This window comes from Lemur catta, chromosome 1 (genome assembly GCF_020740605.2).
Source record: "Lemur catta isolate mLemCat1 chromosome 1, mLemCat1.pri, whole genome shotgun sequence".
Classification (NCBI taxonomy): domain Eukaryota; kingdom Metazoa; phylum Chordata; class Mammalia; order Primates; family Lemuridae; genus Lemur; species Lemur catta.
In genome coordinates this window covers 128,017,258-128,150,834 of record NC_059128.1, presented here as the reverse complement: position 1 = coordinate 128,150,834, position 133,577 = coordinate 128,017,258, and the positions used below count along the sequence as shown (strand labels likewise).

At 41.8% G+C, this 133,577-nt stretch overlaps 5 protein-coding genes, 1 non-coding gene and 1 pseudogene across 12 annotated transcripts; 3 read left to right on the top strand and 4 right to left on the bottom strand.

The window, feature by feature from the left end:
- The first annotated feature begins 25,287 nt into the window (after positions 1 to 25,287).
- NMT2 (N-myristoyltransferase 2) lies at positions 25,288 to 63,819 on the top strand. The gene is made up of 12 exons (XM_045533987.1): positions 25,288 to 25,486; positions 40,183 to 40,318; positions 43,364 to 43,508; positions 46,203 to 46,321; positions 46,421 to 46,512; positions 46,633 to 46,749; positions 47,836 to 48,006; positions 49,207 to 49,315; positions 55,501 to 55,671; positions 60,205 to 60,372; positions 62,081 to 62,218; positions 62,391 to 63,819. The coding sequence occupies exons 1-12, from the start codon at positions 25,377 to 25,379 to the stop codon at positions 62,409 to 62,411; spliced, it is 1,497 nt and encodes a 498-aa protein (XP_045389943.1). The 5' UTR covers positions 25,288 to 25,376; the 3' UTR covers positions 62,412 to 63,819.
- A 1,738-nt stretch (positions 63,820 to 65,557) lies between these two features.
- Positions 65,558 to 69,885, bottom strand: RPP38 (ribonuclease P/MRP subunit p38). 4 transcript variants are annotated; one of them, XM_045534005.1, is made up of 3 exons: positions 69,053 to 69,221; positions 68,076 to 68,343; positions 65,558 to 66,506 (listed from the first exon to the last, which is right to left on the bottom strand). In XM_045534005.1, the coding sequence occupies exon 3, from the start codon at positions 66,494 to 66,496 to the stop codon at positions 65,648 to 65,650; it is 849 nt and encodes a 282-aa protein (XP_045389961.1). In that variant the 5' UTR covers positions 66,497 to 66,506; positions 68,076 to 68,343; positions 69,053 to 69,221; the 3' UTR covers positions 65,558 to 65,647. The 4 variants fall into 4 exon arrangements, with proteins under 4 accessions (XP_045389961.1, XP_045389977.1, XP_045389968.1 ...); XM_045534021.1 differs by lacking the exons at positions 68,076 to 68,343; positions 69,053 to 69,221 and adding an exon at positions 69,800 to 69,885; XM_045534012.1 differs by having other exon boundaries at positions 65,558 to 68,229.
- ACBD7 (acyl-CoA binding domain containing 7) lies at positions 69,290 to 80,793 on the top strand. Its single transcript, XM_045534035.1, has 5 exons — positions 69,290 to 69,495; positions 73,895 to 74,290; positions 79,922 to 80,039; positions 80,148 to 80,210; positions 80,298 to 80,793. The coding sequence occupies exons 2-5, from the start codon at positions 74,183 to 74,185 to the stop codon at positions 80,369 to 80,371; spliced, it is 363 nt and encodes a 120-aa protein (XP_045389991.1). The 5' UTR covers positions 69,290 to 69,495; positions 73,895 to 74,182; the 3' UTR covers positions 80,372 to 80,793.
- A 1,912-nt stretch (positions 80,794 to 82,705) lies between these two features.
- On the bottom strand, positions 82,706 to 103,673 carry OLAH (oleoyl-ACP hydrolase). 3 transcript variants are annotated; one of them, XM_045533945.1, is made up of 8 exons: positions 103,380 to 103,673; positions 102,890 to 103,083; positions 99,897 to 100,027; positions 92,357 to 92,495; positions 90,408 to 90,507; positions 89,536 to 89,705; positions 83,448 to 83,530; positions 82,706 to 83,104 (listed from the first exon to the last, which is right to left on the bottom strand). In XM_045533945.1, exons 2-8 carry the CDS (start codon positions 102,919 to 102,921, stop codon positions 82,962 to 82,964), a joined length of 798 nt encoding a protein of 265 aa, XP_045389901.1. In that variant the 5' UTR covers positions 102,922 to 103,083; positions 103,380 to 103,673; the 3' UTR covers positions 82,706 to 82,961. The 3 variants fall into 3 exon arrangements, with proteins under 3 accessions (XP_045389901.1, XP_045389909.1, XP_045389918.1); XM_045533953.1 differs by having other exon boundaries at positions 103,553 to 103,673; XM_045533962.1 differs by lacking the exon at positions 83,448 to 83,530 and having other exon boundaries at positions 82,950 to 83,104.
- LOC123625445 lies at positions 97,368 to 97,745 on the top strand (annotated as a pseudogene).
- A 14,956-nt stretch (positions 103,674 to 118,629) lies between the features above and the next one.
- MEIG1 (meiosis/spermiogenesis associated 1) lies at positions 118,630 to 127,375 on the bottom strand. 2 transcript variants are annotated; one of them, XM_045533923.1, is made up of 4 exons: positions 127,204 to 127,375; positions 126,977 to 127,123; positions 123,207 to 123,373; positions 118,630 to 120,350 (listed from the first exon to the last, which is right to left on the bottom strand). In XM_045533923.1, the coding sequence occupies exons 2-4, from the start codon at positions 127,008 to 127,010 to the stop codon at positions 120,222 to 120,224; spliced, it is 330 nt and encodes a 109-aa protein (XP_045389879.1). In that variant the 5' UTR covers positions 127,011 to 127,123; positions 127,204 to 127,375; the 3' UTR covers positions 118,630 to 120,221. The 2 variants fall into 2 exon arrangements, with proteins under 2 accessions (XP_045389879.1, XP_045389889.1); XM_045533933.1 differs by having other exon boundaries at positions 126,982 to 127,375.
- Positions 127,376 to 129,347: 1,972 nt separating this feature from the next.
- Positions 129,348 to 129,454, bottom strand: LOC123631083. Its single transcript, XR_006732960.1, has one exon. It is a non-coding gene; the product is annotated as a U6 spliceosomal RNA (small nuclear RNA).
- Positions 129,455 to 133,577: the final 4,123 nt, after the last annotated feature.

The window sequence follows — 133,577 nt, the reverse complement described above, 5'->3', positions numbered from 1 at the left end:
AAACTATTCATCAGAATCATTAATGGGGGTGTCGGAACATAGGACAGAGTGGCAGAAATGAATTAAGCCGGCTATGTTTACAGTCAATGGCTTCCCTACAGAATCTTTATTTGTGAATCTCGTGCAGGCAGAAAACTAATCAAGGTGGTTTTTATTATTTTCATTCTCAAATGGTGATTTTTAGTATTTGGCTTTTTAAGGGGGAAAATGGTTGACAGAGTCCCCACCAGTGGGACAGCTAGACAGATGGGAGCCTGGGAGTTTAACAAGTGAGGTCCCCTTTGCTCAGGAGTGAGCATTCGCACCACCAGACGGCAGGTGCACCCTTGCAGACTTCGCTGAGACCCTCGGAGGAGTCACTGGTCAACCCCCCTCAAAAGAAAAAGTAAGTTGTCCCTCCAGGAATACCCAGGGCCCCAGACCTAGGTGACAGGGTGTTGGGGGCAGACACTGGAAGACCTCTCTGCTGTCATTGATCTAGCTCTTTGCAGCCCTGCCCAAGGTTGCCACCAATGGAATCACCTCCCTCAAGCATCCGTTTCCAGAAGAGCCTTGCTTAATGCATATTCCCTGTGCAAAGCAGGTGACATATAAACTGTGAATGCTGGCCTTGAGAGATCTGGCTGGAAGATGGGGTGGGGTGCGGGAGGTGGGGTGCTTTCCTGACTGCTCCCCATTAGGTGGGACCTACCTTTGCAGATCACGATGATGGACAGTATTGAGCAGCCAGCAGCGATCACAGCACACCATGTGCCTAACAAGATAAGGCAGGTGGGTTTGCCAAAGGGGAAGAGGGTCTACCAAAGATGAAGTTTAACTCGTTTTATAGTTATCCAAAATGGGGCTCAGAGGTTAACATTTTTTCTTCAGGGTGCTAGCACTGATCACCAGGCTAGAATTCTCTGGACACAGCACCATGACTGCAGACTTCAAACATTTATCTTCTCTCTAGCCTGGGAAGGGTTGGGAGGGTAATATGTCAGCAGTATTCCAAATCAGTGGTACTGTCTGAAGGACCAGAGCCATCAAAGGCATCTTGCTCACGCCCCCTAGTGGTGAGTTTTCGCCTGCCTGTAAAGGACCGTGTTTGGTACAGGCAGTTCCCCCGGGTTACACCGGGAAGGCTGGGTGAGTGTGCGCTGGGATGAGTCAACCACTGGTTCTGTCCTCCAAGTGAGGTGGCCGAGGAGATGGGGACTGAAATTTATAGAGTCCCTACCTGGAAACAATGTATTGGGAAAATTATGCATTCAATTCTCACTATCATGCAAGGAAGGAATGTTTATTCTTCTTTGTTTTACACCTAGCTAAATTGAGGTTTGGTGGTTAAGTAATTGAGGTCACTCAGCTACAAGGAGTGGTGTGCTGCTTAACCAACCAGCTACCTGGAAATGAATGCATTTAAATTTTAAGTGTTCCCAGTAAAGGATGCATGGGACACAGCTTAGTAATACTACCTAATTCGGTGCTGTAAATTCCCTTTGACAATTGATTCTCAAAGAATGCTTGCTTTGATTTTCATTACAGCCAACCTGTTGTTGCAATTGACAAAAGAGTGCATTTCTCAGGTTTGGTGCAGTCATGTATGCCTGTAATCATAGCACTTTGGGAGTCCGAGGTGGGAAGATCACTTGAAGCTGGGAGTTCAAGACCAGTCTGGGCAATAGCAAGACCCCATCTCTACAAAAAATACAAAAATTAGCCAGCCATGGTGGCCGGGCCTATGGCGGTAAGATGACTCACACGTCAGGGCTGGTCCACCAGATGCTCACCGGGCACCATTCTGTGAACAGGAGGGAATGTTGGGGGGCGCTGGCGCTCATTCCCGCTTAGCCTCTGGCTTGCGCCATGCCATTGCAGTAAGTGATAAAGACCTGAGCATCACCTTCAGTGGGCTTGCTGTCCTCACTGTCCCCCTCAACCCCTGCCAGTGAGCCGCCTCCAGCTCAGCTCTAGAAACCAGTAAAAACGGGGTATCTGTTCACATTAAACTATGCAAGACACGTTACATCTCAGACATCTGGGGACATGCTTGTGCTTGCAAAGGTAAATAAACTGCAATATGTACTTCTAGAAGTGTTTAACCTGACTGCTATGGAAGTAGATGAATATTTTCATCATAAAGTCCTACAAAATTCATACTATGCAACTATTACACTCATAAATCATCATGACAAAACAACAAATTCTCATGTTGCTGCAGTTTAGATGTTCTCTGCTCTATAAATGAGAACTAAGGAGCACTCTTGACTTCCCTGGCTTTGAATGAATAGCGTTTTCCCATGACAGATGCAGAGAGGTACATAAGCATCCTGAATTCGGTGAACAGGCATCGAAATCATTCTCTCAGTTCACAGGAGACAGTCTCTGCCCTTGACATTAAGGACGGAGTGAAAACAAAGGTTTTCATCAGAGCTGAGATGCAGAAACTGATTAGCAGAAAGTGAGTTTTTTAATTAATTTATTTGTCCTTTAAATCCCGTGTTTGTGTTCCATTTAATTGCTTTTAATAAGCCTTCTCTTCCTCCTCTTTTTCTTAACGAAATCAGCTTCTTTATATCTTCTGAGCCCTTAATCTACACACTTTGGCAAGTATATCTATAAACTTGCATAAGGACAAATTCGTTTGTGACTGACGCTATGACTGCCGGTTCCCTTGTCATATACCAGTAACATACGCCCCAAACCGGAAAATAAACATACAGCCAACTCCCCTCAGCCAGGCATCTTGAGGCGTCAATCACAGCTCTCATTTTAGAATAGGTGCCTTCTCTGCTGAGACCAAGCCCAGGGCAACTTAACCATAAGCCAGAGGTAAATAGATAAGGCTAAAAGGGTCTGCAGCGACTGGAGGGCGAGGCTAGGAACGTCCAAAGAGGCTTGGATTCAGCTTAGAAAGTTGAGTCAGATTGTTTTCAGAGAAAAAGGAGGAGAGGAGAGAACAGAAATCCAGGGTAGAATGAAGTCATCTTCCAATCTTTTTTTTTTTAATTTCAGAATATTACGGGTGTACAAATGCTTTGGTTACATATATTGCCTTTGCACCATGCAAGCCAGAGCTACAAGCATGCCCAACCCCCAGTGCACTGTACCCATTAGGAGTGAATTTACCCATCCCCTCCTCCCCACTCCCACCTGCCTGATGCCATATGAATGTTACTTCCATATGTGCACGTAAGTGTTGGTCAATTAGTACCAATTTGATGGTGAGTACATGTGGTGCTTGTTTTTCCATTCTTGTGATACTTCACTTAGTAGAATGGGCTCCAGCTCCATCCAGGATAATACAAGAGGTATTAGTTCATTATTTTTTATGCCTGAGTAGTACTCCATGGTATACATACACCACGTTTTATTAATCCACTCATGTATTGATGGGCACTTGGGTGGTTTCCACATCTTTGCAATTGTGAATTGTGCTGCTTAAACCTAAGGCATGCAACCATGAGAATTCTAGAAGAAAATGTTGGAAAAACTCTTATAGACATCTTCTAGTTTTATCTGCCAGCATTCCACTGTCCGATTCCCAATTTGGATTTCCTCGAATGTCTGTTTTCTGTGCCTACAACTCTAGATAGATGGACCTACAAGACGCAGAGCTGAGCTGTCCCCAATGTAACATCTTCATTGTTTCAGCCCAACTTTATTCCAACTGAGTAATTTTGTAAAAAAATTTTATCTTTGGGAACATTAGCTGTCAGATGACGGCATCACTTGCATAAATCAGCATCTCTTGATTTGCGGGAATACTATAGTAACAATAGTGGTTCTTTTTTTTTTTTTTTTTCACTTGAGAATAACCTTTAGAATAATTTAAAAAATGCCTTGCTGTGAGTCAACGCTTTTCCTCCCTCTGTCCTCTGAGGCCTGTGACATTGACCTGCTGAAGGAAATCAGGATGCCAGAAATCCCTGGGGGATTGAGTCACACCTTGCTCAGGGACGTTATTCACAAGGAGGATTATCCGTTATCTGTTTCCTTTGATAAAGTCACTCCCATTGTTTCAATATGTGGGTCCATAGATAAAATCATACCGTTACACTTCCGTTAGGATTCATACCACTGCTATGCTGACAGTCGAGATGATGACACAGTGGTGACTCTATTGCGATGCCTTCATTCCAAATACTACCGAGCCCCAGTAGAAAGATGCGAAGTTGTTTATAGGGAACTCTTGGGAACAGGGATCAGGGGTCCCCAACCTAGGATGAGTTGTATAATTATTTTATTATATATTACAATGCAATAATAGAAATAAACAGCACAATAAATGCAGTGCACTTGAATCATCCCGAAACCATCCCCCCTCGCCCCCAGTCCATGCAAAAATTGTCTTCCATGAAAACAATCCCTGGTGCCAAAAATGTTGGGGACCGCTGCTGTAGGTTATGGGAGTCCTGTAACCAACAAGTCCTGCGGCTGCGGCATTTGCTTGTGCGGAAGGTTTTCTGACCACTGCACCAGGGGGGCTGCCGAGATGCAAGAGGAGTGGGCTCCTTGCCGTGGAGAGACAGGCTATCGTCGTTGGTTCTAATAAAATTTTGCCAAGGAGGCCGGGTGCGATGGCTCACACCTGTAATCCTAGCACTCTGGGAGGCCGAGGTGGGCAGATTGTTTGAGCTAAGGAGTTCGAGACCAGCCTGAGCAAGAGCGAGACCCCATCTCTGCTAAAAAAAACAGAAAGAAATTAGCTGGACAACTAAAAATATATATAGAAAAAATTAGCCGGGCATGGTGGCGCCAGCTACTCAGGAGGCTGAGGCAGGAGGATCATTTGAGCCCAAGAATTTGAGGTTGCTGTGAGCTAGGCTGACGCCACGGCACTCACTCTAGCCCGGGCAACAGAGTGAGACTCTGTCTCAAAAAAAAAAAAAAAAGATCTGATGGGCAATCAAAGGATTGATCATCAGGCAGGCGACAGACTGAGATTTTCACCAATTTACGCTTTTCGAATTTCAAGATTTAGTTTGTTTCTGCTATTTAAATTTTTTTTGTCTTCACTGGAAAGTTTGTGTCCACAGAAATAATAAAGACCTGTGTGGGTGGGCAGACAGGATGTTGTAAGGTGTCCCTTAGGAGAAGTGGGGATGTGCTTGTTTCCACATAGGGAACCCCCCTCAGGTTGCCTGCACAGGACCCTCTTGCTGGAACCTGCTCTCCTACCCCATCCCATCCAGGACCACAAGACCGGGCTACTGGCAACCACATTTATAGAGGATCAGTCCCCAGGTTTCCGCAAGGGTATAGTAGATGTGGCCTGTGGCCTTCCAGCTTCTCTGCCTCCCTCCTCTCTAGCACAGCAGCTGTGCTGGGGAGGAGTGACTGCAGAAGTGGGCCCTGATTTGGCCAAAAATAATTAACATAAACACATCCTCCTCGCCCAGTGATTAGCACGTGAATTAAGTTGGTCTAACTAGAATAAAATTAAAGACTCTTTTGTTAAACCACTGGAGGGAAAAAGAGACTCTCTCTGTACCATGTGGGTGAAAGTTGAAACTGCTAGAATCATTTTGCTACCCAGAAGGAAGTCAGAGGATGTCACTGACAAAGGACAAAAGGCCAGGCCAAAAACTCACAGAGAAACTAAACTGGAGTCCTGATCAAACCATACCTGAGGCCTCACAAAGCCAAGTGGGATCTAATAAATTCCTTTTGTTGTTTAAGTCTGTTGGAATTGTGCTCTCTGCTACATTCCTGACATGGAAAAGTTGGTTCCATGAAGAAGGGAATTACAAGTAACAGACCCTAAAATGTAAAATTGGTTAAGCAGAGTAAGTAGAGTGGAAAACAGTGAGAGCAACTTTCTACTGGACTGGGAAGTTGGCAGTTTTTTAATGTAGTGGCAATGTAATTGGGACTCGGAAGATGCACCCACCAAGGTCTAACACAAGAATTAGTAGGAAAAACTTGAGATGTTGAAGTGTATTGATTGCTTATTGCAGCTTTCATGAGATCCTGCTAGAAAGAGGCATGCTTAGGCTTTCAGAGAAAGGAAGTATTATTTTACTAAAATACAATTTTAGCAAATGTCTAATAGAGCCTGCAATTCAAGGTCTCTGAGGATATACAACTCTGGAGTCTGATGTAGTTGGAAAAGCCAAACTCTCCTTCAAATCTGCAGAGGGGAAAAGGGTTCAAGTGAGGTGTGATCCTTGTGCTAAATGTAGGGACAACGGCTCCAGCTGTAGAGATGGTGGGTCACAGTCCACAGGAGCAGGGACAAGCATACCTGTGTCTCCCCATCCTAAGTCATCATTCAATGAAGGGCTGGGAGTGGCTAAAGCACAACTAGCAGAAAGACAGTTCCAGATTAAAGGACTGTGCTAGACATGCTCTCTGGCTTTGGTTACCAGCCAGATGAAGATGATTCTATTCTTGGTATAATTAAGTAGAGTTTGTTTCTTTCACTTCAACCTCATACTGTGACGTTGGTCATTTTCTGGTCATCATTCTTGTCATGATCTGGTCCTGGTGAAGACATAATTCTGGATGACTCACGGGCTTTGGCTTCCTGTTCCAATTTTTTTTTTTTTTTTCATTTTTGACTGACCCAGGTCAAATGCTGCCTCCATAAATATGAATGGGGAAGGAAAGGCCCCAAAGAGAGCTCAGCAGGCAAGTGGTTTTTACAGATGCTTATTTCCCCCCATACTTTCTGTTTCTTCAGTACCCAGAACAATTGATTTTAAAATCATTCCGAAGTGCATCAGGGTTCTGGGCGGTGGGAAGCAGAGCAGGCCAGACAGCATCTTCTGATCTTATATTGATTTGTATACGTGGGATCTTGTACAATTACTACTCAAAAATTATTCCATCTATTTTTTTAAAAAAATAACATTTGAAAACCATTTTCCTAGGCAGTGGCAATAGGGATTTGCTCTTAGCAAGCTGTGTGATTATGCTTAAAAAAAAAAAAAAGCATGTTAACAGAGAGCACTGGGCAGGAGGGAGTGGAGGATGGGGGTGGCAGCCACACTCCCAGAGCAGAGTCACTTCCCAGCATGGGGAGGGAGGGCTCACATCCAGAAGGAGAAAGCGGGGGAGAGCCTGGGTCCACTAAGCATCTGCTGGGGTGCCAGCAAGATCCTACATTGGCTCTCAAGGTAAGGACGAGGGAGAGCAGGTGTTCCTAAAATCGAACCATTTAAGGGATTTTAAAAAATCCTCTGCAGCTGCCCTTAAAGCAGTAACCCAGGAATAAGAGAAAAAAGCACGCAGAAGAAGGGGCTCTTGGCTTCCAGATCTAGGTCTGGCCATTTGATGTCGTCACAGAGGTCACCAGAGGGCCCTCAGAGGTCACCTGGCCCAATCTCTTCATTTGCAGATTTAATGCAAGGTTGGACTGAGGCCGGTTTCACTACATCGGTGAAATGCAACCGAGTCCAGCCGAGCCCAAGTGGAGCCCTTTCAAAAATAGATATTCTACTCCAAAGAGAGAATTATTTTGAGACCTTCCATCAGGAACATGATCTAACTGGTGAGTTTTTCCCCGTGCTGTTTGCCCTACATATGGATTCCCTGGCACCATCCATCCAAAGCATTCAACACTGAAGCTATCTGAGGGGCGTGATGGCTGGAATATATCTAGGCATAAATTACACGTTGCTATTTTTAATTTGAATTCACATTAACTATTCCCTGTTTCCTTCTTGATGGGAGAATGTGGGTGAATTCGGTTAAGCAATAATTTCCTGTTGAGTAAGAGCGAGGTTAAGTGCATCTTTATCTTTTCAGTGTTTCTATCGACTTCTCTTGCTCATACCCAGATCCAAAGGCTGAAGTCAGAGAGAGTAAAGTTTCTAATGATAGTGCGTGTTGCTTTAGTTCACTCAATACCATGCACTCTTTAGCAGTTATTTCTCTTGAGCAGTTATTTTATGCAATAAGCACTAAACGAAGTCCTGGAGACTCAGAGATAAATACAAGAGGTTCTGACCTCTCAGCTCACTCAATCCAAGCGGTCATAGAAAAAGTGTGGTGGATAATTTCCAAGCTCTGTGGGTGATGACCTCACCTTGTTCGAATCAAGAAAGGTGAAACAATTGCAGGTTGTAAGTTGTTATGGTCATGCTGGTGTTCGGATTTCAAATAGGCAAGTTCTCAGACATTCCCTGGGCTTTACTGGTCAGTACAAGGTGCACAGAGAAATGTATGGAGATCTAGTGTGGGTAAGTATTAAACACTCCTATAAAAATTAATACGAACTTACAACACAAGCCATTCCTTACCCCTCTGCTGGAACTGCCTCAGGGAGGAAGGGGCAGTAGAATTCCCTGAAGGACCTGGGCTGGGAGTTGAGTTCTGTGAGAGAGTAGAGCCTCTAATCGGGGCTGCCACAGCCAACATCTTATTATTCAGATATCTTGTGGTCCACCTTGACCCTCCGGATCTCCCATAAGCACAAAAGAGCAACTGAGAGTGGAGACACAAGGCCAGCCAAGTCATTGGCGTTACTGCACCCTATTCCCTCCAAATCTTTCCCAAGCAGAAACTTCCAGCCTTTGAGAACCTTCTACTGAGGCACCAGGGTTATGAACTTAGAGTTGGCCAATGTTCTCATTTACAATTTTTATCTTTTCTTTTTGTTCACATACTCAATAGATAGGCCTTTTATTTTCTTTGTTTTTTTTTAATTTCAGAATATTTGGGGGGTACAAACATTTTGGTTCTGTGAATTGTTTTTGTACAGTTTGAGCCAAAGTTATAAGTGTGTCCAACACCCAGATAGTGTGTGTTGCACCCGTTAGGTGTGAATTTAGCCATCCCCTTCTCCCCATCCCACCTGCTTGATTTCCGTTGAATTTTACTACCATATGTGTGCATGAGTGTTGATCTATTAGTTCCAATTAGTAGTGAGTACATGTAGTGTTTGTTTTTCCATTCTTGTGATACTTCACTTAAAAGGATGGTCTCCAGTTCCATCTAGGTTGTTACAAAAGGTATTATTAGCTCACCATGGTTTTATGGCTGAGTAGAACTCCATGGCATACATATACCACAGTTTATTAATCCACTCATGTATTGATGGGCATTTGGGTTGTTTCCACTTCTTTGCAACTGTGAATTGTGCTGCTATAAACATTCGAGTGTGAGTGTCTTTTTAATAAAATGTCTTTTTTTCCTTTGGGTAAATGCCCTGTAGTGGGATTGCTGGATCAAATGGCAGGTCTACTTTTAGTTCTTTGAAGTATCTCCATACTACTTTCCATAGAGGTTGTACTAGTTTGTAGTCCCACCAGCAGTGTGTAAGTGTTCCTTTCTCTCTGCAACCATGCCAGCATCTGTTGTTTTGGGACTTTTTGATAAAGGCCATTCTCACTGGAGTTAGATCACATCTCATTGTGGTTTTGATTTGCATTTCCCTGATGATTAGAGATGTTGAGCATTTTTGCATATGTTTATTGGCCATTAGTCTGTCTTCTTTTGAAAAGCTTCTGTTCATATCTTTTGTCCACTTTTTAATGGGGTTGTTTGATGTTTCACTGCTGATTCACTCGAGTTCTTTGTAGATTCTTGTTATTAGCCCTATATCAGATGTGAAGCATGAAAGTATTTTCTCCCATTCTGTAGGTTGTCTATTTGCTCTGTTGTTTGTTTCCTTGGCTGTGCAGAAGCTTTATAATTTAATCAGGTCCCATTTATTTATTTGTGTTGTTGCTGTGATTGCTTTTGGGGTCTTCTTCATAAATTCTTTACCTATAGGCCTTGTATTTTCTTCAGCCGCTTGAGTGTATGAGGGAGAACTGAAACTGAATGTCTGGAAATTAATCACATGAGCCCCCAGAAGTCACCCTTAACACATGGCGACACTGAGGAACGCTGTAACAGAGGGGTGCAGAATGTGCTAGATGATAGCTCACACTGCCACGGCTATTTAGAAAGAAAGTGAGGTGAGATTTGAGCCCTCGGGTCATTTAGAACAGGTAATTTAGAAAATTCTGATGAAAATAAACTTTCTCTCCTGGTCTCTAATTACCCACAGCACAGAGGATTTATTCTACTCACAGCCAGACACAAAGAACACTCTCTTCCTTGTAAAAGAGAAAGGGTTTTAAAATAAGACTTAGGACTATAAAGCTCACGTACGCTGGGGATGGGACACAGGTCTCCCTTCTCCGATCATCAGCAGAGGGAAGGGCATTCTGCAGACGGATGGTGGTGCTGATGGCCCAGGACCCAAACTTTTATAAAGGCAGAAGCTGCCATTTAAATGTCCTGCTTGCTTGTACGGACTAGAGGTAGAGACCTGGCTAGACCTTTTGAACTCTTGGAAGAATCGTTTAAGTTGCATAAAGGTAAGGCAAGTAGCATTTATTGTCCTCAGAGAAAGGTCTAGCAGGACCTTTGGCATCACAAAATTCTCTTCCCAGGGAGTGGTCTAATCCCATTGAGAGAATGGAGACCTACTCCCCAAGTCCTTCTCTGCAGCGTTTAAAGTTAGGGAAACCTATGGAGGAAAAAAACAAAACAAAACAAAGTAACCACAGCAATAAGAAGCTGTAAGAGCCCTGAAATCAAATGACCACAAGCGGGGAAAGAAGTGATGCTGGTGAGTAAGCCACTGCCCTGAGTCAGAAGGGGACAGCCGGGCAAGAGTGTTCTGTCCACAAAGTTCCCATGGCAGGTGTGACCCCCCCAGGTCCCTGCCCTGGGAGCAGGAAGGCCTGTTCTGTAGGAAGCAACGTCCAGGAGATGTTGAAACATTCTCCAGCTTCCGTGTCCAAACTGTCACTTCAGCACGACGGGCTGAAAGTACCAAAGTGTGGGCCCGAGGTTCCTGGCTGAGCAGGGCACAAAGGGTATGGAGAGATGGCAGGTTAGACTTGCTCCTGCTTCTCATGTCACAGGGAGGCGGGCACTGAGCATGGGGACCCTATGGGGGTAGAGGGCATTATTCTGCAAAGCAGAGCTAAAATAAAAATCTGGGACTCAAGAGACTTGGGGAGTGGGGGGGGTGCTAGGCTGTCTCTAATGGAATCCACAGCTGGAAATCCAGGCTGCCAGAAGTTGAGGGGGGAAGATGCCAGTTTGAGGTCACCCTCTCTTTGTATAACATAAGGCCTGGGGTGCCACAAGCAAGGAGAGCCATCATTCACAACTCTTGACTCCAATCTGGAGACAGAAAGATGGCCCTCATAGGCTGATGCCACCGGGCAAGTGGTAGGTATTCTAGTACCTTCTAGACACTTTCTTGCTGTCCAGGTTTCTGCCGATAATGCTAGATCTTCACGTGCCCATCCATGGGCTCTCTGGTGACCTGGTATATAGCCCGTGACCAAGGATAGACATATACAGGGCCACCTGCCTGGAGGGACTAAGGAGCCCAGGAGACCAAGAGCATCTGCCGGCAACGTCCAGTAGCCAATGGCACAGAGAACTGTGGACCCCCATACTCACTACGGATCCAGTGATGCTTCTCAGCCCGGGCCCATCCAAATCCAGAGCAGCAAGGGAATACATTCTAGGCTACAAGATCAGAAGAGAGAAACCAGGATTAGGTTCTGAAATCCAGGGTCAATGCCAGACGCAAGATGCCAGCTGACAGTACACTAAGGAGCAAGCATCTCAGAGCCAGGAACGAAGTGACCCTGACTTAATAGTCAAGGTTCAAGTGTCCAGCCAAAGCCAAGGCCCGGTTAGGAAATGCGAATGCCCAGCTAGGAGGCAAGACAGCATCCAGGCTGCCCTGCAGGTGGTAAATCTTTGTCCACCCTCATCAGCTCTGTGTCCTCCACCTTACCCCTCACTCATCCAAGAACTGAGGATGGTTCAACCAGAAGTTGGAAAAGGAACTGGAAATTCAGCTTCCCAGAAACCCAAATGTGCCTGTTCTCAGTCCCTTCCACCAGGCAGGACTTGTAAGCACCAAGCTGTTCTTTTTCTCTGCAAAGCTAGAAAAATTCAAAGCCCTGAACCACACGGAAGAGCCCACAGGCCAAGCAAGCAAGAGCCCGAGCTGCACAGAGGTCCACCTGGCCTTTTTATCTCACACGGCCTTTGCTCTCCAGGGAGATTTGGCTCCATAAAGACATCCAAAAAGTCACATCACACCTGTCACCATTTCTTTTCATGTTAGCCAAAAAAAGAGACAGAAAGAGGGAGGTGGCTCAGTACAGAAGACTGGCCGTCAACTGTGTGCTGGCAGGAATGCGAAAGAAGGATGACAGCAAGAAGGGACTTGACCTGAGATAACAGGGCTGTGGAATGTTCCATCCACAAGTGGCTGCTCCACTGAAATCCAAGGGGGGATCTTAGCTAGACTGTTTCAGTCCCAGTAGCTATTGCCCTGTTGCCCCAGATATGCCCAAAGCCGGGGTGACAGCATGCACTCGAATGTTGAAAGAATTAAGAAAAGAATGGAGGCCAACCAATCAACTAAATTTGGAAAGTTGTGTGACATCCTCAAAATGGATCATCTTAAAGTAAGGTAAAAATAAAAAAGCTGCCTGCCCTGTCGAGTCATTAAGGGAGTCGCAGGCTACACGTGCACACACAGGGAAGGAGCCTCTGGGAGAATGGTTTTCTCGAATGCCCACGCTCCCCAAGCATCTGGCTTGGTGAAATTTCTATTAAAAACTCCAAACGTCTCAGCAGTAATTTTCCAGCATCACCATGTCTACAAGGCAGACCCGTGCGGGAATGCTGGGGCAGTGGCTTTGGTGGCACATTGTAGACAGTGGGAGAGGGGACTGTAGTGGCCTTTAAGCTTTGACTTTGTTAACATTTAGAGAGCAGTTCATTTCTTTAGACGATATGAATGTTTCCTCAAAAGTAGGTGTGGTTTTCAATAGTTTTGCTAAGGAACTGCATGTAATCGAACATGCAGACTTTTGTGTTATTCATTTTAGAAAAATGCAGTATTCTTGGAGTTTTCCCCTGAAATATATATATGACCCGGTCTCTAGAAAAAATAGAAAAATTAGCTGGGTGTGGTGGTGCGCACCTGTAGCTACTCGGGAGGATTGCTCAAGGCCAGGAGTTTGAGGTTGCGGTGAGCTATGATCACATCACTGCACTCCAGCCTGGGTGACAGAGCGAGACCCTGTCTCAAAAAAAAAAAAAAAAGAAAGAAAAAGAAAAAGAAATTAACTTAAAATTTCACCATGAATATTGGATGTGATTCTAACTTTAAAATGACAATATCTTCTGCACAACCGCATCCATAATCCATATGGTTAAAAAAAAAAAAAAGAAAACTTTCCTAAGCTATTAATTATCATAGCTGTGAAATAATTCCCTTTACTGAGGAAAGGATTACATTTTCTATTAATCTTTAAATGGCTGGTTAGAAGGTCAGAAGTATTGTTCTGATTGGAAGGATCACTTTCTATCCTCTGTTTCAGACCTTCCGAAGCTCTGCAGGTTCTCATCCTGCTATCTACCTCCTCCACCCAGTTTTTCTCAAACTCCCACCCCATCCTGACCCACCATCCCCAATCTCAGACCTCAGCTCCCGGGCTTTCTGGCTGGAATGTGCTCCCTCCTTCTCCTCTTGACTCCTGAAGTCCTAAAGCAAACCAGCCACTTGGGGTCAGTTCATGTCCCATTTCCCAGGACACGGTGCTTCATGATGGAATTTATTTCAATTCTATATCCCACCACCAGAACAAGATTATACTCCTAGAGTGCAAACCACATCTTATTCTTCCTTTAATTCCCTGTGGGTGTCCAGCTACGACGTCCAGAACTGGATTTGGTGATTAGAAGACCTGGGTAAAAATCTCGGTTCTGCCATTTTATTCAAGATTTCCCTGAATTAACATGTATTGGACACTATGGTATGTCCGGACCGTGCTCTGCTGGGGGAATTAAAAGCTGAATCAGGCATAGCTCTTGCTTCAGGGTGCTATGGCCTTAACTGTATCCTTCCCCCCCAAATTCATATGTTGAAGCCGTAACCCCCAAGGTGGCTGTATTTGGAGATGGGACCTCATAAGGGTGGGGCCCTGATCCAATAGGATTAGTGTCCTTATAAGAAGATAATTTTTGTCACATAGCAAGAATCCTGCAGGTGGGTGGCCCTAGGGCTCCGTGGCTCTGTGGCTTCATTGAGGATGTCTTTCCCTCTGCCATGTGGTCTCTGACAGCAGTCTCAGCAGTTTATTGAAAGCATCACATCTTAATTTCCCCGATTCCCCCCATGGAGGTGTATTTATGTCTCATTGGCAAATGAGACTGCGGGAGCTGAAGTCCCACCTCTGTCTGCAAGAGAAGCTGGGAGAGTGAGTAGCTGGTGTTTGCAATGCCAACGGGAACGCGGATTCTAATGACAAGGTAGAGAGTGAAACACTGTGTAAGCAAGTGCCTACCCTAAGAAGTAAACAGTTAACCGCAGCACGGCACTGCAAGTGCTATAATAATTTGCTAAGATGCCATTTGGAATAAGTCACATTACTTCTTTGAGGCTCAGAATCCTAAGGTGGAAAATGAGCCTGATAAAACCTACATCACAGGGCTGATGTGCAGATTCATACGAAATAATATATAAGGAAGTCTCGGTTTCAGTAATTGATGGTGAACACACATTTGTTCCTTCCTCCCCGTCACCTACAGAGTAAATACACAATAAATACTTGTTAACCAAGTAAACATAGCTTATCTGGAACATTATCCTCTTGGATTTTGTTGGCTATTTGTAAAAAGAAAAAAAAGGTCAATTCGACATGCAAAGTAAAAGTAAACATGAAAATTTCAAAGGCTGGCATGCTAGGAATTAATTTAGAATGCAATCATGCTTCATTGTATTTAAAAGAAAGCCCAGTAACTACATTTAAGCATCTAACACATTTTCCCTAGATCATCTGATTACTTATTGTTACTCTTCCTCACGAATGAACCCCTACATAATCTTCCATTCCTTCCTGCTACTGGCTCGACTAAACTCTCGGTTTTTGGTTTGGTTTGGTTTTGGTTTTTTCCTCCCCCATAGAGTCCCTGAGATGGTTTAGGGTCATTTCTTATCTGCAATAAATCACACTCACTGGCAGTCCTGCCTACATACTCCCTTCCTTACCGATGGTTCAAAAAACTGCAGTTAAAATCCATTTCTCTCACCTGCATCTTCGACAACATAATCAGAAGATGCATCTGCAGTAGTTTCAACTTCCATGTGATTTCGAGACTCTTTATCAAATTATCCCTGATTTTATCACCTCCCGGTTCCATTTATGGATGCTGTCCCTGCCAATTATGCAAAAAGACATTTGGTTTCCTTCTTTCTCCTACAACTTGTCATCAGAGGCGCCTGTTCTCTACCCAGGATCCAAGAATTCTTCCTTTAATTCAAAAATCATCTCAGAGCCCACCTCCTCCAGGAAAATCGCACCAGAAAGGGCGTGAAGTCATATATCTGTCCCACAAAACAAGGTCATGTGAATGTTGGTTCTTTGATAGGATGAAAAGCCAACAGAGAGTGATAAACCTTTTTTTTTTGCTAGAATGTGAGCTCTTCTGTTCTTGGCACGATGCCTAGACTGTAGTAATTCCACACGTCTCCCATAGCAGGTACTGAAATGTTCACTCCAGCCATATCATGTTTAAAACTTCAATCTCCTACCCAATGCCAAGTCCATGCCCTTGGTTCTGGCGTCTCCTGAGGCTCATGAGACCTCCCCACACTCTGAGCCTTCTGGCTCTTCCACAGTTGAGATGGTTAAGGAGGAGGGATTAGAGGAAAGTGGTATAACTTTTTTTACTTAGTCGGTGCAAATATAATCTTCTCTTGGTTATTGATGCTCACTGTGTGGCAGGTGTCCAATATTGGTTCTTTCATGGTGCTTTTGCACAAGTCCTTTGGAGGGCCCAAAAGTTCCCTGGCTGGGTGATGTGCTGTAGCTGACTTCTAATCTTTTTTATAAGCCCCTGCACCTGTTAATACAATCCATACTTCTTCTGGACAGCTGCCTTTTGGGACAGGACACCAGAATAACAACTCAAGTCCAGCCACCTTTCCTGGTCTCTGCTCACTCCCTGGGACACGCACACAACCCTGATGGCTCCAGCAAGCCTCTCATTTCAAAATTATCCGAGCAAGAAGCAAGGACCAGTCTATCTGCTTGTCTGTTCCCAACTTCTGAAGAAATATGTCTGGCTTTCTCGAGAACTCTCTCACCGAGTTCTGCACCAACACGAGAACCGAGGTGGGACTGTGATTTTCTGCATCTTGGCCAATGTCTAGCTCAGGAGTGGGACTGCAGTCTTCCCTTCTTGCAGGCACACTCAGTCTATGAGCTTCTCCTGAAGCCCCACTTGTGTAGCTTCTGGGGAAGGAAGGGAGTAGCTCTTACCTTGAACTCTAGTGGTCTTCTAACACCTGACTTCTGTTACTATAACATGGAGGGAGTGAAGGACTATTGGTCACTGGAATGGTCCTGCCACCTCTTAGCTGGTCCTTCAGGTATGGGGGGTTAGTACCACTTATTCTCAGCTTTGGGGCTGTAGCCTCATGTTCCATTAACTTCCTGTTGCCCAAACAGCGTTGCAGTGCATGTCTTTGCACATACACGTCCTTGTGAGCCTTTGATAGTATGTCCAAAGGGTAAATTCCTCATAAATGTTGCCAAAGTATTCTCCAGAAGGTTGCACCAATTTGTCCTTCCCCCAGCAGTGCAGGGACATACCCATTTCCCTATGTCCTCACCAGCCCCAGACACTCCTCACCCTTGAACACGTACCAGAGCTCTGACCAGAAAGACCCGCTCACTTGCTCAAAATGCTAGATGAATGCTCTATTGCAGACATTGCAAAGCAGCAAGTATGAAGCTTTTCTGGAGATGGGTTGAAGGAAAAGGAAGACAAGAAAGGAAGGGAGGGGAAAGGCAGGGAAGAATTCGTTTCAGTATCTATTTGTGGGCTGATGTGCTTTACTTCGGAGTGCCTGGTGGCCAAGAGGAGGCGGGAGCAGAGGGTGAGGGGTTGTGCATTGCGCATGGGAGCGACCTCGTCCCACGCTGCTGGCTGTGCTGAGACTGAGCCTCCTAATCTCATCTGCAGTGACGCACTCAGCAGCAGAGGTGGTGTTGACACACGAGCAGAATAATGTGATCTCCACACAATGTTCTCATCCACCCAGAGAACCTCTTGAACGGAATGTGTCCAGAATTAGGAGACACCCGCCAACCACATGGGGCGCCACCCTCTCTAACTGCTCATTCACAGAATCCTGTTCGTGTGTCTCTATCAACTGACAATGTTCCAGTTCCCAGGGGTCCCCTCCCCTCCAAACCAACATCAGCAGAATGTCGCCAAGGTGAGTTTGTGTCTCTCGATTCTAAGTGCCTTTACTTTTTTCCCTCCTTTTTTTATTCCTCTTTCCACTCAAGTGCCTCGAAGGGACTGTTAGAATAAACTTGAACTTCGCTGGTCAGATGAAGCACTGGGAAATTGACCGTGTTCAGCCATTGAACTTGGGGGACACTATCTCTGTCACTGCCTTTGTTAGCAAATGCTGGAACGATAGTTGACAAGGTCAGAGAACACCATTCACAGAGATCAGCAAACCCCAGATAAAAAGTGTGAGAGGTCCAAATAGTATGTCAGGCTGGTGGGGAGAGGGCAGTGCTGGGGTTGTGATACCAGGGCTTGGATTTTGTCTACCAATGATATGCCTGCTTTTATCTTAGGCAAGTAGTGTAACTTCCCCCAAGCTTGATGTTGTCACCTCATAGAGGAAATGTTAATAACTACATGAGCCACCTAACAGAGGAGCTGTCAGAACAAAACAAAAAGAGAGACAGTGCTTCAGGGGAAAAAAGCACAATAATAATCATTATGTATTATTAAAATTATATACCATTTAATTTTTAAAGAATTATATATATAATCATTACTATTAATTATATTATTATGCAATAATATATACAATTATAATACAATAATCATATACATAACACAATCTAATATTGGCAAAGAGTTCTGCATAATAACATTGAAAGGAACATTTTCTTAGAACTCTTTGCAAAGTACAGAGCAAAACAGGAGATGCCTATAGGCTTTATGAATACCCAGACTTGTGTTTGAATCCTGTTTCAGGCATTTGCTCAGTGAGTTTGGGTCAACTATTTAATCTCTCTTGCTCTCTAATTTGTCACTGAAAAATGGGGAGAGTAAAATACACTTTTCTGGCTGCTGTGGAGATTAAAAGTCAACAGATTTAAAGTTTCAGTTATACAAGATGAGTAAGTTGTAAAGATCTGCTACACAAGATTGTGCCTATAGTTAGCAATACTGTATTGTACACTTTAAAATCTATTAAGACAGTAAATCTCATGGCAAGTGTTCTTACAACAATAATATTTTAAATAATAATATGTAGAAAACAGGTGTCTGATATACCAGGGGACTTTAATAAATAGTTATTGATAAAATTGGAAAAACTACATATAAAAACTGCCTTTTTTTTCGTCTTTCTTATCTTTCTATTAGAGCAATGCCAAGTTTAGCAAATAACTCTGGTTTTGCAAGGATTCTTGGTTGTGAATTGAGAAACCAGGGGACTGTTGCTTTTTCCAGATTTTGCAAGTGGCTGCTCTGGCCGCAGATCAGATGGAACTGCACTTCCTGAGCCACAGTTTACCTTCTCCCAGCAGTCTGTATCTGAAGCTCAGCCTCTGGGGACAGCTTCTTCCTGGGGCTGTCCCCTTCAAGGAGCTGGATCCCACGGAGTCTGGATTTGGGCCCCAGCAGCCCTGAGCATTTGTTAACTTTAACTGTTTAAGTTCAGACAAAGGGGGTTATTTACTCCTTCCTGAGTTTAGTGGTAAGGGTTTCATGAGTTGATTTTTACATTTTTAGGATTTTTACCTCTTAATATTTTGTTAGGAAAATTTTCAAACAGAGACAAATTAATTACACAGCAAACATCCCTATATCCACCCATTAGATTCTACAAGTAACATTTTTGCTGTCTTTGCTTTATCACATATCTATCCTTCCCTTTATTTATCAATGATCAATTGATTTTTATTATTGAAACGCACAGCAGCAGTGGTGTGCTGTTAAATGCTTAGCAACCGGCTCTCCTGGGGGCAAAAGTCCTGGTTTGCAGCCTCTGTCGGTTCTGGACTGTAAATGTGCCCACCATAGCCAATATCAACCCACGAAGATGGTATCATTGAACTCACAGTTGGGAAGAGGTGGACACCGTCAGCTCTCCCGAGCTTGTGGGAGCCGGCTCCAGCACACCAGTGTAAGGTGTTTTATCTCTTTTTATTCCTTTCTTACTTTTACTGAAGCTAATGGCTGAAATGAAGACAGCTGAATGTCTTTTCAGTTCTCCTCCCCTTCCTGATATCCTTCACTTTAAGACAATCATCTGGGGAACAGCTGAAAGTTGTATTCTTAGCAACTCAGATGGAAGCGGCTAGACTTCTCCCCAAAGGAACCATAAACTCAACCCTGAAGATTGCTTAGGAGATCTACCAAGATGGCATTTCCTTTTCTTTCTTTTTTTTTTTTTTTTGAGACAGTCTCATTCTGTTGCCCAGGCTAGAGTGCCATGGTGTCAGCCTAGCTCACAGCAACCTCAAACTCCTGGGCTCAAGTGATCCTCCTGCCTCAGCCTCCCGAGTAGCTGGGACTACAGGTACATGCCACCACACCTGGCTAATTTTTCTATTTTTAGTAGAGACGGCGGGGGTGGGGGGGGTTGGGGGGGGTCTCACTCTTGCTCAGGCTGGTCTCGAACTCCTGACCTCAAGCAATCCTCCCACCTCGGCCTCCCAGAGTGCTAGGATTACAGGCATGAGCCACTGCACCCAGTCAAGATGGCATTATCTTATATAAAGATTAAAGGTCTAGCAGTGAGAAAGCATTCTTTCCTCTTTTGCTTTTTAGGTAGCTTTCCCCCTCTGTTCCCCTCTCACCTATTTTGCTTTTGAAGGAGTGGAAAGAACCATGCACTCACTGTAACTCCTGGAAGAAATCTCTGTTCACAGAAGAAACAAGTTACATTGTCTCTCTCCTTCCTACCACTGTACCCTGAGTTTTTATGAAAGTGCATGGTAAGGGGAAATTTTGCTTGAATACCTCTGTAGCTAGATTATTACAAGGTCCTGGGGGATATTATGTTAAGTGAAATAAGCCAGGCACAAAAAGATAAATACCTCATGTTCTCACTCATATGTGGAAGCCAAAAACATTGATGTTGTGAAGGTAGAGAGAAGGATAGTGGTTACTAGGTGGGAGGGCAGACAGGGAGAGGTTGGTTAACAGATACAAAATCACAGCTAGTTAGGAGTCAATGCTAGTGTTCTACAGCACTATAGGGTGGTGATTGTTAACAATTTATCATGTATTTTCAAATAGCTGGAAGAGGGAATTTTGAATGCTTCTAACACAAAGAAATAATAAACATTTGAGATGATAGATTTGCCAATATACTCTGATTTGATCATTACACATTGTACACATGTACCAAAATATCACACCATACCCCATAACTATGTAAAATGATTATATGTCGATTAAAAATTAAAAAAAAAACAGCTGAAAAAAAAAAGTTCTCCCTGTTGAGCTTGCCAATAGGGAGAAATGAAGGGTAAGATAGATTCATTCATTCTGGAGCTTTTTCCTAAGGGTCCCCTGAGTTCCGTGCACGGTTAGGGTGCTGGGGATACAGGGAGGAGGAGTAAATGAGTGTGATTCTTCTGGAGCTGACGGTCTAGTTCCAGGATGATGACAAGCACAGAAACCCTCTGCAGAGGAGGCAATGTGTAGGCTGTGTCCTTAACAGTGGAGGAGGCAGAGAGGAGATGGCATTCCAGGCTGAGGACCTGGAAAAGTCCTGAAGCTGAGGAAGGGGCTGGTGCCACCAGAGACTGGGGAGGGAGCTCAGTGGGTGGCTGGAGGGGGAGTCCTTACATACTCCCCTCACTTCCTTTACTGTTTCCTTCCTCCCCCATCCCTTCTTCCCAAGAGAGCCAGAAGCACTCATCTTGGACAGGCTAGAATAGATCCTTTTGCCTCCTCTAGTGCTCCTTCTTGTAATCAGAATTGCTGATGAGACAGTGCACTTCTGGAATATACTGTTTTTATTAATAAAAGAACTAATGAATTTTGGCCATAAACTATCCAGGGATGCACTCGTGGGCAAAGCCTGTACACATTTGAGGAGTTTGGACAGCAGTGTGGTTTCAAGGTGACCCTATTTATAGAATTAAGGCACCTTCAGCTCCTAAATGTACGCATCCTTCCATCTGCTGTGGCACCATCTCTGGGTCCTCTAGAATTTCCACTGGCATCCCTCTCAAGCCCCAGTTTGTCCTACAGGGGCGAGACAGAATTGCCAACAGTGAAGTTCTATAATGCAGCTAATCTGCAATACTCACCGTAGCACCACTGTGCTGGTCTGAACACGTGTGAAAACCTTTGAGCAGGATAATCAGTGGGAGTTGAAAGTGACACCCAGAGTGACCACAAGAATTGCTTCTCAAATGCACAATTGCAAAAGGCTAAGTGTGGGGTACAGAGTTCCTTGACAATTAGAAATGGAGTCACTTTGTTTTGTTTTGTTTTTTTTAAGATCAAGCCAAATCTGAGTCTGAAGCAAACTATCAGGAAGAGTCAGTACAACACAAAAGTAATGGGCTTTGCTTTTGTGTGCACAGAGTGGAAAGTGCAAACCGTTGGTTGGGCATGAGTCTTTTTGTAGACACACTCAGGTATACAGACACTAATCATGATAGTAAGAAAAGAGTCCATCTTTAAGATTTTCTTTTGGTCTTTGCTTTTCTGCAGTATGTTGGTTAGTTATTGCCGCGTAATAAAACACTCCAAAATTTAAAAGCTGAAGACAACAATCACTTACTATTTCTCACAAGTCTGTGGATCAACTGGGAAGTTCTGATTTCAGCTGGGTGCCCTCATGTGTCTGCGCTGGGGGAGTCCAGGAGCCCTGGGCTGGCTCGGCTCAGCTGCACTTCCAGCCGGCCAGCAGGCTGACCTGAGCCCGTGCTCATGACAGGCTGTGGCTCCCAGGGGCAGAACAGAAGCACGCAAGGCCTCGCGTCCTGTCACCTGTATCTCTTTTAACTTCCTTAAATTGTTCATCTTTGCATTTCTCTGAATTGCATTCTGGGTCATTGCCTCAGATTCCATCTTCTGGTTCATTAAATGTCTTTGAACTTTATCTAAAGTCTACAGTCCTCTGGGGAAATAGAGAAGAGTAGGTTGGGTCCTCTACGTACAGGTTCAAAATGAACCTTTATATTCTAGTATCAATAATATGAACCTCTCTGGGCTTTCCTTTGGCGTCCTATTGTCAAACTCCTTTAATTTCTTCTCTCTGTAATCCTATTCTATTCACCCCCCCTTCCTATTCACATCATAGTATTCAAAAATGAAAATAAGAAAGAATATTCAAATATGTCTTCAGGTCAATACTACACAATACTGTGTAGTGTTACTTTACAGCTAAGGCATAAAACTCTTTCAGTGATATGTTGACTTGTGTAAATTTTTCATTGTCATTAATACATCTCTAAATTTGTCACTGTACATTCTCTTGTGGACAACAGTAACTATCCTTAGGCAATCCCTCTATTATATGCAGTTTAAAAAGTTTATTATTGTTTTGGCTTAAAAATGTACTTTATAAGCAGAAACATGGGTTATATATAAGTCCCTGGTTATAGAAAGAATTTGTATCACCTGATATCCGTTAGTATTGCTACTATCAAAAAAAAAAAACAGAAAATAAGTGTGGGAGGGGATATGGAGAGATTGGAACTCTTGTGCACTGTTGGTGGGAATGTAATATGGTGTAGCTACTACAGAAAACAGCATGGCAGTTCCTCAAAAAAAAAGTTAAAGAGAATTACCATATGATTTAGCAATTCTACTTCTGGAATATATATTCAAAAGAAGTGAAGGCAGGGTTTCAAAAAATTGAAAGCAGGGTGTATTTGTACGCCCACGTTCATTGTTCTAAATAACCAATGTGCATCAATGGAAGGACAGATAGACAAAATGTGGTCCAGACATACAATGGGACATTATTTAGCCTTAAAAAGGAGGGAAATTCTGATACGTGCTACAACATGGATGAACCTTGAAGACATTGTACTAAGTGAAATAAACCAGCCACAAAAAGACAAACGCTTTATATGAGGTATCTAGGGTAGTCAAACTCACAGAAATAGAAAGTAGAACGGTAGATGCCAGGCTCTGAGGAGAGGAGGAAACGAGGAGTATTTGTTTAATGGGCATAGAGTTTCAGTTTTGCAAAGTTCTAGAGATTGGTTGCACCCACAGTGTGAGTACATGTAACCCTACTGAACTGTACACTTAAAAATAGTTAGGATAGTAAATTTTATGTTGCATGTATTTTACCACAATTAAAAAAAAGTTTATAATAGTTTAAATAAAACAAGACCCATTATGCAACAACTATTGTCTTATATCTGTAGCAGGAGATGAGCCAGGCAGAATAGGAAATTCCCAAAGGCCTCTTTCAACACACTAGCCACCACTCCACAGTACTCTCCTCCCCCCTTTGGATCTGAAATTCCAGAAGATGCCACTTGGTTGCAATACTCCAAACTCTGGGATTAAGCCAGGGAAAGAAGCAAACATTTTTAGAAACACAGTGTTTTTATACAGGACAATGGGATTTAGGATTTATACGAATCCCCATTGCAAAGATGAGTGCTGAGACACATTTGTATTCTATAATACCTCCAGCCAGTATTGTAAAGACGTCTGGATCAACTTCTTTCCATGCTGGAGAACAGATGTTCCCTGTTTTGTCATTGTTTTCTAATATGTATAATATATAACTGGTGTTTTTCAAATTTTTTCAGGATTATTTGTTTTCCTTTTCTTTTTGGAGAGGTTCTTAGCCCAAGCTTCTTGAAAATTCAAATAAATATATGTCTGCTGAGTTTCCTCTGCCTTGTTTTTAAAAATCTTTTAGAGAACCCTCTAACAGGTTACAGTGGCTGATCTGACAGGCTTGCCCCTGGTCGGGTTCCTACCGGTTATCCAAGCAGGTTACAGTCATCCCATAGTCCATTTTGACAACGGTGAGATGCAGGAACCTCACTGATCTGCACTTGACTTTATCTTCAAGTTTGAAGCCAGGAGCCAACCTTTCTGCTTCAGCAATAGTTGCAATTGCTGAAGATAATATCATATTTCCTTCGTGTTTTAGCCCCAGTTGCATTTCTTACAGAAACTTGGCTGGCTCAAGTCGGTCAGTCAAAAAGCTGATGATGGCCTTTGAAACCACTCTGCAGTCCTCATCTTTAGATACTTCTAGCTCACTGCCTTTTAAGGGCATAGTCTCCCTTGTGGGAAAAACAAAACCACATAATGCTCCCAAGACCTTCTGCAAGTAAAGGACCCACAGGGAAAAGTTCAGGTGGCTTTTTAAGGTCTCAGTGTGTTCATTGAGCAGTTTTCTGATGACCATCTTTGTAAAACCACCGCAGAGATTTCCGATGGCCTGGTAGGACCTTAGGACACCGCCGGTCTCAGAGAAGCAAAGCAAAGGGCCTGCTGTTCGGCAATCCTGCAGAGTGCCTCCCTTCCCTCTCCTGCTCAGCGGGACAGAGTGATGGGTGATTTCAGCCCAGAAGGCCTTTCATGTTAGTTTGGAAATCTAGGTCACGACCTTCATTTTGGGGAAGCCAGATTGGTACCTGAAATTGTCCAATCCCCCGGCACCGTGGACAACGTCCCCATTTCCCTCGAGATAGCTGTTATGGTGTGAGCTGACCCTGTCTGTGTGGAGTCCAGCGAAAACGGGCAGCTCAAGAATTTTTCTGTCCAGAGTTTTAGGTCTACGAGCCTGGTTGGAACAGGGCAGGTTGGAAGCACTCTCTTGACTTTGACTTTGATTTTATAACTTACTAGATCGATATGACATGCAATTTTTTAAAGTGCATGCGTGTGAGGAGGCGGGGAGAGCTTCTGGAAACCCCAGGCCTCGGCACGCCCACTCCTGAGTGGAAGCTCGCCCAGGTGGAGGGCGCTCCGGAACTCGCCCGGAGCTACAGTCGCGAGGCCTGTGTTCCAAAATTGCCGGCGCTCAGGACTGCGAGTCTCCACTTGCGGCCTTCAGAGCCGGGATGAGGCGCGGCGAGAGCTTCAGGGTCCCACCTGGCCGCGGGATCTGCAACCCACCAGCCTCTGCCTCAGACTTCGGGAGTCGGGAAGCGCCGACCACCCCCTAGCAAGCAGGCCGACCGGTGTGGGCGGGGCCGGGGCCGGGGCCGGGGCCGAGCCTGCCGTGTGGGCGGGGCCTTCCGGCGTGTGGGCGGGGCCGGACAGGGGGCGGGGCCGGCGTGGCGCCTGGACTGGAGCGGGACGGCAGGCGGCACTGTGAGGAGCTGCGGCCCCGCCCCCCGCGCGCCGCCTCCCCAGCCCGCGCCGCCGCGATGGCGGAGGACAGCGAGTCTGCGGCCAGCCAGCAGAGCCTGGAGCTGGACGACCAGGACACGTGCGGGATAGACGGGGACAATGAGGAGGAGACGGAGCATGCCAAAGGGTAGGGGCGGCGCGCGGGCGCCTCAGGGCGCGACAAGGCGGGAACCGCGCCCCGCCTCGCGGCTCCCGCTCGGGCGCCGACTCCCGGGGCTCGGGGCCCCTCGGCCGCTCCGCCTGGCGATGGCTTCGCTGCGCCGCGGAGCCCCCCGGCGAGGTCCGGGTGGCGCGGCTCGTGAGAGAAGAGGGGACGCGGGAGGCGGGGGCCCCAGGCTGTCACCGGCGGCGCGCCCCCGCCGGCCGGCCTCGCCCACCCGCGCGGCGTCCGGGCCCGTGAGGCGGCGCGCTGCCCTGACCGGCGAGCGGCTCTCGGTGGGAGCGAGGACAGGCGCGACGCCCTTCCTTTGTGGCGGCGGCGGCGGCGTCCCTGGCCGCTGCAGCCCGGGGGTGGGAAGTCGCCCTCCTCTGCGCCTTGCAGTCCTCCTCAAGTCCGGCAGACCCTTCCGTCACCCGCGCTGCCGGCGCCGGCAAAGAAACGCGCGAAGCCGCTGGTGGGGGGTGGCGTGGAGAGGTGGCCGGTGGGCTCGGGGCTGCCTGCTGGCGGCCAGGTGCGCAAAGTTCTGCCGCCCCAGCGCGGGCGCGGGGCGCCGAGGGGGTCCCGGCCCGGGCCGCTCGTGGGGACGCTCAGCTTTGCCCCCCGCCAGGGCCGACCCCCTGAGCAGAGCGCCCGCCGACGCGACCGCAGCCCGCTTGCAAACCTGGCGTTTGGGCTCCAAAGCCAAACTCGCCGAGTGTTTCAACACTCGATCGGGTTTCTTAATCCTTCTGCCCTTGGCCCCCCTTCCTCCCCTGCAGACTCGATTTGCTCTTCTGTTGGAGAAGAGATTGCTTCAGGTTAAAGCTGGTATTGACGTCCTCCGTTTAGAGGCAGGGGGTCATTTTAAAGTGGTGTTTGCATTATCCTTTTACCCCGTAGGATTCAAACTATGCGCTGGTTGCAGAGCAGTTCTTGCTGCCCCCTTAGAAGTGAGGTTTTGCTATGTGGGGTACCCCGGTGACTGACGGAGAGGGTTGTGGGTCATCTTGAAAACAGGATAGGCCTGAGTCACAGATGGTTCATTCAGTTCATGAGGAGATTCTTCAAAGGGTTGATGATTGAAACGTGTAAACCATTTGCATTCTATTTAACGTCTACTGAAGATTTGAAAAAGGAACTTTTACTGACCTTTAATGCGTTATAAAATATTAAATGGGAGATCAAGAAAAAGAAAAGCTGATTGCATGTATCTCCCCTTTGCAAGTTGCTTTTTTTTATTATTATTTTTGTAGCGAATACTTCAGTGGCAGCTGCAAGTACCGAATGTTCGAGTCTAGAATTTTTTTTTTCAAAGAGAGGAAAGGAAGTTGTACAGAAATCTGAGCCTGAGTTCTGTTGATGCAGCGATAGAAATTTGCCTTTGATAGATAAATGTAAATATGTTTTTGAAACAATGGTTCTGTTGCTAGAAATGGGCCCAGATGCCAGCGTGATTGGTGGACCACCCAAATAACTTCAGTACCTGCCAGTTATCTTTCTAGAGAGACCCTGGATTTCTGTCTTCTCTGCTGTAATTTCTGCTTGTTGTTGGTTTGATTGATATTCTAGGTTGAGGGTTTGATTAGGACTTCCACAGTTGACAATGTCCATGGTAGAAAGAATTACTGACCTGTGTGCTAGTTGATCTGGGCCTGTCTCCTGACACCTTTCAAGAGTCTGGGTGAAGTTCTTGGAGTAGCACCCAAAGAATCTCTGTGTCTTCTGAGTTTTCAGTTTGGTGCGTCAGCCCCTGCATTATATATTCACAAGGTTAATAAAAATTTAGAAATGCCCCGTGGACTGAAATGTTTTAACCAAGAGCAGATAACATGATTACAGCTTCTACTGAGAAGAAATTAATATAATGGGTTTATTGTACTCTATTAAAATGTAAGGAGATTAGTAAAACTCCAAATGGCTGCTCATGTTAGACTGCTTTTTTGGTTTTGAGTTTCGACAGTGTGTGCCAAATTTGGGGGAGTAATTGTGTTTTATTTGGCTCTTGTTCTGATGATATGGCTCAGTAGAAACCTAGATTTTCTTGAAGGAGCTCAAGTTAGTAAATGTTAACGTTGGAAAGACTCCTTTTCTGCACTTGGCCTCTTCATTCTCTACCAGTTTGAACAAGTAACAAATAATAAGCCTTTAAATGAATGAGTAGGTCCACGCTTCACCTTTTAAAGGCAGATGATCAATTTGAAGCCACAACGCAGCTGTCGGTGCACAGAGTGGTAGTTTACCCAATAGTACCCTTGTGGCCTAAAAATTTGCCCCCACCATTGAACATCCAGGATAATGTATTTACTACTTGTTTTAGACACATTAAGCTGAAACTAGAACCTCAAATAAAAGGAAAATATCCAATTAGATTCTTATTTTGCACCAACATGTAAATATTACTGCATATACTTTTATTTTCATAGAATTTTCTTTATGGACTAAGAAGGGCATTTCATTTTTATGAATAATGCTGAGGGTCAGTGAATGAAATATAAGATGTTTTATGTTTAATTCAAAGCAGTGGTGTAAGTATTATAAAATACTTGAATCTCACTATCTTTGTATTTTATTTTTCATGGAAAATGAGCTCTTTGTTTATCCTTTTGGTCCACCCAAGTATGGAAGTGATATACCACTATAAAAATCTTATGAATTGCAAAAAAAACATAGGGGAGGAGAGGGGAGGGATTTTTAGTTTTAATGAATGAGACCGTATTCAAAGAAGTGTAGTTTTATTATTTTCAAACAATATGTGGCAATTAGAACCAGGCTAATAGAGGATTGTCTAGAAAGTTCTTTTGGATAACTTGCTTTAACACATGATTTGCAATTAGAGTAAGTAAGTAAGTCTTTGTAAAGAGTTTGAGGGAGCATGAAAAGATTTTCTGTTAACTTCAGTGCAGCTTCCTGTAGGAATTATTACAAATAGTTCAAATGACTGAAGATTTCTGTTCTGCTGTGGGTGGCTGTGGCATGAAAGAGGTTACCTGTAGGACAAATTTCATAGGAGCTTTCATGGCTGGATTTGAAGTTAGGTAGATACTGAAGGATCTTTAATACTCTGATCATCTTTGCTGTGTTCGTGTCTTCTGTTTCTTATAAAGGGATTTGGGGAAACCAGTGAGGACAGGCAAATTGTTGAAGGATCAGCTGAAACTCACCATCTTCTTGTCCATGCCATGTCAATGGGCGACTTCTCCTTTTGTGAAGTACATTTGGTAGTAGTCATTATCTCTTACCACATTCAGGATATTGTCCAGTGTTGGAAACAAAAATCACACAGTTAGCCTCAAATAAAATTGGTGCTTAAGTTGGTAACAAAACCAAACCTCCCTCCTTGGTTTACCAATGCTGACTTTCAGAATGCCTATTTCCTAGACAGATTGATGTTTCTCATCCTTTTCCCACTAGGAGAGCTTTTCCCTGAATATTCACTATGATGAAATAGGAAGCAGCTACCTAGAATATTTATGTAGGGAATCAAAATAAACATATATGAATATGTCTTTGTTGGCCGATAAATGACTAAATTAATCCCTGAGGTATATATGAAATGGTTTTAGCATTTAAGGGTGAAGACATTTTTAAGAAATTTTTTTCTTAGAAAAATTAAAGATCTGGTATTAGGCAAAGATGAAAACGTCGGAATTCTTTTAACAAAGAACACAACCTCTCTTCTACCACCCCCCATTTAGGGGGAAAAAAAAAGCGAGGTTATTCTCTGCAGTATGTTGTTATATCTGACTTTATCTGTCTATGGTTAAGATTGAGTGCAGGAACTTTCCCTTAGTCAACTGTATGGTACCAGTAGGAAAATACAGAAACTTACTATAACTCTCAGTAGGTTTTTCTTGTCATCAAAAATTTAAGGGATAACTCAAAGCTACCTTTTCTGAAATTTGATCTATTATCAACTATATAAATCTAAATGAGATCCTTGCCCAAGGGACCTCTGCAATTCAAGAAATACAGTTTGAAATGATCAAATATCTGCTAAGACTTGCATCTGAATCACACTTTGGCCCAGAACAAACTTCTCCCAGAGATTGGCTAAAATACAGAAAATTTCTAAATATAGGACACATACTTTGCCATCTCTGTTTAATAGCACAAATATATGCTATAAATCTGTTATAGTTATAATCACTTTAACAGAACCAAGTTCTACTTCAGGTTCAAGAAAGAAATCAACTGGTTTGTTGTTGTTGTTCCATTTGAGGACCGTTAACTCTTGTTAAGAGTAAAATGTGCTTTTTAAAAATTCAAACAATAAAGTGTATAGAGTGAAAGCTGTTCATCATCTTATATCCTAGAGATGCCACCATTGGCAGTTTAATTAACTCAATATTTTAACATGTGTCTGTGTGTTTAAAATAAACAGGATCATAATTACCTTATATTTTTCACCATTAATGTTGTCTGCTGGAACTTTCTGGGGTGGTAGAAATCCAGTTTGGTAGTCATTAGTACATGGGACTCTCGAGCACTTGAGCAATCTTTTATTTTAATTAACTTAAATTTAAATTGCCCTCTGTGGCTAGTGGCTCTGGTATGGGGCAGCTCAGATCATCTTCTGCCTTTGAATTCTGTTTATAAGCTTTCGTGGTACTCAAAATATTTTTTTATTTTCCTGCCTTTTGCCGAATGTGTCTAGTTTTCATTCTTCCTTTTTCTTTTCTTCTGGGGATTATCTTTAAATCTTGAGCAAGCATGTTTTATCTATATTTCCCTATCAGTGTCAAAAATTAACCATTATCCAAAATATTCTACTACCTCACAAAAGTAGGATATTTTGATATCTTCTCCTTTTCATTTCCTAGGTTTTGTTGAAATAACCTAGAGTTTTTATTCCATGTGGCTTCTTTTATTTTTACCCTTGCATCCCTAAAGACTTTTTTTCTTAATTATTACTGTTTTTATCAGTTACCATTCTTTGCAGAACATACACTCTCCTTTTCTTCTTTAAGTACCTTTTCATTTAATTTTTTTTTAAAGTGTATGGATGATGTATTTCCTGAGTTCTTGCATATCTGAAGATGCCATTCTTTTAGATGGAAGTTCTCTTCCTACCCCAGGCAGATCATGCCCCTTACTTTACAAGATTTTTCTGGGGGGAGGTGGGGAAGCATAGTATTTTGCCACACCCTGTAACCACGAGGATTTCATCCCAATATGGGACATTCCTTTAATGAAAGAATTGAGTAGCTCTCTTATCAGCACTGCGATATATGAAAAAGGAAGTTAAAAAATGAAAATTTGATATGCAAGGGAATTTAGAAATAGGAATATAATTTTAAAAGTACATCAAATTATTAACTTTGCTGGTACACATTAATATTTTTAAATATAACGATGGTAATATAGAGATTCAGGGGGGAAAAAAGCATTTTTTTATTTATTTTTTTTTTTTTACTTAACTATCTTCCTTTAAAACTCAGACAGGCCCAGAAAAGAGAAAAGTTATACAGGAACTAGTGTATATCAGCTATTCTATCAGGAAAACATTTTTGAGTATGGGTGAGAAAAGCTATAAAAAAATAGGACAGGCCAGGCGCCGGTGGCTCACGCCTGTAATCTTAGCACTCTGGGAGGCCAAGGCGGGCAGATTGTTTGAGCTCAGGAGTTCAAGACCAGCCTGAGCAAGAGTGAGACCCCCGTCTCTACTAAAAATAGAAAGAAATTATATGGACAGCTAAAAATATATATAAAAAAAATTAGTCGGGCATGGTGGCACATGCCTGTAGTCCCAGCTACTCGGGAGGCTGAGGCAGAAGGATCGCTTGAGCTCAGGAGTTTGAGGTTGCAGTGAGCTATGATACCACCACTGCACTCTACCCAGGGTGACAGAGTGAGACTCTGTCTCAAAAAAAAAAGCTTGCCAAATCAGTGGATAAAATTGAGCATCTTTTTTTTCATAAGTGTATTGTCCATTAGGGATTCCTCTTTTGTGAAGCGCTTATTCATATCCTCAGCCCATTCTTCTTTCAGTCTTTTGTCTTTTTCTTACTGACTTTTTTGTTGATTTCTCATTCATCCAGCAAATGTTTATTGAGAACTTTTTATATGTCAGATAATGTTTTGGGTGCTAGGAACACAGTTCCTAGTCCTGTTTTACGGATCTCATGTTCCACTTAGAGGAAATCAAAGAATATAATTTTAGCCAGCAATAAGTTATATGAAGAAAATTAAAGCAGGGCATTGTAATAGCTAACGTTCACTGAATGATTTCTATGTGTCAGCTACCGTGCTAAGTTCTTGTGTGAATAACTTATTTTATCCTCACAATTTTTCTATGACTGTTTATTGAAAACATCATCCTTTTACAGCTGTGGAAACCAAAGCACAGAGAGGTTAAGTAGTAAACTCAAAGTCACACAGCTGGGAAGTGGTGGAGCCAGGATTCAAACTCAGGTGGTCAAACTCTAGCTAAATGCCTGCAGTCGTGGCCAGGATGTTATGTTGCCTCTACACACTATACTGGTTATAAACTGTGACGGGGGGAAAAGAGCTTTTTATATATCTTGGCTATTAAAACTTTCTCATGTGTGTTATAAATATCTTGCCTCATTTTATAGTTTTAAAATTTTGTTTATAATCAATTGCTGTAAAATGCTTAATTTTCATGTAGTCAAAGTTACTACCTTTTATCGAACGGTTTGTACTTTCGGGCCCTTGTTTAAGAAATTCTTCACTGACATTACAAAGTTATCATTTAATTCTTTCAGTTATTCATTCAATAGATATATACTTGAGCATCCAATGTATGCCGGACACTGTAGGCATTGAACAGATGTGAACTAAATGGACAGACATCACTGCCTTCAGTTTTAAGGTTTTGTTTTCCAAGTTTGGATCTTTCCCTCATTTGGAATTTGTTTTTGTATATTGTGGGACATAGCAAACTAATTTTATTTTTCTGCATATAGAAAGCCAGTTTTTCTGTTGCTATTTATTAAAAAGTTTATTTTTTCACCACTGATTTATGATGTAATCTTTATCATGTATCAAGTTCGTATATATCATAGGTCGCTATGGATATGTCTGTTGTATTTCATTGATCTGTTTGTCCTTGAGCGCTGTTGTATTTCAGTGTTTTAGTTACAAAGGTATTGTGATCACAGACAATTTAGAAAATGCATGAAAATACAAAGAAGATTATAATCACCTATATTTCCACCATTTTCTATGCAAGAACTTGGGAATCAAGGGGGAAAGTATTTGTAAAATAATTGCTATATCAAACTACTAATTTTTTTTCTATTTCACCATGGGATGGAGCTAAATGATCCCTCTGGTGGTATCCTGTAAAGTCTAAAATTGTTTCTCATCTTTGGAATTCACATACAAAAAATTGAGCTCTTTTGATGTCACTGTTAGGATTGACGTATTAGTTATGTTGGGCTGAGCTGCTGTAATACACAGACCCTAACACTGACTGCCCAACACAATGGAATTTTCTTTCTTATTCACGTGCCAGTCCTGGGCAGGTGCTCCCTGAGTAGCGGGGGAGCTGTGTGGTCTAGCTGTGCATCTAGGGAGAGAGGAAGGATGGGTTTTCATAGATGTTCTCCTGGACCACCTGTAAAATGTTTATGTGGCTCTGGTACATTGGTATTCCATCAAGTCCTGTCTATAGATTCCATGAATGCTTCTTTGAAGAGATTTTCTGATGTGCTTATTAAATATTTGACATTTCCACAGCTGAGGAGTTTATCGATTTTCACTTGAAGTTTGAATGGGCCACAGGTTCTCACTAGACACAGACTGAAGTATCTCCTTTCCGAGGTAGCAAAACTGAGAGCCTTTTCTTTGTGGGTCTTTGATATGAAATCTTGGGGAAGAGGGAAATGGAACTTCTGTTCTGAAAGATCAAAGGGTCTTTATAAAAAAGCAGTGTAATTTCCATGGCTAAATTTCTGTGACTCAGTACTCAACCTCAAACACTGCAGTCTGAATCAGTTTTCTCCATTGGAGTTCCAGGTAGAGACTTCTCTTGAGCACTGATTTTCCCTTATTATCCCAAAGCCTGCTCTGTGTCCCTCCTGCCTGGCTACTGTGGCATCTCTTTCTGTCACATGTCTCTTTTCAGAAGCAGAACCCAGCTACGCAGCCATAGCTGACTCTTGACTGTGCAGGTCTTAACATGCTACCACCCCCGGGGACAGGAGTTGCACCTGTCAACTTTTTAAACAGTTTTATTGAGATACAATCCACACACCATACAATTCACCCATGTAAGGTATACAGTTCAGTGGGTTTTAGTATATTCACAGAGTTGTCCATCCATCACTGCAATCAATTTTAGACCATTTTTATCACTCCAGAAAGAAGCCTGCATCCCTTAGCCATAACCACCCAAACCCTCCGTCTTCTCAGCCACTGACAGCCACTAATCTACCTTCTGCTTCCATGGATTTGCCTGTTGGGACATTTAGTACGAATGAGAGCATACAATAGGGGGTCCTTTGTGACTGGTTTCTTTCACTCAGCGTACTATGTTTAAGGTTCATCCATGTTTTATCATCAGCACTTCATTTTTTATTGCTGAATAATATTCCACGGCACATTTCCTTTATCCCTTCATCAGTCGATGGACATTTAGGTTGTTTCCATTTAACTGGCTATGATGAATAATGCTGATATCAATATTTGTGAACAGGTTTCTGTGTGGACGTAAGTTTTCATTTCTCTTGGTTATATACCCAGGAGTGTGATTGCTGAGTTATATGGTAAATGTGTGGTTAGAGTTTTGAGGAACTGCCAGACTGGGTTCCAAAGGGGCTGCGCCATTTTCCATTCCCACCAGCAGTATATGAGGGTTCCAGTTTCTCTACATCCTCGCCAGCACTGGTTACGATCGTTTTGGTTATGATTGCCCTAGTGGGTGTGAAGTGGCATACCTGTCAGCGATAATTCCCAAGTTTCCTTACAGCCTGTGGAAATGGGTCAGTAGCTCCTCCTCATTCCAGGAAGCTCGGCTTCTCCCCACTGCATACATGCTCTCAGATGTGTCTGGGAGTTTGGGGGAGGAGATGACCAATTTAGTGCCCGATTTCTGTGGCTCTCTGTCAATTTATTTTTAAAGCTCAGATAGAGAGAAAAAGAAAAACTCTTGATGAACTACAGTTAACAAAAATGATTACAATTTCTTCATCATACCACAGTAAGAAAGTATGATTTTTAGCAATACTGTTGGGGTAGGGGGATAGTTTTGGTGTGTAACATCAGTTAACACCCAAATTGTAATTAGCAGAAAACGTCACTGCCCTAGTGTCCTGTAAGTTACAGAATGGGTGATATAAACTTATTTAAGGAATTTTTCAGTGAAACAGTGTGGTGATTTTTAATGTCTTGAGATCCACTCCAGTTTCTGTGAGTTTATCTGTTTTAGAGAAAATTAATCCACACTCAGGACAGATATTTCTGGAATCTTCATTGATGGAGATATTTTTATCCAGTTTGATAGGCATCTGCTTCAAAGCATCCAAGCTTCTTGGAAATCTGGAGATATTTTAAACTGGGTGTATTGTACAGACAAGCTGTGAGGTCCTGGGCTCCTAGTGGTTTCTAGAAAAGCCATAACCAGCAGTAGGTAAAACAAAGGATAGAGGCAGAAAAGAGATAATTCCCTGGGTTGTGAAGCCAAGGGCATGTCCTTAAGATTTTGGTTACTACACCTTCCCTCTGCCCCCCGCCCCCGTACAGTGCAGCCCGCATAGTACATGTATGATAAGTGCTCGACAATAAATTGCAATAGGCTTTACCATCAAGGTTGGGAGTATTGTAGCTTTCAGAGTTATTAATATTTTACCTAATTAATTATTAATTAATGATATTAATAATATGTGATTGGAACCACCTCAAGAGCCAGAATTATTCATTCATTCAAGAGTCATTTGTTATTAATATCTTCTAGTGTGAGGTAGTATAGACCTTAGGGATGCAGTTATGAATAGATTTCTTCTGTAACACACATACACACAAACACAAAACAGTAACAGTCCAGCAGGCTCACCCCTTTACAAGGTGCCAGCCCTAGGAAAATTGAGGGAGGACGGCCTAAACTATTCCTACTCCCAAATCAGAATATATATAAAGCCATACATATCCACAGCATATATGTATGGTACCTGGCTGTGATATGTTTAAGCCCAACTGCTAGTCAGATATTTATGGGTGTCCTTAGCCACCAGATGATTTTAAATATAAACATCATGATGGTACAAGTTTGATTACACTGATAAAAACAAACTGCTCGTTTTGGGGTGGGAATGCCTTACTATTTTTAGACCACTTGGGTACCACTTGACAAGATCTTAATATATCTCCAAAAAGGAGCACTGTTTTCTTTTTAAGAATTAGAATGGAAATATGAATCTATAGCTCAAGTGCTTAGTTCTTAAACATTTTCTCTCACTGTTGAACATATCTTTCATATTTTGACTTTACAGAGGAATAATTCATCCATTTTAAATTTAAAAGTTTATACTTATTAAGTATGAAATGTCTGATTTCCTTAAGTACTAAGTACTAGGTTGATATCTCTGACATTTCACTGTGACACTTCTTGTTTATCTGTTCTGCTCTGCCACTCTCAAGCTGATACAGTTCCTTTGAAAATGTCATGGGCTTCCTGTGTGCTGGTTTATAGTCCACACCATTAGACAAAAGCCACATCTACAAATCTTGGAGATAAGTTTTACTTAACCTTGGGTTCCCTGTGGGGTAGTGATGGAACAATGCCCTTAAGATTCTTAGAAGGCGGGTCACGGTGGCTCACACCTGTAATCACAGCACTTTGGGAGTCTGACGTGAGAGGATTGCTTGAGGCCAGAAGTTCCAGATCAGCCTGGGCAACATAGTGAGACCCTGTCTCTACCAAAAAAAAAAAAAAATTAGCTGAGCATGGTCATGCACGACTGTAGTTCTAGCCACTTGGGAGACTAAGGCAAGAGGATCGCTTGAGCCCAGGAATTCGAGGCTGCAGTGAGCTGTGATTGCACCACTCACTCCACCTTGGGTAACAGAGTGAGATGCTATGTCTAACAAAAAAAAAAAAATTTTAAATTCTTAGGAGCCATATTGTTTAAAGGGAGGATATACGAGGTGCATCCTTCAGAAACTCAGAAGGCCTTTTGATTAGATCTTTCTGAGGTCTTAACAAGAGGTCTGACAGCTCCACCCTGGATTTTTTATTTTTTTTGTCCTGAGACATTACTTAATATGTGAATCCTTTGCCCTCTGGAGATGCTGGGGATGAGGAACAGCTTTATTTTTGAATCTAGCAAGTGAGGGCTGGGTTTATATTTTCTCTAAATTCTACTTATGACCTAAATAGTCCTCCTTTAGTTAATCTTTCCTTTCTCGTTTTGTTATAGGCAGCTAGAAGCAGCCAGCACTTTCAACTCTTTGCCCACTTCTTAGTTAGATCATCAAGTTCATTAGGTTCATTTTCTATTTTCCACATTATTGCTGGCTACAGTTTTATAAATATTCCTCTGCTCCGTGACAGAGGTGTCCGTTCCTCAGTCTTCCGATGACTTTCACATTATTTTACTTTGCACCCTCACTGACGGCTTCCTCACGTCATGCACCTTCCCCGGCAGGTTTCTCCGTGTATCTCCAGCTCTGTCTGCCACCTGGTCGTAAAGCCAGTGCCACCCGTTCTAGCTTTTTGTTAATCACAACAGCCATCCCTTTTCATATACCAAATTTCTGTCCCATTGTTTATTGCTGCATAGCAAATCATCACAAACTGGGTGACATAAAACAACAGCCACTTGCTGATTTTGTGGTCAGGAAGTCAGCACAAGCAGCTTCTCACTTGGGGCCTCTCATGCCTGTGCAGTCAGGTGTTGCCTGGGTGCAGTCACCTGCAGACTAGGCTGAGCCGATCATCTGAGACCACTCACCCCTATGGGCCACCGGTGGTGGCCAGTGGCTGCTGCCTGGAAGTTCAGCTGCTTTGTCTACGGAACTGTCCCCCAGCCTGGTGGTCTCAGGGCAGCCAGACTACTTCTACAGCTCCTGGCTTCTTCGAGAGTGAGCATCCTAAGGGAACCAGGGGGAAACTGAACAGCCTCAGAACTTACGTAGTGTCACTTCCTCTGTGCCTTATCAGCGAATCACAGGCAAGCTGACCCAGTCCAATGGGAGAGGAGGAGACCCAACTTCTCTATGATGGAAGCATCACAGAATTTCCTATATCTCAAAATTCCTTACGCCTGGAGCAGTGTCTGGCACAAGATGGACCTCATTATGTAATTGTCAAGTGAATGAATGAGTATCCAATGAGTGGCCTGCCAGCCTCTCTGTTCTGTTAGTCTCTGCGGTAGCAATGGTGTTAGTACAGTTTGACCCTGTATTAACAAGTTGTGTTCTAATAGGGCTTTCTTGTATGTATAATTATTTGGCAAGTAAAGGCACAATACATCACATTGTACACGTTATTCCAAAGGGGTTAGGATGCTACTTTTCTTAAAAGCCATTAAAATGATAGAAAAGTATAAAAGGTTATTTATGTAATTTTGGAATAGGCAGGGTGTTTGTAAGAGCTAAAAAAATAAACTGGGTAACATATTTGCAATCTAAATAACAGACAACAAACTTGGCAGTGTAATACAAACATAAAGTAGGATCTCTCTCCTAGGGCTGTTGTAAATGGAATTAAGCACCCAAAGTAAATACTTAATAAACGATAGATGCCATCCATGGTATTATAAAGAACACCTACAAGTCATTTTTTAAAGAAGGCTAATAGGAAAGGGATATACATGATCAATTCATGAAGAAATATAAATGGTCAATAAACATATGAAAGGATGTGTAGCCTCACTCCTAATTAAATAATTGAAACTTAAGTCTACAGTGAGATGTTTCCACCTGTTGATGATGAAAAAGGATGATACTATTTCAGTGCTGGCAAAGATGTAGGGAAGCCGATGCTCTGATTCACTGCTGGTGGAGTGGACATTGGTGCAGAATTTAGGAAAGCAGTCTTAAGTATTTAGTAAAACCAAAAATGTGCATGCCCTTTGACCTAGCATTTCCACCTTTAGATACACTGGCTTGAATGCACAAAGAAGTAAGTACCAGAATATTTTTTTCATAGCAGGGTTTTTTACTATAGAATTATAGTTCAATAAAATGTGATCTGTCTGCACAGTGGAATGCTGTCTAGTTGCTAAAAAGAAAGGAGGTAGCTCAGTACAGTCGACTCTTTAACAACGTGGGAGTACCAGTGCAGACCCCTGTGCAGCCAAAAGTCCAGGTGTCATTTTGACTCCGCCAAAACTTAACTGTTAATACTAATAGCCTACTATTGACTGGAAGCTTTACCAGTAATGTAAACAGTCAATTAACATATATTGTTTGCATTATGTGTATCATATACTGTATTCTTCCAGTGAAGTAAGCTAGAGAAAAGAAAATGTTAAGAAAATCATAAGGAAGAGAAAATCTAGTTACTATTCAGTAAGTGGAAGTGGATCATCATAAAGGTCTTCATCATCATCATTGTCACATATTGAAGAGGCTGAGGAGGAGGAGGAAGAGGAAGGGTTGGTCTTGCTGTCTCTGGAGTAGCAGAGGTGGAAGAAAATCCTCATATACTGAACTCACTTCAAACCAGTTGTTCAACGGCTGTACATCCTGACATGAAAATAATTCTCAGATACTTTGTTAAGTGGAAGGGGGTGGGGAAAGCAAGTGGCATGCTTAAGATTCAATTTTTGTTTAAAAATCACTCATTGTGAAAATGAGGACATATGTAGAAAAGAAAATTTCAGAAGCATGTATAGGAGGAAAACAATTGGTTGCCTGTAAGGGCCAGTATTATAAGGCTGTTGATATGTATTGATGACATTTGAGTCTCATGTAATGAATATCCATGTGATAATTAGATACAAACCCAAGGAAAAAAGGTAGCAGCAGATAGAGCTGATTGATTTAGAGCAATAGAAACTAATTGTATCACTTTTCTCTGTATCAGGCAATAATGCACTAATAATCTCTGACTTTAAATTTTAATTTACCTTCTGGGAATTTTGTGCTAGAATAGGCCCAAATAAATGGAGAATTTAAATCTCCTTGTGTCCTTTTTTTTTTTCCCCATTTGCTCTTTCAGAAGATGAAAGCTGTAAAATGACAAGGGTTCCAAACAGAAATGTTTTACCAGTTAATGTTTTTTTTTGCTTAGAGTGTTTTTTATTGTTAGCTCTCCTAGTAAAAATCTTTATTGGGAAAAATTTCCTCCTCTGTGGAAAAGAAGTTTCTTTAGTGCTGTTGCTTAGGAAATTAGTGGTTTGTTGTACACAAGAGATGTTTGTATAGAATGTTTTGCATTATTGTATCTCTCCCTCAAAAGGCTGACAAAAAAGTAGATTAGTAGAGCAGTGATATCTGTGACTACTATTTGACTTCAGTTATAAAATGTGGTTTATTTCTATAATTTTCCTGCTTAAATGACATCTCATCACCTGCAGGAGCGTGTGGAGTAATTTCTCCTTTATTACTTTTTAACGTCATAACCTAACTACCTTTCATTTTCCATTTACATCCTAACTTAGTTATTTTCTACCGTGTATAACATTTGCATTTTTCCAGGTGATTAATTTTATGCAATTCACTTTTATATAATGACCTTTTTTTTTTTTTTTGTCTTACCCTCTTTGCATTTCCTACAGAAGTCCCGGAGGGGTTTTGGGAGCCAAAAAGAAAAAGAAAAAACAGAAGAGAAAAAAGGAGAAACCGTATTCTGGGGGCACCAAGTCAGATTCCGCATCTGATTCCCAGGAGATTAAAATTCAGCAGCCTTCAAAGGTGAGAGATGGGTTTTATTTCCACCTCTGCGGTGTCTCCCGCACGAGTGGGTTTACGCAGCTTAGCGCCCTGGTGCATCAGATGTGTGAGGGTTCTGTCGTGACCGTGTGTTGAAAGGCACCAGGAACTGGTGGGAATTTACAGCCTCCTTAAAACTGGCTTTGGCACCCAAGTCACTGAGAGGTACACTGTGCTTTTGTGTGTATGTGCGTAGCTCCTGTATTTCCCCCCCTTTCTAAGTGAGTGAGCATTTAGATTATAGTTGTAGAAGAAAGTGTCAGCGTGAGCTTGTTAGGTTTTTTTGAAGTTACACTTGATAATCTGATGACTCTTCGTTCAGAAGATATTCACATTTTAATTTTTCTGGGTGTCTGTCCAATTACCTGAATAGCACAACACCATCTGGCAGCAGAGTTCAGCGAGAGAAGCCATGGGTAAGTCCGATGCTGACTTTGAATCAGAGCTGTCTTTGGTGGCCATCCTTCCTTCTACGGCCAAGGGTGGGAAATACTTCCTAACATTCTCCCTAAGAAACACCCGTTTTAGACCAACCCAGAAATGGTCCAGCTGGGCCCCGTGTTGGCACACGGCCGGCCGAGCAGAGGGTTGGTTGTGCCACATGGTCGTCTGGTGGCAACAGATGGCAGCCACCCCCGTTGTGGAGCCAAGCCCCAGGTGTCCTGTGTGCAGGGCCTCCAGGAAGCACAAAGCCCTCCTGATGCACAAAACTCATGGTGAACGGGTAAAATTGGAAGGATAATGGAGTGGAGATGATTTTGATGACTGTAGCTCCACGTCAGTTATCATGGGCAGCGTGTGGTGTCACGGACATGGCTCAGGGTGGCGGCATCAGAGACCTTCTTGCTCCCTTGCTCATGAGCTGTGTGCCTTTGACCCAGGTGCTGTCCCTCCTTCACCCTGTTCCCTTACCTGTGAAATGGGGATGGTGCCTTCTCCCCAATTCACAGGGCTGTCACAAGGTTAAAATCCGATCATTTTTTTTAATTAGAGAGTTTTTACGTTATAAAACACTGTATGTGGCAGTTACTACCATGATGCAAGTTTTGTGGGTTTACATATTTTTTTCCTTATGCAAAGTTTATCTTCCATGGCATGGAGTGAGCCTGGCAGGTAGTTTTGTTGTTGTCGTCGTCACCTGTTTCACACAAAAGGACCAGGAATCACTGAGAAGGAAAATTACTTACCCCAACTTTATCCTGACTGATGGTGGGGTGAGAAGAAAGTGGAGTCTTCTTCCTCCCTAGCTTTTCAACTTGATTTTCAGGTAATAAATATTCTATCCACTAGACACAATTTTCCAAGGTAACTCATAGGAGGATACCACCAGCTTGCAAAGTACTCTTCTCAGTGTTGCTTCATCAGATAAACGCAGCATCCTTTGTCTGCAGTGTGGACATCTTCTGTTGCTTCTACCATCAGCTTCTGCCCTTTCCTTCTACCCCTGCTCATTTTAAGCCTTTCTTCTACGTCTGGTCATTTACAAGAAACTAGAGCAAATAATCCAATAATATAATGAATTGGAAGAAAAGTACTATGTTAAATTTGTATGTCATTAAGATATGAGCCTTATGATTTTGATCCAAATCAAAATGTAAGATAAACAGCTTACCATCTAACAGAGGAAAACTATCTAACAGGAAAAAAAAAATCAAAAAACAGCTTACAAACACTGTGGCAATCCTGGGTTATGCCGTTAGACTTCTAAGCAGAGACATTAAGACTTCATCCTGCCTCCAGTTAGACTTCAGGACTTTGTTTTTTTGCATCATTTTAGTGTCAAGAACAGTAAGAAAACCCAGCAAAAAATGCAACCACAGGGCAGTCTGCATTAAATAAACCCTGTTCTGTTCTGTGTCAGCAAGTAAGCTTCCCAGGTTAAACCTATTTGCTCCAGACCACAGATTTCAGGTTCCAAGTTGAACATAAGTCCAAAGTCACTGTTTACAAACCACTGAGCGTCGATTGTACCTTTCGTTGGTGTCCATGGTGTGTTGACATACGACAAAACCGAAGGGCTCTGATGTTTCTTATAACTGCTTCTGAATTGCAGCAAAGAATATTCTTTGTATGGTATCAAAATTCTGCAACTTCTCAGTCATTTTGCATATTGAAAAAAGTCACTGATATCCACATTCAGTCCCCTGCACTGCTCTCTCATGTCAAGTACAGTCTCATGTTCTGTGGATTATCACATTATTTGAGGAATTCAAAGAAAAAGAGCCAGGGAATCTTCAAGTGAGGATGGGAATCTTGGCTTTGAGAAAGGAACTTTAGAGTTTAAAGATATTTTTCGATTTATAGACTGAGAATGTGGTTTCCCTAAAAAGGAGACTTAGTTTCCAACACTTGAGTTGGGGACAACAGGTATGGTTGTCAAGGATCTGAATTTCCAGAGGAAACTGCTCTTGCTTCTGGCTGGAGGGTTTGTCTCAAGAGGATCATGAGTGTCTAGAGAAGGACATGAGGTATCCAGGAGGAAGGGGCTTAGGTAGAGGTTTCTCTTCTTGATCATTTCCTTTCCAGCTAAGATACTTTTCTTTTTTTTTTTTCTTTTAAATGGACTACAGTTTCCCCCATACGCCTAGTTTCCGTTCCAGAAGTTATTTCCCTTGTCCTCGCATTGCTTCTGCAGAGCGTTTTCCCTGACAGTGCACCCGAGGCTGGCGGCTGCCTGGCTGCTTTGTGACAGTAATGCATGCGTCGCACGTCACTCCTTTGGCCTCTCCCCCTAGAGGGGCAATGCCGGGGACCACTTGCAGGTGGATGGGAAACGGAAGCCAAGAGCACTTCGCTTCGATTTCCTTCCATTCCCCAAACAAACTTATAGAACTGTCGTTGTCTTCAACAGAAAATGAGTGCTTATGTTTTTGTACATAACACACTTGAGCCCATGGCTTTGACCGGCCTTGGAGGAGGATTGGTAGTTTTTAGGTATTGTAGTCTCCCAGGCAGATACATGGGCGTCTGCTCCAAGTGTAAGAGCATGGCAGCTTTCTCACAGTTTGTCTCTCTTTGCTCTTGTAGAATCCGAGCATTCCCATGCAGAAACTGCAGCACATCCAGAGAGCAATGGAGCTGTTATACGCATGCCACGGCCCCGCCAGGAGCATTGACGAGGCTGCGAAACACAGATACCAGTTTTGGGACACGCAGCCGGTACCCAAACTAAGTAAGCTTCCTGCCTTTTTTTTTTTTTCTTTTCCCTAGAAACAAGACTGGATGAACAAATAAAAATCACAAAAGAGACTTTACTTCATGTATATCGTTTGTTTCATACCACAGATTTGAAATTTACACAAAAGTACTATTTTTCTTTTTAAAATATAACTGTTAGGTAGTGACATTGGCTTTTGATAACAGTGATTTTAGTCCAATTCCTATCCCTATAATAACACCCAATTTCCTCATACTTATGAAACATTAGAGTCTTAAAAATGTATATAAAAGAGGGATTCCCCCACCCTCATTTTTTCTTTCTGGGCTACATGGAGTTGTTTTTCCTGTGTATATCATAAATAAATTTTTAGCAGTTTCACTCCTCAGTTATTCCAAAAGACTCAAAAAATGTGCTCGATTCTATCTTACTGAAATGGCAAGTTTTGAACTATTTATCAACAGGATTCTGAACGCTCACCAATGGTGTTAATTAGTATCTGTTAAATATTGCCAGTGTTGTTCGTGAGTATGAACTGTATAATGTTCTGGTATTGTAAGGGAATTAGGACGCCTTGTGAAGGCCATTGAAGGGCTCTGGTTCCTCTAGGAAATGACCACAGGGCCCTTTCTCCTGGGCTATGCCTGCTTCCTGATGTTTCACTTGGACTCTTACCAGTGAAGTTGCCATAATCGTACTTTCCTTGTTCCTCTTTCATGTTGGACAAAAAAAGATGATGTTACAAATGCCATAAAAATGTTCAGAAATGTACAACCTACACCCGCTGCTTTGTCTTATGTGCATATGAAGATAGAGTATCATATAATTATTTTTTTCTTTCTTGATTGTTCAGGTTCCAGAATCTATATCATATAAAGGGTTAATTGCCATCCACAACCCTTAATTACTCAGCTATATATAAATAATCTGTTTTGTCAAATATAAATCAGGGAGCAACCCTTCTCTGTGCCCTTGAATATTGGTTCTTGAACTTTTGTAAAGGTACCGCTCCTCTGCCACCCTTCCACACCCCAAACAACTTAAAAAGAACGTACTTCTGAATGTGGGAGAAAAGAGAGAGAAATGATCTTAGCTGCCCTTTTTCTTCTTCAGGCTCTAGAAATGTCTTTAGGAGTAGAGGAAGACTCTCTAGTATGAACTGACAGGATATTTAGTGACACTGAATTGAGTGACCATTATTAGCTAAAGGGCTCTCGATACATCGATCTAAATGTATCAGGCTTAGCCCAGCACCGCTCGGAGACCTGCAGGTCTGCTCTGTGGAGAAGAAAGCCACTTTCAGCCGGCATGAAACCCCAGGACACCTCTTTGGGAAGATGGCCCAGGAGCTCCTGAGCTGTGGCCATTCCCTACCTTGCATGGTTCTCCAGTCCTTGTGTTCTTGGTAGGCAGCTCAATATAGTCGAAGCCAGAATAGGTCAGGGAGGCCAGGTTGGTGGAGGGACAGTGGGCCTGGGGTCAGGGAAAACATCGGGAAGTCGGGGACTCTGTCTCTCCATGCCTGCCCATCCCAAGGGGTGTCCCAGCTCAGGCCAAACACGCCCATCTGTTCAGAGCCACTTGCAGGGCATGGTCCCAGGAATGCTCTGTGAGAGCCACACCCTAGGCAGTGGTCACAGGAACTCTGTATGGGAGTGACTGGGAATTTGTCCACTTGGGCCAACTTGAGGAAGCCCAGGGTATCCGGTGGAGATTAACTGGGAAATTTGGGACAAGAGTAACCAAGTTAGGAGTTAGAAGGAAGAGAAAAAGAAACCCACTGGAGCTGGTGCAAACCCTGTGACTTCTACCTGCAGGAGGGTTCTGTGATGGAAGAACCAACCCTGAGGGTCCTTCCTACAGCAGGTGTTTGTTGAGTGTCTGCTATTGAGTGCCAGGCACAGTGCGAGGTCCATCCCATACCCGGGCAACAGCAGTGGAAAAGTAGGACAGAAGGTGGCCAGGCAGAGGGTGGAGGGAGGACATACTTGAGGTAGCACAAAGCTTTAGTCATGGAAAGATGCTGTGAGAAAGTGATGTGTAAGCTTCCGTCTGAGAATGTCAGGGGGCCTTCAGTAGAGGGAAGATGCCAGTAAGGCCCCAGGTCTTGCACAGAGCCCAGGTTCTATTCCCACTGCTTTGGGAAGCTCTGCAGAGAGTGAACTGGAAAAAGGCATCTTGGTAGAAATTGCAAGAGACCCTGGTGGCCTGGACTGTGCTGCTAGCAGTATAGACAGGGAGAAGTAACCAGTCTTGAAATTGATTTTAGGTTTTGCCAGGAGGGGGCAGAGGTCAATGCAGTCCTCCCCCACCCCCGAGTTTGCAGAAATGCAGAGTAAGAAGAAAATGTCCTCAGGCTGTCATATCAAACCCACGCTTGCTTACGATGGGGTGTGTGATAAATCTGCCTTGTAAAGGTTGAGACTCAGAACTCACCACCATTTCGTAATGTCATGTCTGTCACTGGAGGACAAAAGATTTCCCCTTTAATTGGTGGAATAGCAGTGATTTGACACCACTGCCTAGCTTCCCTGTCTCAGTCCAGAAGTAGCTGAAGTTATAGCATCTTTTTAAAGAGTATATTTAGCCCAGGGGCCCAAAGTCTGATTTTGTTTATATCACGGACCATTTTGGATCATCAGGATACTTTGCAATTTAATGTATTTTTTTTTTTTTTGTCTTTCTTTTTCTCTTTCTCTCTCTGTCCAGATGAAGTTGTAACATCTCATGGTGCAATTGAACCAGATAAGGACAATATACGCCAAGAACCATATTCTCTGCCACAGGGTTTTATGTGGGACACTTTAGACTTGAGTAATGCCGAAGTGGTGAGTAAAACTCTTGAATTCAACACCTGCATTCACACGTAGTGCTTGTTGTATGTTGGTTCTGAGCACCATAGATAGGACACTGGTTTTATCTCGTAGCTCAAGGAGTTATACACATTGTTGAATGAGAATTACGTGGAAGATGATGACAATATGTTCCGCTTTGACTACTCGCCCGAGTTCCTGTTGTGGTAAGTCTCTCTGGCCACGAACGCCGTGCACAGCGGGTGTTGGGCTGGGAGCTCCTGTGTCTGTTCCCACGTTCTAGGATGCTAACCGGTGCCTGTTTCTCTTGTCCACCCTGACTTCAGGGCTCTGCGTCCTCCAGGCTGGCTCCTCCAGTGGCACTGTGGGGTCAGAGTGTCTTCCAATAAAAAACTGGTGGGATTCATAAGTGCCATCCCAGCAAAGATTCGGATTTATGACAGGTACATGTCAGAGCTTATCTGTGCCAGCTTTTGTGTGTTGCTTTTCCAAGAATTGCAGTTAGAAAAGCCTTTTTAAAATTACCTGACTCGAGCTGCTCTTCGTGCGGCAGGTTGTGCCTGTGTGGGAACAGGCTGTAGGGGACTCTGATCGGTTTGGCTGTGAACCTAAAACTGCTCTAAACAGTAAAGTTTATTAATTAGTGAAGAAAAAAAATCTTGGACTGTGAACCAAATAAAAAGGACAATGATCTCTCTCTCTCTGTTTCTCTATCTCTTTCTTTTTCTCTAACTCTCAATTTCATACATGTATATATTATATATTATGTACATATACATATATGTGTGTATATGTATGTCTTAGAATAAACAAAGCCATAAATGGGTATTCCAGGTTTATTTCTGGAAAACAATCACTGAAGAAAAATTTTAGGAGGGATAAAAACTTTCTCTCCATAGCATAAGTATGTTGTATTTTTCCTCTGATCTCCAGCCCTGGAAGTCAAAGATCAAATGCATAATAGGTCTGCCTACTTTACTGTGTATAGCAGGTTAGCTTGCTTACTGCTAAAAGCATTTGATCTCAAGAAATATTACGCCCTAAGTGAAATGCCTGCTTACCTGGAAGCAGAGCCAGGAACAGGCTTTGAGGTCTGGTCAAGGCCCCTTGCAGCAATCCTGGGGATTTGTATCATACTCCAAAGCAACATCTTATTAAATCCTATGCCACGCTGACCCACTTATTACCATAATTATATATATTACAGGAAAAACAGATAGAGAAACTTCAAGGTGCACATCTGATCTGGTTTCCAAATTGAAACCTTGCAAAAGACCAAAGTCCTAAAATGTATTTAGAACAAGAGTGTTTGGCACCTCCGTGGCCTAGAGTTATGATCATTTTGGCAGGGGAATAGTGTTTCCATCTGAATTTACAAAATGTCTAAATGATAGAATATTTTTCTTAAATATTGTGTTAAAGGACATCTTTCGTGTTCTTAAGTCTTTGCAATTGTATGGGCACTATCCTATTTTTTAAAATGTGTTCATCTTATATGGGCTCTAATTTTCAACATCTTGATTTCTTAGTGTGAAGAAGATGGTAGAAATCAATTTTCTTTGTGTCCATAAGAAATTGAGATCAAAGCGGGTGGCCCCAGTGTTAATCCGAGAGATAACCAGAAGAGTGAATTTGGAAGGAATCTTTCAGGCCGTGTATACGGCTGGGGTTGTTCTTCCTAAGCCGGTGGCCACGTGCAGGTAATAGCAGCACATCCCTACCTCGGGTCTCCTTTACCAGCTGTGTTGAGCCTCACTGCCTTTTGCTAGAAGTATTGTTCTGCTCAGGTGTAACTCAGAGGCATTTTGCCTTACTCTTGATTATGTAGTTTGTTGGTAGCAGCAGAGAACCTAAAACCACTGAGTCCAGTATTCTTTCCTGTATCTCATACAGCCACTGGGTGATTCAAAAAACAGTTCATAACATTTTCCTGCTTACGATGCTGGATCTAGACTTGTGTTTCTAGTCCTTGTAAAAGACTAGTGCTGTCTCTGCATGGGGAGCCCTAGGACATTGTGACCTTGAAATGTCCAATGTGGTACCATTTTCTTCTACCCAGCACTCAGTTTTCTGCCATGCTTTGCAGCACTACCAAACTGCTGCAAAAGCCTGGTAAACAGCAGCTGAAAGGCCACAGGTGTATTAGTGTGCTCAGAGTGAGAAGAAGGCTTAAGCTTTGTTTTTACAACTTTTACTACTATAGTCAAGCTTTCAGAAGTTATTCCAGTGAGAAAATGATCAGATTGCCACTGGACCAACCTGTTTCTAAAACATCAGAAAGAGCTTGTCTCCCTCCACTGATTTTATTGACTCAAATAGGATGAAACGTTAAACATCGTATAAACAATAACACTGTAAAATTACTATATCCTATTTCAAATTATTATGGTCATAAGTAAATGGAATAAAAGACTTCACAGGTATATTTTAATACAAATCATTTATCCCAGTACCCAAACTGGAATCACTTAAGAAATTCAAACTAGTTCAATTCAAAAAGTTGTTTTCTTTGCTGTGTATTCTGTAAACGTGAAGGCTACTAATTGAGGGGAAGTGTTTTCATGTTTTTAAGCTTTTTGGTTTGCCTTTTGTAGAATCAACAATGATCATTAAATACTTACAAAGCTGGGCATGATGAATATTTCTTTTGTGATTTTTAAGATTCCTCTTTAGTGAAAGAGGTGAAAGGTCACAAACTCGAAAGGAACATAACTAGGAATGCAAGAGATAAACAATTGACTAATAAAATTATTGCATAGGAAGAAGACCAGCGTCTAGCACTGTGCCAGGCACAACATAAGTGTTCAGTAAATGCTTATGTAACAGCTGAGCTGAGACAAAGAATGAAAACTTGTAGAGTTAGAGATCAATTAGATTTTAAAACCTTTATTGTATTCCAGATACTGGCATCGATCACTAAACCCCAGAAAATTGGTAGAAGTGAAATTTTCTCACTTGAGTAGAAATATGACTTTACAGAGAACAATGAAGCTATACAGACTTCCAGATGTAAGTAAGAACAATTTGCAGTTTTTTGAAGCTGTAACAACTGAAGATTTTAATGCAGAAAAGAATTATTTGCAGGAGTCTAAAAACTGACTCACGTGTCCAAGGAAGTGAGTATGTAGCTAAAGAGACTGCATAGAACTCAGGAGCTAGGAACAGTAGGGAGTTCATTTGGAAATACCAGTTTGTTTTCTTTTTTAAGGCTTTTAAAGTTCTTTATTTTGTAATTGGATGAGATTGAACTTGAGACAAATAAGCTTTGAAATTTGGAATATTTATGGTGTGTTAAGAGGGGAGAAAATTTCAAGCTGCTGATTTCTTAGCACCCTGGAACTAAGGAATCAAGTTGAGAGGAGAGACCAAGGGAGAGGAAATAATATCTCATTAAATTACCATCTTTTCAAACTAGCAAATTCCCAATATGAAAAGTTGTCATCTTAATAAGGAAAACTTAAATGTGCTTTCTTGTTTTGGCTTCATTTTGGGCTTGGATGGTGTACTAGTTATGTAATGCCGTGTAACAAATCACTACAAACTGAGCAGCCTGAAACAACATTTATGATCACACGGGTTCTGAGAGTCAGAAATCAAGGCACAGCTTAGCTGAGTTCTCTGCCTCAGGGTCTTTTATGAAGCTTGCACCAAGATGTCAGCTAGGGCTGGGGTCTTACCTGAAACTTGACCGGGGAAGGGTCCACTTCCAAGCTCATGTGGTTGTTGGCAGGATGGGTTTCTTGCGGGCTGTTGGACCAGGGCCCTCAGTTCTTTGCCAGGTAGGCTTCTCTGTAGGGCAGCTTACAAGCACGGCAGCTTGTTCATCAAAACCAGTGAGAGGGAGAGTCTACAGAGAGAATCTGCTAGCAAGATGCAAGTCAGAACCTTATGTAAGCAATTCATGAAAGTGACATCCAGTCACCACTGCCATTTCTGTTGGTTAGAAGCAAATCACAGGTCCCACCCGTGTGCAACAGAAGCAGATCACACAAGGCGTTGACTCCAGGAGGTGGGATCGCTGAGAGCCATCTTAGAATCTGTCTGCCACAGATGGAATTTTTTTGTTTGAAGCATTGCTCCATGCAAATTGAAATAGAAACTTCAAGCATGCCTACTTTTTTCACTATGGGATAATGCTATTCTATAATACTGTGGTCTCCCCAGATTTCAGTGTCTGGAACCTAAAGCAGTCTAGCTTATGTGTAAGGAAAACACCCACTTACAAGTACATTGCCTAACATGGAATGAAGAATGAGGAGTTTTTGCACCTGTCACTGGTTTACTCAGGATGGCTTCCTAAGGTGCTAAAAGTATTTTTGACTTGACTCTGTCATGGATATGTAAGTTTTGAGAAGTTGATAATATACTAAATCATTGGTGAGGCGTTGGTTGTGAAACCACACTTTGGCATCTTACTTACAGTTCACCCAGGTTCCTTGTATAGCGGCCCTATTCCAGCCGTGTTGTTGTAGTGACTGCCTTTTGTTCCCCCAATAAATTGAAATTCATAAAGTGCTTTTAACATATATTGTTCAATATATTCTCACAACAACCTTTTGAAGTTAGTACTCTTTATCCTCATTATACAGATGAGAAAACTGAGGCTCATGAAGGTTGAGGGCACATCACTAAGAAGTGGAGACTTGGGCTGCAAGCCCCAGACTTCTGTGTTTCCCCTGTGTTATCCCTTTGCTTCTGCTGTCCCCCCAGCCCAGCCCCTGGAGGGGCACCGTGCCTCAGTGTCACCAAGTTTCCCACTGTGCAGAAACTACAGCATGGGTCAAGACAGAAAAGGACGATCGTCGAGGTCCCACCAGCTCTCGCTGGCTTGATCCAGTCTCTCTCCCCTCGTTGAGTCACAGAAAAGGAAAGGAAAAGGAAGAGGAAATTAATAGAAAAAAAGACAGATGAAAGTACAGATACTAGGAAATCATAAGGTGCCCACGATCTTCCTGGGTGTCTGCCTAGTGAATTAAAAGCTGGACAATGCAGCATATACGAGACCTTCTCTTTCTCTCCCCTGGCCCACTGCTAGAAATCAAGTCATTCAAGACCATTTTTGTACTGTTCAGTGTAAAAACAACCTGTCAAATGCAACTTTTGCTCTGTGGATCGATCTCATTTTCAATTCATTGTCACTGTTTAGAGTTCCTGCTTCATGTTTTCTTCATAGACTTCTGAATAGAGGGTCTAACGTTTATTGTGGTCAGCATTAAGCTAGATGTTTAACACCCACAATCTCATTTATTATTATTAACAGTCACAGAAGGGCAGGTCATGAGCCCTGTATCATAGAAGAGGACATTGAACCACCAGATTGTCTTGCCCAGCGCCTGATACCCGAAGCAGAGCTATCCCAGGGCCTGCACCATTCACTCCTGTTACCTAAAATACTAAGGATTCCCCAAGAAACACGTCGTAACGTGGCTCCCTATCCTTTCAATGTTGTTTTTTATTGTCATTTTTTTGTTTGTTTTTAAGAGACAAAGTCTCGCTCTGTCATCCAGGCTGGAGTGCAGTGGTGCAATCATAGCTCACTGCAGCCTCCAACTCCTGGGCTCAAGCAATCCTCCTGCCTTAGCCTCCCAGGTAGATGGGATTACAGGTGCCCTACCATGCCTGGCTAATGCAGTTTTTTGGTTTTTTTGTTTGTTTGTTTGTTTTTGTAGAGGTGGGTCTTGCTGTGTTGCCCAGGCTGGCCTCCAACTCCTGAGTTCAAGTGATCCTTCAGCCTTGGCCTCCTGAGTTGCTGAGATTACAGGCATGAGCCACTGCACCCAGCAGTTTTGTTTTTTTTTTCTTTTGGTGTTCACTCTACCACCAACGTCCTAGCATTGTGCTGAAAGAAGGATGTGTTCTAAGACACATAAGGTGTTCTATATTTAGTTCTATATTTAGTGACATTATACGATTTTTTTTAGTGTTTAACATTCTGCTGCTCCTTCTTTAGTCCTATAAATAACCACAATCATTGCTTACATCTCCACTCTGGAATCTTGACTCTAAAACAGTTCACGCCACAGGCTTTGACAGATAACACTACTTGTGTTTTTTCCTAGACCTCTGAGCTTTATTTCCTCATGCACTTGTAAACAGATTTTACACAGATTTCAGTAAACATAGAGTCCAACGAATAATGGGTATTGGTTGGGCCCCACGGGAAAGGGTATCTGATTCAGACACAGAGTTTGCTAATGAAACTTAAGATTTTCTCACTTACTGGAAATGTTTCTTCGCTTTTTATTGAACTCACAGAAAACATGAGCACTCCACTCTGTCTGACTATACACAAGCTTACCATTTTTGTCTAAGCCTGACAGTCTTCCCACTTCTTCCTGAAAACAACAGCTATATTTTGAGTGTTTATTTCACATTTTAAAAATTATTTCATTCTTTTATAGATTTTTTTTTAGCCATAGCTAGTCAGCAAAAGTATATATTCTTCTCCTGTTTTCTAGGACTTTACACACACACACACACACACACACACACACACACACACACACACACACACACACACACACATAGCTGACATACTCTGATGTTTTCTCTCCTTTAATGCTTGTGTAAAAACTTGTTTGAAATGCTTCTAAATTTCCAATTTGTGATACTTTCTACCTGTTCGCCCAAACATACTGTTTCACTGAGTCTTCTTTGTTTAAATTCTTATTTTCCTGACCTTCAGAGACCTAAGATAGCAGTTCTCAAAGTGTGGCCCAGGGACCCCTGGAAGTCCCCGAGATCTTTGAATCTATAAAGTCAACATACTTTCATAACAACACTAAAATATAATTTGCACATTTCACTTTTATTTTCTTATGAGTGTACTATAAAGTCTTCCAGAGGTTATGTGGAATGTGTACTTCTGAATTCTTTTGTTTTAAAATGTTCTCAGTTTTAATTTCTAATATGACATATATGGATAATATAACCCACATAAGCAAAGCTCTTTGGGGATACTCAGTACTTACTAAGAGTGTAAAGGGGTCCGGAGACAGAAATACTTGAGAACTGCTTTCAGAATGTCTACTGGGCTTCAAGATGTGTTGTTTTTAGTGATTCCACTGTGAGGATAGTCAATGAATGAGAATTGTCCTCCAGAAGAATATTTTGCTCTAGAAAGAAGTTGGCAAACTTTTTTTCCATTTCTGAACATTGTCTATTAACAATATCATACATCTTGTTGCTTTCATTAATTAATCTAATGGCTTGATACTGTTGGTTATTACTGAACCAGTAACAATTAAAAAACATTCAGATATTGAGAAAGGCTACTTAAATTTATCAATTAAAAAAGGCCTCATAACAGAAAATACTTTTTAAAATGACTACAGTATATATTTTATATGGTTTTTGTCTTCCTACTGGCATTTAAAAATGCATATTTATTTCATTTATTTCCAACTGGGACCTGGATATTTCTGACTCAGCTGTGAGAATCACAGAAAGACTAAAAATATGATTTGTCTATTAAAATTAAGGACATAAATTCTCAGAATTGAGATTATTAGATATTTTATCTGTCCAGAATGTATTCAGGGGAAAAAAAAGATTATTAGATGGTATTTTAGCTACAGTACTATATCTTGATAGATTACATAAATCATAATTGAATGGCTCATAGTGAATATTCAGTTTAGGACTGTTGGGTATGTGAATACAAAGCCCACATCTCCCATTCCTCTCCCCCACATTAATCGGTAATCAATCAACACTGTCACTGCACCTTAGAAACCTCAGCTCAGCTAACAGTTGATCAGAGCTGGCCCTCAAGATAAGGCCTGTTTTCCTTCCTGGACTTCTGCCTGAGTTCGTGCAGGAATTATGATGGTCTGATTCTACAGGAAGTTTTTATTTTAAAGTATTTAGAAACCATTTAGGGCAGAAAAGATAGAGTAGCAATAGTTATATACCAGTTATTCATCTCTTAAAATGTATCCAGTATTTTTCCAAGGAAAAATAAATCAGGTTCAATGGAAAACATGACATTGTATTTTTCAGATTTTAATTTTTTTGTTTGTTGGATTTCTCCTAGTCTCAAGGGCCTGGTGTCTGGAGAGTTGTAAAGAGCTGAGTGATGTCAGGACGTTTTTTGAGGACAAGCAGTTGAACACATTCAAATGGGCACCTGTCCTGAACTTTACTCTTTTTATTCTTATATCCTAATTTTAAAATTATAAAGCTCTGGTATGGTTATTAAAATGCCTATGCTGATTACGTTTAATCAAAAGGGTATGAGAGGCCAGGCCTAGTCCTTGGCAGTCATTTGCCTTTAGGAACTACTTGGCTATTCAATGCTCGCCTTCCCCTCCTGCTCAGGGTGATTGATTCTCAAGAGAACAAAATCACTACACCCTTTTCATGGGCTATTGAAATAAAAACAAGTTTCTCAACTCTGTTTTCAAAACATCAGACTTGGCAGTTTTAAAGCACAATACGGTTGTCCCTCAGTATCCGTGAGGGGTTGGTTCCAGGACCTCCCCAGATACCAAAATCCATGGATGCCTAAGTCCCTTACATAAAATGGCATAGTAGTTCCATGTAACTTAAAGGCACATCTTCTCGTATACTTTAAATCAGCTCTAGATTATTTACAATACCTAATAGAGTATAAATGCTGTGTAAATAGTTCTGTTATTATTAATATTTAGGGAATAATGACAAGGAAAAAATGTCTGTAATGTTCAATACAGATGCAACCATGCTTTTTTTTCCTAAATCTTTTTGATCTGCAGCTGGTTGAATCTACAGATATAGAACCTGCAGATACCGAGGGCCGACTGACTGTACTCCAGAAGCCATGCTAAGATTGGGATGCCCTGTCGTGTAGACTGTTTAAATTCTTGGCATTGGTATAGAAATCAATTTGTAGTGTTCTCTTTGATTTTATTTGGGCCATGGGCAATACCGACCCAAGACCTGCTGCACACAGACAAGAGGATACAACACCTTGTCTAGCCTGTATTTTAACCCAGCACTTCTCAAACTTTAATGTGCACATGAATCCCCAGGGAGTCCTGTGACATTGCAGATTCAGATTCACTAGGTTTGGGGTGGGGCCAAGAGTCTGCAGGTCTAACAAGTTCCCTTGTGGTGCCAAGACCACTGGTCTGTGGGCCACACTGTGAGCGCAAAGTAGCTTTACTCCTCTCATATGTCCACTTCTGGATTTGTTTTGTTTTCCCTCTAACAAGGTTACAAAGACTTCAGGTTTGAGACCGATGGAACCAAAAGATATCAAAGCAGTTCGAGAATTGAGCCACAGTTACCTGAAGCAGTTTCATCTTGCTCCACTGATGAATGAAGAGGAAATAGCCCACTGGTTCCTTCCCCGGGAGCACATCATTGACACGTTTGTAGTGGAGGTAAAGATGAGGTGATGTGCTTATGGCTTCTCCTGGAGGCACCCTTTGTGTTCCAGTGTCCAGCAGAAGTGTTCATGCACACTTCTTCCATCTCATCACACAGAGCATTGCAAACATGTGGACTTAAGTGTTGAGAGTTAATAACATTAATAATTTGTAATGTTTTATGAAGGACATGCTTATGTGACACTGACTTTTTTTTAACTGTGAGGGTATATAGTGTTGAAGAATATGGTGACCACTACCGATATGGTTTGGTGCCACTGACTTATTTTGTGCTGAGAAACCAGAAGTTTTGACTACCATTTCTTTTGCTCCATTAGTGCCAATATCAACATGGTGAACAAGGCAAATAACTTCTTAGTGTTATTATGAAAATAGTTTTGGCCTGACAGATTTCTGGAAGGGTCTCAGGTACCCACAGGGTTCACAGGCTATATTTTGAGAACTGCTGCCTGGGGCATGTACTTAGAACTACTAAGTCTAAGGGTTGGACCCATCTTTAACATTATTAGAATTGCAAAATAGCTCACCAGAACAGCTCCTTAGCGTTGTATGAGAGTTCCTGTTTCCTTATGTCCTTACTAACAAATGGCTATTATCAGACTTTAAATTTAGGCCCATCTGATGAGTATGAAACAGCATCTTGTTTTTAATTTATATTTCCTCATTACTAATGAATTTGAATATCTCATAAATCTGTTGGCCATTTTTATTTCTTCTTTTATGAATTTGCTATTCATATAGCTTGGCTGTTTTTCTTTTTGACTATAGTCTTATTGATTTGTGGAAGTTTTTCTATATGCTGAATACTAATACATTGTATTATGTTCTATTTCTGGGTCCTGTATTCTATTCCATTTATCTTTCTGTCTGTCCCTCCACCAATACCACATTGACTTGATTACTGTAGCTATATAGTAAGCCTTAATATTGGGTAGAATAGTTCCTCCTATTTTATTGTTATTTGTCAAGATTGTTTTAGTTAATCTATTGCCTTTGCCTTTCCATGTACATTTTAGAATAAGCTTGTCTTTGTCTACAAAATACCTTCCTGGCATTTTGATAGGAATTATGTTAAAGCTATAGATTAATTTGGGGAGAACTGAAAAGTCTTCCAATCCATGAACGTGATATGTATGTCTCTACATTTATTTGGGTCTGTTAACATTTCTTTTATCAGCATTCTACAACAGTGTCTAGATCTTGTACATGTTTTCTTAAGTGTATACCTAAATAGTTCACTTTCTTTGGAGCGATTATAATGGTATTGTGTTTTTAATTTCAGTTTCTGCGTGTTCATTGTCAGTATATAGAAATGCACTTGCTTTTTTTTGTGGTGTTCTTGTATCCTGTAACCTTGCTGAAATCACTCATTAGTTCCAGGAGTTTATGTAAAATTCCTTAGGATTTCTGTATAGACAATGATGTCATCTGCAAATAAGGACAGTTTCACGGCTTCCTTTCCAATCTCTCTTCCTTTTCTTTTTCTTGCCTTATTGCAGGAGCTAGATCTTTCAGTGCTTTGTTGAATAAGAGTGGTGAAGGTTGATATCTTTGTCTCGTGATATTGAGGGAAAAGCGTCCCGTCTTTCATCATGAAGTATGATGTTGGCCATAGGTTCTTTGCAGGTGCTCCTTATCAGTTCAAGGTCATTCCCCTCTGTTTCTAACTTGCTGAGAGTTCTTAGGAATGGGTGCTGGATTTTCTCCAATGCTTTTTCTGCTTCTTTTGATAATCATACGATTTTTCTCCTTTCGTTCGTTGATATGGTAGAATACACTGATTGATTTTCAAATGTTGGATTACTCTTGCATTCCTAGAAAAAATCCACTTGGTCATGGTGTATAATTCTTTTTATACATTGTCATACTCGATTGCTAATGTTTTGTTGAGTATTTATTGATTCACGAGAGAGATTCGTCTGGAGTTTCTTTTACTATAACGTCTTTGACTGGTTTAGATAAGATAATACTGGCCTCATAATATGAACTGGGAAGTATTCCACTTCTGTTTTCTGGAAGAGATTGTACAGAATTGGTATTCTTTAAATGTTTGGTAGAAATCTGCAGTTGAAACGATCTGAGCTTAGACATTTCTTTTTTGGGAGTTTTAAAATAATGAATTAAATGTCTGTAATGGTTATAGGACTATTCAGATGATGTATTTCATCTGAGTTTTAATAATTTTTGAGGAATTGGTCTATTTTCAGTTGTTGAATGTATTATTGTAAGGTTGTTCTTAGTATTCTCTTGTTATCCTTTTAATTGCTGCAGTATCTGTAGTGATATCTCTTGTTTCATTCCTGAGACTGGTGATTCATATCTTTCTTTTTTTGTCAGTCTTGCTAGACTTGTATCAATTTTATTGATTTTCTTCCCAAAGAACCATACTTTTGTTTTTTATTCTCTATTGTTTTTTTTAATAACATCTCTTTCTTTGCCCAAATTTTCAATTTTTTCGTTTGTTTCAGGAAAACTTGTGATTAATTGAAGCATTTTTATGATAGCTGCTTGCTTGACAATCTTGCCAGATCATTCCAACATCTGATTCATCTCAGTGTTGGCCTCAGTTGGTTGCTTTTTCTTATTCTAGTTGTGATTTTCCTGGTTGTTGGTATGACAGGTGACTTTGATTTTATCCTAGATATATTGCCCATTATGGGAGGAGACTCTGTGTCTTAGTAAAATTTTTTATTTTAACAGGTAGTCACCCTGTTTATGTGCACATGCAGGTCTTGGCTGCTTTGTTAGCTCTTGTTCTGATGACAGTTTAATTGTCAGAGCCTTCCCAGTTTTATTTTGGTCTGCCTGGTTTATCTGGTGTCTATAGGACTCCCACTGGCCCTTGCTGGTTCTGTCTGCAGGGTTGGCAGGGGAAGGTTCCCCAGGCTAGGCCTCCAGTGTCTCTCAGGGTAGGATGAGAATCTCAGTATTATGCAAAGAGGCCTTCCTGGGTGGCACTAGCTGTGGGTGGCAGGGTCCCCCTGCCTGAAGCAGTAGGGGGAGTTGAAGAGTTTTGGGCCCACCAGTGCAAAGAGCTTCCAGGGTTTGAGTGAGTGTTATGGCGAAATCCCTCTTACCAGTTCTGCCCAGCTGTCCTGGGTGTGTGTGTGTGTGTCTGTGTGTGTGTGTCTGTGTGTGTGTGTGTGTATACATACACACACACACATACACACACATTTCAGTTTTGTTCCTAGGTACATTATAGCTTTTGGTAATGTTAGAAATGGAATTTTTAAAATTATCATTATATTTGCTAATTGACTAAAGTTGATGAATAGAAATGCTAAGGATTTTTGTATGTTAATCTTGTATTTAGAAAATTTGCTGAACTCTTATTAGTACAAAGATTTTGTTTAGCTTTTCTGTATGTCCAAATATATTATACGCCAATAATTATACTTTGAGTTTTCCTTTTTAATCCTTATAGGTCATATTTGCTTTTCTTTTACTATTGTAGTGGATAAGGCATATAGTACAAAATAAATAGATATCAAATGGACATCTTCATTTTGATCCTGATTTCAACATTTAGCCATTAAGGAGTTTTTGCATAGGTTTTTGGTAGATATCAAAAATCTTTATTTTGCTTAATGAAGTTCTCTTCTGTTCATTGTGTTTTGTTTTTTTTTAAATCATGAATTGGTGTTGAAATTTTTTTTTGTCAATTTTACTGAGGTATAATTTACATAAAGTGAAATGCAGAGATTTTAAGTGCACAGTTTGATGAATTTTGACAACTGAATCCATGTAAATAACTACAACTCAAATCAAGGTAATAAATCCACAAAAAACAATGGTGAGCTAGCAGCTCTTGTATTATCCTGGATGGAGCTAGAGCCCATTCTAAGTGAAGTATCACAAGAATGGAAAAACAAGCACCACATGTACTCACCATCAAATTGGTATTAATTGATCAACACTTATGTGCACATATAGTAGTAACATTCATCAGGTGTTGGGCGGGGGGGGGGGAGGGGGGGGATGGGTATATTCACACCTAATGGATGAGGTGTGCACTGTCTGGAGGATGGAAACGCTTGTAGCTCTGACTCGGGAGGGACAAAGGCAATATATGTAAACTAAACATCTGTACCCCCATAATATTCTGAAATAATAATAAAAAAAGAATCCAGAAAGTTTCCTTATATCCTTTTGCAGCCATTCTTTTTGTTTTCAAAATTGTTTCAGCTCTTCTAGGTCCTTTGTATTTCTATATAAATTTTGGAATCAGCCGGTCTATTTTTACCACAAAAGCCTGCTGGGATTTTGGTTGGGATTGCATTGAATTTATAGATCAATTTTAGGAGAAATTGCTGTTACTGATATTGAGATATCTAATCCATGGATGCTGTGTAATTCCCCATTAATTTCTTCTTTAATTTCTCTCTGTATTTTGTAGTTTTTGATGGGGAAGTTTTGCACATCTTTTATTAAATGCATTCCTAAATGTTTCATGTTATCTGATGTTACTGTAGTTTGTACTATCTTACTTACTTCACTTTACCTGCCGCCACCTTTGTTTCTCAGAGCTCCAGTGGAAAACTGACCGACTTCCTGAGCTTCTACACACTCCCATCAACAGTGATGCACCACCCGGCTCACAAAAGCCTCAAAGCTGCCTACTCTTTCTACAACATTCACACGGAGACGCCCCTGTTGGACCTCATGAATGACGCACTCATCCTGGCTAAATCGGTAAGGGACGCATTCCTTTTTGTGCTGTTTGGTTCTCCACGTGTGTATGCCAAAGTATATGAAACAACATACTGTATTTTCTTCCACACAGGTGGAATGCATGCAAGATTTTTTTTTTACTATTGACCATCGGTCAAAGGAAGAATTTCAACAAGAGCTTCTTTTAAAATTAAGTGGCTATTTTTAGCATTAATTTTATTGCACTTTAACAAAGGAGACATTTTATATACCTTGGGAACTTAACCCTTATATAAGAGCACATAAAAGCCTATGATATAAGGAAATAATATAAGGAATATAAAAAAAGACATGATCTCATAATACAAGGCAAATACTTGAGTATTTGTGTTGAGCGAATAATTAGCAGCAATACATTTTTTGATTCAACTAAATAGTCTGTGAATTTTAAAATTAAAGGAATCTAAAACCAAAGGAATTAAATTTAAAATGTACATACTATATCTGTTGTTTTTCTATTTATCCAATGTAGAAGTTTGGATAATTGTTAAATTTTTGCTGCAAATCAATATTTTCCTTTAAAAATAAATTTAATTTGGCTGAAAGATGCATTTTTTTTTTTTTTTTTTTTTTTTTTTTTTTGAGGCAGAGTCTCACTCTGTTGCCCAGGCTAGAGTGAGTGCCGTGGCGTCAGCCTAGCTCACAGCAACCTCAAACTCCTGGGCTTAAGCGATCCTTCTGCCTCAGCCTCCCGAGTAGCTGGGACTACAGGCATGAGCCACCATGCCCGGCTAATTTTTTCTATATATATTTTTAGTTGGCCAGATAATTTCTTTCTATTTTTAGTAGAGACGGGGTCTCGCTCAGGCTGGTCTCGAACTCCTGACCTGGAGCGATCCACCCGCCTCGACCTCCCAGAGGGCTAGGATTACAGGCGTGAGCCACCACGCCCGGCCTGAAAGATGCATTTTGATGCTACATATTGAATATGGGAAAATTGTTCATGAGAAATTGGAAACAACACATCAGAAGTGTCTTTCTTGTATTTCTCTAGTATTTGATAATTGAAAACATTGTTTTTAAAAATCTGTTACCTGTACTTTTGGGTCTCCAAATCAACACTATCCTCAGATTGCTCATTTTCATCTACTTCCCCAAAATGGCTAGTAATAAGTTATTTAATGTAAAAATTCTGAGATATAAAAATTGGGGTGCTGCTTCTGTATCACATTTTGCATAGCATTATTATCTAACATTTTAAAGAAATTTAATCTTTTACCATTAAAATCCTGCTAAATTTATTTCCCATTATCAGCCCAGGACAGACATACTCTATAAAGTCTTTACAACTGTGGTTCTGTGGCAGTAGCTTCAGCTAAGTTAGGATTTAGGATGGCCAGTAATGAATAATTCTGGAGATGGAACCATCTTGAAAACTGTTCCCTTCTAGAACAACAAAATATTTTCTGAAATATTAGTAAGTTATTTTATATTAGTGGCAACCATCATACATTTTTTTGAATCAGCATTTCTGAATTATCTTACTGACTTTGACTAACTACTAGTTTTATAAGACAAATTTTGGATTGCATTCTTAACCTTCACTATGTGTTGCAGACATTAAACCCTATTATAAATGCCTATTCAAGCTATTACTAGAGGAATTAAATGTTATAATGAAATATGTGATATGGAAAATACTCTAGTCTTTTGATGTTTTAAATTTTATATCCTTTTTTTCCATTGGCAGAAAGGATTTGATGTCTTCAATGCACTGGATTTGATGGAAAATAAGACAGTCTTAGAAAAACTCAAGTTTGGTATAGGAGATGGCAATTTGCAGTACTACCTATACAACTGGAGGTGTCCAGGAACGGATTCTGAAAAGGTAAGTGAAGCAGGTATATAGCCTTTGTAAACTCAATAAATTTACTTTGACAGTCCCATACTTGCTACCCTTAGGATCAAGAGGGCTTTAAAGTAGCTTATAAAAATACAGATCTATTGTACTACATTGTAATTTAATTTTTCTTACTATTTCATTTATTCTCTCCTTTTAGGTTGGACTTGTACTACAGTAGATGGATATTTTTATTTGTAGAAGTCTGACATCATTTGTTAATGTTCTAATGATTTCTGGAACTGCCATTCCAAAGAAGAATAAAAGCACAAGTTAAATGAAACTGAAGTAGTAGATATCAGAACAGATGGAAAAACATCCACATGTGACCAGTAGTACACATTTCTAGCTAGGACATTAAAATTCATCCTTTTTTCACTGTTTACCCATTTGTGGGAGGAATGAAAGGGTACAAAGAGCACATTCTTCTAATTTTCAAACTTTTGGCTGTCTTTTGATGAAGAGAGGTATTTTTCCACTCTCTAGAAAAGGGACTTTTTCAGTGGACTAAACAGAAGTCACAAAGTAGAGTAAGAAAATCTTTGCTACTGTGTGGAGATAAATTGCTGCATTTCTATTTATTCAGTATATTTGTCCCTGGAACAGAAGGAAGGATCCATTTGGAATTTTTTTTTTTTTTTTTGGCTGCTGCTTTAACCCAAACATTTGGAAAATTTTTACTTACATCATCTTACACAGTATCATTTATGGGAACATTTATGGAATTAACACTTCTGTGACTCAAGGACAAGTGGTAGATTATTGAAGTGTGAAACAATATAAAAATGTACTGGTGACTAGGACATTGATTTCTCCCTACGCAAAGTTGCCAAATCAATAAACATACAGGTTTGTAGTTTGGTCTTCACCAGGTCGGTGGATTGTTTCAAAAGCAAAGTTCTGTGCACACACTGTGTGCTGTCTGAAAGAGCACATGCCCATGACTGACTAGACTTTTTTGCTGCTAGGAAAACTCCAGTTTCTTCTCAGCAACATCAAGGATCTATGTGAGGAAAAGGAAATGAAAAGCTCTAAGTCAAAAGAGATGCACGGTGGAATTTATTAGTGCTATCAGGACGTTGAAAGTTTGAATGTTTTTATTACTTATGCAGAATTGCACATGTTCCTTTATGTGGACTTTAATTTATCATGAAAACTGTCATGCTAATGGAAAATGTCTTATTTGTAAATAAGTGTTCATAATTTTGTTACTGATGATGTTTTTATCTAGAATTTGAAAAACAGAGTTTCATAGTGTACATATATGTGTATATATTGCTCGTCATCCAAGGGAAAAATAAGATGCTACAAGGGGCCACATAGACTGGCCTTGTCTCCAACACCACAAAGTAGATACTAATTCCTGCCTTTACTATACCAGTGCCTAGGCTGTTCAGTGCAGAAAAAGTTATTTTAGATAACATGATGGCATTTCCTTCATGTTTTACGTAGCCCAATGAAACAAATCATACCTTATACCAGGGAGGGGGCCCTCAAACCAGGGCCCAGGGGCCCATGGCCTGTTTTTGTACAGCCCAGGGAATAAGAGTTTTTATTTTTTTGAATGATTGAGGAAAAAAAAGTCAAAAGAATAACATTTTGTGGAACGTACAAATTATACAAAATTCAGATTTCAACATCCATAAAGTTTTACTGAAACACGGCCACTTTATTTACATGTTGCCTGAGGTTGCTTCACACTCAAAGGCAAGTTGAGTTGCAGTGACAGATCTTTTGGCCTGCAAAGCCTCAGATATTTACTGTCTTGTCTTTTGCAGAAAGTTTGTTGACACTGATGTACACTAATTTAGAGTTGAAAGCTACTTTATGTAGCTTGCCATTATCCTAAAGACCAACCCACAGCTGTGGCATCCCTGAGACTACCACTAGAGGGCAGACTTGGGCCCCACAGTAGTGCAAAATCAGGGGTAGCTCTGTACTTGGAGACTCAGTGGAGGACTTCTCATTTTGGAGAGTGCAAACCCAATTCTGTTACCAGTCTTTCCTAAAGGAGGAAAAAGGCTTCAAGAAACAAAACTGTACCAATTCACTGGAACATGTTTTGAGACACTACTAAGTAAAAGAGATTTTGACTTAATCAGAGTTAAGGCTCTAGTTAGGAACTTACTGTCCCACTTATTTTTATGGTACAGTCTTATACAAAGTAGCTTTTCAAAAACTGCAGAATTGCCAGTCTGAAATTCTGTCATGAGCTTAACTCCTGATGAAACTGTGACACTGTTCCTTCAAAGATTGATGTAATTCCAGTTGTTTCAGAATTCATATTATTTTACCCAACGATTTTTAAATACGTTAGTAACATTTGCCTCTTTACAATTTAAGCAGATTACCAATGAACATTTTAGAGAATCAGTAAAACTGTTTGTTTATAGAGTAGCTATTAAAATTAAATTCAAATGCAACATATAGTCTTACAAATTAAAAAAGAACTACCTTGTCTTGCACTTTGTTATGAAAATGTTCTACTCCATAAGGTATCCTTAGTTTTTTTGTTTTTGTTTTTTTGCCAAGATGGTATAAGTAAAATTTAAATGAAGAAGTGGCATAATTCATGAGTCAACCAGAATTTAGCCTGAAAAAATTTTTGGTAATCTATTTAATTCCCCATAAATTATAGAAAGTGACTTTTCCAAACACACTGTAAGTAGCATTGATTACGTTCCACTTCCTAACCTGAAGGACCCCTGTCATGGCACAGACCCACTTCTGAAGATCCAAAAGCTTCTTTTATTCTCTTTTTGCCACATTTTATCTTATTACCATCAAACTTTTTATATGTTAGATTTTCAAGGAAGTGAATTGACCACGTAAAGGTGGGTGAGTTCTAATTAGTCAAAATACCTTATCTGGCTTTTTCTATAAATACCGCGCCTTTCTTCCAAGTCCATGTCTATGCCTACCTACAAAGAAAGTCAAATTGACATGAAGTGAAAAATGTTTTGCTTCTGAAGACAATGTAGTGCTCAGCATTTGGTATCCTTCCTTTAAAACTGATAATGCTTCTCCAATCCAGTTTCATCTACCCAACTAACTAGAACCATGTTTACTGTGGCACACTTTCCAAGTTTGATAGAAAATAATGCTATGTGTTGTAGGATACAGATGTTCTTGCTTACAAGCATTGTACCAGACTTTAAAAAAGTGAATTTATACAAGCATGGACATTAGAGTTTCAATAAACTTTTGTTTTGATATTCATATTTTTGAATAATTTCTGCACTTAGTGTTTTTAAAGTTTCAGCATATCTGTGCCATACAGTTGGTCTTACATTATAAGGAACATTAGCAAACAGGATCCTATGAATATATGTAAATATAATTCATTTTATTAGTTTGAAGGCTTCTTTACAAGGTGTCCTTTTAAAAAATTATATGAAATTACAAGTTTATACAAGATCACTTTGAAGAAGTTTTTTTACTTTTGGATGATTTCCTTATCTTATTGGGGTTTGGGATCAGTTTCTTTATTTTCAGGGGTTGTAGTGCTACAGCAGAAGTCTTCCCATCAACAAACTTCCTCTTATGTTTTGAGAGATCTTCAAATGAAGTGTCCAAAATCTCTTTGTCTTGGCTTTCCAAAGATTCGTTCTCTAAATTTTCCCTGGAATCGTCAATTCCATCTTGAAGCCACGGGACACTTAAACTGGGTACTCTGGGCGTGATGGCTCTTACTTCGTCAACAAAGTCAGTGGTGTTCTTTTTGAATCCCAAGGCTAGAATGCATTTTAAGCCAATGACAGGGGCGATTCTCTCACTGAGCCTGGGGACCTGACAAGCGGGAACCGTTCTGCTTAAACTCAGCTGAATCAAGTGTGAGGTGATGATGGCGGGCTTGACCGACTTACACACGAGAACTAAAAGCAGGTCACTTCTTTCCAGGGCTCTGGTGACTTCATTAACACCAATGGCGAGCTGCTTCCTGACGTGCACAGGCATCCACCCCGACACCTGCTGGTTGGCATCTGGTTTTGTCTCCTTCAGGTCCTCACTAACATCAACATCTATGCTGCATTTTTCCCTTTCTTTTTTTAAGAAAGGTGTTTTTTTCTTTTTCTTCTTATCCTCAATCTTCTTAAGTCCGATAGACTTAAACCTGTCTTCAAGCGTCTGCAATATGAAGTGCATATCCTCTCTCTCCAGAGCACTCCAGCAGATAGTGTATGGATTGTTCAAAGATGTCTTCACAGTTAAAGGTCTTGTTTTACGAACAGATCCCCTCCCTGGGGCTTGAGGAGCTGCAGCCATTCTGAAAACCCTTCACAGAGAAGCAAAATGATAACAGAAAATTCATGTTAGCTAGAAATGCACATCTTAAGAATATCATGGTTTTACTCTGAGTCTTGATAAGCTAGAGCAAACCTAATTATACAGGTCCAATTAGCTGACCATCCATTGAACTTCTCTTTTAAGATTAATTACTTTCTCTATTTCTTTTTGGCCCATTTTGAATGCTCATTTGAGGCGCTTTAAAATATTCAGGACTATGGGTGACCAGTGAGGGTCTGATCTTCCCCTTTTCATGACTTTACTCATATACAGGCAATATGTGAATGTTTTGCATTATTGCAATCATAGTGTTTACTCATTTCATGTATCTAAAAATGTTCCATTTCTACTTGTTCATAATTATCCCTTGAGTGGCTGTATGATATTAATGTTACAGACTTGTTGCCATTATCCAAGTTGCTCTCTAGCTGGGCTTCCATTCATTCATTTAACAAACATTCCCTGAGCACCTCCAGTGTGCAGGCTGTGCTTTAGGCACTGGGGCTCTCAGTAAACAAGACCCCATGTCCACCTGCCCAGAGCTCAAACAATCTGTAAGGACCCAGGAAGCCTCTGCTTTTCATAATTAACCAGGGGTGATTTTTTTTAAAGACCTGAAACAGTAATCTATGCACAGGATTAAAACCTCAAGTAATACTTTCATTCTATCCCCTTTTGTAGGCCTCCTACAATTTAGGACCCTAAATTTCTTGACTATCTTTCCTAAAACATTTGACACATATGCAGGCATATGTTTTCCCTCTTTGTGGTTATTCCAAGCTGCTACTCTGGCTGGCAATTTCACAAAAACTAGGGAAATGTTATAATGAAATTTAAAGACATTAATCTATTAAGGAAAGATAAGAGGGATCCTTATTGGGGAAAATGTTTTAAACTGCTGGTCTAAAGGGCATATCCTGTTTAATCCTTCCCAGAGGCAACTGCATATTCCTTTCTCTTCCCTCAACTGTCTTCCTCCTCTTCTTCCTGGGGCTCAGCTAGAACCATAGGGACACAGTTGACAAAACCAAAGGAAGTCAAGTCCTTTCCAATTAAACTTGCATTTAGTAGGCTGGCAGCTGATGTGGAAGAGCAAATGTGTCTGTGCTTTGTGTCAGTATGTACAAAGCACTTTCTCCACGTATTATTTGATTCTCACGTTCCTGTAGAATTCCCCAGTGTGTGGAAGAGGAAACAGACTCACTGCCCAAAGTCACAACTAGTTTTCCAAATCCAAATTTTATGCTTTTTCAATGCAGGCTGTACCTCAATAACTTGTGGCTTTTTTAAAACACATACACATGGTTGGTCCTCACCCCAGATCTACTGAATTGGAATCTCTGGGAATACCACCAGGACATCTGAACTGGTAAAGAAAAGAAAAGAAAAGCTGCTCAGGAGACTCTGATTCAGAACCACAGTTAGGACCTGCTGGACAGTTTCCACACTGGACAGCCCTGAGAAATGGTGGTCCCCTAATCTCTACTCATCTCTGATATTCTTCCGAGTCACCTTCCCACAGAATACCAAAATTCAGCTCCTTGGGTTGAGATCAAACCTTGGTCATGTCAATATTGTCCACGAAGCTGCTTCCTTCCCACCAGCCACAGTGCGTGCCCTCCTCTTCCTCCATTGTCTCTGTGCTCCCCTTGAGCTCAGGAAACCAGGAGGGAAAGCAGATCATCCAAGTTCAATGTGGTGATTGCCAGTAGCTGGCATCAGGTTCAAGATGGTCAAGAAGAGATAAATAAATGACAGAGGAGCAAGACAAATAGGACCTAAAAGAGGTCTTGCCAAACTGCAAATCCCAGATCGTGTCTCAGCATCTAAACAGCACGAAGTAAATACTTAAAATTATGTGCAAGGATAGCAAAATAGGCAGTGACTTCTGTCTGCACAATCTGGTGGGCAGAGGAAGAGAGCCATGTAATTGGGATAAGCAGCATCTCATGTGATATAATCCAAAAACAAAGTACCAAAGAAGTAATCGTTTCAGAGAAAGGGAGAAAAATAGGAAGGCCTTCCAGAGGGTCCTTTTGAGCTATGTCTGGGAAGCCCCTGCTGCCTACAGACCAATAGCAAACTCTTTAAAGGGACATACAAGGAAGGCCCTCCACACTCTGGCCCCAATCTCCCACAAGGCTCCTTCTCCTTAGGCCCTGCCATGCCGATGACACTCGTCCCGGAACCGCGTACTGTTACATGAGGCCACCAGTTTCTCACCTCAATGTCTCTATGTACATTATTCCCTCTGCCTGGAATACCACTCCCACCCTCGCTCAGCCCCACGACCACCTTTCTGACTTCAACACATATTTACGGATTGTCCACCATGCACCAGGCCATAAAGATGAAGTAATTAAATAAGGAACAAATAGTCACTAGCCTCAGTGAGGTTACAATCTATGAGAAAAACATTAGCAGGTAATTATGTTGTCAAACAGCAAGGACGTTTCTGTCTAGGTCCGGTTGCTTGTCACACAAAGATCCAATTATTGAGACAAGGATTGCCAAAGAAAAAGGAATTTTTAATACCACAAATGTCTTGAGAGAACGGGAAAAGCTGCCTCAAAACCGTCTCTGCCGGAGTCCCAGGCCCGATGTCGCCCCGGACGGCGTATGGCGCCACCCCAGCACACAACAGCAACTCACGATGGCGACTCCGCCGTCATCAGCTGGCGACCCCGCCGGCTCCATATGCGCCTGCGCCGCGCGTGCGCAGAGTCCTCGCCTCCCCGGCTCCACCTACCAAATGTGGTGGGGCGGGGCGGAGCCGCTCGGAGCTCTTCCGGTTTTGTTATCCTGCGGTAGGTCACTCCCAAGGTGGGGGAAGTCGGGCCCCAGCGTCGCGCGGCCCGGAAGCGACAGAACGAGGCCCCATCTTCAAAAACCTGAGTTTAAGACCCGCTCCGGACAGGGTCCTAGAGCGGCAATGCACAGGCGCTGTGTCGGTCTCGCGAGATCTCGCGGTTGCCACGGTAATCTGCCGCCCGCGTTGTGACTGCCTCTGGTTGGGGGCCAGTCGTCCACCTGCAGTCTCCTGGAGGCTGGTTGTTTCAGGGCTGCGGCACCCTCTCTCTTCTAACCCTGTTTCTGCCTTTCGGCGCCCTGGAGTCTTAGTCCTCTACCTCTAATGGCTTTTCTGTCTCTGGCTTACCTTAGGGACGCAAAACCGTAGCCCCAGTCCCAGTGACCCATCCCCATCGAATCCCTGCAGACTGTCCGGCACCGGGAAAATCAAGATAAATGAGGGGCAGGGCGTTGGGTAAAACGCGTACTTACAGGCAATATTGTGGGGAACCCTGAGGCCCAGAAAGAGGGAGTAAGAGTTGCTTTGAGCTCTGCAGCAGCAGACCGGAATACTCCACCAAGCGCCTGCCGTGGCTACTGCAAGCGGTGGAGATTGCCGTTTTGGACGGAAAGTCGTGGACAATTGGTCAGACAGCTGAATGACATTTTGAAGGCCGGGAATCTGAATCTGCGGATCTGCTCTTGGCAGGAACTTAGAAGACAGGAGGTTGCTTCCCATCTAAAGAGCCTCCTCCCTGCTCCTAGTTTTCTTTTTCCTTTCCAGTCTAACTTAGGCCTCCTTCCTTTTCCTCTTCTGCATGTTGTATCTTCTTCCGTTTCTCTATCTCTTCACTACTCATTTTGTTTCCCATTTTTTTTAGCTTCTATATTTCCAGTTTCCGCATTTATAATAGCTACCTACGTAGTACCTAACTGGACATAAAGTAAACAAAACAAAAAGCTGGCTTTTGGTCAAAGATGATTGCAAGTTACACAGGGTAAAAATATAACGTGATTTTTATCACAATTAAGAAGATTAAAAAGAATGAGAATACAATGAGTTTGAGTGTAACAAAAGCTTTTATTTCATAAAATGAATCCTATGAACTCACTATGATGAACTACAAACATTATGCAGTTCTAAAGACAAATAAAGACACACAAGTCCAATTAAACTGCTAAAGTAATGGGAAGAAAATGTGTATAAGTTTTTGTCCCCCTAAGGTCCCAGATTTATAGTTTGAGCATCATCTCAGCTTAACATTTACTCTGTGGAGATTATTAGCTGTTCTAATATATTACATGACTCTGGAGCCAGGCAGCCTAGGTTGAAATCCTAACTTCATCACTGAGTAGCATATGACCCTAGGCAAGTTCATTAACCTTCTCTATGAAGGGATAAAAATAGTACCTGTTGTGAGGATTAAAAGAGATGATCCCACATAAGATGCTTAGCACAATTCCTGGCACATAGTAAGTGCTTGATAAATTGAACTGTGATGAATCTGGTGACACTCTTGGCAGAATTAAGTTAATAAACATTAAATATAGCCTTTATGATTTTAGTACTTATGTTTTATTTTAAAACTAGCAAGATAATTTCCACAAAAACTTTGCTAGAATAAACTACATTTCAAAGTTAATTTCTCTCCCATTGTATGGCATGAACATTACAACAAAAAAGTTTTTAAAATTCTTGTATGACCCAGTCACCTCCAAACATGATTTTTTTAAGAGTTCCCTTCCCACATATGCATGCTTTTGCATTAAAATTGGGCAGATTAAATCTTATGTTCTGATTTTCTTTCCACATAACATTTTTTCATGTTTCTCAAATAAAGGCTTCAAATTATTACTGTAAGTATATTTGGTATCCGATACTGAGTAATCAGTTTTGCTTTTTAATGACACGTATTTTAGCTTGTAAAACCTTAGCTTTCAGCCTGGGCAACATAGCAAGATCCTGTCTCTACAAAAAGGAAAACAAAAACATTAGCCAGGTGTTATGGTGCACACTTGTAACCCCAGCTATTCAAGAAGCTGAAGCAGGAGGGACCGCTTGAGCCCAGGAGTTTGAGGCTGCAGTGAGCTATGATTGGGCCACTGCACTCCAGGCTTGGTGACAGAGGGAGACCCTGTCTCTAAAATTCAAAACAACAACAACAACAAAAAACCCACTTCAGTTTGGTCTTTGAATAATAAAGCTCTCTTTTTATATCAATTCTAGAATTGGACTATTGTTAGGTTTATATGCTTGCCGTGGTGTATCAGTGATTTAAGATTCTGGATGATAAGATGTCATTAGCCACAGTCCTTTGATGAAATAAATGAAAGTCACAACAAGAAAATTTGTCAATAGAAGAACGTAAGAGAATTGACCACCAGATTCTTCTTTCCCTTCGTGAATTCTGACACGTGTGTGTGCAGTTGTTATATGTAACATCAACAATTATTTTGTAAACAACAATCAGTAATTTAAAATCAGTTCTGAAGAATAAATTTAATGAGGAGTTGCAAAACCAAAACAACAGACTTTGAGTCTGTCATACTGAAACCTCTGCTAGTTAGGACTATATAGTGCTCCAAAAATTATCTGTGTCCATAGAGGCAATGTGCATGTGAAATGTTTCAAGCAATTAAGCAATTTCTAGGCCTCACAGGACAGCAAAATCAAGATCAACATGATGTCAGTACCCTGAGCCTCTAGTCATGGGACAACATCCCTAGCCCCAGAGGTCAGATGACAAGTGTTATGAGGGGTGGGTCACTCTGCATTGAGGAAACAACTGTGAACTTCAGCAAACAGTTCCATAGACTTACACAGAAGCCTGCAGCTGTCCCCTAAGGTAGAGCAGGTTGCGGGGAGTTGGGAGGGAGAAGGGGGAGGAGATGGAAAGCCCTACTCTCAACTGAAGCTAGGGAAAGGGATACGAAACACCCCTGTGTTCCCTGCTTTCCACAAGAGGGAAGCCTTGCTCCATGAGAAATCATGGGGCACTCTGCTGAGACTCTGGATAGACTGCTATTAATATACCATCCACCAGGGCGCAGTGGCTCACTCCTGTAATCTTAGCACTCTGGGAGGCTGAAGCGGGAGGATGGCTTGAGGTTAAGAGTTCGAGATCAGCCTCAGCAAGAGCAGACCTGTTTCTATTAGAAATAGAAAGATTAGCAGGGTGTAGAGAGGCTGAGGCAAGAAGATCGCCTGAGCCCAGGAGTTTGAGGTTACAGTGAGCTATGATGACACCACTGCACTCTACCCAGGGCGACAGAGACTCTGTCTTAAAAAAACAAAAAAAGACTGCTACAGTCAGGCCTTGCCTAGGTGACTATGTGGAGATGTTCAGGGTTGTCAGGGGTCTTGGCAGAGCTGTTCTATTAAAAAAGAAATTTGCAAGACCTTAAATCAGATGGTCACAAGGCTAGTCCAGGATGTGTGTTCATGTGCCCTCTCTCACTCTCTCTCTCTCTCTCTCTCTAATGGATTTAATTTGATTTGATTTATTGTTTTTGTAGATGCAAACTCTTGATATGTTGCCCAGGCTGGGCAAACTCTGCCTCATAAAGCTATCATTCCCCACCCACACCCAGCTGACAGTCCACGAGACTATTCTATAATTGCTCTTGGGTTCTCTCTTAAACCCGCTCTAGTCAGGCATTGCCCCCCACCTCCACTGCATTAAGACTCCTATTTAGGTCATCCACGCCTAGGTTTAATCATACATTCTCAATCCTTATCTTGCTTGACATACTTTCTCCCTGGATTTGCTTTCTTGACTTGGTTTCTGGGATACATTTTCTTGGTTTTCCTCCTGCCTCAGCGATCACTTCTTCTCTGTCTCCTTTTCCTACTTCTTCCCCTTCTCCCCTCCGTGTTGGAGTCCCCAAGGGCTCAGTTTTCGGTGCTCTTCTCTTTTTTCTTCTACATACCTTCAGTTTCTAGGGTCATTCAGAATCAAGGTTCTAAATACTATCTCTGTGTTCATGAATTCCGAACTTTCCCGTCGTCCAGGACTTTAAAAGTAAAAAGAACCTAAAAACCGCCCAGTGCATTTTTCTAAACATTTACTTTTTGTCCTTTGCTTGGAAATGCGTTGATTTCCCCACGAAAATATTTTCGGGGTAGGGGGTGGAATTTACATGAAAAAGTAGCAAACTGTTTTTTTAGACGTAGCTTTATGCGAAACAAGCTAAAAGGTTTCTGAGCCTTTCTTGTCCATCAGTGATTGCACTGTTGCTATGTTCAACCTCAGCAACTGCCAACTCTTGAGTTCCTTTTCTCCCGGATGGGGCCGTTCAAACGGAGTCAGCTGGAAATCAACTCCTGTAGAGACTCTGGCTCTGGTTCGTGGGACATGTAACAAGATGCGACTCACAACCCTATTCTGCGTGTCTCGTCTGCGGCCTCAGAGTGACACTGGGTTTGTTCCTCTGGAGAATTGGGTCAAATTGAATAGGCGAGCGGTCCTGTGCCTTTGCCATAATTGAAAACAAGTTAGGGTGGTTGCGCGAACAGCATGTAGGTGTTTTTGCTTTGCAAGGAGGAGAAGAAAGGTGCAAACCACACGCCCTTTTTCACTGATGCAGGCCGGCGCCCCCGGGTTTCCAGGAATTACACAGGACAGAGGGGAGTAGCAGGAAGGGGTCCCAGGGGAGGTCGGTGCCCTGCGGCGGCCTCTCTGGGTTTCCCGCAAGAGACCTCTGGAGAAAGAAGAGAAGAGCAGGCCAAGAGCGCAGAGGACCTCATTGAAATTCACACCGCTTCGCCCTCCAGTTGGGGCAACGGATCAGCCCCGCCTCCCGCCTGCGGCCAATGGGAGATAGCCGAGTCCGGAGAGCAACCAATAGGAGCCTGCCGAGCCGAGATCCCAGCCAATGGGAGCGCCCTTTAATGGCAGAGCGCCCTTTAAGAGGCGGTGGGGTGCGGCTCGCGAGCCAGCGCGTGGGGAGCAGCCGCCGGGCCGGGCCAGCATGTCCCTGCAGGTAACCCGGGCCGGGGAGGCCGCGCCGGAGGGAGGATGCTCCGAGAGGGAAGCGCTCCAAGTGGGGCGTGGGGCAGGGGGACAGTCCCCAGGAGTGCTGGGCAGAGACCCTGCGGACACTCCCAGTCCTTCCCGAGCGTCCCCCGGATTGCAGTGTGGACCAATCCCGTGCAGTCTGTTGACATCAAGCCGGGGTGCCCCGTGGCAATCCTTCTGGACCCCGGGGACTGGTTAAACCACCGCCCGGAAAGGCGGGCACCAGCGCCTGGGAGCGCGGAGCGGACCCTGCTCCGTCCCCTCTTTGCATGTGAGAGAGGGAGGCGAGGGCGGCTGGGGTCCCACCCCGCGCCCCCTTGCTCGGTGGCACCTCCAGGGGCTCTCGTAGGCAGGTGTCTTTCTGAACCGAAGAGATCTGTGAAGCTCCGATTTTAAAATACGGTCGTGAAAAATATATATGTATGTTGAGGGTGGAAAACTTTGTCAAAGAGAACAGATATAAAGTAAGTAAATATCTTTAGGAATTCCTTCACCCAGGTGATAACCGCTGCTACCGTGGTGGGTTACTTCCTAGTAAGTCCTTTATCCTGTGTGTATGTATGTAAGTATATGTTCATATAGCTACACACACACCTATTATATTATTTCGTATATACAGTTTTGTTCCTGCACTTAACACTGTATTATGAGCATTCTCATCATTAAATATTCCTCTATAATGTGAACTTTTTAAATGCATAAAATTTTATAGAATGAATATGGCAAACTTTAACCATTTCTTTAGGCAGGATGTTACCCTGGGTAAAGGCACATACTCGAGGGTCACCTGGGTTCCAATGCATGCTTCACCCCTTCTTAGCCTGTCACATCATTATTTAACCTCTCTGTGCCTCAGTTTCCCATCTAAAAATGGAGAGGTACTTTTAAATGAGCTACATATGTAGAGCATTTAAAACAGTGCCTAACATGTGGTAAGTATCCGATGAGGACAAGCCTGTGTTTGAACATTCAGATATTTCTTATGTATGACTTATGTAATTCATACTGAACTCTCCCCAAAATAAGCAAAACTTTCTTCAAATCAGAAGATCTGAAAGGTTCCTTTTTAGCTTAGTACTTTTTTCTTTGCAGTTGTTATTTGCTTTAAAAATGTTTTTGATGAGGATTTAAAAGTCAAGGAACATCACAGGAAAGCAAGGTGCTAAGAAATATTAATATCAACTACCATGATGGTATCTATCAACAGTGCATTTAAGCATTAAGAATACTGGAGGAAAATAACTTAAAAAAAAAAAGACAGCCAGTAGATGGCTGAGGTATTTAAACCTCTTTCTTCCTTGCAACTTAACTGGCACCTGCAGGCATCACATTGGTACTTGTGTCCCCCCAAGATGCTACTGATGGCTCAGTTAATGGAAGCAAGAGGAAAGGTCACAAACACAGAGTCCCCAGTCTTCTGTTTCTTTATCCTGGAATAAGTAGTGGTGACAAACTCTTACAGAAGCAACAAGACAAATGGAATTTCTAATTCATCTACAGCCTCCCAATTTCATTTTAAAATTACAATATGTTTACATCCTCACAAAAGCTTTTAGGAGAGCTGAGGGTTATCCTAACTGGACAGATTTCTTTTTTAGATGATGAAGCTAAATGATTTTCCTTCTAAGAGGATGCACTTTTTCACATCTAGAGGATTCATGATTTTACAATTGACAAATAACTAATGCCCCTTCTCCACCCCACCCCCTACTTTTGTGTGACCTAAGAACTGTGCAATTCCTTGAGTGAGAGTTTTTGATCTTCCTGATTCAGTTCCTCGATGGGAAAGAATTGCTCAAAAAGACCTTGTCAATACGATGGGTGGGATGACCATGTTCTCTAGCCACAGAAAGTAAAGTTAGAGTAGGTGACAGACACATCAGACTGTCCATCTGGGGTGAAATGGGAAAGGAAATTTACCCAGAGGCCAGAGCAGTCAGCACAGAAGGCATGAGGTATCCAGCCTGAGTGACATTGGCATAACTACTGCCCCAAAGGTGGGGGGAGGGGACCTTGTGATGACAAAGTGAACACAACAGGGTCTAGGGAGAGGCGGAGAGGCTCAGTAGCCCTAAGGGAGCCTGTTTTGCAGCATCTCAAGCACTGCCAATAGGGAGGTCATGTGCTTAACCTTCACCTGGGGTGCTGAGAACCCAGCTGCAAGAGAATCAGCCCAGCAGAAGCTGAAGTTCCTTCCCAAAGCAGCGAGTCCAGCTCCATAGCAGCGTGGGAATATTATAAAACTGTGATTCCCTTTGCTCAGAATACTTTGGGATTCAGCGTAAACGGTGGTACCTTTAAAGCTGTGTGTCACCTATGCTAACTTTCTGATCCTCCTAATACTCACTCATTAATCCATCCCACAAGGGTGTGCTTACTAGGCTCCTGCTGGGCTTGTGCCACCTGCCCAGTCCGTAGGAGTCTGTAGGGCTCTGCTGTTGCGCCCAAGGTGAATATTCATGCCCTCCTCTGCTGTGGATGTGTAGGGGAAGAAGCGAATACAATGCTACCCAGCCTTCATGTTGGGCCCTAGTCAATTCTGTCCACGCTACCTGGAGCAGCTGTCCCTGCCTGTGCACCCAACAAACGCTGGGTCAGTGCAAACACCACCTGATCCCAGGGAAGGCTTCCTCCATGCCCTTCCCCTTTGTGCTGCCCTCTCTGCGTTCCCAGAGCAACCGCTGCTTCTCCTTGGCAGCGAATCTCATGGGTTCACCGCTGACCTGCTCGTCTCCCACTGGACCCTGAGCTCCTTCCAGCAGACGCCCTGTTCATCCCTGTCTGCCTAGCAAAAGCCTGGCCCACAGCAGGTTCTCAACCTGTTTGTTAGCGTGATATGTGCAACGAGCCCTGGGAGGGTGCAGTCCACAGACCAAATCAAGAATATTTTGCAGTCTTCATTGTGTTTAACCCTAACACCTTCTTGCTGAGACTGATGATGGTATCTTTTTGTGGCTGAAGCTGCATCTCAGAGGAGCTTTGTGTCTTGCATAGAGTCCCCGGGCAGTGTGTGTCGAAGCTAGAATTCAAACTGAGCGTCCCAACACAAAGCCGATGTTCTTTCCACTACAGCGCATCGTGGTGGGGTGGGAAAGGCCTCCTAGAGGAAGGTCCATCAGAACAGCACCTTAAAGCAGGAGCGTATTGGGTCGAGGTGCCAGGGCCGGGCAGGCTGGACAGAGAGATTGTGCTAGGCGTTGCTGTAGAACTTGGTTCTTCCCTGGGGAGGGAGGAAGGAGGGGGACCCCTGAAGTGGTGTGGGAAACTGTTGGGGCTTACCTCTTCTGTGCAGAGGGTGCAGACTGTGCAGACTTTCATTGGATCTTTTTTTTTTTCCCCTAAGATGGGGTCTTGCTCTGTCACCCAGGCTGGAGTGCAATGACACCATCACAGCTCACTGCAGCCTCAAACTCCTGGGCTCCAGTGATCCACCCAGCTCAGCCTCCCAAGGAGCTGGGACTACAGGTGCACATCACTATGTCCGACTAATTTTTAAATTTTTTGTAGAGACTGGGTCTTGCTATGTTGCTCAGGCTGGTCTTGAACTCCTGACCTCAACTGATCCTTCCACCTTGGCCTCCCCAGCATGCTGGGATTACAGGCATGAGTCACCACACCCTGCCTCATTAGATCTTTATGTGGCTCCATACCCCCCAAAATATGAAGAGCGATTTTCCAGAAACTCATTGCTGGAAGGCAGGGACCTCACGTGGTTTTTAGAAGGCTTAGAATTCTCATCAAGGATGGGCTCACCAAAAGGAATTGAGTTGCTCTCGTTGGAAAATGGTGTGAGACTTTATAGCAAATGGAACATCTGAGATGGCTAATGAGCCTACGGAGGAAGCTCCCCACACCTCTTTGTGAATAACCTTGCCCTGCCTTGCCCTTAGGAAACCCTGGCCACTCGTGTAGCATTTTGATTTTGTCCTTATTATAAACAAAATAGGTACACATTATAGAAAACTTGGAGAGCATAGAAAATATTAAAAACCAGAAAACTTACCAGTACTCAGAGGCAATTGCTGTTTACATATTTTAGTATATTTCTTTCCAGTCTTTACTTTTTCTACCCAACTTACAAAGCTGAGTGTATAAAAACAATTTTGTGCTCTTTGTTCAACTACAAAATATTTTGCATGTCTTACTTCATTGCAAGAACTGTTTTCAGTTTTTTCTAGAACTAGCTTTTTCGCCAAAAAGGTTTATAATAAAAATAATAGCTAACATTTACTGAACATTTACCATATACCAAGCACTATTTTAAGTGCTTTACACATGTTACCTTATTTAAATCCTTCTAACAACCTTGTGAATAGGTGTTATTATTGCCTCATATGCCAGATGAAGAAACAGACACAGAGAGGTTAAGTAATTTGCCCAAGGTCACACAGCTCTTAAGTGATGAAGCTCAGACTCAAACCAAGGCAGTCTGCCTCCAGAGCCTGTGTGTGTTCTTAATTATGGCATTAGGCACAAAACAGCTGACAGTTTCCTAGAAAGACACTTAGAAAGACAAGGCACCATTTGTCACATGCACCCATCCTTGTCAGTACCCTGTAGGAATTCATTAAGGGACTGGGTCATTTTCAAGGTTATTTAGGTTGGAGATCCTGGTCTCCAGTTTACAGATGATTTTCGTTCTTCACAACACAACTGTTCTAGTTGTGCGACTGTGTCCTGTTTTGGGGGCTGGATGGAAACTTGACCCAGCAACTCTGCCCAGCTCTCACAGAGGTTCTGAGGTTACAATGGGGTGATCCACTTTCTCTCCCAGGCCCTTGGACCAAAAGGGAGCTCTGGCATCCGAGAATAAATACGGGGGTTGGGGACTAACTCAAAGGGAGTTAGGGAGGTCAGGGTCTTCAAAGTTAACCCAAGATAAAGCTTATTACTTAAGTGCATGTGTGTGCACTTAAGTTTCCAGGAAGTATACAAATATACTTACTACTCAAGTATATCTGTATACAAAGTTTCGCTAGTCAACTCTAAGTTGGCTAAACAACTTCTCTTTTCTAGAAATCAGTTGAAATCAGTCTTCTAACTTTTGGTTTCAGTGTTGAAAGGAATCTGTGTAAGCAATGCAACTAAATCAGGAATATTGATTGCCCTTGGAAACTAGCTAGTCCACTAAATAATTATAAACGACACAGACGTTTAAGGATGAGGGTACGTGTGTGCTGGGAGAGAAATGCCCTGGACAGTGGCATGAACTGGCAGCAAAGCCCTGCATGTAGTGAAGTGTGGATTTAGGAAAAACAGGAAGGTAGTGTTCATGAGGTCATCAAGAAAGCTGCGTCGAGTGGAATGCCTTTTTTTTTAATACAGAAATTCACTATTTTCAGTATTAAGAATTTTATTTTGTTCTCCATATTTTGTCTATATATCAGGTGAGTACCAGGAAAGGTAAACCCCTGGGAGTTCAAATAAATTAGGATAATTCTGGTAGAACCAGAGTAGCAATAGTTCATTTCTATATGCAACCTTCCTCCTCTTCCTCTTTAAGTTCCCACACCCTGGTGGTAGTAAGTGCCCCCAAATTATAACAAGACCTGCCTAGAGTTAACAAATGCACCATGTGCGTTTTTTTTTTTTTTAGGCTGATTTTGAGAGGGCTGCAGAAGATGTCAGGAAGCTGAAATCAAGACCAGACGACGAAGAACTGAAAGAACTGTATGGGCTTTACAAACAAGCCATAATTGGAGACGTTAATATTGGTATTAGATTGTCCTTGAAAAAATAATTCTACATTTCATTTGAACAGTATCTATAGACATACACAGTAAAAAGTAAACCTGAAAATACATTTTTCCTTCTTTTGGCAGAATGTCCGGGAATGTTAGATTTAAAAGGCAAGGCCAAATGGGAAGCATGGAACCTCCGAAAAGGTTTTTAATTCTTTAATAAGTTTAAAAATAACTTTCTTCATTTCCCGGTGCACCAATCAGGGAGATAACCTATTTGTGTCTTTCTAGGGTTGTCGAAGGAAGACGCGATGAGTGCCTATATTTCTAAAGCAAACGAGCTGATACAAAAATACAGAATTTAGAATTCAGCATATGAAAAAAAAAAAAAGAATTCAGCATATGAGAAATTTTTCTTTCCGAAGTTTTCACAATGGTATCACGTCCTCACATTCAGGGCAGAAATGCATGGCTAACTTGATGGATCGCGTCTATTTTTGCTATTAGCATGAACTGGAATACTTAATTAGGAGTACGCTGAAACTACGTAGTTAACTAAATTTTACTTGCTTAACCTAGATGACTGTACAAGTTCTTTTAGAAAAGTATTGCTCTGGTAGTGTGTATACAAAGATTTAACAACTGCTTGTTCTCTTGGCTTATCTGATCTTCTACAATGAGCTGGTGTTACTGGTGTAATAAAAACAGGTTATTAAGAATTAATAAGAATACTCTTTTGTTACACACATAGCTTTGGGCTCAGGCTGATGCAGTGACACGCCTGGTTCCCGTCCTCACTGTGTGACCTACTTGCTGGGTGGCCTGGGGTTGGTTATTTAACCCTGCTAAGCCTCATCTATAGAGGAAAAAGAATAATATCACTCCCACAAGGTTGCTGTAAGAATTCAAGGAGATAACTGTACCCATGCTACCCTCTTATTAGAGCAAATGCTATAGAAAACACAACAAATAAGTTGAAAAATGGGTTTTTTAAAAAGAAATGTATACATCTATCTATAGTGCCTTAAAGAAAGAAAAAAGCAGCCGGGCGCGGTGGCTCACGCCTGTAATCCTAGCACTCTGGGAGGCCAAGATGAAAGCCTGCTTGAGGTCAGGAGTTTGAGACCAGCCTGAGCAAGAGTGAGACCCCCATCTCTACTAAAAATAGAAAAAATTAGCTGGGCATGGTAGCATGCACCTGTAGTCCCAGCTATTGGGGAGGCTGAGGCAGAAGGATCGCTTGAGCCTAGGAGTTTGAGGTTGCTGTGAGCTAGGCTGACACCATGGCACTCTAGCCTGGGCAATAGAGCAAGACTGTCTCAAAAAAAAAAAAAATTCTCATCTCATCTTTTCTAAGTTTTGCCTAAAGATAGTCGGAAGTTGTCCACAATAAAGTTAAGGCCAAATCCCTTGAGACTGGCCTGGTCTCTTGGAATCAAGGGCTTGGAAACTCTTAGAGCTATTCTCATGTGGACTTCACCCACCCCCAAAGCCTGGCATTGGCCACACCGTGAGACTCGCATTTGCAGACTATGTTGACAGATTTTTCAAATCAATTATCACAAATCTAAATTACTTTTGTATCAATCTTTCAGTAAGGGGGCTCTAGAAATAGTATCAAACTAAAGGGTAAACTATAACATGTACTAAACATTTAACATAATTGGGTTGAGGCTATTTGTAGCCCAAATTTATAACATGAATTCTAACTCAAAGCCCACCCCATAATTAATTTTATATTATTTGTACTATGTTAAAAAAGAATGGTAAATTCTGAAAAATTCCTCCAGTATGCATTTTCCTTATTCTTATTTACTAAGACCTTATGTCCATTATGTAAAAATAGGAACAAAATATAAACCCATATTATACGATCATAAACATATTGCTGATGCTACTTGCAACAAAAACAAAACCCTCTAGATCCACTAGATGAATTTCCAGAGAATTACGCTGAGTGAAAAAAGCCACTCAGCAGTATAGGCTGTCAGGAAGAGACATCAGTCACATCAAGTAGTGGAGTTTATTGTGACAATCTGAAGGAAATAAGGAAGTCCAGGCATCTGAGGGAGAGTCAGTCCTTGAAGAGATGAACACAGTCTGGGAATTGACAGAGTTCAGTGTTCAGGCAGCTCCAGGGACACGGTGACACTTCACTCCCTTCCCATTCATAGTGTTCCGCCATTATTCCCACTCAGCTAATCGTCCCTATTTCTGCTTTTCTCTTTCTCTTGGTTCAGGTTTGTTTCTCCCTATGTCAAGGTCAAGGTGTGGCAGGGTGAGGCTGAGACAGCCCATCGGGCGTGGCATTTGTGCTTGACTACTCCCTAGGCCACGCCGGGGGCCAGACTCTGGATTGGTTTTCCATGGGAGGGCTGGCCCCAGGTCCCAGCAAGCCATTGCCAGGGTGGCAGGGCCACACAAAGCCAACCAGCAATTGGTGTAGAAGCAGCTCCTTAGAAAGGGGGCCAGGGACTTGCCGGTACAGGCGACAATAATTGTTTAAGGCTATCTTCTTTTATAAAGCATTTCATTTTCTTATAAATTGAACTCCCCTACATTTCAAAAGATTAGATAGAACTTTGAGTCATGATGTGTGGGTGAAACAATGAGTTAATTGCAAGCATTTCCCCTGTTAATCATTTTCACCGTTAAAATAATTGAAAGAAAAATGGATAATTTACCAAGCATGAATTTTATTGACAAACAGCCCACAGATAAGAAGCACATAAGATTTTAATACAAAGATAAAATACTGCCCAGAGTGTTCTTTACCCATGTGTCTTTCATCCCCAGATACATAAATCCTCCTCAGAGAAATACATTTATGTATAACAAATCACCACGCCAGTAGAAAATGTATCATTTCCGATCTCTAAATAAAACTAAAGAGTTATGTCTGAATAGCTGTGAAGAGTATCATTTTGATTATTTTAAGACCAAAAGGGAAATTATCTAGAAAGTGGCAAGTGATGATATTTCTAGACACTTGGTGATGTAGTCTTTGAGGAATTTCTCATTATCAGGTGACATAAGATAAAAGTGATCTCCCGGAAGGACAAGAAGGTTGAAACTTCCATTGGTTATATGTTTCCAAGCTAAAAATAAACAAAAAAATTATATTTAATAACAAACGACACCAACCACAACTAAAGATTTACTGCAAGATAGTATTTCTGTAAGAGCTCATACCCAGTGGTAGAGCTAATTCCAATGTCTTATGTTCTACTGGCCTGTATCTTTAATTTCTCTAAGACCTATCAGTCTACAGCAGTATTACCTGCATTTTCTCATTTTACACCAGACCAACATCTCTCCTTTTATGCTAAATAAAACTTAGACCATTTTCTATTCATTGCAGTAACCTAATAGTTCACATTAGTCCAAAACTATCAAACACATATTTCAATAAAACACTCAAGACTATAAAAATAATTTCACCTTCCATATCTTTTGCTATGTCTTTGGATCCAAGAAAGCATGTTAAGTCACAAACAAGAACAGCCTCAGATGGTATATCACAGCTGTAAACATAAAAGAACTGGTGAGTCATTTTGACACAAGCAACATTCCAGAATTTTCTATCACTGTTATCAACTGCAGTGAAACTTGGGGTGGGCTCGCTTTCTTTCTCTTTGGCTAGTTCTAGCAATGTGAACATTCTTTTTCCCATGAGTGGCACTTCCACCTCTTAGAACCTGGCAGACATGCAATGTGGAGGCCATTTTCCAACATCATCTAACTTCTAGAACATGGCAAGTGGCGGAAGGACAACAGTGGGGCACCCAGGCTGACTCAGGGTAAGTCAGCACTTCTGTCATTCCCCAGAAACAACGACCTCTCTGATTAACTCCCAGCTCTCTGTGGTCTGTTGCGAGGCTTGGAACAAGAGTGGGTTCCAGCCAGGGGGGCCCCTCAGTTGGTTCCTCTATCCCAACACTAGCAAATGTGTTTATTGTGTGAGACACCAGGGACCCATGGATAGTCCCAGTCCCTGCCCTCCTGCAGCCAGAGACGGACCTTCATCAAAGAACAGACAGCTAATGAGAGAGGCAAGTGTGTGAAAGATGGAGTCCAGGGTGGCCTGAGAACACGTGGCAGGAGGGTGGGGGTGGGGACAGAGTCAAAGCTCCTTCCCAAGGGCAAAGGGAGAGGCTCTGCAGTCTATGAACAGGAAAGAACTGGGTGAAAGGGCCAGAGCCTGGAGAGAAAAAGGGAAGAGAAGGAGCACAAAATAATGGCTATATGTCCCAACAATATTTGTTGGGACAAATTAAGGTCAAAGGGGTAAGCAAGGCCAAGTCTAGGCCACATAGAGGATTTTGGTCATCCTAAGAGTGATAGGAAGTCACCAAAAGGGTTTAAGGCAAGGAACATCACTATCGAACTTGACTCCCATCCCTCGGGGAGCACGTGGGCTGGATGGCAGGGGACTGAGCCTGGGTGGCAGGGCCAGGCTGGCTGCTCATCCAGTGGTCCAGGCAAGGCCTCTCCTAACAATGAGGGGAAAACCCCAGAGAAACTGCAGCATCATAAGTTTTCTTGAAGGCTTCGGAGAGTGTTTGCAAGGCAAGCTAGAAACCGAATTCCAAGGAAGGGTGGGCCCAGGGCCCAGCTGGGGAGAGGTGGGCAGAGCAGGGAGGAGGGGGCGTCTGCTGCCCTGCGTGGGGCGTGGGGCGTGGGGCGAAACTCAAATCAGCTGAAGTTTGAAAGCGTTGGCGAGTCAGTGCCAGGTGTGTCAGAAGGGATTCACTCTGACTCGCCCGCTCTTTTCCCCGGGCCTCAGCTAGGGGTTCACGACAAAGACTAGGAGCAAGGCAGGAGGCCAGAGAGAGCCACCTCCGCAGGGCAGGGAGTGAGCTGTGGCCATGTGACAAGCACTGGATCCCGCCACCTGTGCAGGGCCTGGCCCAAAGCCGCTGGAGCAGGGGGCACCACACCTTGAGAGGTGAGGAGGGGTGAAGGGAGACGCAGGTGGAGCCACCCCTGTGGCTGCTGGGGGAAGGACAAAAGCAGAAACCCTGTACCCCTGGAGAAGGAGTAGGAAACAATCCTACACCAAAACCAGCACAGGTCTGCTACTTGCGGGAAGGGGCAGGATTCTTCCACCCAAGCCAACCACAGATACAAGGCAAAATTTGTTTGCAACAGAGAGAAGAGACAGGTGCTGAGAAAGTCCCACCCACCTGGGAGCCTACCTGGCATTGAGGCTTAAGGCTATCTAGGGCATCCAAGAACTCCCTGTGTTATCTCACAAGTTAACAACATACATGGAGTAACAAGCAACAGAAGGAGAGAAGACAAGGAGAGATTTGCTCAAATTCAGGTATAAAAAAATATTCACTTCAGTCTCTATTGTTTTATACATAGCTGGCTTTCAACTAAAAAACTGAGACACCCAAGAAAGCAACCCATTGTTAAGAGGCAAAACAATCAAAAGAATTGGACACAGGTAAGACCCAGATGTCAGAGCTGAAAAATGGGGACTTTAAAATATCTGTGATTAATATGTCAAAGGATTTAGCAGAGAAAGTGGATGACATGCATGAATAGAGGGGGAATTTCATTAGAGAGGTGAAAACTACAAGAAAGAGTCAAATGGAATTTCTGGAAATAAACAGCAACAGAAAGAAAGAATTCCTTTAACAGGCTCATCAGTAGATTCGACACAGCTGAAGAAAGAATCAGTGACCTTGAAAACAGTCAGTAGAAATTATCCACACTGAAACATGTGGAAAAAATGTTTTTTGTTTTTTTTTTAAAGACAAAACAGAACTTCCAAGATATGTGGAAAAAGATCAATTATGAAACAGCCTAACATATGGAATCAAGATCCCAGAAGGAGAAGAGACAACAGCAAGAGGAAGAGTCCAGACAAGAGATGGGAACAGCTTATGTGAGTTGGAGTAACCACAGCTTCTGGTATTGCCCATCGGACACAGATTTCCATTTGGGCCACCAGGCTCTGAGCCTCGGTGGTAGGTGGTGGGGAAGGAGAAGACTGAGAGACACTCTATAGGTCTGATTTTATTTACATTGGAAAAAGCTGAGATGTAAGGCAGGGTGAACAGAGAAGATCAGATTGAGAAAGAAGAAGGAGCAGGAAAGATGAGAGGAGAAGAATCCAAAGACCAGGGTTTGGGGTGAGTTTTTAGAATTGGGAGGAGGGAAGTTAATACTTGTGAGTAGCTACTGTAATTTGATTCACTGGGAAACAGGTGAGAATGTTAAGATTTCTTATATTCTATGAGTGGAATATCCCTGTCAGTGATTAATGTTTTATTTTTAGTGTTTTGAGGGATTTCTTTGGAGTGAAAGAACTCAACAGTATTTTTTGTCATGTTTTGTTTTTAAAAATGGCTTGTGGTTTGTTATGTGTCAAACTCTCTACTAAGCACGACTTCATTTCATCCTCACCACAACATCTGAAAGTTACCATTATTATCCCTTCTTTGACAGATGAGACACCAACTGTTAAAGAAACTTGCTCAGAATCTTGCAGGTTAGCAAGACACAAACAGGAGGTTTCATTCTGGTAAGTGGACTCTATCTTTTTTTTCCTATTTTTAGCTTCCCAGTGTTCTGTCTAATGGTAAGTGGACTCTAAAGATTGGGTTTTTTTTAATCATTGTACAAAGTATAACTATTAAAAACCAGCTTTTGCATGCATTATTGCATTGAGTGTCCATAGTGATTTGGATTACTTTTTAAATTTTATATTTAATTGGCAAATAATTGTATATATTTATAGGGTACAATGAGACATTTTGAGAGAGATATATATCATGGAATGATAAAGTCAAGCTAATTAATATATCCATCACCTCACATACTTATTTTTTTTTAATGCTGTGAACATTAAAATCTTTCTTAGCACTTTTGAAATAGATATTACATTAACTGTAGTCACTATGCTGTGCAATATATCTCAAAAATTTTATTCCTCCTGTCTAACTGAAACTTTGTAGCTGGTTGTGGTGGGCTCATGCCTGTAATCCTAGCACTTTGGGAGGCTGAGGTGGGAGGATAGCTTGAGGCCAGGAGTTCAAGACCTGTCTGGGCAACATAGCAAGACCCTGTCTCTATAAAAAATAGAAAAATTAGCCAGGCATGATGGTGCATGCTTGTAGTTCCAGCTACTTGGGAGGCTGAAGCAGCAGATTGCTTGCACCTAGGTGTTTGAGGTTGCAGTGATGACTATGACGACACCATAGCACTCTAGCCTGAGTGACAGAGTGGTACCCTGTCTCAAAAAAAGAAAAAAAAAAAGAAAACTTTGTACTTTTTGACCAACATCTCCCTGTTTCTCCCCCTCCACACACACCCCAGCCTCTGGTAGCCACCAATGTACTCTCTACTTCTATGAGTTGAACTTTTTTAGATTCCACATGTAAGTGAGATCATGCAGTATTTGTCTATCTGTGCCTGACTTATTTCACTTAGCATATTGTCCTCCAGGTTCATCCATGTTGTCACAAATGACAGGATTTCCTTCTTTTTTAAGGCTGAATATTATTCTAGTGTGTATATATAACACATTTTTCTTGATCCTTGATGGACACTTAGACTGATGCCATGTCTTAGTTATTGTGCACAGTGCTGCAATAAACATGGGAGTGCAGATATCTTCCAACATACTGATTCCAATTCCTTTGGATATATACCCAGACATGGGTTTACTGGGTCATATGGTAGTTCTATTTTTCATTTTTTGAGGAACTTCCCTACTGTTTTCCATAGTGACTGTAGTAATTTATATTCCCACCAGCTGTGTACAAGGGTTCCCTTTTCTTCACATTCTCACCAACACTCGTCTTTTGTCTTTTTTCAGGTCCCTTACCTAGTTTTTTAATTGGTTGTTTTCTTACTATTGAGTTGTTTGAGTTCTTTATATATTTTGGATATTAACTTCTGATCACATGTATGGTTTGCATATATTTTCTCCCAATCCATAAGCTGTCTCTTCATTCGGTTGATTGTTTCCTTTGATGTGCAGAAGCTATTTAGTTTGATTCAATCTCGTATGTCTGTTTTTGCTTGTGTTACCTGGGCTTTTGGGATTGTATCCAAAAAATCATTGCCCAAAACAACATCATGGAACTTCACCCCTATGTTTTCTTCTAGTAGTTTTATAGGTTCAGTCTTACATTTAAGTCTTTAATCCATTTTGACTTGATTTTTTTATATAGTGTGAGATGTGTCTGATTTTATTGTTCTGCATGTGGATATGCAGTTTCCCAGTACCATTTATTGAAAAGACTTCCTTTCCCCATTGTGTGTGTTCTTGGCACCTTTGTTGAAAAATCAATTGACCATAAATGTGTGGGTTTATTTCTGGGCTCTTTATTCTGTTCCATTGGTTGATGTGTCTGTTTTTATGCCAGAACCATGTTGTTTTGATTATTAATAGTCTTTTTAAATGTAAGGTTTCAAGTCTGGGTTTTTTTTTTCAAATATCAGGCTATATTTCTTTGATCCTGACTCTGCAAAGCCAGAAACACAAGACAGCTTAGCCTATTGGAATCAAAGTGAGCTAAGATGGCTAGGATGGACAGAAATGGAGAGATATGCATAGACTTGGGATATCTAGGAAGTAAATTGTGGACTTTGTGATAGATCGGAGGTGGGCAGTGAATGGAGGGATGTGTGCAAGATGATTGGGATTATCTCAGATCTCAAGGTGCTGTGTCTGTTCCACATTTTGTGGCCATTTGTGTAAACTTCTGGTAGCAAGCACTGCTAATGGTGACCCAATGCCCAGTTCCAGGCATTGTGGTGGAAGTAAAAGAAATACAGGCCCAAGCAATTGCCTTCAAGAAACCAAGGGGACAAGCCCAAACAAAATAGAAGAAATGCATGACAATATATAACGGTGACTAACGGCCCCCCAATGCCTATGGGGAAGTTAGACCAGGAAGAGCCATTTGTAGGAGGTTATTAGGCAAGGATTTAGAGGGTGTTAGGACTTTAGTCCTATCAGAAGAATCAAGCGTCAATACAGATATCCCATGAGATAAGGGAATGGAGCGATGCCTTAGAGCTAAATGAGTTCTGGAACAAAATTCCCAAAAAAGCAAACCTAGCAAAATTTCCCTCCCCACTGGTTTGCCTCCACACTTAACAAAAAGTAGCAGTCCGTTTCTACTGACCCCCTAAAAAGGTGAGAATGGTTTGGAATTACTTCAGTCAACAGATACATATTTTGTAATAAAACATGCATGTCTAATCATATATATTTTTTTCTTTTTTTTTTTTTTTTAAGAAAAATATGTGCTAGTCATCTTTTACAGATACAGTTTCTGTGCCCAGGCTCCATTCTAAACCAGTACAAATATCACAGGTGGTCTCAAAGGAAATAAAACTAAGCACTTTTTTTTCTTTTAAATTTTGTTTTCAAGGTCAAAGCTTAGAAGGTAGAAACTAAACTCTTAAGATTTTTTCTTCCATATAAGCAGCCTCAGAGAACTGCCAATCTACATTTTTCTATAAATAATGATACCCAGAAAACCCCATTATCTTGGTTACTTACGTGTAAGAACTCATGATGTGCACATCTGCCATCAGAATGGGAATATATTGTTGAAAAAGTTCCTTGTCTTCAATAACATGCTTGGGGGTACCTCCAAAATCAATAAGCTGACGGCAAATTTGTTCTTCAGTAAATTCCTTGTCTTTGGGTATGTAAAGCCGGGCCTTTGACTTAAAACATTAACAACACAGGCCTGATATTTCATATAAAACACTTGCGCATAAACTGAAAATTGTATCTAAGGGACACATCGTTATATCAAGGCTGGGAAATGGACTGCTCTCTCTATAGGTTTCAGCGGGGGAATTATTTTCTTTCTAAAAGCAGGGAGAAGGAAGTTCATCAGTAATGCCATTGCAAACCTAGGGTCCCAGACCAGTCAGCATCTTTCTCTAGATGAAGAGAGGACATCCAAGGGATACGAGGAAGTGTAGCAGGAATAGCAGCACCAGGTTTAAAAAGCCACTGTCATTCCAAAAATGTGATATCACTGTCCCCCTTTGAAATTTCAGGGATTCTTTTCCTGGCTCTGATCCAGTGACTTTACTGAAAGTTGATTAAGTCCCTAGTTGACCCAGAAGGAAAGAAAAAGCACTTATGGGGTCAGTATTAGCTCAAAGGTCCCAGGGACAAAGCAGGCAACCATAAGGGAATAGTTGAAGTGCGTTTCAGGCAAATGGAGAGAGAATGATATTGAAGGAGATTTGAGGAACTTTTCAATAGCACATAGTGTCCCTGCCATTGTCCCCAAACTGGACCAAAATTCACCAGATAGGAAAATAATGGCTTCGTTTTGACCTTCCCCCTCACCCTCGCCCTCCCTGTTCCCCTCCTCTCCACTGCCCTTCCTAAAATAAAGCTAAATTACTTACATAGGGAGGAGTTGCACCCGACACAAAGAAATGCACTGGTTCTAGCTTATATTTCTCTTTTAGGTTTTGTGCAGTCAAAAAAGCAATATAGGATCCCATGCTAAATCCAAGAAAGAAAAACATAATCATCCATCACAAGTCAATAGGAACAAGTATCATAAACACATCATAAGCACAATAGGAACAAGGATCATGTTATAGACAAAAGTGTAAGTTTGTTGATTGACAACTCTAACTGATTTCTAAAAGGTATATTTTCAATGATTTATGTCAGCATAAAACAAAGTCTCAAAGACAGCCTAGAATAAATTTAGTACTGATTTCCACAGTGTCTTGAAATTGTTTTAAATTTCCTTTTCTTCCTTAAAGATGTGTATCATTAAGCCTTAGATGGCATATATCAGCAGTTCTCAAAGTAGAGTCTGGGGACCCCTGGGAATTTCTGATACCCTGACAGGTGGCCCAAGAGGTCAAAGCTATTTTCAAGATAAATACTAAAATTTGATTTGCCTTTTTTACTCTCATTCTATCATGAGTGCATAGTGGAGTTTTCCAGAAGCCACATGACATGGGATATTGCAACAATTCAACTGCCTTCCATTATGCCAGACATTAAACAGACTGGCAAAAGTATAAAATAATGCCACTCTTCTCACTACATATTTTTTTGGAAAATATAGTCCTTTCCATAAAAATGTATTATTTATGTCAACATATGAGTTTGTTAATGTTATTTTTAGATAAGGTGATAATTAAATATCTTTGAAATTTTTTAGCTTTACTTTCCAATATGGTAAATATTGAAATATTTGGTAGATACATCGTAAATATTGAAATATTGATATATCACATATAAACAAAAGATCTTTGAGGTCCTCAGTACATCTTAAAAGTATAAAGGGTCACTGGTGTCACACAGTTGGTGAACTGCTGCAGATATTATATAAATATATATTGTAGACAGATTGCCAGAGGTTATCCACTTGCAAATTGTATTGATGTATTTTATGAAAGAAAGGGAAACTGAGTCCCATATTCATTGCCGATGGAGTGTAAAGTGCAGGTAATTTGGAAATATGGATCAAGAACTTTAACAATGGGCATATCATTTAACATACATTCTGGGAATTTACCCTAAGAAACTGATAGGAGATTTATGCTAAATTTTCTATAAGAATGCTCATTGAAGTGTTGTTTACAACAGAAAAAGATAGAACTAACTCATATCCACCAAAGGAGATTAATAAAACAAATCATGAAGCATTGAATACTCGTAGGCTGTGAAAGATGTTCACAGCAATGAGTGAAAAAGGCCAACTGAAGACATAAAACAGGCCCCCACCACGTGAAAGTGCTAAGGAACCACAGAAAAACTTTAAAGCGTTGTTATCTGGGTGGTGGGATGATGGGTACTTTTTATTTTTCCATTTGTGTTCGCCTATATTTATAAATATTAATATAGTAGCCAAAATTCATTGAGTCCTCACTATGTACCAATTTATTTATGATCACTATTCATTTAATCCTCACAAGTCGAGTCTCTTCTCATTCCAGCTTTATAAAGGAGGAAACTAATTCAAAAGCCTAAGGAATTTGCCCAAGAAACAGCCAGAACCCCAGGGTCCATGACCTAACCTCCTAGTTATCCAATCTATAATAGCTTAAGAAACATACACTATTTGCATAGTTTTTAATTTTCAAAATAAATGGAATATGAGTGGCTGTTATGAATTACAAGTGTTGATTTTTTGCCTAAAAGGAAAAAAAAAGGTATACTTGCTATGCAAACTGGTGAACTGTAAAAGTTGTGATTGGTCATCATGACCCAACATGCTGTTTAATCAATACAAAAGGGATGCATCCCAGAAGACACAAAGAACGACATTAACCATAGACTTGGGATTGAAGAAACTCCCCCAGATGTCTTTGAAAACAGACTTTTCAAATACCTGTGCCCAAAAAATGCAAACGGTTTATCCTGGATGACTGGCAGCATGGCACAAACAATTTCATCAACTATCTGGTAGATGTCCTTGGCAAAAGGCTCTTCCAGTCGACTTTCTCTTCCAGCAAGCCTTACAGAGTGCACTGAAGATCGAAAAACACAAGTTAGTACACACAAACAATGAACGAAATACCATGATGTTGTCAAAGAGCTAATATCTGCACAATGTGAACAATGTCAAACAAACAGATAATAATGGTTAAGTCCAGGCCAGGCGTGGTAGCTGACACCTGTAATCCTAGCACTCTCGGAGGCCGAGGCGGGAGGATAGTTTGAGCTCAGGGGTTCGAGACCAGCCTGAGCAAGAGTGAGACCCCGTCTCTACTAAAAATAGAAAGAAATTAGCAGGACAACTAAAAATATATAGAAAATATTAGCTGGGCATGGTGGCACATGCCTGTAGTCCCAGCTACTCGGGAGGCTGAGGCAGGAGGATCACTTGAGTCCAAGAGTTTGAGGTTGCTGTGAGCTAGGCTGATGCCACAGCACTCTAGCCCAGGTGACAGACGGAGACTCTGTCTCAAAAATCAATCAATCAATCAATAAATAACGGTTAAGTCCAGGTAAAAGTTTTAGAAGTTGCTGATAAAGAAAAAAGCATAAAATACCTTCTAACTACAAAATACCTAGAAATGCTAGATGAAATACATGTATAATTAGATTCATAGTTTAGCTCACACTAAAGTAGAGGGAATACCTAGAAATAAAAAAAGAAGCAACTGAAAATCCTAGTGGTGAGCATGTGCCAATGAAATGGTTACTGTGACAGCCAGTGCCTGTATCAGGAAAGTAAAACATCAGATATGTGAAAGGATATGATATCTTGCTTAGGTCAGTGTTTAAGAAGGCTAAAAGTGGAGAGTGCAGGTACAATTGGAGCGGGTATGTGGAGATGTGAGTTATATTGATACTGTTTAATTCTTTAAGGGGAGTAACGGACATGGTTAAGCTTGTAGTCTACATTTTTAGATATCAACTCTTCAAAAACTCATTAAAAGGAGTGGCCTTTCATTGTGAATATCAAGCCATTGGTTGTTGATTAAAAACCTGATATAAAAGTACTCCCAATAATGTCTAAAAATACACTTATACATGGATTTCAGGTCTCTCTTGTTCCAATGAATGGATTATTTTGTCTGAGACCCGTATCAGAGTACAGGCTACTAGAGTGTAGCAAGGAAGGGACACAGAGGACTTGAGGAAGAGAGAGGTAGAGTGCTGGGAAGAGAGCATTTCCAGGGACAGAGAAGCAACTTCAAAAGGGAAAATGTCCCCTGGAGTCCTGATGGCAGAAATAAAGAAAGAAGGGGCTGAAGAAGAATCCTACATAAACATGAAAATATTAGAAGATTACAGAAAACATCAGATGACAGAACTTCCACCCACACCAACAAGGTGCCATTTATCTTTTGAAAAACTGCACTTCACTCTAGCAACAGAAGAGGGCACTCTTGAGCTAAAAAAAAAACCAAAACCTTAGGCAGCAACCAACCACCTCCCTCCAGTGGAACCAGCTGTCATTGCTGATCAGGAGCATCTAACGCATCTCATCATACACAGAAATGAACGTAACATGCAGAATACAGAACGTATAAATCAAACTTTTTCCGCTGATGAAAATGCTTGTTATAAAAAAAACCTCACAAAGCAGAAGAGAACAACACAACATGGGAGAAACTCCAACATGGAAGAAATTAAATCGAACAAATGGCAGAAATGAAAGAACACTATGACTCAGAAATTTAAAATTCTGCCTACAAAGAGACTATTGCACAAAGAGCTGACAGAAGACCGGCCAGGAAGAAATTAAATAAAGAGACAAAAATTCTTTCAAAAATGACTCAACCACGTTGCTCATGACATAACCAATGCAAAGTGCTGTATTTAAGTGGATACAGAGGACAAGAATGACGACAAGGAAAGCAAAGCTAAATAAAGAAATAGGGGAAAGATTAGAAAAGAAAGTCATAGTCTGGCATAGGAACAAATGGAAACCCTCAGGAAAGCTAAACAAAATAAAACACTGGAAAAGAACGAAAATCTGAAACTCTAATTCATGCAAACTTCTCCAAAATAAAATAAGATCGGAACTACATACTGAAAGAACCCATTATATGCTTGAGAAAAGCGACCCATAGTAGTTGAATTAAAATATTATAATTTGAAGATTGGAAGAAAAAAAAAAGCCCTTCAGGCAAATTGCCAAGTTATGTATAAAGGAAAGCAAATCAGGATGGTATTAGACTATTTTAGAACAAAATATAGAGCAAGACAACAGTAAAGCAAAATTTTTTAAGGAACTCAAGGAAGTATATATTTCAGTCATTTATCTCCATTATCAAAGTTCCCTAGAGATACAGGGATTTGGATATATTGTAATCATGAGCCTGCTTAAGCCATGTGCTAAAACAGGAATCACCAACTCAAAGCCTGTTGTTGTAAATAAAGTTTTATTGGGACACAGCCAATATTCATTTTGTACGTGCTTGCTTTTGTGAGACCACAGCAAAGCAGCAAGGACTGTAAGGCCCACGAATCTGAAAATATTTTCTGTTGGACCCTTTGCAGAAAGAGTTTGCCAGTCTCTGTACTAGAAGATGAACTTCATACAGACAGGAGATGATTGAGAAAGTTTGGCAAAGGACTGGTGGTAAGATTTCAACACGTTTAATTGTGGGTCTAGGACTAAAAAAAAAAAAAAAAAAAAAAAGGGATGATGTTATATGCTCTTATAGAGTAAAAATAATATCACCTTTTTATTGAGAAGGAAAAAAAGGGAAATACAATAAGTTCATTGATTTTATACCAGATAATAGGTGTGTGTCTCTAGGGATATATTGTCAGAAAAAGACCAATCTGAAAGAAAAATTTTCAAAAGCGGTTCAAGATGGCTTTAGTTTGGACATACGGGTCATAAAACCTAGACCTATGATCTAAACTCTCACCTGCAAGGCTGTGGGCTGTGACATATTTCACTGACGTGTACAAATTACAAACATCCCTTATCAGATGAAACACAAAGCATAATACCAGACACCCATCTCCAGACCTTGAGAAGCCTACAAATGGGTTATCTTTTGACTCTGTCTACACTGACCACATATTTGTTTGTTAGTCACTGGGCACTTGTCAGAACCGTGAGAATGTCACCTTTGCTCCACTGTCCCCTTTTCCCATTTTCTATGGGACACAGTGTACAAACGCGGAGCCTCCTGTAGGGCATTGCCAGGGCCTGTGCACTGAGTCCGAGTTTCTGGGTTATGGTTCTTAAACGTGGCTCAGAATAAAATTAACATTGATTTCTTTAAGTCTATAGTGCCTATTAGTTCCACCTCTGGTCAACAAGTCAATATAATTTTACAAGACTTCCTAGCTTGCCAGAACGAGTACATGTGACTTTAGACAAGTCACAGTTTTATGATGGCAAAGACCCCCTCTCCCATGTGTTTTATTATCTTATGTAACCTGCAAAACTTAAGCAAAAAAAGGTAGGTCACCTTTGAGTAAAGAAAAATAGCTTACAGCAGTCTGAGCGATAAGAGCCATGCAAAAATTATCAGACCCAGAGAGACATCAGTGTGGGACTTCAGTCCCCGCCCCCAGGCTGGTGTTTAAAGGCATTTTGCTCCTGATCCATTATCTTCACATTCCTGGAATTTGTGATACAAAGAGCAATGGATAGCCAATCAATAGCTTATGCTATTGTAATATAAATTCCTGGTAAACAATATAGGTACTGCCTCTTCTTTTTCCCTTAAAAACCCACTTGTAACTGTTGCTAATCAGAGTGTGTTTTCAGGGCAACGTCAATCTTTGCTCCCAGGTGGCTGTCCTCAAGCTTTGGGCTCGAAGAAACTCTATACTTAATCATATTTTCTGAATCTTGTTATTTAAAATTGATACCTAGAATGAATGAAAGAAAGAGAGAAAGGAAAGAAAGGAAAGACAAGAAAGAAAGAAAGAAAGAAAGAAAGAAAGAAAGAAAGAAAGAAAGAAAGAAAGAAAGAAAGAAAGAAAGAAAGAAAGAAAGAAAGAAAGAAAGAAAGAAAGAAAGAAAGAAAAGGAAAGAAAGAAAGAAGGAAGGAAGAAAGAGAGAGAGAGAAATGAAAAGGAAGGAAGGAAGGAAGTAGGGGGAGAAGGAGAGAGACAGAGAAAGAGGGAAACAGGAAGGAAGGGAAAGAGGGGAGGGGAGAGGAGGGAGACGAATTAGAAAGGATACATGAAGAGTTTCAAATGAACTTTTATTTTCTTAAAAATATTTAAAGTAGAATTCCAAATACATTACGTGGCTACTTCCCCCTTAAAGAGGTGGTGCTTGACTCCTTGTCCCTTGGGTAACTTGCTTCCAAAGAGCAGAACGTGGGGCAGAGAGACCCCACAAACACTACTTTGGGCAGGTGACCAAGCTCATCATTATCTGTGACAAGTCATGTTTATGCAGATACCCCTGATCTAAAGTGGTGAGAATGTCCCTTCACCTCTGTGGTCTTCCTCCCCCAAACCCATAACCCTCATCTAATTGTGAGAAAAACATCAGGAAAATCCAAATGGAGAGACATTGTGCAAAATATCTGACCTGAACTACTCAAAATGGTCATCCACAACAAGGAAAGTCTGAGAAACCGTCATAGACAGAGGAGATGGGACAGCCAAGTGAGGTGGTCTACAGGAAGAGACAGAAAAGGACAGCAGGAAAAACTAGTGCAATCTGAATACACCATAGAGTTCAGTTCATAAAAACATACCCATGTTGGTTCCTTAGTTGTAACATGCACCATAGCAAGGTAAGATGTTAACGATAGGGCAAGCTAGATGTCGGTATGTGAGAACTCTGAACTATCTTTGCAACTTATCTGTAAATCTAAAACTATTCTTTCAAAATGGCACTTAAGAGCCATGGTGTTGTGCTGTGGGGAAGAGAGTCGGATTTGTAAACCCTGGAGCGAGGTTCTGCCTGCCCAAGGCCATTGTTGTGCAGAGACCCCTGGGGCGAAGCCACCGTGCCATGTCTGAGCAGGAGGCAAAACCTTCAACCGAGGACTTGGGGGATAAGAAGGAAGGAGAATACATTGAACTCAAAGTCACTGGACAGGACAGCAGTGAGAGTCACTTCAAAGTGAAAGTAACAACCCATCTCAAGAAACTCAGAATCGTACTGTCAAAGACAGGGAGTTCCAATTAATTCACTCAGGTTTCTCTTTGAAGGTCAGAGAATTGCTGATAATCAGACTCCCAAAGAACTGGGAATGGAGGAAGAAGATGTGATTGAAGTTTATCGGGAACAAATGTGGGGGTGTCATTCAACAGTTTAGAAATTCTTTTAATTTTTTTCTTTTCCCTCAATCCTTTTTTATTTTTAAAAATAGTTCTTTTGTAATGTGGTGTTCAAAACGGAATTGAAAACTAGCACCCCATCTCTTTAAAACATCTGGTAATTGGAATTCTAGTGCTCATTATTCCTTATCGTTTGTTTTCATCGTGTTGATTTTGGGTGATCAAGCCTCAGTCCCCTTCCTATCGCCCACTCCTTTTTAAAAATGACATGTGAGCACAGAGAGGCCACTGTTTGCAGGACTGTGCGTTTTCAGGCTTGTGAGAAGTAAGATTGACCAATGGAGATGTTCATAATGACTTTCCAATTGGCCCTGAAGTTCCAGCACATGATTGCTTCACACAATCACGTGCTGGATTGTGACTTTCAGTGGGAGATGGAAGTTTTTCAGAGAACTGAACTGTGCAAAAATGACCCTTCCTTAACATGAAGCTACTTTTCAAATTTGAGGGTTAGGACCAAAAGAAGAGGGATATCAAGCTGGAGTCAAGATGCCAGATAAGGTGAGAGTAATGACTAACTCCAAAGATGGCTTCACGGAAGAGAAGGCATTTTAAGATTTTTAAAAGATCTTGTCAGAAGAGCCCAGAAAAGTTCTAATTTTCATTAGCAATTAATCAAGTTATTCATGCAGAAGTGTATACGATAGGACATTGCTCTTTTGGATTTTATTTGTACTTTTTGGCCTGGGATATGGGTTTTAAATGGACATTGTACCAGCTTCATTAAAATAAACAATATTTGTAAAAATTTAAAAAAAAATGGCACTTAAGGGCTGGGCACAGTGGCTCATGCCTATAATCCTAGCACTCTGGGAGGCTAAGGCAGGAGGATAGCTTGAAGTCAGGAGTTCAAGACCAGCCTAAGCAAGAGTGAATTAGCCAGGCATGGTGGCACGCATCTGTAGTCTCAACCACTCAGGAGGCTGAGGCAGGAAGATCACTTGAGCCCAGGAGTTTGAGGTTTCTCTGAGCTAGGCTGATGCCACAGCACTCTAGCCCAGGTGACAAAGAGAGACTCTGTCTCAAACTAACAATAATAATAATAATAATAATAGTCTTAAAATCAGCCAGAGAAAAGTATCAATTGAACATAATGTTAATCGCTATTGCTGACTTCTCATCACAAACAATTCAAGTCAGGGGAGAGAGGGATGTCATCCATGATGAGGGACAATATGTCAACCTAGAATGGTATATCCAGATGATATGTCTTTCAAAAGTGAAGGCAAAATAGAAACAATGTCAGTCTTTTGAGAGATTTGCTGCCAGCAGACACACACTATAAAACTGTTTCTTTAGGCTGAAGGAAAAGGATTCCAAACAGCAGCTCACACTACACAAAGGAAGAGAGTGCTAAAAATAATGGAAATATAGATAAATATAAAAGACATTTTTCTCATTTTAAAAAATGTGAAATAACTATTCAAAGCAAAAATGATGAAAATGTACTGCAAAAGTAAAATGTATGACAATAGCAAAAGGACAGGAGGGGCAAATAAAAGTACGCTGCTAGAAGGTTCTTAATTTGAAGGATAGACTGTGATAAATCCTACAGCATCTGCTGAAACAAGAAAACAAAGAACTCTGGCTAATAAGGCCATAGTGGCGATACACAGAATAGTTTTTTTTAAATACTCTATGCATTCAAGAAAAGCAGAAAACAGTGAAAATTGAACAAATCATAGGACAAGTTGAAAACAATTGCAAGATGATCGATTCACTTCAACCATATCAATAATGACATTAAAAACAAACGCAGTATTAGAATGTCATCGCCTAAAACAATGGTCCCCAACCTTTTTGGCACCAGGGACCAGTTTCATGGAAGACAATTTTTCCATGGATTGGGGGGTGTGGGTGGGGGCAGCGAAGCTCTGCGGCCTGGTCCCTAACAGGCTGCAGACTGGTACCGGTCCATGGCCCAGCGGTTGGGGACTGCAGTCCTAAAAGGTCCTTCTAGCTCCAATGACAATAACAAAGTAAAGGCAACTTACTTCAAAAATATAAAAGCTACCTTACTGAAGTGCAATCTTGGATGTCTATTATTCATTACCTACCAATAAGGAAAATCTTTACCAAGCTTCAAATTCCTATGAGTGCATGTCACCTGACCTTATAAATTGCTTAGATGGTAATAAAAATTAACTCACCTTCCATTGACTCATGAATCTTTTGGCCCCATTTGGCAAAATACATGGAGCCACCTCCTGCCCAGGGAAAGCAAATGAGCTTAAAAATCGCATCAGGATTTTTGTATAAGCAGTTCAAAACTTTTTCATTCCTAGGGAGAAAAAATATATTTAACATTACATATATCAGTTAAGTTCTCCATACTGCATTGGGTAAAATCTTTATTAATTATAAAGAGCATACATTCAAATATAAAGCGATTGCCAATTTTTCCAACAGGAAAGGGCAAAAAAGGTTTTTCCGGTCTGTGTTGACAATTTGAATGTATAAACTTTTAGGGATGTTGGTGAAATAGTCAAATATCTATACATTACATTTAGTAAGTGCATTTTATGTACACATTGAAAATGACGTAAATGTTAATTTAGAAATTGCCCTTTTCACAATTCGGGGGATAGTTTTATCCAAACAATTCGATCTCAGTGTCCTCATTATCACAGAGCCACTTTTTAGGTCATGGAAAGGTTTTCCAGAGCATATAATTTTCACTTCCTTCTGAGTGTTTGATAAACACTTAAGTTTGCCTATAGTGTCCTAGGAAATTTTATCCCAAGATCCAAGTGCCCAATTAGCTAGTAGGAGGGAAAATTCTTTTTAAAAAAGTCATCCTGGATGTATTCTTTTGTGTTCTCCACAATTTAAACCATTTCTCTAAAGTTCCCATGTGGATCAATACATTCCTTATAAATATATATAATCTTCCCAAATGTGAGGTCATAAACCCTAGTATAATGATTAAGTCTGTTTTGCCTCTTTTTTTTTTTTAAGTATCAGTTTTTTCAGTTCCTTATAAGCATCCAAAACTAACACCAACTAAGATCTTTTCAGGTGAACTTGTGTTCTCTACGGAGGGACTTTGTTCTTCATAAGAAAATAATTGAGAGAACACTCATAAAATGAGAGACTTTATACGAACTTAGGCACGAATGAAAATTTTGGAGGGGAGAGAGAATTTTTGAAGAAAAACTCCTGTTCTTTATTTGGGCATTTATTTTAATAACTGCTAGTTTAAAAGACAAAAGCAAACAGGACTCAATTTTCATTTTTTTCTTCTGAAAAATTGTACTTTGAAAAAAAATTGTGTACTTGAAGCTGTGTTCCCACTAACCAACTCCGCCTTCAACAAACTCATTGATAATGGGGTCATCCCTATATGAGTATTTCATAGATCTCCACTGTCTTCTTGAAAAATGCTAGAGTCACTTTCTCAAGGAATGCAAAAACCCTCAGTTGAGACTGGTGTGATAAACTACAGGACAAACGGGTGACTATCTGCACCTCATTTTTTTTCAGGCTCTTGAACAGTCTAGAACTATTACCTGAATTTCAGATAATGCCATATTTTTAAAGTCAAGAAGCCCTACTTCAATCTATTTAAATTACCTGTGTTCTAATGAACAAAAAAATGTATTAGAACAACAGTAAGGATGGGTTTTGCCATGCCTAGAGCCTATGTAATTTGCAGGAGCAAGAGTACAGAATTATGAATACAAAATTCAGTGCAGAACCTTTGATCATATGTTTCAAGATAATCATTTTCCTTCGCGTTGATGGTGAGGGTAGGAGCTGCCTGTCTTTCACTTTTTTATATGAGCATCAACCTCAGGGCGGGGGTGGGGTGGGGGGGGCCTTGGAACCCATTCCGACGGGACGCCTACACATGGCCAGGATCTCATGAGGGGGCAGAGGAAGGAGAGAGGGGTAGTGCCTGTGGCTGCCAAGCCCGGGCAGCTAGTAGAACTGCTGCCATCTTAGGGTTCTGGACTTTCTCCACCACCTGGCCAACCTCCTCTCTTCATCTTAGAGAAAGAATCAAAGATCAATAAAACCTGGACTTGCCTTCTCGTTATCTCTTCCCTCTTCATTTTTGAGTCAAATAATAGAATTCTAAAACTTGAGCACAGAGAGTGACCAGAGAAATAATTTAGGTCACTATTGCAGCCTAGCGACTAAAGGCCCGTAGAAACAAGGAGGTCCAGTTACACTGCTTACTATGTGACATTAGGCAAATTACGCAAGGGCTTTAAATTCTCAGTGTCCCTATCTGTAAAATGAGGACAGTAATAGTCTTCCCTGAAGGTAGTTGTGATGATTAGAAGTATCAGAAAGTCTCAGCATAGTTTTAGGCACACACTAAGGAAAAGGAAGTGTTGTCTATTATTGCTTATATGACAGCTGACGAAACTGAGACTCAGGGATATAAAGTCACTCAGCCAGTTAGTGGCAAATTAGGAATTAGAAGAAAAATCCCGTTAGTCTTAAAAGCTACTTCCCTGCTTAACCCTTTCCCCATACTCTGAGCATGAACATATAGGTAGGCCACTAAGTAACACGTGGAGAACTTATCTGAGATGTTTTGCGTTCAGAGAGTCAGGACTTTGGTATGTAAGTAGAACTTTGCCTGCACCTCTGCTAATCCACACAAGTGCTTCAGCCAAGACAGACATTTACAACTTCGCTTTAAAAGCATCACTAAGGGAATGCCATTTTACATAGGCAGTACGTGGTACCATTTACAACACAGTAGTCCCCCTTTATCCATTGGGGCTACGTTCCAAGACCCCCAGCGGATGCCTGAAACTGCAGATTGCACTGAATCCTACACAGACTATGTTTTTCCTTTACATATGTTACCTGTGATAGAGTTTAACTTATCAATTAGGCACAGTAAGAGAACAACAGCAACAATAATAAAATAGACCAATTATAACAATAGACAGTAATAAAAGTTATGAGAATGTGGTCTCTCTCTCTCTCAAAGTATCTTATTGCACCGTACTCACCTATTTTCAAACTGCAAATAAGGGGAGATTGCTGTACCTTACATTAGTGCCAGTGACCAGCAAATTAGGCTGCGGAGAGAAGGCTCTTTCAGTCTAAAATGGCAATCTTATGAAGGCAGGTAGAGCACCTGGCATGGGGGAAGAGCCAGGTTGCACAAGGAGTAGCCTACCTGGTTCTTCCAGCTTGATCTCTTCCCTCCATGCTGTGAGGAGATGATATGAAATCAATCCTCTCAGAAATCTGTTAAAGGCTCAACGGCACTCAATTCTTCTTTGGGTATAAAACCTCCAATCAGCCTTGTGCACACAGAGAAGTGACTAGCTTTCTTTTCAAAAGTAGTGACTCTATTGACTGCTCCCACCTCTAGAAGAAGGAAAGAGGAAAAGAAATAGTAGAAGAAGATGAAAAAGAAGAAAAATGTGTTAGAAGAAACATAACAGACATTATCCAAGGAGTCACCACCCTCCGTTCATTCATATTCAGCTACCAGTAAGTTCTTCCATTAACAGGACTTTTAGCTAATATACAGAAAGAAAAAGATGCCACATTTCTAAACTCTAGCAACTCAACAGACCTGCAGGTAAATAAGCAGAAAACACTCAATACATCTTTGACAACTGGGGTGAGGGATATTTGTTTTGAAAATAGAAATGTCTTACCTTTCTAGATATTTATAAAGTTGTGCTCTTTTAAATCTTAAGAAAGAATTAGGGACCCTCAGAAAAGCTTCACAACTGTGCCAAACTTCCAATTTTGCAAGCTTCAAATATTCAGAAAAGAGAAGAAAAATACCCAAAGCCGTATCATTCATAAAAATTATCTTCTTACTTACTAAGAGCTCCTTTAAGCCCAAGGATTAATCCTTAATCTTTAAATTCACAGTTGACTTCACAGTCTTAGTTGTGAATCTCACAACTGTTCCTGGGAGCCCAGCCTGATGTCACAGCCTGCAGATCTTATAGTGTAGTACAGGGACAGAAAGACTTGCTTAAATAGAGGAAGAAAGTTCACAGAAGATGGGAAGTCCATGTGTTTGTCTCTCAGAGGCTATTGTAGAAATACTGGCCTGGGGCCATCATAAATTTGCAGAAGAATCAACTGGATGACTCACTAGGTTTCTCTGACTTTGTGTGGAAGTAGTTCCTTCTTGGGTAAATAATATAAAATGCAAAAATAGATAGCCACTTCGACCAAGGAAAATAGGCAATCAGAGGTGGGATACACATTTTGGGGGTTGACAACCTGAAAGTTGTTACTGAGCCCTACAAAGTTTTAATAAGATTAGTTTAAATTAAAATACCAGGCAAAAATAATGTATATGTCAGGAGCAGGTAAAGAAAGATCCTTATATTGTCTGTGAGGTTTTGTTAAATTTAGACTTTGATAAATGTGCATGTTTTCATCTCTAAGGCAAACCGTAAAAAGCATAGACACACACCATAAGTCATCCAAACTGGGAGAGACAAATGTTTCGTCCATCAAAACGAAAAGTGAGAAAAGGAAAGAGAAAGAAACGTAGGAAAGATGAAACAAATAAAAAGCACCATACAAGATGGCAGGTTTAAACCCCAAATATCCATGATTATATTATATATAAATGGACTAAATTCTCCGGTTACAAAGCAGAATTGTCAAGATTGAATTTTAAATAACCAACTATAGGCTGTATATAGGAGACATATCTAAGACAATATTACTGTTATGATTTTAAATAATGTTAAGTATAAAATGCTCATTTACCAGGCTTGGGGGTAGCCCTGAGAAACGCTCTCTGAAAAATGGGTGACCTGAGAACAAGGTGGAAAGAACAACATGGGCCAAAGGCCAGCAGAGAGACAAAGCACCGATTGTTAGGAAACTCAAAAGAGTTAAATATGACTGGCAGGCAGGATGTGGGTGAGCAAGTGGTGAAAGGAAAAGTAAGAAAGCAGTTGGGAGACAATGATTTTAAGGTGCTTAGGCTTGACCTTAAGAATGAGAATCCATGGAAAGGTGAAATGGTGTGAAGCTCCCTTCAGAATGATGACTCTGCCAACCAGGTGGAGACAAGAGGCTGTCATAATGATCTAGGAGATTAAGTGTGCTACCTGGCCTTAGAATAGTAGCAAGCACATAATACTTGCTGAAGGCCAGGCACCCTTCTAAGGCTTCAATACAGAGTCAGTCTTTTAATTTTCATAATTATGTAGGCACTGTTCACGAAAATAATTAAGGTATTATTATGCCCCTTGTTTTAAAGATACAATCGAAGGCACAGAGAGGTAAGTAACTACCTAAAAGACACACAGGTGGGGAACAGACCCAGAGGGCAAACCCAGCAGTCTGGTTCCAGAAGCTGTGCTCTTAGCTCCTGACACGGTCCACTTCTGTGCCCAGGTGCAGGTGCTGAGGATGAGATGAAGGTCTGGATTCCACAGCTACTTTAGACCACAGAGTCAGGGGGATTTGGTGATTTGTTAGATATAGGGGTATGAGAGACGGAGAGGAAGCAAGTATGATGCCCAGTTTTCTGGGTTTGGGCCACTGGATGCATAGTCAGTAGCATTGTTCACTGAAATAGGGAACACAGGAGAGGGGACAGGCTTGAGGCGAAGGTGCTGGTTGAGTTTCGGATGTAAGTTTGAGGTACCTGGGAGGTCTCCACTGGGAGATTTCCTGAAAGTATTTGGCCTTAGGGATCTGGGCCTCAGGAGAGTGCTTGAGAATAGATATGGGGGTTATCTGAATAGAAGGGAGGTTGAAGCCAAGGGACAGAATGAGATGGCTTGGGTTGAGTATAGAGGGCAGTTGGTCTTTCTAGAAAAATTCCACATGTGTATTTGTTGTATTTGTGCCCGGTACCATTTCAGGGGTTGGGGAAGAAAACCAGGCAGGGGAGCTCCTCAGAAAGCACCCAGATCCAGAAGGACACCAGTGGGTCAACGGTGTTGAATGTTACTGAATGTTACTGAGTCAAAGAAGGCAAGTTCTCTACGTGTTCCTTGGGGCTAGTGACAAGGAGGTCTCTCTAACCTGGGAAAGAGAAGTTTCGGGTCCTTCTCGTGCCTGTGGGCAAAGCTCTGGTAGCCTGGGGAGAGATTCTGGAGTTGGCTGCAGAAACTGGATTTCGATATCACCCCCATCTTATGTAGGAACAGTTGAAAGGGCCAAGAGTGGGTTTGGGCAGAGCACCAACTTTGTTCCCTACCTCTCAAAGAGAAGCTTTGGGAGCTGGACGAGAGCAGAGCAGATATCAGGTGGCCAGGTAAACTGACCTCATAAGTAATCTGACATTTAGAGGGAGTGCTTAAGAGAAAGACAGGATTGAGGAATGTTAGAAAGAGAGAAATGGTTACTCTCTTTTGGTTGAGGCCAAGAGTAATGAATTGATAGAGCAAAGTCCCAGAGCAGAAAGAAAGGATTGTTGTAATCCTCGTCACTGATTTTCTTCTCTGCTAGGTGGTAAGCTCTTTGAGCGAGGAGGTCTTGGTGGTCTGGTTCACTGTTGCGCCCCCATTGCTTTTCGGTTGAAAGAACAATGAATGAATGAGTCAGAGTAGGAGACAGGTGTAGTGGTTATCACCAAGCGTGGTGAGACTTATTCATCCAGGACAGGAGGGAAGGGACAAAAGGAAGGGGTGATGCCCTGGAGATGTTTTGAGGCTGAAACAGGGGAAGGGAGGGTTTAAATGGATGGCCTCTTTTCTCAGGGAAGTCATAGAGAATGTTGGGCAATTATGATATGACTGATGATTACAATAAAATTGAAACAGTCAGTAGTGCGAGAGATTGAAAAGGCTGAGTCTACAAGTTACAAAAAAATAGGGCTGGAAGCCTGGCATCCACCACTGATGCCAGCCAGCATTCCTGATCTTCTATAGCAATGAGTATCAGCTCAGAAACAAAGAACCCGTACAGAGGGGTTGGCCCAAACATGCAGATGGCCAGGTTGGAAGGACATAAACCAAGGGAAATAGGACTGAGGGTGCCTTTGAAGAGGAAGGGGACCACAAGATTATGACTGGAGAATGCTGAATAGACAGCAAGAGAGGGCTCCTCTTCTGGGGAAAAGAACCTTGGGACAGGAAGTTGAGATGGGAGCCAAGAGCGAGTTCCATAGGAGGGAAGGAAGGAGGCACAGGGAAAATGTTAGATGGCTGCAGTAGAAAGGTAAAATTTCATAGTCTGACACTTAGGCGGTGAGACCACCCTGAAGGACAACCAAACCCTTGTGGGGGCTGTGAGTTTCCAGGGTAACGCACAGTGAGCCAGAGATGACAGAATGTGCACCATGGTATGGACCCCTTTTTTCCTCAGGAGCTAAGGATCAATTTTGCTAAACAAATCATTGTAAGTGATGCCCCCTCGCCCCAACTTTTTTTTTAGACAGGGTCTCGCTCTGCTGCCCAGGCTGGAGTACAGTGGTGTGATCATAGCTCATTGCGGCCTCCAACTCCTAGGCTCAAGCGATCCTCCTGCCTCAGGCTTCTGAGTAGCTGGGACTACCAGCATAAACCACCATACTTGGCTAACTTTTTTTATTTTTCATAGAGATGGCATCTTGCTATGTTGCCCAGGCTGGTCTCGAACTCCCAGCCTCAAGCAATCCTGCCTCAGCCTCTTAAAGGATTTATGGGCTGAGCCACTATGCCTAGCCTGATGCCCTTCTTTTTAAGACTTGATACAGTCTGAGCTTTGAGGCCATGGTGACGGTTGAGGTGACCCCTCACTTTGAGTCAGTGTCTTCCCTACCATGCAGCATAACTGTTGGCCAGCTCCTGAAACATTGCCCTTCCTCCTGGGGTCCCCTAGAAAAAATACACTCAAGCTTCTTTGCATTAGGTGCCCACGTGCTGTGCAGTGAGTAAAGACACGATCACAGAAGGAAGGTGCTAGTTCATTTCCTCAAAAGTCACCTACCAACGCAATCGTCTAGAGAGATTTTTTTTTTTTAACTCCAACTTTTGTACGAGCTACAATTCCTTAATTAAGATGTGGAACAAGGCCAGGTGTGGTGGCTCACGCCTGAAATCCTAGCACTCTGGAAGGCTGAGGTGGGTGGATCGCTCGAGGTCAGGAGTTCGAGACCAGCCTCAGCAAGAGCGAGACCCCCGTCTCTACTAAAAAAAAAAATAGAAAGAAATTATCTGGCCAACTAAAATATAGATATAGAAAAAATTAGCTGGGCATGGTGGCACATGCCTGTAGTCCCAGCTACTCAGGAGGCTGAGGCAGTAGGATCGCTTAAGCCCAGGAGTTTGAGGTTGCTGTGAGCTAGGCTGACGCCACGGCACTCACTCTAGCCTGGGCAACAAAGTGAGACTCTGTCTCAAAAAAAAAAAAAAAAAAAAAAAAGATGTGGAACATTTTCACAAGTGTTCAGAGCAATACTCACCCCAAATGACTGGCTCATGCTCCCAGAACCTGTATTTCATCAATCTCCCCACATACATTCCCAGTGAATTTTGACAAATCCCCTGTCATTCTCCTGAAATCTTCTCTCCAACACCACTGAAGTTGCCCAAGACTTGCAAGCACCTGCTGGGTGCCCTGAGGCCTGGGGCAAAGCCTTCCCTGACTCATTCTGGCAGAGTGGCTGGCCTGTGGCCTGTGTCCTACAAAGGACAAAGTGTCCTTGTTCCTTGCCGAAGTTGCTTCCAAGCATATAAAGGACGGTGCTTACAATGACGAGGCCACTTAAAGTCAATGTCTACCCACTCACTACCAAATGTAGAGAATTGGGGCCAAGGTGCTAGCAGTAATGGAAGATCTCACAGACCACCACCTTGGCCCCCGCAGACACTCTGCTGCCTGTGGACAGCCCATGAGAAGTGTGTTGTGTGTTGTCTAGGAAGCCATCAGGCTGCCATTTTGGCCCCTGGATGTGCCCTGTCCCACAGTTACATTTATAGCTAATAACCTGTAGTTCTTACTATTCAAAAATCTTATAGTATTTGACATCCAAGAAATAGCTGTAACCATAATTAAATGTGAAGGCGATGATGTGCCTTACAGGTAGAGTTAATCGGCCTCCAGACCAGGACCCTTTTGGAGGTTCAAGTGCAGTTGTTCCTTAGCTGATTTCTCCTTACAGGCAGACCCCACTGTGGGGTGCTGGGCTAACGTCTAGAATCACTCAGCCCCTGGGAGGCCTTGGGTAAACCACACACCCCTCTGGGCTGGGATTCCTTCAGCTGCCTCCCGGGACTGATGTGAGATCAGACGAGAAGGTGGGAAATGAGAGGGGGTAGAGGCCACGAGACCCCTGAGGCTCGTTTGAGTTCTGACAGTCTCAGAGGTGGTGAGTTTCCAAGGTGGAAAACGGTGATCTGTGTGCCTGGGCTCCTCTCCTCCCCCACAGGGCTGGCTTTACCTCTGTCCTCATGGTGTCCCAACTCATCCCCAGCAGAGAGAAGTGTGACATGCTTTTGACTGTGAAGGAAAACTGGAGCTCAGTGTGTGGTGCTGTTTGTACAACTCCTAGGGTTTGGGAGGTCACAGCTTGGAATGTGCCATGCTTTCTCTGGTCTATGGCCTCCCTTTCTCTAAACTTGCCTCTCCATGCTCCTAAAATGCCTCTCCTGCCACCACTACCTTCTCTCCTAGCAAACTCCTGCTTCTAGGCAGTTTAATCAACAACCCTAGCCTTTTAACTGTCGGTGCTTCACCTTAGAAGACCAGCCCTCCCACCTGATGCTTACTCACGGGCTTTGATTTCAGCAAAGACCACAGTGGAGCACAGCGTGGGCTCCCATGACCATAACTCAGTAGTTCATCGTGGAGCACACCTGCAAGAACAAAGTGCCTGGGTGACTGCCACCTCCAGCCTCAGCATACCTGTGCAGGGCTGGCCTTCCCTCCTCATCATCTGGGCGCTCGTCGAGACCCCAGGAAGGCCTTGCCTGTCCTTCGTGGAGTTCCTTGGTACCCTTCTTGCCCATCAAAGACATTCTAGCAATGTACAACTTCAAAAGGATGGAGTCTGCCCCTTTTTCCTAGGAGGTTCCCGGGCTTCTATGAAAATTCCCCCACCTCTTTCTCTGCTAGTGGTTCCCTTGTCCACCTGCAGAGAGCAGCTTCTTTTGGCAACATTCCACCTGACCAGTCTGTCTCTTTTTCCCTCCCTCTCTTCCTTCCTCCTTCTCTCTCCACCTGCCATGGTTTGAATGTTTGTCCCCTCTAAAACCCATGTTGAAATTGCGTTGCCACTGTAACAGTATGAAGAGGTGGGACCTTTAAGAAGTGATTAGCCCATGAGGGCTCTGCCCTCTTGGGTGGGATTAATGCCCTTACAAAAGGGCCAGTTTACCCCTTTTTGCTTCTCCTTTTTGCCCTTCTACCTCACACCATATAAGGATGAAGCATTCTACCTCACACCATATAAGGATGAAGCATTCTTCTCCTCTGGGGGACACAGCATTCTAGGTGCCACCTTGAATCACAGTGCCCAAACCTGCTGGTGCCTTGATATTGGACTTCCCAGCCTCCAGAACTGTGAACCGATAAACTTCTGTTCATTGTAAATTACCCAGTCTCTGGTATTCTGTTATAGCAGCACAAACAGACTAAGATACCACTCTTCTTTCTTCCTCCTCTTCCTCTTCTTCTTCTCTTTCTTCTTCTCTCTCTTTCTCTCCTCTTTTCCTTCCTCTCTCTGTCCCCCTTTCCCTCTCTCCTTTTATATATATATATATATATATATGTACACATATATATGCTAATACAGATAAAGGAATTCATAATGCTGATATGCCTAGATTTTAAGTCGTCAAAGGATTTGTCCTTTACAATCACCCATTAACTTGATTAAATATGTCCTGAAATCCAAATTTATGAGCCTTAAAAATTAGGAAACCACTGATTTTTACTAAGTATTCCTACTATAAAATCCATAATCAGTAGAACTGCTAAATGGGTTCAATACTGTTCTTCCTTGGTAGGTATGGGAATTAAGGAAGTTGTTTTTCATTCGAGGAGGAAGTGTAGAGACAGATTTAGTTACCACTTCCCTGAATTTAGGAACACGTTGATTTTGATGCCTTCTGAGAACCACTTCAGAAGTCATCTCTTGGGCCAGGAATAGAAATACTGAGAAATTTAACATGTCTAGCACTTTGAATAGCAAGTCACAAAACTCTCTGTGGGATGTTTTTCATTTTGCATGGTTTATTTGTGTTCTGGTCAAGAAGTTCTCATTCTAAGACACTGACAAACTGCTTTGGTGCCTTGAGGATAGTAAGGCCCTAGGGCAGTTATTCTGGGCAGGAGCCAGAATTGGGTATTTAGATGGCTCTGACAGTGGTTTTTTTGAGCTTAAATGGTTTTCATCCTCATTTTACACATTATGTATAACAATGAAAAGAATTTAGGTAAACCACTAAAAATCATACTGTGAAAGATCTAGAACAACAAATTGTAAGGCTGGTGGCAGGCACCCCTCCCTTCCCTAATGAAAAAAGAAGAAGCCCCTCCTATTCCTCCATACCCGCCCTAAAGCTGAAACAAAGAAATTCCTCACTCTTCCTGCCAAAACCTTCCCTCCAGAGAAACTCCCATCCCCCACCCCTAAAAAAACCGTATATAAACCCACCCAGACTTCTGGGCAGGGTGGCTTCTCTGGTCCCATTCCTTGGTCCCGTGAGGCTCGCCCAGGTCCCTCTCTTAGGACTCGTTACCCCCACCCAGGAGCACCCCAATAAAGCCTCTTTACTTATCTGTTTCAACTCTGCTCATCTTTCTTTCTCTGGCACTGCTGGCCACTCCAAAAAACCTTACATTTGGTGCCGAAACCCGGGAGGGTGCTTTAACTTTTGACTGTGCCGCCCCTCCAATGGACTCCGGTCTTAAAACCTTACACAAATGAAGCATAATTAAAAAATATTTTTCCTCAATGCAAAAAGTCAATGTAACTGCCCCCACCCCGACCCTGCCTTCAGACACCAGTTGCTAGTCTGGGCCTCTAGAACTTCTGATCAGTGACTTCAAGTTGGGGTTCCCATGACTCCCTTTTTGGGTTTGATTAATTTGCTAGAGCAGCTCACAGGACTCAGGGAAACACTGACTTACCTTTACCGGTTTATTACTGAGGATATTTGCAGGGATACGAGGTCTGGAAGGGTCCTGAGCATGGAAGCTACTGTCCCTGTGGAGTTGGGGTGCGCCATCTTCCCTGGCACAACGATGAATTCTTGTTCACCTTCCTACAATGTGTTTAGCTATCTGGAAGCTCCCCAAACCCTGTTGTCTTGGGCCTTTTATGCAGACTTCTTTGGATAGGCATGATCAAACCATGGACAACTGTGTTGAAATGTGACTGTCCCTCTCTGTGCAGCACTCTTTCCCCAGGGTGTGGGGCAGGACCCTCTCTGTAATGAAGGCTTCAATAACCCACAATCAGAAAGATTAAACTTCTACCTCGAGCTGGGGGAAGCAAGGCAGGAGAAGGTCAGAAAGAGAGATTCTGTTTTCTGAGGCTGCATCTCCCCAACCTTATAACAAAAGACTATGAGTTATGAGCTAGGCACGAAAACCAGTGTATACACATATTATAATATCACAGCTGAAGATTTGTCAAAACCTTGAAATCAAAATGTTAAAAATCCTTTCAAATATCCTATAACAAAAAATAATTGTTTTGGATAAAGTAGAGTCTGGGGACATTTTCATATTTGCATGGAATATGAAGGAGGACTTCAAGAATAGGAGTGTCAAGGCTCTACGGGGTGAAATTGGTCCTGAACTTCCCATATCCGACACCTCTGGCCATCATCCAGACACGCAAGGCTGAGGAGCTGATATCATGGGCAAAAATCTGTTCAGAACGTATTACTGCAGCTCTTCTGAAATCAAGGACCCAACAAATTATTTGCACTGGACTAATTACCGCGGGAACAGGAATTATTTGGAAAGACACGAAGCAGATTGGCAAAGGGAAAAAGTACCTCTAGTGTGATGTCCCAGGAAACAGGGCTCAAGGTTTCAAGGCCCCTGTCCCAGTGGAGTTGCACAGGATGTCCTTACTTCCTGTAGCAATGAGTTACGACCACGGATGTCAAGTTGTGTCTGCCAGGGAGGATCGTTCGAGACTCAGTGGCCCGGGATTTTTTGTAGCGGGGGTGCTGGTCACATAAGCACCCTCTTGCCTAACATTTACCAAGATCCCAGAATTCCAGGAGAGCAGCAAAAACCATATTGTTTTAGAAACACTTTTGACACAGTGGGCCACTCTTAACAGGAATGGTGAGAATGTTCCCAGAGGCCAGCCGGGGGGCCTGCTTTGCCAGTAGGTGATTCTAAGGACAGCGGTCTCTGCCCTGCAATGTCGACTCTTTCCCATACACTCTCCTTTACCCTCCTGTGTCTGCTTCTACCACTTGAGAAGGAATAAAACTACCTCCTGTGTTTTTCTAAGACTGTATCTATTGTCACCGCTCTAATTTAACTGATTGGTGTAGCTGCCCTTCCCTACCTGATGCTGCCAACAAAAATTCAATGGTTGTTCTTTTAGATATATCAGAAAATACATTTCCTTCTATGGGTCTCTTCTGACCCTTAAATTTCCTGCACATCATATATCTCAATAGTTGATCCTATAAAAACTGAACTTTGATCCCAGGTCTACAAAATTTTTCTACTAAGGACATTATAATGCTACTAGCAAAACCCAGCCAGCCCCTTATGGGCGAGCACTACAATCAGGGCCCAGTCGGGCGTGGTGGCTCACGCCTGAAATCCTAGCACTCTGGGAGGCCGAGGCGGGAGGATTGCTTGAAGCCAGGAGTTCGAGACCAGCCCGAGAAACATAGTGAGATCCTGTCTCTACAAAAAATGTAGAAAAATTGGCTGGGCGTGGTGGCATGCACTCATAGTCCTAGCTCCTTGGGAGAGAGACTGAGGTGGGAGGATCACTTGAGCCCAGAAGTTCAAGGCTACAGTGAGCTATGATGATGCCATTGCACTCCAGCCTGGGTGACAGAGTGAGACTCTGTCTCGTTGCATACATATATATATATACATAAATATCTGCCATCTTTGCTACAATGATCAGTTTCTTCCCTTCAGAGACATTCCAGCTTGCTTTGTAGAAACTGTTTTATTCCACTTGGAAAATATAACCACCCAAAAGGTTCAGTAATTGGCTCCCTTCTTTTTAGGAAAGCAATACTTCTATTCCCAAAAAGTCTGTACCTCTCTAGGGTACTAATTTTTTATTTGTTTATTTTTTAAGAGACAGAGTTTTGCTCTGTTGCCCAGGCTGGAGTGCAGTGGCGTGATCATAGCTCACTGTAGGGTATTATTTCTTATGATACTACTTCTAGTCTGGAGGACCAGTTAACTGGACAAATTCACTAAGCAAGGGAGACTCTACACTCTAACAAATACTTCTTACTGCACCGACAGAATTACTACAACAATCTGCAATTAGACTAAAAGCAAACTCCACCCAACTCTCTAGAATAGACCCCACTGGACTTCAGAAATGTTTTTCTGTGACCTGGGTTTGGTCTTCTAGGCCTCTGGCTTCAATGTCTATTGCAAAGATTGATAAACATTTCTCTTCTAGTAACTGCTTGCGTTGCAGCTGGCTGGTGCATCCTGTTGATAGCCATTGCTACATCAGATGAATCCATATCTTATCCTTTAATAAAAGAAGCAGACATTCGCTGACAACCTTCTGGCCAGCATGACCTTAACACAATAGTGCACACCTGGAGGCCAGAGATCTATATCTTACAGCCTGGCACTGTGTCCCCTTGGTCAACAGGGGACATTGAGAATGAAATGAGCATCTTGGACAGATGTCAGATTTTACCAGGCCTGACGTTTACAGGTAAACCTTGGTGCTCCCTTCTTTTTTTTTTTTTTTTTTTTTTTGAGACAGAGTCTCACTCTGTTGCCCGGGCTAGAATGAGTGCCGTGGTGTCAGCCTAGCTCACAGCAACCTCAAACTCCTGGGCTCAAGTAATCCTTCTGCCTCAGCCTCCCAAGTAGCTGGGATTACAGGCATGTGCCACCATGCCTGGCTAACTTTTTCTATATATTTTTAGTTGTCCGGTTAATTTCTTTCTATTTTTTTAGTAGAGACAGGGTCTCGCTCTTGCTCAGGCTGGTCTCAAACTCCTGACCTCGAGCGATCCTCCCGTCTCGGCCTCCCAGAGTGCTAGGATTACAGGTGTGAGCCACTGTGCCCGGCCTGGTGCTCCCTTCTTAACATCAACAATTTCACAGGACACCAACATCAGATTACACCACTCTGACTGTAATTGGATGAGATAAAAATAAGACCACCTGGTAATCATATCTCAGTACAGAGAGAAACAAGAACACAGTGCAAGCTACAGAAAAAAAAAAAAAATTCCACCCTCTTAACTAGCATAAGTGATGGCTGCTTCTTTCCGGATTGCAACTTTAGCCCCAATCTGTCATTCTATGTCCTAGATAAAAATTAAGACAATCATAGAATTATCCCTTGTTATAGACTTAATGTTTGTGTCTCCCCGCCCAAATTCATATGTTGAACTCCTAAGCTCCAAGGTGATGGTATTAGGAGGTGGGGCCTTTTGGAAGGTGATTAGGTCATGAAGGTGGAGCCCTCACAAATGGGATTCGTGCCCTTATAAAAGAGAGCTCATTCGACCCTTCTGCCACGTGAGGACATAGGGAAAAGAGGGCCATCTATGAACCAGGAAGTGGGCCATCACCAGACACCACGTTGGCTGGTACCTTGGTCTTGGGCTTCTCAGCCTCCAGAACTGGAAGAAATAAATTTCTGTTCTTTATGAGTCACCCAGTCTATAGTATTGTTACAGCAGCCTAAAGGGACCAAGACACCCCTGCTTCCCAAAAACATGCAGTCCAGAGCAAGGCGCTGCTGTCTCCCCAAATCAGCTAATGTGAGCCCAAACCCTCCAACAAGCTCCTCTTAGTACCCTGAGACCCCTCAGGGTTCTATGCGACATACAGTCTCCCTTGCTCCACCAAGTAACTGACGCAATTTGTAATAGGCGGATTCCTGATGATCTTTGGCTGGTGGCCATCAGTGTTAGAGTAGACAAGAGTTCCTGCCATAGAGGCAGGAGAGGTCTGAAGTGTGGCCAGGCCAGAGGCTCAAAGAATATCTTGTTGAAAATCTATCAGCAAACTTCTAGAATGTCGTACAGCTGGTTTCTAGTGAGCTTTCACAATGTGCCAGCTACCATTACTTAAAGTATTACCTTCTGTAACCCTGCTGACAGTCCTATAAGTGAATCTTCATTATCATTTCAGTTTTTAAGAGAAAGAAGCTGAGGCTTAGATTACCTAAGTAACTTGCCCTAGGTTGGCCAACAGAAACTGGAGGTGCTGGCTTCGCATCTAAGCTCTTTGTCCGTGTCTGACTTCTACAGTTCTGGCAGACTCCAGGGTCTCCAGGGTGCCATACAAAATACAGCTCATTAAATACTGGAAAAGGGGGGCATTGAAGCCATATGACATCAATTACCCTAGGACAGGTTTTCTAAGAAAGCTTCCCAGACAAGGTGGTAGGTGTCCTAGTTTCTATAAAGCCTTGTGCCATGGGCAGCTGATCTAGTTCAGGCACTGTTAGGAATAGTAGAAGTCTCAAATTTGTTGATACTTTGGTGATCATCATAGAAGAAAAGCTCATGATTTTGGTTTGTAGAAATCAGCTAGAGAGCCTGATAAGTCCTGCCATAATTTATCTTTAATGTGCTGGCCAATCTTTAACCTTCAAGGCAGCCGTCCCCAACCTTTTTGGCACCAGGGATCAGTTTCATGGAAGACAGTTTTTCCATGGACTGGGGGGCCTGGGGGAATGGCTTCAGGATGACTCAGTGCATCACGTTTATTGTGCACATTATTTCTATTATTATTACATTGCAATATGTAATGAAATAATTATACAACTCACCATAATGCAGAATCAGTGGGATCCCTGAGCTTGTTTTCCTGCAACTGGATGGTCCCATCTGGGGGTGATGGGAGACAGTGACTGATCTGACAAGAGGCAGAGCTCAGGTGGTGATGCGAGCGATGGCGAGCAGCTGTAAATACAGATGAAGCTTCATTTGCTCGCCTGCCGCTGACCTCATACTGTGCAGCTGGGTTCCTAACAGGCCACAGACAAGTAATGGTCTGCAGCCTGGGGGTTTGGGGACCACAGCTTTAAGGCACTAATAGTAACACAGTTGGGGCAGTGAGATGTTACTTAAGATGAATTGTGCAGCCACACATGTGAAGAAAGCTTCCCCACACGCAGGCCTGAAAATGTTTCTGCGTGTACCAAATACTTATCTGGGATCTAGACCTAAGGGTGGCAGTCAGGAGATGGCTGGATTTTGGCTGTCTGTTCTATAAAAAGCAGCAATCTAGGGCAATATATTTCCATCTTGATTGCTGTTTCCAACCATTATAATCACCTAGGGAGTTCTTGTTTTTGCTTTTTGAAAATACAAACCAATACCTGTGTCCCATACCCTGAGATTATGGTTTATTTGAAATGGGGAAGGGCCTAGGCATCAGTATTTTTTTTTTAAAAGCTCTTTGTGAAAGTCCACTGCGCAACCAGGTTTGAGAAGCACTGGTCTTTGGGGAATGCACGGTTAATGAGCAATTCCTGGCTTCGTGAAATGCATCACCATGTGCACTTTAATGGAAGCAAACTTGAGAAGTTCTCAACACTCTGGCCCTATTGCTCCTTCAGTCTTTAGTCTGAAACTGATAACTGTGCTCCACTGGGAGTTTGAACTCCTATGACTGAAGCTGAGCACCCACATCTAGCATGGAGTAGGACGGGGCAGTTTTCTTGGCAAGGAGGCTGTTGCCATCATGGAGCAAGGCCCATGGGCCAAGGCCCACCACAGTACAGACAATGTCTACTAAGAACAGCTCGCGTTGGTTGCAAATGGCTCTCTCAGCAGCACCAAGGTGAAGAGTAGCAACAAGACCTTACAAAAAGTGGTGAAAAGAGCCAAGAAGAAAGTTCATCCACCTTTTAGAAAGACTGGCATGATGTGCAGACACCAGGTATGTCCATCACAAGACACATTGGGAAAACACTGGTCACAAAAACTCAAGGACCTAAAATAGCATGTGATGGTCTCAGGGGTCATGTTTCTGAAGTGAGACTCACTGCAGAAAGATGAAGTGGCATTTAGAACACTCAAGATAATTACTGAGACTGTTCCAGGCAAACACTGCCTGACCAACTTCCTTGGAATGGATCCTATCAGTAACAAAATGCGTCCCATGGTCAGAAAATGGCAGAACATGACTGAAGTTACATTGACCTCAAGACTACAGATGGTTATTTTCTTCATTTGTTCTGTGTAGGTGTGTTTCCTGTTGCTGCTTTAACAAAATAGCACAAACTGAGTAGTGGAAAATGGCACTAGCTTATTCACTTACAGTTCTGAAGGCCAGAAGTCTGAGATGGGTCTTATTTGGTAAAAAACAAGGTGTTTTTCCTTCTAGAGACCCTAGGTGAATAAGCCATTTTCTTGCCTTTTCCGGATTCAAGAGGCTTTATCCTTTCTTGGGCTTTTGACTCTTTCTTTCCATCACTCAGGTATCTGCTTTCATCATCACATCTCCTTCTCTAACTGTGACTCACCTGGTGCCTTCTTCTAAGGACCCCTATGATTACATTGAGCCCACCCAGATGACCCCAGACAATGTCTCCGTCTCAAGATCTTCAACCTAATTATATCTCCAAAGTTTCTGTTGTCATATAAAGTAACATATTCATAGGTTCCAGGGATAAGGACCTGAACATCATTGCAGAGCAGTTATTCTGACTATCACAGTCGGTTTTACCAGAAAAAAAAAAAAAGACAGTATTATGAGATTTAGAAGACTTCTTATGCTTGGCACCCACAAGGTCTTCTGTCTTAGTCTGTTTAGTGTTGCTGTAACAAAATACCTGAGACTGGGTAATTTTTAAACAATAGAAATTTATTTGGCTCATGGTTCTGGAGGCTGGGAAGTCCAAAAGCATGGCACTGGCAACTGGTGAGGGCCTGCGTGCCGTGACATCCCATGGAGGGCGAGAAAGCATGAAAGTAAGAGAGTGAGAGGGGACTGAACTCGCTTTTATAACAAGCCCACTCTCATGACAATGACAATAATCACCTCTCATTAGGCCCCACACCTCTCAACACTGTTGCATTTGGGATAAGTTCACAGCACATGAACCTTGAGGGACACCTTCGAACCAGACCATCTGCCAAATCTGGAAGATGATGATAAAAATCACAACCAGAGAGGTACAAAAAAAAAAATGGCAAGATGAAAAGTGGCAAGATGATACCAGGAAGTCTTAGGAAAGGCATAAAAGAGGCTTGCCAGGCTACTTATCCTTTCCATGATGTGTGTGTCAGAAAATAAAATTGTTGAAGAGGCACAAGTTTGAATTGGGAAAACCAATGGAGTTTCACAGTGAAGACAGTGGTTCTGAGAAATGGGAGCTAGACTTGATGAATGGATGGGTATGGACCCCTATCCAAAAATCTATTGAAAGGTCAGAATTTAGAAATGATGACAAATAAACTTATCAGTGAAAAAGCCGTTAAAATAGAAAAGATATCTTTTAGTTCGTTAGTCTCAAAACAGTCAAAACTCACTAATTTTTGAGGGGGGGACTTCTTAAGCATAAAGGTTGATATTGCCTTCCTTGCTCATGAACACTTAGGCTGTTTCTGCAGTGATTTCAGGCAGCATTGGATTTAGGTTGCCTTGGGTAGGAGAATCCACAGGCCCACCCTAGGACAAGGCTTTAAGTGCAAGGAGGTTATTCAAGAGGGAAAGATATCCATGCAGTGGATGGAAGAAGTGGCAAGGCTGGGAGGCACCCATTAGAATATGTTATCTAGTCAGATACTACCACAGGTGACTGGCACTTAAGTCCTACTGGGGAAGCTCTGGGAGCCAGTGTCAAACACACACCTTGGACTCCTCCTACTGAGCTGCAAGGTTGCTGGGGGTTTATACACCTACTCCCTATCAGTCACTCGGGGAAGAATGCTCACACGGGAACATTCCTTGGCATTTCTAGTCTGCCCAGCAAGAGGCAACGGACTCCAAAGGCAGGAGAAAGCCCTTGAGGCACAGAACACAGATCTGGCATTTCAAAGGGATCTAGTAAAGAGAAAAAGGCAGGAAGCAAGATGTGCGTGGTGCACTCATAGTATCTGCTACATGAAAATACATCAGTAGCCTAACCACTGGCTACTAATAGTTTCAAAGGGGGCTATCACTGCCTCACGCTTAATGGTTATTCTACCACAATTAAAATGGTCAGAAAGAGCAGGACCAAGAAGGGTACAACTTTAATGTATCTGCCGCCATATCTTAGAACAGAACAAGATGAGGAGTAGGTACTAAGTTTCATGGCTTTCATGCTACAAAACATTAAATTTAAGACTGCATTTTTGGAATTATTTTGTAAAATGACAAACATTTACATGATATAGAATGAAACAATGAATCCTTAAAATATAATCGACAAGTGACACAAAGGAGAAAGCCTAGTAAGCATAAATTTTCACTTTGTGGACTTCCTTGTCATCACATTCCCTCTGTTTGTTGTAGTAATAGAAAGTATTGTCCCTTCTCTGAAGTTTCTTCACATATCCTGTCTCTGGCCAACGATCTACCTGCACATGAGAAACCAGATACAAATATTGTAATGCCAGTTCTAATTCGATCTCATATTTTACCATCAAATACTTAAAAAAGGACAGTTCACACCACATTTAAACATGCTTGAGCTCTTAGAGTATGACACACACAAAACGTATCTTTAAGTTGCATCCTTATACTGCAGAACAACTAATTCAGCGCTTTTCCCTGGAGGCCAATTTCTAGATCTAAATTCCTGCACTGTGGACAAGATAGAGAAAACAGTGAAAATAATTTAAACTTCATTCTTTTTATATTTATAAATAATTTCAAACATTATAACTTCTAAAATTAGGCCTGGGCCTCATTCTGAAGGCAGTGACTGCCTACTGGTTGTTGATACTACAGTAATTACAGGAAACAACTAGACTCAAGAGATATCTCAAGCTATGTATGCATTTCCTTCTGCCTAAATTTCAAGTTCACCTTGAAGTCCAATTGGTAACAGGAATTTAACGTCATGAATATAGTCCTCAACAATCTTGTCCTACTTCTCCCACCTTCCTTTTTATGTGCCATGTTGGTTTATCATTAGGGTTGACCTACTTTGGACACTTGTCTCTCTCCTTCCTCTCTAAATTCAATGTCATGCCTTCTTGATCAGGTGAACGCATTTTTGTAATTGCTAAATATGTTCCTCCTGGATTTTGTGAGATGCACTTTATCATTATCCAGGTTTTAGAAAATCAAATCCTGTCATTCAATACCTTCCATACAGGCAGTCCTGCACTTTTTATATTCCTCACTTACAAATCTCAGCTTTCCATCGGGAGAAAAGATGAATGTATCATCTGTGTCTCCTATGTCTTTTCTTTTCTATCGCATTTCCTTTTTTCTGTTGTCTCATTGATTTGTGGAGACAGCCTATCTGATAAACCTTGGCAGGCCCTTTTCCATATACATTAGAGAAAATCAGCGGCCCCTTCTATCACTGATGTCCTGCCTGCCTGTGTGGCCTCCACGACCCTCAGCCGGGGAAGGAGGTGTTCTCACGGCTCCATTAGAGCCCTCTTCCCCTTGGAGCCACGAGCAGATTCTCTTTTATTGAATACGGTCCTGAGAACCATCTCAGTGAAAAAACAGTACAACCGCTGCCTCCTCGGGACATCTGGAGCTATTTTATATGAGATGATCCTCAAATCAGCGACAGGTTCTGTGCTCAGTGACTTCTGGGTATTTGTCCTTTTTATATCCCTTGCCATCTCTGAATGTTTTCTTCTTCTTCACTTTCAATGTGATCATTCCCATTTCATCTAGGAAACCTTCATGCCTAAGGTGGAACGGAATAACAATCCTCAAGTCCAATTACCTTCTCCTTAGGCAGGAAGGTCAGCAAGTACTAAGAGCACCACAAAGGTGTGTGCTTCAGTAAAGAAAAAGAACTTTGCTCAAACTCTCAGGCCACTGCACACTGGTGGACACATCTCAACCAAAGCGAGACTTTAGTTACCATCTTATCCATCCTGGAAGGCCCACTGCAAATGCCACTGGGGGCATGAAGCTTTTTCTGGGGATTATCCCCAAAAGGAAGTGATTTTTGTCCTTTAAGTTCCTGTGCTTCTTTTACTTAAGGCGCATATACTTTGTCTTGCATATGGTTTTATTGTTCTTCTTGTTACTTTTCTTCAACTCCAAGATAAGGAGGTTACTAAAACTATCATTCATTAAACACTTACTGCTCATTCACTCAACAAATTAGTATTGAGTGCTCCAATGTCAGGCACTTCAAACACGAGTTCATTTAATTCCTGTGACAGTTTTCTAAAGCAGGCACTGCCACCGCTATTTTCAAGTTGAAGAAATGGAGGCTCAGTGAAGTTAAGAGCCTTGTTCAGGATTCCCCAGCTGATGAGAGGTAGAGCCAGGATGCAAACCCTGAACTGACTGACTCCAAGGCCTGTCTTCTTCCCACTGGCTTATGGGGTTTCCTGAGGTCAGGTCCTCTCTCATCTATACTTTTGTCTCCTAAAGCACTTGCTATAGAAATTTGCACATGGTAGGGATCCAATAAACACATACTGAGTTGAAACAAAAACTTCTTTATAATTGTCAAGTCCTAAAGTGAATAGAGCTGTTCTTCCTTCCATTACACACACCCTTCTCAGTTGCTTTTTGGGACTTCCCATTTAAGGATGTACTTTGTGTTCTCTTAAATCTGCTTTTGACTCAGTAACATTATTGGGCATGGGGGTATAGGTGCAGGAGAGAAAAGAGCACACAGTGTGTTGTGTTTCACACTGCCTATGATGATTCTGGGCCTTGTATATCTTTAGGGGCATCCCAATCTTAAGGTAAGGTATGAAGCTTATTTTTGAACAGCATTAAAGTGATAATGATCATGTCTTCTCTATTTAAAAGGCACAGATGGTAAAGTCATGAAAACTATGTCTCTATTCTCCCAGGAAAGCCTGAAATGTACAACCAAAGTCAGGAGTTGTTCTCTACCACTTTTTTTGGTCACATATAATCTCCATAAAAACATATTATTTAACCCCTTTCTAATTCATGGTTAAAATAGGTTAACCATGAATTTGTTTTGTATATATAAATTGTATATATAACTTCCCATAATGGAAGGAAATTATAGTTACACAAAAACTAAATATCTGATAATAGAATTGTCTGAATGAGGGTAAAAGATTCTGCTTTGTAATCATCTACCATAAAAGATTCATTTAGCAGAGCACAGTGGCTCAATAAAAGTTAGAAAATTCTGAATGTCCCCAGCTGAGGGACCACCTCTCCCCTCAAGTCTGCCGAGAAAATCACTATTCTGGCCCTTGGTCTCCTTATCAATAACATGAAGGAGTTTGTACAGGAATGAATCTTACCATAGACACTTGTTTCACTTGTTTATATTCAATTTCATCCCGATATCCTGCTTGTTGAAATCTGTACAGATTTTCTATCTCTTCTGACCATTTTTTGGCACGACTTACTGATTTTGGTTTCACATCAGAACTAGCCATGGCTACAGAGGCCTTATTAGCAACAATTTCTGAAAGATGTTAAAACAACATTAATAGATATCATAATGACAATTTGAAAAGTCCCTTTATGAATGAACAAAACTCACACTTAAAAGTTATATATAGAGTTGGGAATCCCCTTAAATATATTAAGTTTATAACATTCAATTCCTAGATTGAGAAGGATTTATGCTTTATTCTGGGGGAAAACCTCTAAAAAAAGCCTTTGAAAGATACATGGAAAACTGTTTATATCTTTATCAAATAAAATTGCATTCAGAGTGATGTCCTAAATGCTGTATACAAATTCGGGTGTTCCAGGCAATAGTTTGCACATTTCTGAAAACATACTCTTATTTGTAACTGCTTAGTAGATTGTTAAAATATCCCCCCACCATTCTATTTAATTATATTCAAAATTGCCTCTCTCTCTTTTTTTTCTCTTAAAAAAGGAATTTAGGATCAGTGTTCTCATCTTCTTCCCTGCTTTGTCGCTGGGAACCAATGGTTTCTCCCTTTTCCATTTCTTAATTGCATGGAAACATCCCAATCACCGCAATTCATTTGCTCAGGTCACTGTGACACACAATCCCAATTTGAGAAGACTGACACTAAGTCCATGCAAGCTGTAATGGGTGTCATCATGCTGAGATCATTGATTTTGAAATGGTTTAGAAGGGTCACTGATGGTCTTGGGAATTAAAATAATTCAACTTGAGTTCATGTAACTGTCTATTCACCAAAGTTCTGCAGCCACTTTTTCCAAGTCATAATTTTGTGCTTGTTTTTTCAACCACTTCTTATTTATTACCAAAATATATCCAGTCATTTAATGGAATAAAGTGCCTAGAATTTTCACCATGATTCCTTGATCTGCTCTTCCATTAAAATATTTCTAATGGCTGAAATGTTAAAGTTAGATCCTGTAAATGAATTAAAGTGTTTGAATTTTTTCAATCACAGTGACAAATGCTCATATGTTAAAAAGGTCAAGAAATACATTGAAGTACAAAAAGGAAAAGCCAAAATAATCATCACATCAGTAAGAAATATCTATCCTTCACCTTGAGTGAACATCACCCTAAACACATGATGAATTAAGATAGACGTTAAAAGTTTTATAAAAAGGAGTCGTATAGCAAATGCCTTTACAAGAGTAATAAATTTAGCTTTACCTGGATTTAACAAGAATAAAAATAGGAAATGGAAAGAAAATTGACACTTGCTGAATTTCAAATGACTGTTTCTTCGATATGAAAGATGTAGCCTAAAAGTTACCTCAGTGGTTAATAGAAAAAGATAATGAAGACTGTTGGGGAAGCCAAGGGTCTTTGTTTTAACTCCACATTATCAATCTGACACACAAGTAGTGATTGACTCTTTTCTATGAAAAATAAAAAAAGTGATCTAATGTTCCTCCTACTTCCTCTAGATTTTAAAAAAATTATTTAACATTCTAAAGATTATACTATTTACATTCTATTCTGAAACCATAATTCCCCCAGTTGTTTGGACTTAGCTCCAGATTTAAATGAATTTAAATGAAGTCATCTGAGTCACATAGTTCTTACCCTGACCAGAGGAGCAACTACATAAGTAGATATATCTAAGTGGACATATCTACCAATACATATATTAATCAGACCAAAGAAAATTAGGGTTTTACTAGTATGTAAGGTTTTAGAAACTTATGATTCTTAGCTATTAAGTTCAGGCTCATGTTGCATTTTAAGGTAATTCATTGTTATGGTATTGTATGAATTTATGTGAAATTTGCAATACTTGACCAAAAAAAAAAAAAAAAAAGCCAGGCCTTAGTGAAATCCTTGTCTTTTAATTCCATTCATTGTAATAGGAAGTTCACTACTTCACTGATGCACAATATACTAGTGATATACTAGCTATATACTACCTAACAAGTGAGTTGAGTATGTATGGTACAGCCTGATAACCCATTCATATATATATATATATATATACATATATATATATAATTACATATAAACTATACATATACAACACAAAAAAATGGTGCTAAGAGACATGAAAGGAAAAAAGTGTGAATTCACTGTATTAAAAATTCTTTAAAAACTAGTCATGTTTTTATAAGGATTTAGTGGCAGTATTATTGACATTGGTTTTACAGATGAAGCAGTTTCTAAAAGTAGTGGTACAATCTAATTTTTGTTTTATCCAAGCCATTTTTGCTTTAAGGTTTGCTTTTAGATACAAAATAAAACACTTTAATTTGCTCATATTCATTTAAAAAGTATTTTCCTGAATGTCAAATATGTAACCTTTTGTCACTTTCGGGTCAACTATGTCAACTGTACATATAAAAATGCTACATTTAATAGAAGAGCAGAAAATATGCTGTATTCAGTTGGACTTCTGGGGAAATCACCATTTTTCTCAGGAGAAACAGACATCTTCTAGTTATTATCAGGCATTTCAAAATTTTGTTTTCCCAAAATATTTAAAGGTAACATGAATGTAATTTTCACCATAACAACCCCCCCTAGTGACTACTATAGCTAGTTGTGGTGCAAATTCCATTTTTTGGTCTTTCTTACTTTCAGTTTATTAAAATCACAAAATGAAACTAAAATTAGGGAAGATCAACTTACAATTCCTTGATTAAATGTTTCAGTGATTCTGGGAAATTCAGTGGCAGTACTAATTCTGCTAGTTAACATTCAGCACTTTCAAACTGAGGAGTTTCTTTAAACATTGTAGCAAAAAAAAAAAAAAAGAATTGATAAAAAAAAAATTTGATCTCTGTAATACCAAGTTGTATCTCCACAAACAGGAAATGGCCATGCCTGAGTTTCTAGTTTGCAAAAACTGAATTTTATTAAACACTATTAGAGTTTATATGGGAACATGTGGTCCCTGACTTACAATGGTTCCACTTAAGATTTTTCAATTTTACCAAGGTGTGAAAGCGATACGCATTCAGTAGATATTGCACTTTGAGTACCCATATAACCATTTTGTTTACCACTTTCAGTGATATTCACTATTACATGATATATTCAACACTTCATTATAAAATACGCTTTGTGTTAGATAATGTGCCCAACAGCAGGTTAATGTAAGTGTTCTGAGCACATTCAAGGTAGGTCGGGGTATGCTATGACGTTCAGTAGGTTGGGTGTGTTAAATGCATTTTCAACTTACCACGGGTTTATTGGGACAGAACCCCACCCTAAGTACAGGCTCGTCTGTATTTTAACCCCAACAATCTCAAATCCCTGACAATCTAAAGATGCAATGTAACTGAAAGCATTTGATGTAGCCAACCACCCCAAACTCCCTTCTATGCAAAATACGTTTTCATCTCAGTTGGCTCTTTACTTTTAGTGCCATTAAAACCCCCACAGCATTCGTCTCCATCATCTTCCATGTATTTCCCCATTGTATTATTAATATTTCTGTTCCTAAGAGGCAGTAGGATATGGTGGAAGAGCCCTGTAACTAGCACATAACCTGAGCCAACACCATGAACATTCCTGGGCCTGTTACCTGAACTCTAAAAGGTGAAGCATTAGACAGTCTCTAAAGTCCCTTAATTCCTCATCCCAAAGTTGTTGGGTGTTCAGATGAAACAAAAAGCGGTTGCTCAAACATGCCTTGCCTTGGTGGTCCAGGTGTGCTAATCAGCATTTGTGCAGCACAAAAACACGCCTTTGCGGTCGTCGATTGCGAACATGCCTCACATTTTCTTTCCGCGAGAAATCACCAAACGTGCTTTTGATGTAAAATCTGCCTAGAGAAGGCTGGGATGGAAAAAGTACAGTATTCTAAGAGCTAGCGATCAAAGGAGTGAGCCCTCAGAGTCGCGGCCCCTAAAGCTCACCGGGGCGCGGAGCGGCCCGGGAACTTCCAGGAGAATCAGAATCCGAAACTCAAGAGGGGCCACAGAAAACCCCTCCGTCCCGGAAAAGAGCGAGGAAACGTGAAAACTCAAGAGTGAGCAGGACGCCTCTAGGGAAGCACACAGGAACGGCGGGGCGGAAGGGGCGGGGCCTAGGCTTCCGGGGCGGGGCCCAGGAGGGTGCAGGGGAGGGGCGGGTATGTCCTGGCCCTCGGTCCGTGGTTATTCTCGCTCGGCCGAGCAGGAGAGGTCGGGGGCCCCCCCCCCGCCCCCCTCCCGGAAGCGCGCGGGCGGGCGCAGCGGGGCTTGTGTTCGACACTCGGGATCCGGGAGCCAGAGAGAAGCCAACTGTCGCGGCCTCCTCGACCTTCGCGTCTCCTAGCAACGCGGCGGCGCGGCTCTAGGGCTAGGCTCACTCCGGCCCCGCCCCCAGGGCGGGCCTTTTCGCGCATGCGCGAGGGCCGGAGACGAGAGGCGGGGACAGCTTGTGAAGCCGGAAGGGGCCCTGGGCGGGGACTTTGCGACGGGCTTGCACCCGCGGACAGGTGGAGGGGGAAGTGGGTTATTTGTTTCTTGAATCCGAGGCCAGATTCCCTAAGAAAGCGGATTGGAGAACGGAGACTACCGGTGTTTCTAGTTCCTGATAGGAGATAATCTGTCTGTCCATTTTGTAGGAATTAAATGAACGAATCCATAGGGTCGGGCAAAGTGCCTGACAATTAGTAAGCCTAAATATAAATATCGGTAGCTTTAATTATTGTTCTAACATTATCTTCATTATTATATTTAAAATAACCAGCTACTTTGGTGAAAAGTGATTAGATTCAAGATACACATTTTGAACGTAGAGCCATCAGGATTTGCTAATAAATTGGAGAATGAAAGAGAGAGAGAGAGTGATTTGTCGGAGCCAACTCATCAGAGCTTGAAAGAATTAATAGTTAAAATTTGGGGGAATTTTTTTGAGCCAGTTGTTAAACAGAAGCCATATTAGAAATTATACAAACTTTTGATTAAAAGTCATATTAAAACAGTTTTGGTAATAAATACTAAAACTAAAAGAAAAACTCTACTTACAACTTTCAAATTTGTTTCTTCAGCTCAGATCTTTCTCTCTGAACTTCAGACTTGTGTATCCAGCATATATTCAACAGTCCCAAATGACCTTCCCAAACACCTCTCTTGCTCCTTCCACATCTTTCCCTTTGAGTAGATGACACTTAGCGTCCTTTCTCTCACTTTCCGTATTTGTCCATCAGTACAACTTGTTGGCTTCACAACTCCCAGCCCAGTCCAAGCCACCATCATTTCCCCCTCTCTGGGAATTGCAATAGTCCCCAACAGGTCTCTTTCCCCTCCGTAGTCTACTCTCAACACAACAGTCAACTCAAGCACAATCTGCTTAAAATCTAAGTCAGATCATGCTAGTCCTTTGCTCACAACCCTGCAGTGGCTTCCCATCTTACACAGAGTGACAACCAGAGGCTTTGTGAAGCCAGCAAAGCCCTACAGGATTTACACACAACCCCCTCCTTCAGTCCTCTGTAGCCCTGGGTCCTTCTGCTCCACCACTGGCCTAGCAATGCCTAGCACGCAGTAGTTGCCTAAGCAATATTTTTTGAATAATATATTTCACCACCACCACCATTCTGTTGCTGTGGAGCTGCACGGGATGGGAGCTAGAAATGTGATGTCTAAGAGCCTGGTGACTTCTTGGGTTCGAATCTGGGCTCACAACCTAGATTGGAGTCTCATCTGACTCTAGTCAGGGTTTCCAAAATTTAATGACTAGACCCTGTGCCCCTGAATTACCTATTTTGGAATGTCAACTTTGAATGAACCCACCTATTTCTCTGCCTACTTCTAAGCCAAATTTTCTCTTACCTTTTTCTAAAACTGAAAGATACCAAAATTTCAAAAAAAGTCACAAAAAGTGAAGATAAGCTGTCTGCAGCTAAATCTTGTAAATTAGGACATATAGGATTTTAAACCTGTTAACTCTTAGTGGTAAGTATAGTACCACCAGTTTTTATCAAACAACTTAATATAACTATTATATGTATTATTTTACATTGTTGTTTGTTATGGCTTGAATTGTGCCCCATTCATTTTTTTTCTTTTTTTTTTAAAATATGGAATGTTTCATGAATTTGTATGTCATCCTTATGCAGGGGTCATGCTAATCTTCTCTGTATTGTTCTAATTTTAGTATACGTGCTGCTGAAGCAAGCACACCCCTGCCATTCTCAAATACTAAAGTCCTAACTCTCAGCACCTCAGAATGTGACTTTAGTGAATTTAGACTTTCTAGGGAATCCACATAAACTTATTAGCAGTTTTCAGTCTTGCTGAGATAGAATGAATTATGGACTTAGAAGTTGAGAGAGCTTTGGGATTGCTGAAAGTCAGAGATTCTAAACCAGGGAAGGAGGGAACAGAAAACAGCTGGTGACATTGTTGGCTGCATCTGACAGGTTTCTTTATAGGCATTCAGGAGGATTTCTCTTGGGACTCGGAATCCAGAAAATTGGGATTTTTTGGAAAAACTTATTTTTATCTTAAGGATGCCAAAAAGCTAGTAAGTGATTGTGTCTCCCTCTTTGCTCTGGCTTCTAGAAGAGCCGAATGCATGGCCTGTGTCTCCCAGGACTACACATGTGCATGTCTCTGGGCCATGCCTACCTATCTTCACTGTTTTCCATCCCATCTTTCTTTTTGTCCTGATTCTGTATTTCCCTTCATTTGTTTCTCCTGTATCCCTTGTGGAAAGAAGAGGAGGTGATAAAGTGAGCAAATAATTAAGAGTAAGAGCATTATCTTGTCCTGCCCTTCCTGGAGCCCAAATTCTGAGAGACTCTTTAGATCCTAGACTCACAGCAGACTTCTGTTGTTAGGTCTCAATAACCTCATCCCAGTGATAATTCCCCTCTATTCTAAGTCAAACCATCTTACACGAAATCAAAGGTGTTACCACTAGTGTACTAGCAGAATATTTTGCTGGAATTAGTGATTGTGGTGTCTTCTATTTTTACTTTCTTGGGACAAAGTCTCACTCTGTCGCCCAAGCTGGAGTGCAGTGGCGTCATCATAGCTCATTGCAACCTCAAGCTTCCTGCCTCAGCCTCCCAAGTAGCTGAGACTACAGGCATGTGCCACCACACCCAGCTGATTGTTCTATTTTTTTGTAGAGATGGGGTCTGGCTCTTGCTCAGGCTGGTCTCAAACTCCTGGCCTCAAGCAATCCTCCTGTCTCACCCTCCCCCCACAAAGAGCTGGGATTCCAGGCGTAAGCCACCATACCTGGTTTACTAGGGTGTTTATACCTCTCCACTCTTCTGCTCCACCTCCACAAAAGATAAATAGTAAAGTGTTCCAGGTTATTTGTGATAACTGATAGTGTGGTAGGTCATAATAAATGCCATTGTGGTGATTTGGGAAACCTTAATATGGTACTTTAACCAACATTTTCATAAACTTGCTTTGGTGGTTAAAAAATTCTAGACCTTTCTTGTGCAGTGCAATGGTATGCTACTCAAATCCCAGCTACTTTTGAGGCTGAAACGGGAGGTTCCCTTAAGCCCAGGGGTTGGAGACCAGCCTGAGCAACATAGCTAGGCTCCATCTCAAAAAAAAAAAAAAAAAATCAAGACGTTTCTCCCATCATTCTTTTTTTTTTGTACACCCCTCTAACTTCCTGAAATTATAGCTCAAAATGTCGGGGGGAGAGGCTAACAGCTAAGATGTCGTTGGGATCTTCGTTTGCCCAAAGATCACGGGTGTGAGCTGTGATCATCAGGCGACCATCAGGGATGCTTATGCACTCACTTTGTAGACTCCATAAATGGAAGAGGTGTCACCAGCACAAAGGTTCTTGCTGACATCCCAGAAAGGAATTTCAGGACGAGCACACAACCGAGTGATACTGGCAAGTTTATTGAGTAAATTGGGACAGGATTAGGAAAGGCTTGTGCAAAAGTGAAACTACATTCTCTAGAAAGGGAGTGGGCAGACTCGGAAGGAGCAACTGCCCTGAACCCGGAGGGGTCACTGCTCTTATCTGTCCAAGTCAAAGACGGTCAGGCTGTTAGTGTTCACCAAGTTCTTACTCCTGTACAATGGTGGAAAGGTCACTTTGTACTTGTGCAATGCTGGAAAATTAATGGCTCTTTTCTTCTCCTCAAGTCCATTCAAGGGCTGGGTGTTCCAGCCAGTTGGCTAACTTTTGTTCCCCCTCCCCACCCCCCGACTGATTACCTACTCTGACATTCTCCCCTCAGGTGTTCTGTGGCCTGGAAATCTTACAAGGGTGTATAGGTGGATGACTTGTTTTCTGTAACAGCTTCAAGCTGGCAGGGCTTGTTGTCCCTGCCTATAGCCCCAGGAGTTCTTGGTCTCTGTCAAGGGAATAGGAGGGAAAATGGAACACTATAGGGCAAAGACAGTTTAATCTCCAGGGCACAGTTAGGTGCAAACTGACCTCTGCCATCCATGATGTCCTAGACATCTGTGAGGACATAGATTCCAAGTGAGCAGGAATTTGAGATCAGAAAGAGGCCACCGCAGAGTGTAAAGGGCAGTTAAACATGAGTTGATATCATTGGAGATTGAGAATAGACTGCACTGAATCACGTAAAGGCTTGGAGATAAGTCCACAGCTGGGTAACCAAATCTGGCAAAACCCTGCCGTGCCCAAATGTCCTAAGTTGCTTCTTTGTCTGTGGTGGTCTATGTGCAAGAGGGCTTCCTTGTGTTGGACTGACAGCCTCCGCTGGCCTGGACTCAAAATGTGGCCTAGGTAGGTTACTGTCTGCTGTGAAACCTGGGCCTTGGCAGCAGAGACCTTATACCCTCTTTCTCCCCAGAAATTCAAAACTTGGATGGTGTTTCTATTTGAGTCTTCTAAGGTTGGGCTGCACATGAGTCTATATCCATATATTGTGTTTTTTTTTTCCCCCGAGACAGAGTCTCACTCTGTTGCCCAGGCTAGAGTGCCGTGGCATCAGCCTAGCTCACAGCAACCTCAAACTCCTGGGCTCAAGCGATCCTACTGCCTCAGCCTCCCGAGTAGCTGGGACTACAGGCATGTGTCACCATGCCCGGCTAATTTTTCTATATATATTTTTAGTTGTCCAGCTAATTTCTTTCCATGTTTTTAGTAGAGACGGGGTCTCAGTCTTGCTCTTGCTCAGGCTGGTCTTGAACTCCTGAGCTCAAATGATCCGCCCGCCTCGGCCTCCCAGAGTGCTAGGATTACAGGCGTGAGCCACCGCGCCTGGCCTATATCCACATATTGTCAGAGGGCTCTGGTGGTTAAAGTGACCGGCAACTATGTTGCCAGTAATTCTCTGGCAACTATATTGCCGAAAGTGTGTGGGCTATCTCTGCGGCACTGTGGCAAGACTGTCCCTTTGTATTGTCATGGAGAGGACAAGGGAGATCTGCTTCTGAAGGTTTATTTGGCAACAGTTGGGTAATCTGGCAGCCGGCTGGTAAGCTGGGGAAATGTTGGAGGAGTCTCCAAGTTAGGTTTAGGGGACACCGGAGGTGGGTGAGTCTCAGAATCTGAAACTGAAGCTGGGGGGTGGGGTAGGGGGTGGTGAGCTCTGCCCACCAGGTCGGCATTTCTCAAGGCAAGAACTGCACTTATCAGAGCCCTTGGATGTATGTGACTTCTGTCCACTTGCTTTCCTATCTACAAAAAAAAGATCTAATTGAAGGACTGTATTATAAAGTTTAAGCTGCCATTTACTGGCCACACCTCACATATTGGGACTCGACAGCATTACACAGAGACACAAGTTTCTTCTTCTTTATACTAATTTGAAAAAGTCCCAATTCCAGAGAATACAGACAAGAAGAGAGTGTTTGGGGATGAAGAGAGTATTACACAGATTTTCTCAGTTCCAGGGACAAAACCTGGAAATGGCACAGGGACTTCTAACCTCTGTGAAATATTACCTTGCCAGGAAAAAAGTGGAGGACGCCAGTGTCCCTGACATCTCCCTGCCTGTCCTACAGAGTTTGAGCATTCCAAACTCTCACCCGGGCGGTTACAGCCCCAGGGGAGGTTCCATACACTGCCCTGGGTTCCATGAACCTGGGGGTGAGAAGTTGTCCAGGGAATTTTATCCACAAGGGCCTCTAACTGCTGTGAAGTAAAGAGATATGGGCCATGTCCAATTATCAGTGGTCCAGTGCTGGGATGTATCATTCTAAAACTGGTGTCCCTCAGGTTTCGAGACCTCCGGAGATCTCACCTTTCTCTGTCCCAGATTTAAGGAAGCACTTTCAAGCCTTGACATGATGGTTAAAGTGGGTGGGGCTTTTTGTGCCTGGAAGGCTTTTCTCCTCTTTCA

Bases quoted from the DNA above. Each gene is read 5' to 3' on its own strand.
- MEIG1 (XM_045533923.1), bottom strand. From the start codon at position 127,010: ATGCTGATTAGCACACCTGGACCACCAAGGCAAG. The intron at 123,374-126,976 runs GCATGTTTGAGC...AACATCTTTCAG, and splicing joins ACCTGGACCACCAAGGCAAG to AAATTGTTGCTAATAAGGCC. The intron at 120,351-123,206 runs GTAAGATTCATT...TCTCATGTGCAG, and splicing joins AAGTGAAACAAGTGTCTATG to GTAGATCGTTGGCCAGAGAC.
- ACBD7 (XM_045534035.1), top strand. From the start codon at position 74,183: ATGGGAGCGCCCTTTAATGGCAGAGCGCCCTTTAAGAGGCGGTGGGGT. The intron at 80,040-80,147 runs GTATTAGATTGT...TTCTTTTGGCAG, and splicing joins AATTGGAGACGTTAATATTG to AATGTCCGGGAATGTTAGAT. The intron at 80,211-80,297 runs GTTTTTAATTCT...GTGTCTTTCTAG, and splicing joins AGCATGGAACCTCCGAAAAG to GGTTGTCGAAGGAAGACGCG.
- OLAH (XM_045533945.1), bottom strand. From the start codon at position 102,921: ATGGAGGGAAGAGATCAAGCTGGAAGAACCAG. The intron at 89,706-90,407 runs GTAAGTAATTTA...TAATGTTTTAAG, and splicing joins CGGGTGCAACTCCTCCCTAT to TCAAAGGCCCGGCTTTACAT. The intron at 83,531-89,535 runs GTAAGTAACCAA...TTATGTTTACAG, and splicing joins CACATCATGAGTTCTTACAC to CTGTGATATACCATCTGAGG.
- RPP38 (XM_045534021.1), bottom strand. From the start codon at position 66,496: ATGGCTGCAGCTCCTCAAGCCCCAGGGAGGGGATCTGTTCGTAAAACA.
- NMT2 (XM_045533987.1), top strand. From the start codon at position 25,377: ATGGCGGAGGACAGCGAGTCTGCGGCCAGCCAGCAGAGCCTGGAGCTG. The intron at 43,509-46,202 runs GTAAGCTTCCTG...CTCTCTGTCCAG, and splicing joins GCAGCCGGTACCCAAACTAA to ATGAAGTTGTAACATCTCAT. The intron at 55,672-60,204 runs GTAAAGATGAGG...TTTGTTTCTCAG, and splicing joins TTGACACGTTTGTAGTGGAG to AGCTCCAGTGGAAAACTGAC.